The sequence below is a fragment of the Oppia nitens genome, unplaced genomic scaffold (assembly GCF_028296485.1).
Source record: "Oppia nitens isolate AA-2021 unplaced genomic scaffold, nextdenovo-longstitch-racon4-pilon3 scaffold12_pilon_pilon_pilon, whole genome shotgun sequence".
Classification (NCBI taxonomy): Eukaryota; Metazoa; Arthropoda; class Arachnida; order Sarcoptiformes; family Oppiidae; genus Oppia; species Oppia nitens.
Genome location: NW_026533191.1, coordinates 1,800,405 through 1,944,583, shown reverse-complemented (window position 1 = coordinate 1,944,583; position 144,179 = coordinate 1,800,405). Strand labels below are relative to the sequence as shown.

The 144,179-nt window shown below is 25.9% G+C and overlaps 16 protein-coding genes across 21 annotated transcripts in view; 7 read left to right on the top strand and 9 right to left on the bottom strand.

The window, feature by feature from the left end:
- Positions 1–19,767, top strand: part of LOC128954650 (uncharacterized) — a 32,335-nt gene extending 12,568 nt beyond the window's left edge. The window contains exons 23-58 of the mRNA XM_054300255.1: positions 24–127; positions 244–395; positions 703–1,058; positions 1,657–1,760; positions 1,888–2,039; positions 2,278–2,531; positions 3,515–3,618; positions 3,712–3,863; positions 3,940–4,406; positions 4,537–4,649; positions 4,993–5,156; positions 5,624–5,826; positions 6,478–6,587; positions 7,015–7,184; positions 7,666–7,967; positions 8,419–8,534; positions 8,741–8,916; positions 9,018–10,321; positions 11,224–11,342; positions 11,438–11,604; positions 12,235–12,449; positions 12,870–12,979; positions 13,344–13,510; positions 13,970–14,172; positions 14,323–14,432; positions 14,824–14,975; positions 15,127–15,848; positions 16,165–16,280; positions 16,456–16,622; positions 17,201–17,442; positions 17,509–17,615; positions 17,747–17,919; positions 18,451–18,860; positions 19,034–19,143; positions 19,271–19,455; positions 19,561–19,767. Of these exons, the coding sequence (XP_054156230.1) occupies positions 24–127; positions 244–395; positions 703–1,058; positions 1,657–1,760; positions 1,888–2,039; positions 2,278–2,531; positions 3,515–3,618; positions 3,712–3,863; positions 3,940–4,406; positions 4,537–4,649; positions 4,993–5,156; positions 5,624–5,826; positions 6,478–6,587; positions 7,015–7,184; positions 7,666–7,967; positions 8,419–8,534; positions 8,741–8,916; positions 9,018–10,321; positions 11,224–11,342; positions 11,438–11,604; positions 12,235–12,449; positions 12,870–12,979; positions 13,344–13,510; positions 13,970–14,172; positions 14,323–14,432; positions 14,824–14,975; positions 15,127–15,848; positions 16,165–16,280; positions 16,456–16,622; positions 17,201–17,442; positions 17,509–17,615; positions 17,747–17,919; positions 18,451–18,860; positions 19,034–19,143; positions 19,271–19,455; positions 19,561–19,697 (8,115 nt within the window). The 3' untranslated portion in view covers positions 19,698–19,767. The remainder of the gene's footprint in view (positions 1–23; positions 128–243; positions 396–702; positions 1,059–1,656; positions 1,761–1,887; positions 2,040–2,277; positions 2,532–3,514; positions 3,619–3,711; positions 3,864–3,939; positions 4,407–4,536; positions 4,650–4,992; positions 5,157–5,623; positions 5,827–6,477; positions 6,588–7,014; positions 7,185–7,665; positions 7,968–8,418; positions 8,535–8,740; positions 8,917–9,017; positions 10,322–11,223; positions 11,343–11,437; positions 11,605–12,234; positions 12,450–12,869; positions 12,980–13,343; positions 13,511–13,969; positions 14,173–14,322; positions 14,433–14,823; positions 14,976–15,126; positions 15,849–16,164; positions 16,281–16,455; positions 16,623–17,200; positions 17,443–17,508; positions 17,616–17,746; positions 17,920–18,450; positions 18,861–19,033; positions 19,144–19,270; positions 19,456–19,560) is intronic.
- A 15,147-nt stretch (positions 19,768–34,914) lies between these two features.
- On the top strand, positions 34,915–39,141 carry LOC128955224 (uncharacterized). The gene is made up of 8 exons (XM_054300875.1): positions 34,915–34,981; positions 35,627–35,730; positions 35,884–35,913; positions 36,188–36,336; positions 36,706–37,250; positions 38,225–38,334; positions 38,441–38,619; positions 38,964–39,141. The coding sequence occupies exons 5-8, from the start codon at positions 36,741–36,743 to the stop codon at positions 39,101–39,103; spliced, it is 939 nt and encodes a 312-aa protein (XP_054156850.1). The 5' UTR covers positions 34,915–34,981; positions 35,627–35,730; positions 35,884–35,913; positions 36,188–36,336; positions 36,706–36,740; the 3' UTR covers positions 39,104–39,141.
- Positions 39,142–39,747: 606 nt separating this feature from the next.
- On the top strand, positions 39,748–46,474 carry LOC128957298 (uncharacterized protein DDB_G0283357-like). The gene is made up of 5 exons (XM_054303038.1): positions 39,748–40,019; positions 41,162–41,268; positions 41,615–41,650; positions 41,737–41,897; positions 42,039–46,474. The coding sequence occupies exons 1-5, from the start codon at positions 39,906–39,908 to the stop codon at positions 46,361–46,363; spliced, it is 4,743 nt and encodes a 1,580-aa protein (XP_054159013.1). The 5' UTR covers positions 39,748–39,905; the 3' UTR covers positions 46,364–46,474.
- A 7,978-nt stretch (positions 46,475–54,452) lies between these two features.
- On the top strand, positions 54,453–71,180 carry LOC128957340 (uncharacterized). Of its 2 annotated transcripts, XM_054303092.1 has the most exons (38): positions 54,453–54,716; positions 55,428–55,540; positions 55,804–55,961; positions 56,144–56,272; positions 56,374–56,598; positions 56,698–57,542; positions 57,878–57,987; positions 58,138–58,304; positions 58,675–58,838; positions 58,917–59,038; positions 59,749–59,906; positions 59,988–60,238; positions 60,406–60,551; positions 60,874–61,037; positions 61,188–61,444; positions 61,722–61,843; positions 61,943–62,184; positions 62,449–62,592; positions 62,665–62,807; positions 62,961–63,070; positions 63,477–63,643; positions 63,741–64,726; positions 64,807–64,925; positions 65,015–65,211; positions 65,288–65,443; positions 65,816–65,993; positions 67,259–67,437; positions 67,554–67,864; positions 68,015–68,124; positions 68,202–68,377; positions 68,467–69,125; positions 69,248–69,345; positions 69,455–69,636; positions 69,957–70,180; positions 70,279–70,391; positions 70,513–70,629; positions 70,788–70,849; positions 70,990–71,180. In XM_054303092.1, exons 1-38 carry the CDS (start codon positions 54,552–54,554, stop codon positions 71,133–71,135), a joined length of 8,115 nt encoding a protein of 2,704 aa, XP_054159067.1. In that variant the 5' UTR covers positions 54,453–54,551; the 3' UTR covers positions 71,136–71,180. The 2 variants fall into 2 exon arrangements, with proteins under 2 accessions (XP_054159067.1, XP_054159059.1); XM_054303084.1 differs by having other exon boundaries at positions 56,374–57,542.
- Positions 71,181–76,016: 4,836 nt separating this feature from the next.
- LOC128957277 (RCC1 and BTB domain-containing protein 2-like) lies at positions 76,017–78,968 on the bottom strand. Its single transcript, XM_054303016.1, has 3 exons — positions 78,956–78,968; positions 76,257–76,857; positions 76,017–76,023 (listed from the first exon to the last, which is right to left on the bottom strand). The coding sequence occupies exons 1-3, from the start codon at positions 78,966–78,968 to the stop codon at positions 76,017–76,019; spliced, it is 621 nt and encodes a 206-aa protein (XP_054158991.1).
- Positions 78,969–80,241: 1,273 nt separating this feature from the next.
- Positions 80,242–82,303, bottom strand: LOC128957268 (RCC1 and BTB domain-containing protein 1-like; the record flags this gene model as incomplete). Its single annotated transcript, XM_054303007.1, has 2 exons — positions 82,271–82,303; positions 80,242–81,406 (listed from the first exon to the last, which is right to left on the bottom strand). A coding segment is annotated over exon 2 (1,122 nt), but the record flags the coding sequence as incomplete, so codon positions are not given.
- Positions 82,304–90,470: 8,167 nt separating this feature from the next.
- Positions 90,471–91,715, bottom strand: LOC128955869 (fatty acid hydroxylase domain-containing protein 2-like). 2 transcript variants are annotated; one of them, XM_054301559.1, is made up of 4 exons: positions 91,505–91,715; positions 91,111–91,399; positions 90,780–90,918; positions 90,471–90,682 (listed from the first exon to the last, which is right to left on the bottom strand). In XM_054301559.1, exons 1-4 carry the CDS (start codon positions 91,706–91,708, stop codon positions 90,502–90,504), a joined length of 813 nt encoding a protein of 270 aa, XP_054157534.1. In that variant the 5' UTR covers positions 91,709–91,715; the 3' UTR covers positions 90,471–90,501. The 2 variants fall into 2 exon arrangements, with proteins under 2 accessions (XP_054157534.1, XP_054157526.1); XM_054301551.1 differs by having other exon boundaries at positions 90,472–90,682; positions 91,063–91,399.
- A 709-nt stretch (positions 91,716–92,424) lies between these two features.
- LOC128957258 (fatty acid hydroxylase domain-containing protein 2-like) lies at positions 92,425–93,841 on the bottom strand. The gene is made up of 5 exons (XM_054302995.1): positions 93,638–93,841; positions 93,198–93,534; positions 92,892–93,030; positions 92,667–92,806; positions 92,425–92,429 (listed from the first exon to the last, which is right to left on the bottom strand). The coding sequence occupies exons 1-5, from the start codon at positions 93,839–93,841 to the stop codon at positions 92,425–92,427; spliced, it is 825 nt and encodes a 274-aa protein (XP_054158970.1).
- Positions 93,842–96,481: 2,640 nt separating this feature from the next.
- LOC128957248 (fatty acid hydroxylase domain-containing protein 2-like) lies at positions 96,482–97,816 on the top strand. The gene is made up of 5 exons (XM_054302986.1): positions 96,482–96,685; positions 96,772–97,108; positions 97,247–97,385; positions 97,529–97,668; positions 97,800–97,816. Exons 1-5 carry the CDS (start codon positions 96,482–96,484, stop codon positions 97,814–97,816), a joined length of 837 nt encoding a protein of 278 aa, XP_054158961.1.
- Positions 97,817–98,282: 466 nt separating this feature from the next.
- On the bottom strand, positions 98,283–99,881 carry LOC128955911 (fatty acid hydroxylase domain-containing protein 2-like). 2 transcript variants are annotated; one of them, XM_054301600.1, is made up of 5 exons: positions 99,826–99,881; positions 99,331–99,440; positions 98,903–99,239; positions 98,574–98,712; positions 98,283–98,479 (listed from the first exon to the last, which is right to left on the bottom strand). In XM_054301600.1, exons 2-5 carry the CDS (start codon positions 99,424–99,426, stop codon positions 98,293–98,295), a joined length of 759 nt encoding a protein of 252 aa, XP_054157575.1. In that variant the 5' UTR covers positions 99,427–99,440; positions 99,826–99,881; the 3' UTR covers positions 98,283–98,292. The 2 variants fall into 2 exon arrangements, with proteins under 2 accessions (XP_054157575.1, XP_054157568.1); XM_054301593.1 differs by lacking the exon at positions 99,826–99,881 and having other exon boundaries at positions 99,331–99,505.
- A 1,411-nt stretch (positions 99,882–101,292) lies between these two features.
- Positions 101,293–105,111, bottom strand: LOC128957238 (fatty acid hydroxylase domain-containing protein 2-like). The gene is made up of 9 exons (XM_054302975.1): positions 104,908–105,111; positions 104,482–104,812; positions 104,301–104,439; positions 104,063–104,214; positions 103,305–103,414; positions 102,875–103,211; positions 102,594–102,732; positions 102,363–102,456; positions 101,293–101,322 (listed from the first exon to the last, which is right to left on the bottom strand). Exons 1-9 carry the CDS (start codon positions 105,109–105,111, stop codon positions 101,293–101,295), a joined length of 1,536 nt encoding a protein of 511 aa, XP_054158950.1.
- A 919-nt stretch (positions 105,112–106,030) lies between these two features.
- On the bottom strand, positions 106,031–107,383 carry LOC128955851 (fatty acid hydroxylase domain-containing protein 2-like). Of its 2 annotated transcripts, none has more exons than XM_054301540.1 (4): positions 107,067–107,383; positions 106,609–106,909; positions 106,313–106,451; positions 106,031–106,219 (listed from the first exon to the last, which is right to left on the bottom strand). In XM_054301540.1, exons 1-4 carry the CDS (start codon positions 107,268–107,270, stop codon positions 106,033–106,035), a joined length of 831 nt encoding a protein of 276 aa, XP_054157515.1. In that variant the 5' UTR covers positions 107,271–107,383; the 3' UTR covers positions 106,031–106,032. The 2 variants fall into 2 exon arrangements, with proteins under 2 accessions (XP_054157515.1, XP_054157507.1); XM_054301532.1 differs by having other exon boundaries at positions 106,609–106,945; positions 107,067–107,378.
- Positions 107,384–119,633: 12,250 nt separating this feature from the next.
- Positions 119,634–120,388, bottom strand: LOC128955972 (pituitary tumor-transforming gene 1 protein-interacting protein-like). The gene has a single exon (XM_054301655.1). It carries the CDS (start codon positions 120,310–120,312, stop codon positions 119,722–119,724), a length of 591 nt encoding a protein of 196 aa, XP_054157630.1. The 5' UTR covers positions 120,313–120,388; the 3' UTR covers positions 119,634–119,721.
- Positions 120,389–133,390: 13,002 nt separating this feature from the next.
- On the top strand, positions 133,391–135,763 carry LOC128957228 (uncharacterized transporter slc-17.2-like). Its single transcript, XM_054302965.1, has 5 exons — positions 133,391–133,638; positions 133,819–134,367; positions 134,739–135,024; positions 135,107–135,354; positions 135,473–135,763. Exons 1-5 carry the CDS (start codon positions 133,429–133,431, stop codon positions 135,761–135,763), a joined length of 1,584 nt encoding a protein of 527 aa, XP_054158940.1. The 5' UTR covers positions 133,391–133,428.
- A 534-nt stretch (positions 135,764–136,297) lies between these two features.
- LOC128955727 (terminal nucleotidyltransferase 4B-like) lies at positions 136,298–139,361 on the top strand. Of its 2 annotated transcripts, XM_054301402.1 has the most exons (5): positions 136,298–136,364; positions 136,438–136,759; positions 136,865–137,128; positions 137,205–137,864; positions 137,950–139,361. In XM_054301402.1, exons 2-5 carry the CDS (start codon positions 136,478–136,480, stop codon positions 139,231–139,233), a joined length of 2,490 nt encoding a protein of 829 aa, XP_054157377.1. In that variant the 5' UTR covers positions 136,298–136,364; positions 136,438–136,477; the 3' UTR covers positions 139,234–139,361. The 2 variants fall into 2 exon arrangements, with proteins under 2 accessions (XP_054157377.1, XP_054157385.1); XM_054301410.1 differs by lacking the exon at positions 136,298–136,364 and having other exon boundaries at positions 136,413–136,759.
- Positions 139,362–140,166: 805 nt separating this feature from the next.
- Positions 140,167–144,179, bottom strand: part of LOC128955716 (phospholipase D1-like) — a 4,498-nt gene continuing 485 nt past the window's right edge. The window contains exons 2-9 of the mRNA XM_054301391.1: positions 144,054–144,179; positions 143,441–143,768; positions 143,040–143,356; positions 142,597–142,952; positions 142,028–142,511; positions 141,136–141,940; positions 140,868–141,069; positions 140,167–140,774 (exon numbers count right to left, since the gene is read on the bottom strand). The exon at positions 144,054–144,179 is cut by the window's right edge and continues 269 nt beyond it. Of these exons, the coding sequence (XP_054157366.1) occupies positions 140,189–140,774; positions 140,868–141,069; positions 141,136–141,940; positions 142,028–142,511; positions 142,597–142,952; positions 143,040–143,356; positions 143,441–143,768; positions 144,054–144,179 (3,204 nt within the window). The 3' untranslated portion in view covers positions 140,167–140,188. The remainder of the gene's footprint in view (positions 140,775–140,867; positions 141,070–141,135; positions 141,941–142,027; positions 142,512–142,596; positions 142,953–143,039; positions 143,357–143,440; positions 143,769–144,053) is intronic.

The following is a 144,179-nucleotide window of genomic DNA, read 5'->3' as shown; positions in this document are numbered from 1 at the left end:
ATATATATATCTATAAATAATAGTTGATAGGTACTTGGTATCTATTGTATACAACCGAGTTTTCTAGATTACCTAATATTCAAATAAAACCACGTTCACAGCCCAATGAGCTATTATGGATCCGAACGTAATAATAATTGTTTTTTTTTAATTTTATTTTAATTTTTTAATTATATAATTTTCAAAAAATAAATAAATAAATATTTTTATTGATTTTAATTAATTAATTAATTAATTAATTAGATCTGATCTTGATCGTGAGTTGATTAAACGTGGCTTGATGAAATTTGATAACAATGGTTGTACATTTGGCAAAATTGTTAGATGTACATTTCTAGATTACAGTCCAAATAATTATTTTATTATTAAACTCGAAAATGATGAAACTAAAAATGGTAAATTAATTATTTATATACATAAAATTATTGATTTATATAAAAACAAATATTATTATTGTCTAATTTATATATTATATATTGTATATAAGGGTGTAACTAAAAAAAATAAATATAATTAATTTGTTTACTTATTAATTATTTGATCTAATTTTTTGTTGTTGTTGACTAAATATGTTAATTAATTAATTATTTGTTTGTTTCTATTTGCAATTTCTACAACTACAACAACTACTACTACTACTACTACTACTACTACTACTACTAATAATAATAATAATAATAATAATAATAAATATTATTATAGTAATCGTATATGTGATTAGCCGATTGGAGCAACCGGACCCGAACCTACTAGATCATGCCCAACGATTATTACCAAATTTGGGTATTAATTTCCATTTTATTAATGGACAAACTAGACCAGAAATAGGTCAACTTAATAAACCTAAACCACAACTACAACCACAACCGCAACCGCAACCACAACCACAACCACAACCACTACCACTACCACTACCACTACCACAACCACTACCACTACCACTACCACAACCGCAACCACAGCCACAACCAAGTCTACCACAAAAACGACAACCTGGCCAGCCTACTGGATTAACTTGGCTACCATATGTACCCGATACGGAAACATTGCACAATGGTGTATGTATTATATATTGATTAGTATATATATATATATATATATATATATATATATATATACCGTAATAAACATAATAGACTGTATTTATACATATATTGAATTATTATTAATTTACTTTCTAAAAATGACTCTGATAGATTAATAATTTACATTATATATATATATATATATATAGTATATAGATATATATTTAGTATTACGTTATATATAATATATTAATTAACCAACAATAATAATATAATTAAAGTTCTAGATAATTCCACTTTATTTATTTAATTTTTTATAATTTTACAAATTGTGAAATATTATTAACAAAAATTTCTTTAATTTAAAAAAAATAATTTTAAATATTTCGCAATTTAAAAAACATTAATTTTATCTAATTAGAAAGTTGCCACTCACCCACCCAACCCACAAAAAAATATATTTACTATTATAGAATATATAATTATAATAAATAATGAAATTTAAATTTAAATATATAGTATATAATTATATTTTTACACTTTTGTTTGTCAATTATATATTGCTATAAAAATTAATTAATATAAATAATATTTTACAATTAATTTATATATATATATCTATAACTAATAGTTGATAGGTCTTTGGCATCTATCGTATACAAACGAGTTTTCTGATTTACCTAATATTAATATAAAACCGGGTAAACAACCAACTGAGCTAATATGGATCCGAACGTAATAATAATTGTTTTTTTTTTAAATTAATTTCATTCAAATTAATTCAATTTTATTATTTTCAAAAAAAAAATAATAATAAATATTTTTATTAATATTGTTTTTAATTAATTAATTAATTAATTAGATCTTATCTTGATCCTGATTCGGAAAAAAAGGGCTTGATGAAATTTGATAACAATGGTTGCACATATGCCACAAATGTTAAATGCACATTTCTAGATTACAGTCCAAATAATTATTTTATTATTAAACTCGATAATCAAATAACTAAAAATGGTATAATATTTATATATATATATATATATATATATATACATAAAATTAATTAATTTGTTTACTTATATATGTTTACTACTACTACTACTACTACTACTACTACTACTACTACTACTACTACTACTACTACTACTACTACTACTACTACTACTACTACTACTACTACTACTACTACTACTACTACTACTACTACTACTACTACTACTACTACTACTACTAATTATTATTATTATTATAGTGATCGTATATGTGATTAGCCGATCGGAGAAACCGGACCCGAACCTACGAGATCATGCCCAACGATTATTAATAAAATTTCGTATTTATTTACATTTTATTGATGATAAAACTACACCACAACAACAACAACCACCACAACAACTACCACAACCACAACCAGAAGATTCACAACAAACACAACCACAACCACAACCTAGACCTGGATTAACTTGGAAACCATATATACCCGATAAGGAAACATTGCACAATGGTGTATGTATTATATATTGATTAGTAAATATATATATATATATATCATAATAAACATAATAGACTGTATTTATGCATATATTGTTTTATTATTAATTTAGTTTCTAAAAAAATGATTCTGATATATAGTATATAGATATATATAGTATATAGATATATATAGTATATAGATATATATAGTATATAGATATATATAGTATATAGATATATATAGTATATAGATATATATAGTATATAGATATATATAGTATATATATATATAGTATATAGATATATATAGTATATAGATATATATAGTATATAGATATATATAGTATATAGATATATATAGTATATAGATATATATAGTATATAGATATATATAGTATATAGATATATATAGTATATAGATATATATAGTATATAGATATATATAGTATATATATATATAGTATATATATATATAGTATATAGATATATATAGTATATAGATATATATAGTATATAGATATATATAGTATATAGATATATATAGTATATAGATATATATAGTATATAGATATATATAGTATATAGATATATTTAGTATTATATATAATATATTAATTAAATAATAATAATAATATAATTAAAGTTCTAGATAAATTCACTTTAATTATTTAATTTTTTATAATTTTATAAAATGTGAAATATTATTAACAAAAATTTCGTTAAAAAAATTAATTTTAAATATTTTACAACAAATTTTGTTGTTGTTGCTAATTACAAAATATAAGTATTATAATGCTATTTATTGGGTAATTAGTAAATTTTCATAATTAGAAAGTTACCCCCCAACAAAAAAAATATATTAATTATAATATTAATAAATAATGAAGTTTAAATATATAGTATATAATTATATTTTTATACTTTTCTTTTGTCAATTATATATTACTATAAAAAATTAATTAATATAAATAATATTTTACAATTAATTTATATATATATATATCTATAACTAATAGTTGATAGGTCATTGGTATCTATTGTATACAACCGAGTTTTCTGGTACACCTATTATTGATATAAAACCACGTCCACATCCAAATGAGCTAATATGGACCCGAACGTAATAATAATTATTTTTTTTATTAATTTTTTAATTTTATTATTTTCAAAAAAAAAATATTTTTATTAATATTGTTTTTAATTAATTAATTAGATCTTATCTTGATCCTGATTCGGTTCAACGTGGCTTGATGAAATTTGATAACAATGGTTGCACATATGCCACAAATGTTAGATGCACATTTCTAGATTACAGTCCAGATAAATATTTTATTATTAAACTCGATAATGATAATACTAAAAATGGTAAAATATTTATATATATATATAAAATTATTGATTTATAAAAAAACAAATATTATTATTATTATTATTATTATAGTGGTCGTATATGTGATTAGCCGATCGGAGCAACCGGACCCGAACCTACGAGATCGTGCCCGACAATTAATAATAAAATTCGGTCTTAATTTACATTTTACTGATGATAAAACTAGACCACAACAACCACAACCAGAAGATTCACAACAACAACCACCACAACAACCACCACAACAACCACAACCCTATCCACAACCCTATCCACAACCTTTACCACCACAACAACCACAACCCTATCCACAACCCTATCCACAACCCTATCCACAACCCTATCCACAACCACAACCACCACAACAACCACAACCCTATCCACAACCCTATCCACAACCCTATCCACAACCCTATCCACAACCCTATCCACAACCCTATCCACAACCACCACAACAACCACCTAATGATGACAAAACTATACATAGAAAACCAAAAATATCACTACAAATACCGACAATACGTCAATTAACTCGAGAGGTAATTAACTGTCAAACAACTTAATTGCACAATAATTTTGCACTTAAAAAATTTATTGTTATTTATTATTAATAAAAAATAAATAAATAAAACAACATTCAATTATATAATAATATTATTAATTTTTTAGTTGACTGGTCGCTGGTATCGTATTTTCAGTACAATTGAAAACCAAATCGATAATATACTGGACATACTATACAAACCCGATACACAACCGCCTAAATTAATTTGGGTTTTCCGGTAATATTTATTTATTTAAAAAAAAAATAATTATATAAATGTAATTAAATTATAACAATATTAATAGGAAATATTTTTTTTATATATATTTTTAATAACAATATCTTTTTTGATTATTGATTCAAAAAATTTATTATTATTTTAGACAATTATTAATAATATTTTATTTTCAAATATCTAATAGTTACTAAACATTAAATTATAAAATTATTAGTCATTTTTCAAACAAAGTATAGATTAATTAACACCTGTTATGTATAATTAATTTTATTACTTAAATATTTAAAATATTATTTTCTGATTAATATTTATTTTTAATTATTATTTTAATTGTAATTAATAGATCGGAAAATGATATAAATCAATTGAATGTTGGACGCATAAATCTAGTTAATAACAAACAAATTATAATTGATTTTAAAAAAGATAATAAACAACAATCAGTTAAATATTTGAGTTTCAATCCGACTGATTATTTTATTATCCAAACAGAAGATAAAGATAAAAGTAAATATAATTTATATATATATATATATATATATATATTTAATTTAAAATTAAAAATTAATGTAAATTTTTTTAAATAAAAAATTTATTGATCGATATATTCCTTTAAGTAATTGTAAACTTATATATTATAGTACAATATATATATATATATATAGTACTAAACAAACAAACAAAAATTATTTATTTGATTAAATAAATATTTAATTGGTTGATATTATTGTAACCAATAATGTAAAAAATATATGTATATTTAATATAATATACTATTTATTCAGAAAAAAAAACATTATCATTAATAATAATAATAATAATAATTAAATTTCATTAATTATTTATAATATATTAGATAAATAAGTATTAAGTATTATTAGTAAGTTTTTATATATCTAAAATTATAACACAAAATAACAATAATAATTCAAAATATATTAATTACTTAATTATTTATTTTTTTTTAAATTTAGTTGTTATTGACGTTTATTCACGAGTATATAAATCATATCAAAATGGCTTAGAAGATATTGGTGATCGTATAGTGAAACGTTTGGGTTTTAATTATGAACTACACCCCAGCACACGACTACAACCAGATATGCGGGCATTAAGTTTTGAACGATTGCCCCTTAAATTACCAAAAGTACCGTCAATTAGGAAAATAACTACCGAGGTAATTAATTTATTGTGATTTGTTTGTGTGTGTATGTTTGTGTATATGTGTATCTTTGTATGTATATGTGTATGTTTGTATGTATGTATGTATGTGTATGTGTGTGTATGTGTGTGTATGTGTGTGTATGTGTGTGTATGTGTGTGTATGTGTGTGTATGTGTGTGTATGTGTGTGTATGTGTGTGTATGTGTGTGTATGTGTGTGTATGTGTGTGTATGTGTGTGTATGTGTGTGTATGTGTGTGTATGTGTGTGTATGTTTGTGTATATGTGTATGTTTGTATGTATATGTGTATGTTTGTATGTATATGTGTATGTTTGTATGTATATGTGTATGTTTGTATGTATATGTGTATGTTTGTATGTATGTATGTGTGTGTTAGAAAGTTATAATTATTAGATATAAAAACAAGATAATTAAAATAATTTTTTTTATTTACTGAACATTAATAAACATTTAAAAAAAAAATAATGCAGTAATAAATACTGTATATATTTATTCAGAATTTATTTTTATTACATAATAATAATATTTACTCTCTCTCTCTCTCTCTCTCTCTCTAACACTTACTCACATACATATCTAAATTATATGTATAAAATGTATATTTATATAAGATATTAAAATATAATTTATTTTATACTAACAGTTTACAGGTGTCTGGTTTAAGGTTTTCAGTACACGATTGGATACCTTTGAAATCTATAACATATCACACATACCTAACACTAATCCACCAAAACTCAGATTTAGAGAAAGGTATGTAAAAAATATTATTATTTTAATTTTGAAAAAATGTTTATTTCCTAATATATATATATATATATATATATATATATATATTAGTTTTAATTTTTAAAAAATCAGTTAAAAGCCTCAAACAAACAAAAAAGTCTCATTAAATTTAATTTAAAAATAATATTTTATTATTTTTTGTTTGTTTTTTTTGGTTAAATTAATTAATTGCTAAATTATAGTTATAATATGTATTTTAATTATTTTTAAAAACATATATATATAAAATATAATAACTTATAACTTTGTTATAGATTTTTATATAAATATTTTAATAAAATATTATTTACTATAATATATTCTCTCTYTCGCTCTCTCTCTCTCTCTCTCTCTCTCTCTCTCTCTCTCTCTCTCTCAATCTCTATTAATAATTATTTATTTATTTATTTAGAAGTACTACTGATAATCAAACTGAAATAAAAACATATGAAATAAAATTAGTGGACAAAAAATACAAATTGACTTATAAAGGCGTTACAACATTGCTTAATATATTGAATTACGATCCATCAGATTTTTTTATTGAATATTATAATAACGATTTGGATAATAAAGATAATGGTTTGTATTATATATTTTTATATTTGTTTTACATATTTAATTTTATTAACAAAATAGTGTGAGAATTATTTTTATATAAACAAAAAAATCATATATATATATATTCATATAAATTTTTATAAATGATAATATTTATTTTGTTGTATAATTAATTGTTATATATATACACACACTATAGATACAAATATTATAATTAGAAATACAATTAGAAAATTTGTTTATATATAATGCTTAATAGATTTACTACTAATAATAATAACATAGAGTATTACATTATAAATAGTTATATATATATATAATTACACACAAATATAAATACAGGTATATATATATACAGTATACATAGTTTATAGTATAAACTTTATACTATACATACTAATCAATATTAATATAATGATAAAGTTGAAAGTTTATTATTCAAATTTAATTGCTTAAAATAAACAAAAAAATTATCTTTAATTTTTTGTTATCACCAAATTAGCTGATATCGATGTCTATTCCCGATCAACCAAAATTGATTATGACTTATTGGACATTGTCTACAGGACACTGGATAAGCTGGATATCAGAGCCAATCTGATGCCCATTTATTACTATAATACCACTGTTGGCGGCAGTGATCCGGGCACTAATCCGGGCACTAATCCGGGCACTAATCCGGATACTAATCCAAGTCCACCCAATAGTCCATCAGATTATCCGCAAATTGTGGATAAACCAAGTAATCCACCCATAAGCCAGTTACCATCAAAAGGACCATCAATTGATACTTACATCACTAAGGTATTTGTGAATTTTTAATTATTTTTTTTTAAAGAAAAAGTGTGTCTAAATTAAATAGATAATCTATAAAAATTAGATAACTATAATAATATAGTAATAATAATAATAATTAATTAATTAAATATATAGTATTAATTATATAATATAATTTATTTAAATAAACCCCTTAAATAAATATTTATTTATTAGCTAGCTAAAAATAATATATATACTGAAAAAAATTATATTACTATAATACTAACAGATAATTATTATTACTTTTTTAATTAAAAAAAAAGATAAATATTATTTTTAACAAACAAAATATTAATTATTGTTATTATTAATAACATCATTACTTAATTATCATTTATTTTTTGTTGTTGAAAAATTTTACTGAAATTTTTTTTATTATAAGTAAATTAATAACAAAAAGTAACATTTTTTAATTTTTAATTTTTTAATAAATCAGTTAATTGGTCGCTGGTATGAAGTATATTCATCGGTACCATCCGATGATGACGTACACACCTATGACATCAAACACATACCAAATACAAATCCACCACAATTTATATTTAACGTCAGGTTAGTTACAGTATAAGCTATTTATAATAATTAGATTAATTTAATTAATTAATTAATATTTTTTTGTTAATATAAATATAAATACTAAAAAAAATAATTAATTTCAAATCAATTAATTAACATATTCGAAATATTTAGTATGGAATATATGATTTAAATTTTTTTTTTAATAATTTTTTAATTATCTTCCTTTAAAATACTACTAGGACATTTAATAATAAGCAATATAAAGTGAATTATGAATTAAATATTGTTGGAAATCGATATAATTTTGTTAATCTGAAAACTGATTTAACAAAAACAATTATATATATCCATTTCGATCCAAATAGTTATCAAATAATTAGTCGAATCGATAATAATAATAATAATAATAATAATGGTATGTCTAAGTAGATGCTAAAAATATTTAGTAAAAAAATTATTATTTTTAAATTATTAAATTTTTTCGATTCTTAATTTTTTATTTTGAATTTTAATTAGTTAATCCACGAATTTCTGTACTTTCACGATACGACAGTGCAAACCAAAAATTACTAATTATAGTTACTAATAGATTAAAACCATTTGTTCTTAATATACAACTATATCCACGTGTAAACTATATACCTGGTAATCCTGTTCAACCTGATCGACGAAACCCTGATGGTTCAAGTAAAATAATTTATCCTGAGCAACCTAATCGACGAAACCCTGGTGATTCCTTTAAACCTGATTATCCTGAGAAACCTGATCGACGAAACCCTGATGGTTTAATTAATATAATTTATCCTGAGCAACCTAATCGACGAAACCCTAATGGTTCAATTAATATAATTTATCCTGAGCAACCTAATCGACGAAACCCTGATGGTTCAATTAATATAATTTATCCTGAGCAACCTAATCGACGAAACCCTGATGGTTCAATTAATATAATTTATCCTGAGCAACCTAATCGACGAAACCCTGATGGTTCAATTAATATAATTTATCCTGAGCAACCTAATCGACGAAACCCTGATGGTTCAATTAATATAATTTATCCTGAGCAACCTAATCGACGAAACCCTGATGGTTCAATTAATATAATTTATCCTGAGCAACCTAATCGACGAAACCCCGATGGTTCAATTAATATAATCTATCCTGAGCAACCTAATCGACGAAACCCTGATGGTTCAATTAATATAATTTATCCTGAGCAACCTAATCGACGAAACCCTGATGGTTCAATTAATATAATTTATCCTGAGCAACCTAATCGACGAAACCCTGATGGTTCAATTAATATAATTTATCCTGAGCAACCTAATCGACGAAACCCCGATGGTTCAATTAATATAATCTATCCTGAGCAACCTAATCGACGAAACCCTGATGGTTCAATTAATATAATTTATCCTGAGCAACCTAATCGACGAAACCCTGATGGTTCAATTAATATAATTTATCCTGAGCAACCTAATCGACGAAACCCTGATGGTTCAATTAATATAATTTATCCTGAGCAACCTAATCGACGAAACCCTGATGGTTCAATTAATATAATTTATCCTGAGCAACCTAATCGACGAAACCCTGATGGTTCAATTAATATAATTTATCCTGAGCAACCTGATCGTCGAAACCCTGATGGTTCAATTAATATAATTTATCCTGAGCAACCTAATCGACGAAACCCTGATGGTTCAATTAATATAATTTATCCTGAGCAACCTGATCGTCGAAACCCTGATGGTACCATTAAACCTGGTTATCCTGATCACTTTTACAATCGGCCGTCAATGCACACATTTATTTTTGAGGTATTTAATCTTATTTTTTATATTACACTAAAGTTTCATTAAACTGCAATACATTATAATCTATTAACGACTTTTTAGTATTAGACTTTTATCATTTTTTTAAAGAATAAATTTAGTTAAAATAAAGTTTTAGGATACATTTTTTTATAATAAAAAATATTTATTATTACTAAAAATTTAAAATAAATTAATTTTATATAAAGAGGCAGTCAAATGTTGAGTACCTTGATAAGTTTGTCATAAATCACATTGTATAAAATTGTCTAAAATAAAATTGACGTTATTTCTGAATATTATATACTTATTTAATGAAGATTTTCATGTTATTACTAAATCTAAAAATAAAATTTTAATATGTAGACTAGTTTTCGAAATAATCGACTTTCAATATAAATTATATCAAATTACAATAGTGTGATATTTTGTATATCTGGTCATCCTAGTTTTGTTACTGTGTGTATATTAAGTGTGGTCGATATGATATTCTTAAATGTATTTTATAGAATTAAATTATCTCTAACAGTTTAAAAGTTATTCAAAAATTACACGGCTCAAGATCATTTGACCGCTATTTTACATTTTAATAAATATGATACAATCTTAAAAGTAAATTAAAGTTTCTTTTTTTTTTAAAAAAAAACATTAACAATTATTCAATCAAACATAATCATACATAACAAATTTTAATATAAATGCTCTGGACATGTGACAAATATATCAATATAATAAATTTTAAATAAGCTAATAATAAATTAGGTTATAGTATAATTGAGCATGATAAAATAATTAATAATACACAATAAAATACGTAGCCTATTATTTTATTTTTTAAAAAAAAAGTACACTAATATATATTGATTGATTTATTTTTAACTATTTTTCTCTCAATCCAATAATTTCAGTTAATTGGTCCCTGGTATCGACCGTTTAGTTCATTACCTCATGATACTTATTTATATAATATAAACAAGATCAATGATATACCTGACACACAACTACCACAATTGAAAATAGATTCATGGTATAAATTAATTAATTAAATTTTTAATAATCTTATAATTAAAAACAATTATTATTATTATTATTTTAATTAATTAAATTATTTTTTTTTTCAAGGACTGCTAATAATCAATATAATTCAAGTCGCGTTGAATTACAATTAGTTAATAATTTGTTTCAACTAAGAAACATTGACACTGGTAATCAAGTAACCTATGAATTTCTAAATTATGATCCAGCAAGTTTTATGATTATCAAACGAACTGATAGAAAAACTAATACAGGTATAATAGTGTATATAAATAATATTATTTAAAAATTTTTTTTGACTATTATTTAAATATACAGTATTTTTATATATTTTTATATATTTATATATACTTATTAAATAAACTTATATATATATATATAAGTTTATTTAATATATATATATATATAAGTTTATTTAATATATATATATATATAAGTTTATTTAATATATATATATATATATAAGTTTATTTAATATATATATATATATATAAGTTTATTTAATATATATATATATATATAAGTTTATTTAATATATATATATATATATAAGTTTATTTAATATATATATATATATATATAAGTTTATTTAATATATATATATATATATAAGTTTATTTAATATATATATATATATATAAGTTTATTTAATATATATATATATATAAGTTTATTTAATATATATATATAAGTTTATTTAATAAGTTTATAGTTTGTTTTTGTTTTATTTTTTTGGTATCTAATTATTATAGCGATTACAGAAAATTGTTATTTATTTTTTTTTTAGAAAAAACATTATTTAACTAATTTTTGTTTAATATAAAAAAATAATTTTTATTTAATTGTTAATTATTTTTGTTTATGTTTTGTTTGTTTGTTAACAGTTGGTATAAATGTATTTTCCCGATACTACAGTCCAAACAATCAAAACTTACTTGAATTGGCCGTAAAAATACTTGAAATCAATGGTAACGATAAATATAAACTACGACCTATTGTTATGCCGACTGCTGACGAACCATCCGTCGGCAGTAAATTGCCAGAAGATACCGATGAAATTTTGCCTAAAATACCGTCACCGCAAACATTGACTGATGAGGTATTTGACAAAAATAAATATATAATAATACTATAGTGATATGTACTATATATATATATATATATATTAAAATTTAAAAATTTAGTTAAATATATATAAGCTATATATATATAGCTTATATATATAGCTTATATATATTTAGCTAAATTTTAATGCTTAACACAAACAAACAAAACAATTAGTTAATACAAAATTATGATTTAATTAGTTATATAATATATATATAGCGATTTTACAAAGTATTATTAACTACAGTACCACAAAAAAAATATTTTTTTTTTCATAACAATTTTTTTTAATTAATTATTTTTTTTCTTAAAAAATTTTCTATTAAATATCTTAAAATATATTTAAAATAATTATTTTTTAAAAAATATTTTTTGTTTGATTGTTTTTGACACCAATTAATCAACTAATTAGTTGACTGGTCGCTGGTATAGGATATCCGACTCAACAAAACGTGATGAAAATATTGTTGACATCAAATACATACCCGACTCACAACCGCCACAATGGGAATGCATTATACGGTAATAGATATATATTGTTTGAAAAAATAATTATTAAAAAAATAACTATTTGTTTTAAAAATCAAATTTTTTTCTAATTGATTTCAATGATTAGTTTCAAATATTGATTTATAAAAACTATCTTTATATATATATATATATATATATATATATATATATATATATATATATATTTAAAAAAAATTAAATTATTCATAGACTATAAATTATATATATTTTTTATATTTTAGTTAATATTTCTATTTATAATTATGTGTGTATGTGCTAGTTATTAAAAATTGAAAAACAAAAATAATTTTTACATACATAATAATTTACTACAAACAAAATATTAATGATTATTATTTTATTTTTATTTATATAGACATAAGCAAAATAAATATTATAGATTGGCCCATATAATTTATGATAACAATAAATATACATTGGTTTACAATAATAATAGAGATATTAAAAGTCAATTCAATGTTTTGAATTACGATTCACAATCATTTATTATTATCAATATTAAAAATACATTGACTAATACTTGTAAGTAAAACCTAATATTAAATAATAATAATTATTTTTATTGTTGATAAATAATCTAAATACTTAATTTAATAATTAATTTTTAAAAAATATATATATTTATTTAATATAGAAACAATATATTTATTTAATATAGAAACAATATATTTATTTAATATAGAAACAATATATTTATATAATATAATTTATTTTATATATACAGTTTGAAAATTTAGATAAATTTTTTGTTGTTGTTGAAAGTATTTATTATATATTACTATATATTGTTGTTATTATATATATATATATGTGTGTTTAAATTAATTATTAAAATAATTAATAAGATTATTTATCAACAATAATAATAATAATTATTATTATTATTACAATGTATATATAAAAACTTTTTTATATACTGTATAACATTTTGTTTTCTAACTGTTTAATTAATTTTATCTATTTATAATTATATATATATAGCTGATGTTATAGTATTATCCCGATCATACAGTCCCCAACAAAATAATATACTAGACATTGCCAAACAGACCCTGGATGAATTGAAATTATATTTTAAACTAGATATAGATAGATTCTTGTACTCGGATGTTAAAAAAGGCAATAAGGATTTATTACCAAATCGATTGCCAAGAGTACCATCATTGGATACATTAATAACCAAGGTATATATATTTTAAAATATATATATAATAGTTTTTATTATCTCAAATAATATTAATTGAATTTTGTTTAATTAAAATCATTAATAATAAAACATTTTGATTTATTATTTAATAAAAAAATAATAAAATAAATATCATTAAAATTATTAGTTGACGGGTCGCTGGTGGCCATTGTATAGTTCACAATGGATCGGTGGTAGCAGTAGTTTCGTATCATACATACCCGGAACACTACCTCCACAATTGAAATACAAAACACGGTAATAAATATTATTATTATTATTAATAATTATTTTTATTACTATTTTCATTTTAGATCTCTCTCTCTCTCTCTCTCTCTCTCTCTCTCTCTCTCTCTCTCTCTCTCACTAATAACAATTATAATAACAATCAATAATTAAATTAACAATTTACATACATTTAAAGCTTTTAAAACATATTTTAATATTAATTGTTTTATAATAAATATATATATTTATATACCAAACAAAACATTTTTTTATAAGAATCTTAGTCTTAGTCAGATAATAATGTGATAGAATATATATATAACTTTTATATATATATATATTTATTTATTTAATTCATACAATTTTACATATTTTATTAATTATATATATATATATTATTTTTATAAAAATTTTTTTTTAGATATGATAACAATACAGTCACAACAGTAACGGCTGAAATAAGAAAAGTTGGAAATGATTTTCATTTGTTTAGAAATGATTTCGACGAACCAATTGTTTATGAAATATTCAATTATAAATCAAAAGAATATAATATAGTCAACAATAATAATGGTTTGTATAGTATATTAATAATAATTATAATATAAAATTAAAAGTACAATATATATATATATATATATATTAATTTATATATTTTTTTAAAAAAATAATTTGTTTTTTTTAAATAATTTAATTCTAACTATTAAAATATTATTCAATATAGTTATTATAGTCTATTCACGAAATCCTAATCCAAACACAACAATATTGGACATTGCTTACCGTACACTCTATGAGTTAGGTTATAATAATGTCAACCTATTTCCCGTCAAACACAACACTCCCGACACTGGCACTCCCGACAGAGTCACTCCCGGCTATGGCACTCCCGACAGAGACACTCCCGGTTATGGCACTCACGACAGAGTCACTCCCGGCTATGGCACTCACGAAAGAGTCACTCCCGGCTATGGCACTCCCGAAAGAGTCACTCCCGGTTATGGCACTCCCGACAGAGACACTCCCGGTTATGGCACTCACGACAGAGTCACTCCCGGCTATGGCACTCACGAAAGAGTCACTCCCGGCTATGGCACTCCCGAAAGAGTCACTCCCGAAAGAGTCACTCCCGGCTATGGCACTCCCGAAAGAGTCACTCCCGGTTATGGCACTCCCGACAGAGACACTCCCGGTTATGGCACTCACGAAAGAGTCACTCCCGGCTATGGCACTCACGAAAGAGTCACTCCCGGCTATGGCACTCCCGAAAGAGTCACTCCCGGTTATGGCACTCACGAAAGAGTCACTCCCGAGAGAGGCTCTCCAGACAGAGGAACTCTCGTTTACACACCTGACAACCCTAACAATAATAATCCAGTAGTAGAAGTAGTACTACCAGATGACCAGTTGCCAAGAGTACCGCCATTGTATACATTTTTACATAAGGTTTGGTTTTTTTAATTTAGTTATTTTTATTTTTTTATGTAAATAGAAAAATAATTAGTAAATAAATATTTATCGATATAATATTTAGATTTTATATATAAAAAAATTATTGTATAAAATTTATATAGCCTTATATAATACCATTTTTTTTAATTTTAAATAGTTTATTCAACTATATTTTTTTTAGTAAATATAAATATAATCATAATTATTTTTATTATATATAATTATTTTTATTGTTATTTAATTGAAATTAAACTTGATATATATGATTATTATTTTATTAATATATATATATATATTTAAATAATTATAGTTTACTGGACCCTGGTATCGTTTGTTTAGATCAAAACCAAACACAAATGGCTATTATTTATACAATATTAAGTACATACCCGACACCCAACCGCCACAATTTGAATTTAATAAACAGTAAGTTTTTTTAAAAAAATTATTATTATTATTAAAGTATTTAAACATAATTAATATTATTTTTGTTTAAACTTTATATTATTTTCAATTAAATAAATTAGAATTTTTTTTTGTTGTTTCTTCAAATATATATATTTAACATTATTTTTAAAATTTTTTTATTTTTTATTTACAGAAATTATAACAATTCCAATGTAACGACACATTTTGAAATACAAACGATTGGAAATACATATATATTTTCTGACACTAAAACCAAACTACAATTACACTATGAATTTTTGAATTACAATTTTAATAGTTTTTATATTATCAAATATATACACCCAATTACTAAAACTGGTTTGTATTATATATATATATATTTTTTTCAATTTTACCCCCTCCCCCACTATACCCCTGAGGTTGAAACTTTTTTGGCAACCTTGATATATATATATTTAGCTTTACCTCTCTCTATTTTTATTTATCTAGCTCAAATTTGATTTCATGCATTTTTTACCCAATTAAAAAAAATTACATACAATTCATATTTTTCAAATTTACCCCCCCCCCCCCCTATACCACCTGAGGTTGAAACTTTTTTGGCAACCTTGATATATATATATATATATATATAGCTTTACCTCTCTCTATTTTTATTTATCTAGCTCAAATTTATTTCATGCATTTTTTACCCAATTAAAAAAAATTACATACAATTCATATTTTTCAAATTTACCCCCCCCCTATACCACCTGAGGTTGAAACTTTTTTGGCAACCTTGATATATATATATATATATATATAGCTTTGCCTCTCTCTATTTTTATTTATCTAGCTCAAATTTGATTTCATGCATTTTTTTCATCCAATTAAAAAAATAATTACATACAATTAATTAATTTGTTTGTTTGTATATTATTTGTCTAAAATTATAGTTACTGTGGACGTATTTTCACGATCAGACAAACCAAATCTAACAATACTGGATATCGCCAAATGGACACTTGAGTCGTTAGGTTTAAACAATATTAGACTATTGCCGGTCACTGCCGATGCAGCCATTGGTAGTACAAAGCCTGAAACTACTACTTCAGCCACTATTACTACTACTACTAGTAATAGTAATAATGAACAGACAATAGTATTGCCAAAACCAATATCACTGAAAACACCTCAAGTATTGAATATATTTTTATTTAATTAAAATATTTTTATTTAACATATTTATTATTATTATTATTAGATTGTTGGCTCCTGGGGTTGGATGTTTGGTTCGGATAGGATTGGTTTTAAATCAATAGTATCCGCCTATGTTGATAGCCCGCAGCCATATATAACAATTATTGCCAAGTATAAATTGTTTACTAATTTATTAAAAAAAATTTTTTTTTTTTAGTTTTTTCACATAAATATATATTTATGTTTGATATGAGATAAAAAAAAATATTAAATTAAATGTATTATTATTAATTTTTTTTTAGGGAAAGTGATGATAAATATATTTCCGGTTCGTTACGTCCGAAAACTGATGCCAACAATGAGTTTGTATTTATAAACGATGCCAGCAATCAAATTACTGCAACGATTCAAATATTAAACTATGAAAGCGGAAAATTTTTTATGTCTAAATCTGTATTCATCGATGATCCTAAAAGTAAGCTATTGTTTTGTTAATTGTTTATTATTAAGATAAAAATATATAAATAATTTTTTTGATTTTTTTTCACGTTTAAAAAATATTATAATACACATGTATATACTGTATATAGTTTATGCCACCACTTAAAAGTAATATTATATAATGCTTTAGCCAGGGTACTGTATAATATACAGTGTATATACTACTTACTTATATATAATATATAAGCTAACTGGGTATACTAAGTTACCTAGCTTAGCGTAAAATTAGCGATATATACACGATATATTACTTAAATTTAAATTTTTAATTTGGTATTATCTTTATAAAAATAATAATTATAAATATTATATTTTATTTATTTAGTTTTTTCTGTATGTGTATTAGTGATTAACTAAAAAAAAAAATTTGTGTCAAATATATATATATATATATATGATATGTAAAGAAAAATAAATATCCAGTATTATGTGATTTAGTAATATTATATATATATATATATTTAGTCAATAATTTTTTTTTAAATTATTATTATTATTAAAATAGCTTATGTCGATGTGTTTGGCGTATCCAGCAAACCCAACCCAGCCATACTAGACACTGCCGAAAAGACACTGAAAATATTGGGCCTTAACTTTACATTGTTGCCCGTTGATGATGAAAACGTACCGGACATGACCGAGATTATCATTGATGTGCCGCTACCACCGTCACCGTTACCGTTACCGTCACCACCAAAATCACAACAAACAACAACAACAACACCATTGCCGACAACACCAGCTGTAGTACAGACAACAACACCAGCTGTACAGACAACAACACCCGCTGTACAGACAACAACACCTACTGTACAGACAACCACCACTGAATTAAGTGTCGTTTCATTGGCTCCACCGTCAATACAATCCCAAAATTTTGCCAACCATTCATTGAAAATCGATAACTTTAAATGGGTATATATATAATCAAAAAAAATTTTTTTAATTGTTGTTAATGTTTTGAAGGAAAGTGGGTGTGGGGAGGGGGTTTGTTTTTTTTAAAAAAAATTAATTATATAATTTATATATATAAATATATTATTTTTTCTATCACTCACTCACCCACTCATTTTCTATCCCATCATTAGCTTGAGGGCAATTGGTATGAATTGTATTCAACCGTTAAAAATATCAAACCGTGTGTTCAAATTGTATTGAACCAAACAAGCAGTCAATCGGACCTTACATTTACAACTTAGTATGTATTTTGTTGTTGGTGTTGGTGTTGGTGTATACACCGTATAAATACATAATATATCATATATTAAATACTGTTATTTATTGTGTTATATATTAATATTTTGTTGTCTACTACTACCTAATAGTAACGACTGTACAAAATCAAGCAGTGGTTCATTGAAAAAATTACCCGACGATAACAGTCGATTGGCTATGATTACCAAAGAGGTAGCTGCTAGCTTATGGATATTGGATACCGGAGCCGGAGATCTAATAACCAAAACAAATTTCCTAGCATTGAAGTCATTTAATTTTCAAGATGATGTTATTGGTATGTATAGTATATATATAACTAACTACTAGTTAGCAATATAAACAACAATATATATGTGATATTTAAATATTATTATTTATTTATTTATTTTTTTTTTGTTAGAAAATTATATACTATATTCACGTACGCCTAAGGTGTCTGAGCCCGATATGAAACGTATTGAAGATCAGTTAGCCAGTGTGGCCAGTCATGTGAAACTGATACCCAGAAAACAGGAAAAATGTTTATGCAATCATTAAATTTTGTTTGAAAAATACAATGATTTATATAAACAACAAATAATTTTAACTATATATATATATATAAATAATTATTAATATTATATTCTTTTTTTTAATTAACATAATTTTTTATTCAAAATTAAATTTTTATTAAATATATTATTCACAAATATGTAATATAATTTTGTTAAATAAAACAAAATAACTAAATAAATTTGAATTGATTTAAAACAAATAATATTTGTAAATTTTTATTTTAAATAATCAATAATTATTTTTTTTTTGGTTTTATAATCAATATTTTAAATAATTAAAAATACAATTATATTTACAATCATTCTATGATAGATTAAATATTGTAGCCAATGTTTTTTAAAAAAATTTTGTATATAAAAACTTATAAATTATAATTTTTAAATATTTGTTTGATTATTATTTTTTTATTTTGTTTAATAAATCTAATTATAAACAATAAATAGGTTTTAAAATAGTATATAAATTAGAAATAGTTAATATCTCTAATTATTTTTTTTATATAAAATTGATTTTCATTAGTGTATTTTTAATATATATATATATAACTATTTATTGTTAATATTTTATAATATATTAATTATAATAATTAAATTTTTTATTTAATATTTACATTAAATTTGTTTATAATTACTGTATATATATAGTTATTTTTTAATTAACAGTCTACTAAATAACAACACTATTTATATAAATATACTCCATTTTATTTAATTAATTATATTTTATAATAATAATAACAATATTATTATTAGTAGTAGTAAAAATTGTAATATTAAAATATTTATAAAATTAAATAAAATTTAGTGTTAAGTAATTATTAACAAACAAACAAATAAAATCTAAAATATTTACTATTTATTTTTTTTTAAAAAACTAAATTAAATGTATAGATGTCTAAATTAAAGACAATATATTTATATTTAATAATAATAATACTATTGGTATCGATATTAGTTGAGTCAATCAGTTTTGTCAGGTGTGACAGTAATAACAATAATAACACGACCGACATCAGCACCGGTACTAAATTAAATAACAACAAACAGGCATTTAATTTAGGCACAGTTAAGTATATTTTTATTTTATTTAGTTATTTTTAAAAATCAAATAATAACAAATACTATAGATTTAAATTATTTATCTAAATTGTTGTAGTTAATTAATTCAAAAAAAAATTTATATAAAATATTATCAAAAAATATTTATTAATAAAATTTATAAATATTGTTTTTTGTAGATAATTAAAATTAATAATAATAATTGTACATGTATATATTTTTAAAAAATAATTTTTTATATATATATATAGCTAACTGGTCTATGGTATAGAGTATATGCTTCGGGTAATACTGATTGCCTGACACTGGATATTGTTCACAACATTTATACAAAACAGTATGATTTAATTGAACGGTTAGTATTAAATAATTATAATAATAAAGTGTATATGTGTGTGTGTGTATGTATGTGTATGTGTGTATATATGTGTGTGTATGTATGTATGTTTGTATATATATATATATATATATATATATGTGTGTGTGTGTAATAACAACAATTACAAAAAAAAACAATAACTAAATATGCATTTTAATTGTTTAATAATTGTATTTAATTAAAATAAATAATCAGACGTAATAAACAATTGATAAGTCTATTGCATACGTCCATCGATTGGGACGGTACCATCAGATTGACCTGCAATGAAACCGGTGCCCAACTATTGCTGAATATATTGGCCACCGATTTGGCCAATTATTTTATGATACATTATGTAGATATTGCTAGAAATCTTTGTAAGTAAAAAAAACAGTAATCAACTAACTTATGCTATACTGTTATTAATATTATTAATAATTAATTAATTTATATATATATTTATATTTTTTGTGTACATTTATAGCCGCCATCGGTGTCTATACAAGAGATTGGTCACCACACCGACTGCTGGACAACAATGGTCTACTGGATCTGTGCATCCGTACGCTTCGACGGTCGGCCATCCAATTGACAATTCATTCGGTCGACTATATGAGCTGTCAATTGGAGCCGCAAATCGAGTCGGACAGCGATACCGGTGCCGGCGATCACATAGTTTTGCCAAATGTGCCGACACTGAGAACTATGATCTATAAGGTATTTAGGCATTTATAGTCCAAATATTATATATATATATATATATATATATATATATATATATATATATATACTGTATTTATATTATTATATTATTATTATTAGTTATTATTTTTTTCTTATATTTAATTGTCATTTTATTATTTTTTTTCTTAAATTACCGATAAAATTAAAATTAACAATTGAGTCAAAATTTTTGTCGTGAACTGTATATACTAAATATACTGTATATAAATAATATTAATATATATAGAATTGAAATTCACAAATACTAATGATTAAAAATAATTATATTTAATTATATTTAGTTATATATATAAATATTTATTGTGTATTAATAATTATTATGTGTGTTTATAGTCTATTTACAATTTAAAAAATAATAATATTAAAATTATTGTAAATAATTTGTTTTTTTTTGAAAATAATTTTTTTAGTTGATAGGTTACTGGAAACGGATGTACAGTTCAAACCGGGACGGGTATCTAAGTTTTACATTTGCTTATATACCGGGCAAACAGCGCCCACTGTTTAGAATTATTATCCGGTAAATTAATAATAATAATAATCAATTATAATTTGTAATAAATAATTAAAACAAAATTATTATTTATTTAAAAACAAAATTACTTTTTTCTAATTGTAGACTATCGGCAAGTATGTATGTGTCGGGCCGTATGATAGGCGATGATCGGGATGGACACAGATATACAGTGATCAGGGATGACAATGATCAACAAATGGCAACAATTGAATGGTTAAATTATGGGACATCCAGTTTTATTATGGTCAAACATTTAGACAACAATAATACAGGTTTGATTGAAATTTTAAAATGTACAGTACATGTATTAAATAAATAATAATTATTGGTATTATAACTATTTAATTATATTATAATTATTATTAGAGAGAGAGAGAGAGAGAGAGAGAGAGAGAGAGAGAGAGAGTATTTTAAAAATATTAAAACACAAATAAATATTTAAATTTTTATATATTAGCAAAAAATTGGCATCACTTAATTGCCCCCAAGTCCGACCCACCCCCCACCCCCCACAAAATATTTTAATAAAACTTATTAAAGCTATTTGATGGGGGCGTGGGAGCACCTAAGTCATGGCCAAAAAATTAATTTATATTAAACTTATGTTATTTTTATTTAAATTAAAACATTTATAATTTATAATATTTAAGCAACTATTGATGTGTATATCCGATCGGACCAACAAAACCCAACCGTACTAAACATTGCCAAACAAACACTGCGACGGCTGGGACTTGATTTCCCGCTACAACCCGTTGTTGGTGTTGTTGTCGGAGATAATGGCAATATAGCCGACAACATAACAGCAACAACTGTGTCGCCAAACACTAGACATACAGTGTTGCCTAAAATACCGTCAATACTAACATTGATAACACAAGTATTGAAATAATAATAAATATTTTTTATTTATTTAATTTTTTTTTTGCTAAAAAATATGTATTTTATATAATATATTAAATCAGATGACTGGTCGATGGTATCGGGCGTACAGTTCACACCCGGACACCTATAATACCTATGATATAGCATCGATAGCCGACACAAAACCGCCTGAATTGCAATTCAATATACAGTAAATTATTTTTTATTAATTTATATATATATATAGTATATATTTGTATTTTTAATTAATTAATAACTTTTTTGTTTTTGTTTTATCATTTTTTGAACGATAGTCACGATTCACTAAATAAAACTAATATATCACATATGAAATTAACTGGCAATCAATATATGATGGTTTTTTCAAACAATTTAAACGGTCAACGAGTCTATTATAAATATTTAAATTACCTGTCAAATAGTTTTTTCATTGTCCTATTCAAAAACATTGCTAATCATCATGGTAAAATATTTTTTTAACCTAAATTTTTTATATTAGTTATATAGTTATAATTATTATTAATAGATAATTTTTTTTTGTTTTATATATATATATATATATATATATTCAATAATTATAATATTTATATTGTTATATATATATTTTAAAGCTATAAAACTGGGTTTTTTTTATCAAAATTAATAATTATTTTATTTTCTAAATTAATAATTATTTTATTTTCTAAATTAATAATTATTTTATTTTCTAAATTAATAATTATTTTATTTTCTAAATTAATAATTATTTTATTTTCTAAATTAATAATTATTTTATTTTCTAAATTAATAATTATTTTATTTTCTAAATTAATAATTATTTTATTTTTCTAAATTAATAATTATTTTATTTTTCTAAATTAATAATTATTTTATTGGATCAATTAAATAGACATTTTAAAATTTGTTATTTATTTATTTTAATTACATTCAATATATTTTAGATACATAGTTAATATTTATTAATATATAAAAATAAAGTTATTTTTTGTAATTTTATTATTAATTATTTTTTATTTTTTTTTAAAAAAAAGTTGGTGTCGACGTGTTTTCCCGATCCGACCGACCAAACCAAACCAATTTGTTAGACATTGCCAACCAGACACTGGATAGTCTAGATATTAATTATACATTAATTGAAACCGATTGGGTACCTGTCCATATAAAAACTGTTTGGACCAGGCTAATTAATAATAATGATACTAACCAAATGCCTGTTATGTTAGCAATGGTACCGTCAATGCAAACATTAACTACCCAGGTTATTTATGTTATTTACTATAAACTATGTGATATACCAAATATACTGTATATAAATTGATATGTTTATAAAATACATTATTTTTTATTATATTAATTGAAAATATATAACTAATCAGATGACTGGTCGATGGTATCGGTTATACGGCACACAAATAGACGACAATAAATTTAATATACTGGACATAACTAACATACCCGGCTCACAACCGGCCCAATTGAATTGGATATTCAAGTAATTTAGATAATGTTTTAATTATTTGTTTGTATAAAAGTTTAATATTTTTAAATATCTCAAAAACTCAACAAAAAAAACAAACTTTTAATTTTATTTTAATAAATTTTTTTATTGTTTTTGTTGAAACAATTAGTAATGATTTAACAAAACAAAATCAACTAACCTGGCTAATGATATTAGACGGCATTGACTATCTATTGACTAGTATTGCTAATAATAATAATAATAATAATAATAAAAATAATAATAAAACACAAATATTTCAATATAAATATTTGTATTACGAGTCGACTAGTTTTTTTATTATACAATATGAAAATAAACTAAACAATAGCGATGGTAAATATAAATATATAACTAATATTAATTAATATAATTATAATATTTTTGTATATAAAAAATTAATAATAATTATTATTATTTAATCAAAAAAATAAATAAATATATTGTGAAAAGTTGGTGTTGACGTCTATTGTCGATCAATTGCCGACAATTCAAACGAAAATCTGCTAAACATTACCTTAAAAATACTGGAAAAGTTAGGCCTTAAATACAGTCTATTGGCAGCAACTGTAACGCCAAATGGCATAAAACAATCAAACGATAATCAAACAAAATCTGATGATATTTTGCCAAAAATACCGTCAATTAAGACAATGATGACTGAGGTATAGTAACCTAATATTTATTTTTTTAAATTAAAATTTTTTTTCAGTATATCCTATGTTATTCAATAATATTTATTATTTAATTTTGAATTTAATTTAATAATAATAATAAAAATCATATTATTAATTAAATTATCTTATTTTTTGGTTAATAATAATAATAATAATAATAATCAGATGACTGGGCGATGGTATCGGGTGTACGGCACACATATGAATCATTTTAATATACACGATATAACACACATACCCGGCTCACAACCGCCCCTATTGAATGTGATTATACGGTAAATTAAAACTAATAAATTTAGTAAAATAAAAATAATTTATTTATAAAATATATATATATATAATATTATCAATTAATGATAAATTTTTTTTTAAAAAATAATTAATTCATAATTGAACTAGACACGATATAACTGATAAAGTTAAAAACGTAACAATGAAATTGGATGGCAATCAACAATTTACCCTAAATTTTATTAATAAACCACTAAAAACTGTTTATAAATATCTAAACTATGATCCGGAAAGTTTTTATATTGTTCAATATCAAAATACAAAATATAAATATGGTAATTTAAATTATTTTAAGTAATTATAATTATAACAACAAAATAATTAAAAATATACTTAATTATTAAATATATACTGTATATATATATATAGTAGGTATTAATGTTTTTTCACGAGTGGACAAATCAAATACAACCATACTATCCATTGCTGAACAAACATTGATGAGGTTAGGTATGACCCAGTATAAGCTACGTAAAGCACCCAGACATCATCAACATCATCAACAAATGAACCTGGTCAAATTAATTAATATCAATATTGATTTACCAAATGTACCGCCACTGCAAACAATGATTAATGAGGTATTATTATATTATAAATAGTTTTTATAAATTATTGTTATTATTTTTATAGATATTTATTTATTTTTTATTTTTTAATGACAACCAATATATATGTAAATAATATTATTGTTTCATTAGATGACAGGTCGATGGTATCGTGTATTTGGTACACATTTGGATCGGTTTAATATCTATGACATAACATACATACCCGGCTCACAACCCCCCGAATTAGAGTTGATTATTAGGTAATTGAAAATATATTTTACAACAAAAATGATAAAAAATAAAAATTAATAAAATTTTCGCAGTTTTTAAATATATAAAAAATATTATATAATATTATACCTTATTGATAATAACTTATATATACAGATTATGCCACTTAAAAGTTTAAATTTGAGTAATATTATATAATGCTTTAGCCAGGGTACTTTATATAATTTACCTAATATAAGGTAACTGTATATTAAGTTACCTTGCTTAGAGTAAAGTTAACTGTACATAATATTACTAAAATTTAAACTTTTAATTGGCAGTATCTGTATATACCGTATATATATATAATATATATTACTAAAGTATTATTATTAATTAATTATATTAATTATATTACTTTAAATATAGAAATGATAATGAAACTAATCATCAACAAGTTTCACATTTGAAATTAGATGTCAATCAACATAATAATAATAATAATACTATAATAATATTTGAAAATCATCATCATCAACAATTTCTATGGAATTATTTAAATTATGATCCAGAAAGTTTTTCCATAGTATTGGTGAAAAATATAACTACAAATCATATTAGTAACAAAAATATATTATTATTATTATTATATTAAAAAAATTTATACAATTTTTTTGAATATATATAAATATAGTTGGTGTGGACGTATTTTCACGATCATACAAGCTATGGCAAACTGACCTAGATGCACTGGCCGATTGGACACTGGATCGTTTGGGTATTAATTTGACCCTGGTACACGATTCGTGGCTAGAATATAATGTAGCTACTACAAATTTTGAACTATTACCGCACAGTTTACCAAATGTACCGCCACTGAGGACAATGATGACCGAGGTAATGGTGATAGAGGAGGCAGGGGGAGGGGGTTAAACAAAATTATACAGGATAAATAGATAGATTATATAGTATTTACTGTATAAATATATATATATATATATATAATTTATATTAACAGATGACAGGTCTATGGTATCGGGTATACAGTACACGACTGGTCGGCTTTGATACCTATAACATACATTACATACCCGACACACAACCGCCACAATTGTTATATGAAATACGGTAATCAATATTTTTTTTTATTAAAAAAAAAATATTAGTATTTAATTTTTTTAGATAATAAATTATTTATTTTATATTTCGAAAAAAAATTAAAATTTAAAAATACTGTTTATTTTTTGGGTATCAAATTGCAGTACTATCAACAATCATCACTATATGTCAATGACTGTGGAAATTAAATTAGTGGGCAAACGGTATAATATGCATCGCATTGATAGTAATGATGAACTAATTATATGCGAAATACTAAACTATGATCAAGCTAGTTTTCATATTGTCAAAGAAATTATCGATCAAAATGGTTTGTATAGATTTTTACAACAACAAAAATTAATAAATAAAATAAATTTATTAATTTTATAAACAAACAAACAAAAATTATTTATAATAACAATAATCATAAAAAAATATATTTTAATTGTAACAAAAAAATATTTATTTATTTTTTAAGATATCATTCTCTTAATTAATTAATTTATTTATTTTATAATTAATTAATTAATTTATTTATTTTATAATTAATTAATTTTTTTTTATTTTCTCCAAACAATTATCAATGTATTTAATATTTACATATTATAATATAGTTGTTATCGATGTCTACTCGCGTTATCCTAAACAAGATAATGATTTAATGGATATTACATACCGTACCCTGGATCGTTTAGGATTACAGGCCAATTTAATGCCCATTTATCATGATAATAATGATAATGATACTTTGACTAATCAAACAACAAATATTGATACTGCACAAAATATTAATTACAATAATTTAACTAATAATTTTAATAATAATAATAATAATATTGATAATTTACAAAATTTAACTAAAACAACTAATAGTATACTACCTATTAATCAATTCAATGTAACTTATAATCATAGTATAGCTAATAATACTAATAATATATCTACTATTGAATCAAATATAACATCAATATCAACAATAATGTATAACAATACTAATGTTTTGCCATCAATAGTACCGTCAATACAAACATTTATTGTCCAGGTACATTTATACTTAAAAATATTATTATTATTATTATTGTTACCGTAATTTAATCTAATAATTTTTTATAAAAAAATATTTTATTAATTACACAAAATTATTAAGTAATAATAGTACTGTAATTATAAGTATTAATTATATATCTATAATCTATAAATTGTTTGTTTAATTTATTTTATTAATTTAATTTTTTTTAAATCTAAAATTTATATATAAAATTCAAGCTAACTGGCCGTTGGTATCGGGTATTTGGATCAATACCCGATGATAATGGTGTTTACATACAAAACATTTGGTATATAAACAATACACAACCAGCACAATTTAATTTGAGTACATTGTAAGTAATTATTAAGTATTATAATTACTATATATAAAAAATTATTTAAGATTTTTTTTGAAAAAATTGATTAAATAAATTATATACAATTTTTTTGACACAAACCTCCACTTATATTAAATTAATTAATTATTAATAATTATTTTATTTAATCAAAAACACTCTAGATCAGTTAACAACATATACAGATTAAATTGTGTTGAATTAAAATTATTAGACAATAATAATTTTATAATGACTAACATTTTCAATGGAAAAAATTCTACATATCAATTTCTAAACTATGATCCAGCTAGTTTTAAAATAATTAAATATTTTGATAAATATACTGGATCAGGTTTGTGTATACTGTTTAATAAAAAAAATATTATCTAATTATTATTATTATTTACAAATAAATAAATATATTTATTTTTTTTAAATTAGTTGCTATTGACGTGTTTTCCCGATCCGATAGCCCAAACCTAACCAAACTACTGGACATAGCCTACGGGACATTAAATAAATTTAATTTAACTAATAAACTCTATACAGTCGTACCCAATAAACCAACAAATATGATGACTACTACAAGTACTACAAATACTACTATCAATGGACAGACAGTTTTAGTGCCGAAAGTACCGTCAGTACAAACATTAATAACTCAGGTATTAAAACAATATATATACTGTATATTAATAGTATAATAAATATCATAATTAAATAAATAAATAAAAATTACTGATAATTTTATACTAATTTGACTGTTTTTGTTGTTGACTTGATTTGCTATTAATATTTTCAATTTTTTTTATTAAATAATTAATATTTTTGAAACTATAAATTTTAATATAATAATTTATTTTTAAAAAAAATACAATATAACAGATGACTGGTCGCTGGTATCTAATGTACAGTACAAACATAGGAAATAATAATAATAATATCTATGACATAACATACATACCCGGAACCAAACCGCCTGAATGGGAATGGGTTATACGGTATGAATATATTTTAATTTAGTATTTTATTTGATTAGATTGTTTTTTAAATTTTAACATAAAATCTAATAATAATTTTCATATATATATAGAAATAATCAAAATAAATACTATGTATTGGCACGTATGATACTAGAGGACAATCACTATATACTGGTCCGATATACTAGTGGTATAAAATATAAACTAAATTATTTGAACTACGAGTCCACTAGTTTTTTTATTATCCAAATTGAAAATACATTTACTAAAAAAGGTAAATTTTTATATATATATAAAAAATTATTAATATATTATTTTTAATGAAATACTTTTATTTATTTTTGTTGTTTGTAAATCAATTTATTATAATAATAATAATATCAATAATATATATATATATATTTACTTTAAATTTTTTTATTGATAGTTGATTTGAATGTATTTTGCCGATCCTATAATCCCAAACAAACCTATAGTCTATTGGATATTGCCAAACATACCTTGATAAATTTACAAATTACTACAAATTTATCAACTTTATCAGCAGTCAGTGATAAACTAAAATCAAATATTGAATTAACTAATTGGAAAATTTTGCCAAAATATTTGCCAAAAATACCTAAAATCGAAACAATGATTACTCGGGTATTGTATTATTATTATATTTTTAATAAGAAAATTAAATGTTAATATATTTTGTTAATTAATTTATAATTTTTTTTATATATGTATATATTGTTTTCAATAATACAACTCCTCTACAGATGACAGGCCTATGGTATCGGGTGTACAGTTCACAATTGGCCGGTTCCTATAGCTATAACATAACATACATACCCCTAACACTACCGCCACAATTGAATTATGAAATACTGTAATGTATATTAAAAAAAATAAATTATTTGTCTATTGTTTAGCTATAGATTAAAATTAACTAATAGATTAGCAAATAAAATAAAATATATATATATATATAAATTATTATTATTGATCTAGATCAGGCGTTATCAGATTGATTATACGGTCCGTTTATTTTAAAAAACCTAATTAAATGACCAAGATAAAAAACAAACAAAAAATTATTTATACACAAAATTAAATAACTAATTTGAATATTATTACTATTAAATTAGATAAAATACTTAATCAAACAAATGAGTAATTAAAAAATTTATAAAAAAATATGTAATAGTGTATTTGAGCTAGATTAAATATATTTTTAAAAACACCATACGATTCTATAGTGCATTTTTATTTAAAAAAATTACCAAAAAAATTAGTTGAATGATATACACTGATCTAGATCATTTTTTGTGTGGACATTATTTAAAAAATAATGATTTATTTAATTTAATTTTTTTTTATTAATTAATTATATATATATTCTATCTATTTTTATCATTTTACTACTACTAAAAAAATACAATAGATTTGATAACAATATTTCATCATCATCACCAGTATCAGTTACTTTTAAGCTAAAAAATTTAATGGACAAACGATACCAAATGTTTCGCTTAGATAATGATCAACTAATTACATGCGATTATCTGAATTACGATACCGACATGTTTTATATAAGCAAAAAATTTTTAAATAACAATGGTTTGTATAAATAAATTTATATATACTGTATATATAGTATATAAATTAAAAAATATTTTATATTAATTAACTAATACATACTATATAATAGTTTTCATGTATTATAAAACTATTTGATACTAATAATACTAATTCAATGATACTATTGTTATTGTTTTTTTTAAATAGTTATTATTGATGTATATTCGCGATCAGCCAAACAAAACCAAACACTACTGGACATAGCTTACCGTACAATAGATAGGTTGGGTATCATCAATGTCAACCTATTGCCCATTAAACACACATATATAGCCAATAAGGGAATGTCTATCACAACTACCGGTACAACAACATCAACAACACCAGTGGCCGACCAGTTGCCAAAAAGACCGCCATTGCATACATATATCAATGAGGTATCAATTGGTATCAATAATAGTCGTTGTATTTATAATTGCAATATATATATACATACAGTATATACAGTATATGATATCTAATTATAAATTTAATTTATTTTCGCTTATTTAATACTATAATTACTATCAAAAATTAATTATTATTATTATTTATTTGATTTTTATATATATATATTTTTTTTGTTTAGATGACTGGACGCTGGTATCGGGTATTTGGATCCCACCAACAAAACAACAAAATCGGTTATCATATCTATGATATTACGTACATAACCGGCACATTACCGCCACAATTGGATTTTAATATAAAGTAATATTAAAAAAAATAATTATTACATCAATTAAAATTGACATAAATTATAAAATTATTTATTATTATTATTATATCAATAGAAAACTATTTGAGGACAAAAAAAATATATTATTTTTTGTTTTTAATAATTAACTAATATTTTTTGTATTTATATATTTTAAAGGACTGTTAATAATAACATATTATCCATACGTTTTGAAATCCAAATATTTGGCAAATTTATTAAATTAGTTAACATTGATAGTAATAGTAATCATACTAAACAACAACAATTAATATTTGATATATTAAATTACGAGTCTACTAGTTATTATATTATCAAATATTTTGACATTAATAATAATAATATAACTGGTTTGTACTGTTATTATAATTATTTAACTTTTAGTTATAAATTATTATAATTTTTTTATTTATTTATTTAGTTGATATCGACGTGTTTTCACGATTGGATAAACCAAACCTTAATCTACTGGGTATTGCCTATCGGACACTGGAAAAGTTGGGTATCAATAATAATACTAAACTATTGCCAGTCTATGCCAATAGACCAGACATAACACCACTGACCACTACTACTACTACACTTGTTTTGCCTAAACAACCGTCACTGCAAACAATGGCCAATTTGGTATTATTATTATATTACACACACATACACACATATACACACACATATACACACACATATACACACACATACACACACATACACACACATACACACACATACACACACACACACACACACATACACACACACACACACACACACACACACACACACATACACACACATACACACACATACACACACATACACACACATACACACACATACACACACATACACACACATACACACACATACACACACATACACACACATACACACACATACACACACATACACACACATACACACACATACACACACATACACACACATACACACACATACACACACATACACACACATACACACACATACACACACATACACACACATACACACACATACACACACATACACACACATACACACACATACACACACATACACACACATACACACACATACACACACATACACACACATACACACACACACACACATACACACACATACACACACATACACACACACATACACACACACACACACACCCTATACTAAACCTACTTAAATACTGTAGATGACTGGTTCCTGGCACTGGTTATACGGTACTGACCTAACTGGATATCAAACATTAACACTGGCCTATGTTAATAGTAAACAACCTTATCTAACTAGTATCATAAAGTACCGTAAATTACTTATTATATAGATATATAATTATTTTGTAATTAATAATTTTTTGTTTGCTTGTCTATCTATAGAACAATTGACAATAAATATATTACGGGTTTTATTTTGCCGAAACAAACTAATGAGGATTATTGTTATCAATTAGTTATCGATGATATCAGTGATGATAAACCTATTATTAATGAATTTAAAATTTTAAACTACAAAATTGATAGCTATATCATCATCAATTGGATATATAACAACAATAATATATGTTAGTTTATTTCATATACAGTATATTTATTGTTCACATATATAAATTGTATAAATAACATATATATATATATATCTATCTAATTCATATATAATTAGCATCTGTCGATGTGTTTGGCCGATCCAACAAACAAAATCAAACTATACTAAACATTGGCGACCAGACAGTAAAAAATTTGAATCTTAACTATACATTACTGCCCATCGATGACAACAACAAGGATAATGAAGATATAACTAACACCAACAACAATGTAAGGCCTAATATACAGTCTAATACTGATCAAGGATTGACAAAAACAACAACAACAACAACACCAATAAAAACAATAATAACTGAAAAAATAATTAAAAATAATTAAAGTTATATTTTTACATGTACTGTATTTATATATATTTATATATATATACATAAGATTTATTATTTTTTAAAAATAAATTTTTATAATCTATTATATTAGTATTTAGTTATTATTATTATTTATGTAAATTTATTTTTAAAGTATCTGAAAAACATTTTTTTAGATATAATATTTCTATTTAATCTTAATATTAGTTAATACTAAAAGTTTTATATATCTATATTTTTTTAGTTTTAAATTTCTTTTATTATTATTATATTTGAAATAAATATAAATAAAATTGTTTTTTTATTTACTTAAATAGATCGTATAAGTCATAGAATATAATTTAATTTATTATTTTTTTAATTTGAATATTTATTTTTAAATTTTATTACATTATTTTTTTAGATTTCATAATAATATTCAACACTTACACATATTTTTTTCAATAATATATAGTAATTTAATTGATTGCATAATAAAAGTTTTCATATTATATTAAAATATTAAAAATTAATATCAAACACCATTGCAAAAAATTAGACTTAATTAAAAACATTATTATTTTATTAATTACAGTAAACTTTATTTTTAATTTTTTTTATATATTTATACTTTAGTATCGAATATACTGTTTGAGTATTATATTATTATTTATAAATATATCAAATAAAAAATGTTTATAACAATAGTACTACTATTACTATTTATTACTATATTAGCTGAACAATTAATTTTTGTTAATACCAGTGCCGGCATATCAGCTGAACATAAAACTTTAGACAATTTAAATCAAGTAAGCAATCAATCAATGAATAAAATTAATTTATATAATATTATATAACACACACACACATAATAATAATAATCCAAAATAAATAATTAATAATAAAATATTTCTATATATAAACTTTATATTACAATCTCGTAAAAAAATAGTTGGACACTAGTTTTATCGTCTATCTATAGTGTATAAAGATAATGACCTAGGTCACCTAGGTCATTATCTTCATACACTATAGATAGGCTATAAAACTAGTGTATATACTATATACAACTCTATTGATTTGTAATGGCTCAGGTATGTTGGGGGAGGGGGTTGGGAGGTGCTATATCAGAGAAAAAATTAACTAAATAACATAGAGTAAAACTACTCACACCATGTTTTGTGTGTGTGTGTGTGTGTGTGTGTGTAAATAATTTTAAAATTATCATTTAATAATTATTTTTGTCAATTTAAAAAAACTAATTGTCTAGTAGTTTGTTCATAGATAACGTTCATAATATAAAGTTTGAATTAGTTAGATATTTCAAAATAGCCATATCAAATGTATCTTAGTATATATAATTAGATATAATTAATTTTTTGATAACCAAAAAAAACTTGAAATTTTCATTAGTATATTGTTTTTTGTTTAAATTTTTTATTTATTATTATTAGTTAACTGGGTTATGGTTAAGAGCCTATGGATCCGATAGCAATGATTGCCAATCAATTGAATTGCTAGCGACTAGTAATCCTAATAAATTTGATTTTATTGAATGGTAAATAAATGTATTTTTATTTTTATTATATTTAATTATTTTTGATTGATTGATATTGATCAAGATCAAATAATATAAAATTTAACATATTAATTTGATTAATTCGATCACTTATTTATTTATTTTTTATAAATTTTTTAAAATTTTTTTTAGGCAATCATATAAATGTGAATCAAATAATTCGTAAATATTTAATTTAATTTATTAAAAAAAATAATTTACTAACTATTACAAAAATATATATATCAATTAAAAAAACACAATTAACAAACTTTATATATATAATAATAACTAATTTTCGATTTATTACTATTGATATTAATATATACTGTATTTAGTGTACAATAGTTAAAAAAAAATATTTAATATTATTATTATTATTATTTTATATATAAATATATTATATCAAACCTATCAATTAAAAATTATTTATTACTATATATATATATATCATTAGACAACAATCTGATAAAAATACTAGAAGACAGGCCACTCTGTTGGACAATGGCATTATACTACTCAAACGTATTGATACAGGTGCTCACGAAACAGTAACTATAGTGGGCACCGATTTTAGCAGCTTTCTAATTATACGCCGAAGCTCATGTATGTTATTTTTAGTATATTATATAATATTGATTTAATTAGAGAGAGAGAGAGAGAGAGAGAGAGAGAGAATTATTTAATTTATAATTGAGTCCTTTAAGTCTGAAACCCAATTATAAACTTTTATCAAAAAAATAGTACTAATCCTTAAACTATTAAAAACAGTAAATATGTTAGACTTAGTATAAATTAGTCTAAATATTTTTAATAATTGGTTTCATACTTAAAGCCCATAGTTTTAAAAATAAAAAATTATTTTTAAAAAAAAAATCATAATAACATTCAAAAATATGTATATATGTTTTTCAAACTTCTAACTATTATTTATTATTATTATTATTATTTTTTTGGCTAAAAAAAATTTCATAGCCGCTATCGATACTTATATTAGACAATCACAGTATATGTTAGATAAAAGTCCGTTTGAGTTGTGCGCCCGTAGTAGTAGTAGTGGTAGTGGTGGTAGTGGTAGTACATCAATGACTGACCGCACTTGTATCAAATTGACACTCAGCTCCAATAGACATCAATGCAATTATCCGCCGCCAACCAATTCCGGCCAATCGGACGGTATATGTACTGTTGATGGCTATTCAAGTACTACTACTACTACTACTACTATTACTACCACTGCTAGTGCCACCACCACTACTAGTGCCACCACCACTACTAGTGCCACCACCACTACTAGTGCTACTACTACTACAATATCGACAACATCGGTAACAACACCTACAATACAGACAACAGTAGCGATAAAAACAAAAAAACCGCAAAAAGTTGATAAATTATTGAAATTAAGCGCTGATCCTGAAGTTGCTGTTAATGAAGTAACGCCCAGACCTACTATTGGACCCAATAGGATGTGCCTGAAAGATGTGCCCAATGCTATCAAATTGGATAATCTACAACAGGTAACACTATTTGTTTATATTTTTCTTGTTTAAGGGAACAGTATATTTATGTGTGTGAGAGGTGTGATAGGTGTGTGAGGGGTGTGAGGGGTGTGAGGGGTGTGAGGGGTGTGAGGGGTGTGAGGGGTGTGAGGGGTGTGAGGGGTGTGAGGGGTGTGAGGGGTGTGAGGGGTGTGAGGGGTGTGAGGGGTGTGAGGGGTGTGAGGGGTGTGAGGGGTGTGAGGGGTGTGAGGGGTGTGAGGGGTGTGAGGGGTGTGAGGGGTGTGAGGGGTGTGAGGGGTGTGAGGGGTGTGAGGGGTATGAGGGGTATGAGGGGTATGAGGGGTATGAGGGGTATGAGGGGTATGAGGGGTATGAGGGGTATGAGGGGTATGAGGGGTATGAGGGGTATGAGGGGTATGAGGGGTATGAGGGGTATGAGGGGTATGAGGGGTATGAGGGGTATGAGGGGTATGAGGGGTATGAGGGGTATGAGGGGTATGAGGGGTATGAGGGGTATGAGGGGTATGAGGGGTATGAGGGGTATGAGGGGTATGAGGGGTATGAGGGGTATGAGGGGTATGAGGGGTATGAGGGGTATGAGGGGTATGAGGGGTATGAGGGGTATGAGGGGTATGAGGGGTATGAGGGGTATGAGGGGTATGAGGGGTATGAGGGGTATGAGGGGTATGAGGGGTATGAGGGGTATGAGGGGTATGAGGGGTATGAGGGGTATGAGGGGTATGAGGGGTATGAGGGGTATGAGGGGTATGAGGGGTATGAGGGGTATGAGGGGTATGAGGGGTATGAGGGGTATGAGGGGTATGAGGGGTGTGAGGGGTTTGTGTGTGTTATGTGTAATTGATTTTTATTAAATTTGTTAAAAATCTTTAATTAATTAATTTTTGCTATATTTTACTTACATGATATATTTATTATAATCTATTATATATATATTGTTTATACGGGTACCCCACCCCACCCCACTGGTATAGTTGAACGGTAAATGGTATCAATTGTTTGCCACTTTCAAAAGTAACAAAATGTGTGCCCAAACCATATTTAGCCCGACTATCAACCAAACAGTGCTCAACTATATTGATTTGTATGTAATATTATAAAGATTTATTTGATATAATTTTTTCAATATATTTTATATATACAGATAATTTTTTGTTTTTTTTAATTATACTCTCTCTCTGTATATATAGCAACGATTGTGTCAAAACAAGTGTAGGTGCTCTAAGCCAAATGCCCGGTAATGACAGTCGACTTGCCCAAGCAAACGATAGATATGTAGCCAGCAATTGGATATTGAATACCGGTGCCGATACACTAAAAAACCATTTTCTGGAATACAGGTGCATTACAGCTGGTCAGGGTATACAAGGTTTGGCATACTATTCAATATAAAATTATATATATATATACATAAATATATATATATATATATATATATATATAGTATACAGATAATGCCAATTAAAAGTTTTAAATTTGACTAATTAATCGTGTACAGTTAACTTTACACTAAGCAAGGTAACTTAATAAACTAATACCTAATATTAGATAAGTTATATACAGTACCCTGGCTAATAGTATTATATAATATTACTAAAAAATTTTTAAAACTTTTAAGTGGCATAAACTGTGTATATATATATACAGTATATATATATATATATAATTAATATACTAAATCTAATATATTATTATTATTATTATTATTATTAGAAAGCTATCACATATATTCACGATCGTTGACAATCCCTGTGCAGCACATGTCTAGTATCAAAGCTATTGTCAAAAATTTACCGCTTTTTAAGACAGTGCGCACTGAATACTGTATTTGCAATAATTTAAATAAAGTTTAATTTTTTTAATTAATTTAATTTTTTATATTATAATAGTAACTGTTGTTTAATTGATTGTATTGATAGTATCAAAGGTTATACTGTACTAAAAATAAATAAAAAAAAAGTTTTTAATAATAATTTAATGAATAACAAGTTTATGATTTATTTGCAAAATTAAATATATTATTATTATTATTATTATTTTTATAAAAATATTTTTTTTTAAATAATCATACTTTATTTTTTGTATTAATTTATATCATATAATATACATTAATAATAAAATTATTACATAACATACATAATAAATAAAGTACATGTATTAATATTCATATTTTAAACATAATGAATCTTGTAATTTAGTTTTTTTAAATTTATTAGTAAAAATTAATCAATCAATCAACTAATTAATTAATTATATATAAAATGGCTTATTTAAAAAATATATATATAGTTTCTAGAATTATCATTATCATACAGTTTATTATAGTATAAATTAATTGAGCTTTTTTACAAATATGGTATAATTAATTTTATAATTAATTTTATAATTAATTTTAATGTTAGTTTTAGTCACTTGTTAAAATATTGTAAATTTATATCTGTATTATATATACAATAAATTAATATATATATATATAATTTTATATACTTATATAAACAGTGATTTTATAGATGCAGTATAAACTATATTTTTACAATTAATAATTTTGTTAATAATATATTTTTGTATTATTATTATTATTATTATTAACAAAATATTAATAGTTTCAAATATTTATAACAATTAAGTTTATTTTAGTAATACAAATAAATAATAATGTTTAAATTATTATTATTATTATTACTAGTATTTATACTAGCTGATCCAATTGTATTGGATAATACTAATTTTATTGTCGATTCATCCAAAACAGTTGAAAGCTTAAATAAAGTAAGTAATCAATAAAATTATTATGTTTTTAAAAAAAATTGTATTTTAATAATTATCGGGTAATTAACACTATTATATCGGGTAAACCCTAAACTAAAATATGTGATTTTATGAGATACTCATAACCGAGTCCTAGCCTAGTAGTAGTAGTAGTAGTCAATGATTGTACGGCAATACTATATTAGAGGACACGGGTTCAAATCCCATACAATTTTTTTGTTTTTTTTGTGTTAGTCTCTCCATAAAACAACAACCCCCCCATTTAATTGTCTGAACCCCCTCCCTAACCATTGGTGACGTCTAAACCCAGTGTCATGTAATTGTAGATCAGTTTAGTGTAGTTATTGTGTGTGTGTTTATGTTTGTTTGATTGTTTGTTAAAATATTTATTTTTTAAAAATATATACATGTATATTCTACATATATTAATAATCAATTAATTAATAATAAAAAATTAATTAATTAAGCAGCCATAATTATTTTACTAAATATATTCAAATATGTTTTTTTTAAATAAAAAATAATTACTTCCGATATATAGTATAGTATTGAATGTTATAATAACTAATATAAAGTTTATATATTATTATAAAAAGAAAATATACAATAATATAATTATTTATTTTTTAATTATTTTACTAATTTCACCCTCTTTTACTATAATACAGTATAACACATATACATAATTATTAGAGATTATAACTTTTTTTTTAAGTATAATCCACTTTATATATTTTAAACAAATTTTAATATAAAAATTAAAAGAAAAAAATAGTATTTAAAATTTAAAAATCTTAACTTTAATAGTATCTAATGATTTAAAAAATTACAAAAAAAATATTTATATATATAATAGTATCAGTCATTTATCGTATAGTTTGTAATATTGTTTTGTTTATTTGTTGTTTATATTTAAAAATACTAGAAAATTGTTATATCATTAATAATCACTAATAATACTTAATATTTAAGCAAACATATTAACTAGAAAACTGATTTGATTATTAACAACAGTGTATTTTTAAATTTCAAAAAAAAATTTATATATTTATATATTTAGCTTATTCAAACTTTTCAAATTTTAAAATTATAATTAAAAATTTATAATTATAATTATTTTAATTTTTTTTTAAATTTATTAGTTAAAAGGAACCTGGTATAGAAGTTACGGTACACAAAACTTTGAGTGTCTATCATTTGAATTAAATGGCAACCCTGATAATGTACAACAATATGAATTAATTGATAGGTAAAAAAAATATTAATTTTTTTTTATATTAATTAAATTATATTTTAATATTATAATTCAATTTAGTTTGTTGTAAAAAATACCATATTTTTATTCTATCGCTTGAATTAATATAAAGTATAATAGATATTTTTTTTAAAAATTTTAATTTTATTTAAATAATAAAAACAAACAAAAATAATAATCTTATTAATTAGAATACATGTATTGAATATCATTAAAAAAAATTAAATAAAATTAGTTAAAAAATTATGATAATAATTTCTAGGGCTATAAATTTATTTTTTTTTTAAATAATTTATTAATTAATTTTATTTTTAAAATATTAATTTTATCAATTTTTTAGACGAACAAGATTTATTGATTCGAGATGGAAAAATTCGTAAATATTTTTTTTTTTAATTTTATAATATTAATGTTTGTTTAAATTATAATATATAAATCATATATATATATATATATTTATAGAGCATATGGCGATTTGACAATCAAAAAACATGCGACTATAGTGGCAAACAATACAATCCATACTAAACGTTGGGACACCGGTTATGAGGAATGGTTAACCATTTTGGGCACTGATTTCGATAGTTATCTTATCGTACAGACTATTGGATCAAATAATCAAAGTTTGTTTAAACAAAAAAAAAATTATTTATAGTATATATATATATATAATATAAAATATATTTAATTTTAATTATTATTATTTTTAATTTGAATAAATAAAATAATTCACAAATTTTTAATATATATATATTTATTTATAGAATCGATTGATGCCTATGGAAGACAGTATGAGTTGGAACTGGATGTTAGTCCAACCGAATCGTGTACCCGAACTCGTAAACGATTTTGTATAAAAGTCAAACTCAATGCTAATAGAAAAGGCTGTAATTATCCGAAACCAACGGCTCAGCCGTCGTCGACAACCGAAGAATCGTTGACGACTACAGTGTCCGCAGCGAACACTAACAGCAATACTAACAATACAAACCCACATCACCCACATGTAAATCATGACCACAATAGTACCCACACAAACCCACATCACCCGCATGTAACCCATGACAACAATAGTAACCACACAAACCCACATCACCCACATGTAAAACATGACAACAATAGTAAGCACACAAACCCACATCACCCACATGTAACCCATGACAACAATAGTACCCTCACAAACCCACATCATCCACATGTAAATCATGACAACAATAGTAACCACACAAACCCACATCACCCACATGTAAATCATGACAATAGTACCCACACAACCCCACATCACCCACATGTAAATCATGACAATAGTACCCACACAACCCCACATCACCCACATGTAAATCATGACAATAGTACCCACACAACCCCACATCACCCACATGTAAATCATGACAATAGTACCCACACAACCCCACATCACCCACATGTAAATCATGACAATAGTACCCACACAACCCCACATCACCCACATGTAAATCATGACAATAGTACCCACACAACCCCACATCACCCACATGTAAATCATGACAATAGTACCCACACAACCCCACATCACCCACATGTAAATGACAACAATAGTACCCACACAAACCCACATCACCCGCATGTAAATCATGACAACATTAGTACCCACACAAACCCACATCACCCACATGTAAGTCATGCGGACAATAGTACCAACACAAAACCACATCACCAACATGTAAATCATGACAACAATAGTACCCACACAAACCCACATCACCCACATGTAAGTCATGCGGACAATAGTACCCACACAAACCCACATCACCCACATGTAAATCATGACAATAGTACCCACATTAACCCACATCACCCACATGTAAATCATGACCACAATAGTTCCCACACAAACCCACATCACCCACATGTAAGTCATGCGGACAATAGTACCAACAAAAACCCACATGTAAATGACAACAATAGTACCCACACAAACCCACATCATCCACATGTAAATCATGCGGACAATAGTACCAACACAAACCCACATGTAAATGACAACAATAGTACCCACACAAACCCACATCATCCACATGTAAATCATGCGGACAATAGTACCAACACAAACCCACATGTAAATCATGCGGACAATAGTACCAACACAAACCCACATGTAAATGACAACAATAGTACCCACACAATCCCACATCACCCACATGTAAATCATGCGGACAATAGTACCAACACAAACCCACATGTAAATCATAACAACAATAGTAACCACACAAACCCACATCACAGTCAAGTAAATCCAGAACAAAACAGAAATCAATCAATTCCACATGAAAGTCCAAGGAACAATAGTACATATAAGATTTTATCGTCATCATCGAATCCAAGCAATATCTCGCATCCAAACATTGTCTCGAATCCAAACAATGTTTCGAATCCAAGCAATGACTTTAATCCAATAATTTTCTCACTTCCAAGAAATGTCTCTATTCCAATCAATTTAACGAATCCAAACAATGTATCGCTTCCAAGCATAAATCAAGACAATGGCCAGAATCCAAGCAATGTTCCGAATCTAACCAATGGCTCGAATTCACGAAATGGCCAGAATCCAAGCAATGTTCCGAATCCAAGCAATGTTCCGAATCCAAGCAATGTTCCGAATCTAACCAATGGCCCGAATTCAAGCAATGGCCAGAATCCAAGCAATCTTCCGAATCTAACTAATGGCCCTAATTCAAGTAATGGCCAGAATGCAAGCAATGTTCCGAATCTAACCAATGGCCCGAATTCAAGCAATGGCCAGAATCCAAGCAATGGCCAGAATCCAAGTAATGTTCCGAATCTAACCAATGGCCCGAATTCAAGCAATGGCCAGAATCCAAGCAATCTTCCGAATCTAACTAATGGCCCTAATTCAAGTAATGGCCAGAATGCAAGCAATGTTCCGAATCTAACCAATGGCCCGAATTCAAGCAATGGCCAGAATCCAAGCAATGGCCAGAATCCAAGCAATATTCCGAATCTAACCAATGGCCCGAATTCAAGCAATGGCCAGAATCCAAGTAATGTTCCGAATCTAACCAATGGCCCGAATTCAAGCAATGGCCAGAATCCAAGTAATGTTCCGAATCTAACCAATGGCCAGAATCCAAGCAATGTTCAGAATTTAACCAATGGCCAGAATCCAAGCAATGTTCAGAATCTAACCAATGGCCAGAATCCAAGTAATGTTCCGAATCTAACCAATGGCCAGAATCCTAGCAATGTTCCGAATCTAACCAATGGCCAGAATCCAAGTAATGTTCCGAATCTAACCAATGGCCAGAATCCAAGCAATGTTCAGAATCTAACCAATGGCCAGAATCCAAGCAATGTTCCGAATCTAACCAATGGCCAGAATCCAAGCAATGTTCCGAATCTAACCAATGGCCAGAATCCAAGTAATGTTCCGAATCTAACCAATGGCCAGAATCCAAGCAATGTTCAGAATCTAACCAATGGCCAGAATCCAAGCAATGTTCAGAATCTAACCAATGGCCAGAATCCAAGTAATGTTCCGAATCTAACCAATGGCCAGAATCCAAGCAATGTTCCGAATCTAACCAATGGCCAGAATCCAAGTAATGTTCCGAATCTAACCAATGGCCAGAATCCAAGCAATGTTCAGAATCTAACCAATGGCCAGAATCCAAGTAATGTTCCGAATCTAACCAATGGCCAGAATCCTAGCAATGTTCCGAATCTAACCAATGGCCAGAATCCAAGTAATGTTCCGAATCTAACCAATGGCCAGAATCCAAGCAATGTTCAGAATCTAACCAATGGCCAGAATCCAAGCAATGTTCCGAAGCTAACCAATGGCCAGAATCCAAGCAATGTTCCGAATCTAACCAATGGCCAGAATCCAAGCAATGTTCCGAAGCTAACCAATGGCCAGAATCCAAGCAATGTTCCGAATCTAACCAATGGCCAGAATCCAAGTAATGTTCCGAATCTAACCAATGGCCAGAATCCAAGCAATGTTCAGAATCTAACCAATGGCCAGCATCCAAGCAATATTCCGAATCTAACCAATGGCCCGAATTCAAACAATGGCCAGAATCCAAGCAATGTTCCGAACCTAAACAATGGCCCGAATTCAAGCAATGGCCAGAATCCAAGTAATGTTCCGAATCTAACCAATGGCCCGAATTCAAGCAATGTCCAGAATCCAAGTAATGTTCCGAATCTAACCAATGGCCAGAATCCAAGCAATGTTCATAATCTAACCAATGGCCAGAATCCAAGCAATGTTCAGAATCTAACCAATGGCCAGAATCCAAGCAATGTTCCGAATCTAACCAATGGCCAGAATCCAAGTAATGTTCCGAATCTAACCAATGGCCAGAATCCAAGCAATGTTCAGAATCTAACCAATGGCCAGAATCCAAGCAATGTTCCGAATCTAACCAATGGCCCGAATTCAAGCAATGGCCAGAATCCAAGTAATGTTCCGAATCTAACCAATGGCCAGAATCCAAGTAATGTTCCGAATCTAACCAATGGCCAGAATCCAAGCAATGTTCAGAATCTAACCAATGGCCAGAATCCAAGCAATGTTCCGAATCTAACCAATGGCCAGAATCCAAGTAATGTTCCGAATCTAACCAATGGCCAGAATCCAAGCAATGTTCAGAATCTAACCAATGGCCAGAATCCAAGCAATGTTCCGAATCTAACCAATGGCCAGAATCCAAGTAATGTTCCGAATCTAACCAATGGCCAGAATCCAAGCAATGTTCCGAATCTAACCAATGGCCAGAATCCAAGCAATGTGCAGAATCTAACCAATGCTCAGAATTTAAGCAAATTCTCGCTTCCAAGCAATCTCTTAAATTCAGACAATGTCCTAAAAGGAAGCAATACATTAAATCCAATCATTAATCCTTTAAAACCAAACACGAATTCGTCGATTCCGTTACAACTAATTCCGGGCCAAAACAAATCCAAACCAAACAATACCATTGCACCGGAACTGTGCGATACGGACGATACGACACCAAACAGTGTCGTCTTCGTCGCCAACAATAAGAATACAGATTCAGGAAACCTGTCGACAGTTAAACAGTAAAGTCTTTCAAAAAAAAATTTAACAAAAAACAAATCAATAGAATAGACAAAAAAAATATATTAATTATAATCGACTGATATGTTTAAGAATAATAATAATAATTATTATTATTATATTAATTATAATATATTTCTAAAATTTTATTTTTAAATTATCTATAATTTTCTTCTATTATTAAATATTTTATTTTAAAATAATAAATTTATGTAATTATTAACAAATTTTTTTTTAAAAATATTAATAAATGTTTTTCAAACAATAATTTTTTGTTTATTTAAATTGAAATTAATTAGATTTTATTTACTAAATATTTTACATATAAAACAAATAAAATTATTTTTATTTATTTGTGATATTTTTATTAGTATTATTATTATATTAGATTTTATTTACAATTTAATAAACTATAATATAATTAGTTTACAAAACATTACACTAAAAATATATTTTATTTTTATTTTTTAACAAATAGGGGCTTTAATTATGTAATTTTTATGTAAACTTCCTTAAATTTTTTTATTATTTATAACATGAAAAACTGTTATTATTATTGTTATTAAATATTATTACAATTAGGTTATTAAATTTAAAACAAAAAAATAATATATATATATATATACTATATATTATTAATAAAAATATATTATTTTATTTATTGTATTATATTTTAAAAACATATATTAAAAGTTATTTGATTTTTTTAAAAAAAATATTACTTATAATTTGTTTAATATATTTATAGATTTAATATTAATATCTATAGTTATATAATAAATTAAGTCAATTATATAACTATACATATAATTAGTTATGAATTATTATAAAAAAATATTTTATTTAACAAAACTATTAGTATTAATAGTTTTGTTAAACAATATTAAATGCGATGATACTATTGAAACTACCGGTGCCGTCAACGATAACAACAATACGAATACCGACAATATAGACGTTAAAAAACCTAACGACACTCTAGCAATAGCTGATAGGGAACGGGATGGTCGCGGAACGGACTTAATGGACGTCATTGGCGAAGCTATTGGTGCCGCAGCTGCAGGTGCAGCGGCTGCTGTCAGTTCGTCAGTGATCAGGGGTGTGTCCGGCAGTAAGTATTTAAATCTTATATTTTAATAAACAGTAACTGTTCTCCAAATCTAACTGTTCTCCTGAATCTAACTGTTCTCCTGAATCTAACTGTTCTCCTGAATCTAACTGTTCTCCTGAATCTAACTGTTCTACTAATCTAACTGTTCTCTAAATCTAACTGTTCTCCTGAATCTAACTGTTCTGCTGAATCTAACTGTTCTCCTGAATCTAACTGTTCTGCTGAATCTAACTGTTCTCCTGAATCTAACTGTTCTCCTGAATCTAACTGTTCTCCTGAATCTAACTGTTCTCCTGAATCTAACTGTTCTCTAAATCTAACTGTTCTCCTGAATCTAACTGTTCTGCTGAATCTAACTGTTCTCCTGAATCTAACTGTTCTCCTGAATCTAACTGTTCTCCTGAATCTAACTGTTCTCCTGAATCTAACTGTTCTCCTGAATCTAACTGTTCTCCTGAATCTAACTGTTCTCCTGAATCTAACTGTTCTCCTGAATCTAACTGTTCTCCTGAATCTAACTGTTCTCCTGAATCTAACCACTGCTAATCACTGTCACACCAAAAAAAAAGACTCATTGATTACGACTGGCGAGTACTGTGGCGCCCGCCGATCAAACCGCTACTGCGATATCCATTGTCACGACCTGTTTCGTGGACCGCTAACCGGCTGGTGTCGTAGCGGCCAATGTGTTTGCGAATGCGACCAATACGAGTGCGATCGCTACTGTCGCCGCTATTGGGACTCACATCATCACTGGGACATTGAGGTCGATACTACCGATTACGACTATGACCGCTACCGTAGACGCCACTATCCGTCCTACTATTCATCGCCTTTGCTTATCGGCGGTAGTAGTGGTAGTAGTAGTAGTGGCAATGTTAATGGTCTAGTCGTAGGCACCGTCGGCAACGGTAGACAAGTGGTTAACAGCAGATTAGACAGAGGCTACTGTTCCTCATCGCGCGGCTGTCAATGTGATTGATTGATGGATAGACAGTCAAACACTCAAACAGTATTAACCTTATTATGAATATTCCTATTAAATATTTATTAATTAAATTAATAATTTAATATTTTTTGCTTGTTTTATATGTTATTTATATATATATATTATTAATATTTAAAATAATTATTATCACCAAAAAAATATATATATTTATATTTTCAAAAATTGTGAATTATATATATAAAGTTGCTTGAAAATATATTATAAATTATTAAACAAAAAACTTTTAAATAATTGCAGTCGTAATTCTGATATTATAAAAACTGTAACTTTTATTGAAATAATATAAATTATAAAGTATTACAATAATCAATGAAAATAAGTTTAAACAAAGTATAGTAATATGTGTGTGTTTGTGGAGTGACTGTCCTAATGGTCAGTCAGTGTCCTATTTTTATACACATGTTTGGGTAAGTGTCCGCACCAGCGGCTACTTTGACATACTTTTATGTTAGGATTATAACCCTTTTAAACAAATCATAAAATCATATTTGGACTAAAATAATCATAAAATAAAATAAATTCATAGTTATATTTAGTAAATCAAATATTAGTTTTAATTAACAATAGATACCAAAAATATGTACTGTATCTATATTTATGATAAAATAAGTGTATACTTGGAAAATACATAAAATAAGTTTATATTTATAATATTGATATTAACATAAAAATAGGTATTATTTTAAGTTATATTTAAGACAATAAAATCAATTAGAAATATTTAAAATAAAATGTATAATAAAACTAAAAATAAATAACAATATTTCGGGTATACTTTATATCCCCTGTCTTTAAGACATGCCTACAGGTTATGCATATCTTAATTTTGAAATGTGAAATATGTCATCTGTTTTGCCCTTTTTATCACAATTCACTCTATAACTTATTTTTGATAATTTTTCAATTACTTTGAATGGGCCGACCATTAGCGGCTCTAACTTTTTGCGAGTAATTTTATTTTTATTTTCAATATATACTGAATCGCCTATATTTAGTTCAATAGGTTTACGCTTAATATCATAATATTTTTTGTTAATATTATGGTTTTTGATACTATTATCAAAAGCTATTTTTCTCGCTTTTTCAATGTTCATATCTAACGGCAATTGAAAAGTTTCAAATGGTTTAATACCAAACAATAAATAATTGGGAGTGAAATGCGTTACACTGTGTGGGCTATTGTTATATTCAATTGTAATATCATGTAATAGATTAGGCCAACAAATATTTTTGTTACAATCATTTAGTTTACACCGTAATCTGTTAGTTAGTGTTTGTATTACACGCTCACACATACCGTTACTTTGAGCACAATTAACACTTATAAACATTAATTTGATTTCATTTTTATTACAATAGTTTTTAAATTCATTTGATTTGATACCTGTGTAACGATCAGCTAAAATAAGTTTTGGTTTTTGTGTTTGTTTTATACAATTAATTAAATTAATAAAATCTTTTGATTGTTGTGTTTTTGATGCTAATGTCCAAACATATCTAGTAAAATGGTCAATAGCAACATGTACAAATTGTTTTTTTGAGTTATAGCCAGATAGGCCACCTGTCGTATCAATAGATATGATTTCAAAAGGCTCTTTGGCGGGACCTAAGTGAGACAACTGTCCATATTTGGGTTCGCGCGACACTTTATTTGCGATACAAATTTGACAACCCTTTAGATAGTTATTGATTTTGTTATGCATATCATTGAAATAATAGGCGCCTGAGATTAAGTATAACATTTTACGATAGCCAATATGACCAAAATGTTTGTGCATTTTATCAATAAGTTTGTCAACCAATATATCTGATATAAATATACGATTAATATCTAATTTTTTATTAATAATTAAATTATTTTTTAATACAGTATTTTTAGGCAAATTGTTGTGATATTGTTTTTGATCATCTATGATATCAGTCATTTCAAGTAAATTAACGCATTTAATGTGTGGTACTGTTTCCGATGCCTCTAATACTGGTTGTCTACTCAAAGCATCGGCTTCTCTATTATCAACACCTCTGATATATTTAACATCTAAATCGTATTGACTTAATCTTAGAGACCAATTAAATAAACGGGAATTTGGTTTTTTAATTGACTTAAGCCATCTCAATGAGTTGTGATCACTATATATCAGTATTTGTTTACCATAAACATAATGATGCCAATAATCAATTGCTGATATTATAGACAAACACTCTAATTCTGTTATATCATAATTTTGCTGATATTTTAATAGTTTTTTAGAGTAATAGGCAATAGGGTATAGTTTGCCATCAGATTGTATTTGTTTAAATACAGCTCCTATACCTACTTTGGATGCATCACAAAAAATTATACATTTTTTGTTTGGGTCATATATGCGTAAAATAGGATAACTTGTTAAATATTGTTTTGTTTTTTCAAAAGCATTTTGACATTCAATAGACCATTCAAACTTTTTGTCTTTACCTAATAGGTTATACAATGGTGCTAATAGAGCATAAGCATTGGGAATAAAACCGTAATAAAAGTTTACTTTACCTAAAAACTGTTGTATATGTTTTACTTTCAATGGTTTAGGAAATTCACGTATAGATACTATATTATCATTAATAGGTGTGTATGAGTTTTTAGATATATAATGTCCTAAGTATTTGACTGATTTTTGAGCAAAACTACATTTACTTAATTTTAGTTTAACATTTTCAGCTAATAGTGCTTTTAAAACATTTTCAATATGTATAATATGATTATCAAATGTTTTTGAATGAATCAAAATATCATCCAGATAATTTTTTGCATACTTAATTAAATTATGTTTTTTAAGTATTGTATGTATAATACGTTGAAATATCATAGGACTGTTTTTGAAACCAAATGGCATACATAGCCACTCATATTGACCACTAGTGCTAACAAATGCTGTCTTTTTTATATCATTGTTGTGGACTTTTATGTGCCAAAAGCCACTTGTGATATCTAGAGTAGTAAAATAGTCACAATCATAGAGTGAATCTACAATATCTTTAAACAATGGGAACGGGTAGTTTTGTGATACAGTTACTGTATTTAGTTTCCTGTAATCAATACATAACCTACTTTTAATACCCTCGTCCTTTTTATTAGCTAATGTAATAGGAAATGAATAAGAGCTATAACTTTTCTGAATTAATTTGTGTTTCAATAATTCATTGATTTGTGTATCAATGGTTTGTTGATCTATTTGAGAGCATCGGTAGGGTCTGAGATTAATTGGTATATTATTAATTAATTCAATTGTGCACATTTCAGTATTAATCTGACCTACATCATATTTATGTTTAGAAAATATATTAACATATTTAGATAATAAGTAATGTATTGTATTTGCTTGCTTAGCGCTAAAATTGTTGCAATCAATTTTAATTGTATTGTTAAACTCAGCAATGTTGAGTCTGAGCTTATCATTATTTATTAAATTATTTTGTGTATAATTAGTTAATATTTCCTCATTAATTGTATTGTCTTTATGTTTAAGACATTGAAAAACTCTCAATTCATTTGTTAAATTTAATGCAAATAATGTGATTAAATTAAGTCCTATCAATAGATCATAATTGCTATTTTCAATTACATATAAATCACAATTTTGTGATATTTGCCCAATAAGTATTGGTACACATTTTACGAGACCTAAACAATAATTATTAGCATTTATTGTTTTAAAACTATTTGTTTTAGTAAATTTATAAATTTTTAATTGTAATTCATTAGCTAAATTACTACTAATAATTGAGACATTTGACCCTGGATCATAAATAGCATTTAAAATTTTGTTATTAACTATAGTTAACATAGAGATCAGGGGGTTATGTCTAGGCCTCTGTATTAGTTTAAACTAACTGTCGGTTCCTCATCAGTAGACTGATTGTCTATCAAATTGATTTGTTTGGGAACCGTATCACTCTTAGGTTTGGCCCGAGTCGGGCAATCCTGAGGCCAATGAAATTTATTTGTTTGGCCAACATTTTCACACATACGGCAAGCATATCTAGGCTTAGGTTTGAACTTATTATTGTTTAAGTTTTGGTCAGTCTTAGGCTTAAAATACTTTGATTTGTTATTGAATTTATCATTAGATTTGTTGTTAAACTTATTGATAGTGCGTAACAAATTAGTCTCAGCTGTTTTGGCAATATTATAAAATTCAGACATTGATTTGGGTTTTACAGCAATGAATGCTTCAGACATTTTTGGATGCAAATTATGTATCATAAGTGGTATCATTTGATCCACCGTTAGCTTAGCTATAGTGCCATATCTGCGCTTTTCTTCAAAATAACTTTTTAAACCTTTTTTCAAATCATATCTTAGATTTACAAATTCAATTATAGGCTCAACAGTATCGACACCGAAACGATTGATTAGTTTAGTTTTGAGAGTATCGAAACTATCGGTACCTTCATATGACTCTATATACCAGTTCAACGAGTCATCCTCTAAGTAGTTCCCTATCATAACTGATTTGTGTTCATCATTCCACTTATAAAACTTAGCTAACATTTCAAATCGTTTCAACCAATTCTCAATTGAAACCTTGTCCTCACATCCCTTAAAAACTTGTAGTTTTGGCTTACTTTTCGATGAGAAGGTGGGCATTGGGTCCTCTCCTTCCGAATCGGTCGACTCTAATTGATGGATGTGTTGTGTGGTCTGTTTGGTTGTCGTCGGCGTTAGGGTTGTTGGTTGTGTTGAGTACTGGCCGTTCAACTCTGTTGTGTCGCTGTCGTTGTGTTGGATATCGGCGTTTTGATCGTTTGGTTGGTTGGGTATATTTGGAGTGTTGGATGTCTGTGTCTGGCGGCGACTGTTTCGTGTTATCGGCATATTTGGTGATTTGTTGTTCAACTAATGCCTGTCCTCCTTCAAAGGCTGCTGTTGTTACAATTGATGAAACGGCGTGTTTTTTGAGGTATGATACGAGTGCTTTGAGTATACCACCAGAAGCTGATGAGACAAATATGACAATCAATATGATAGTCAATGTTTGCACGATTTTAAAAAAGTTCATTGGATAGTTGAGTCACAATTTATATAATTATTAGGCAGATTAACTATCCTGCCGACTTATAAAGTTGCTTGAAAATATATTATAAATTATTAAACAAAAAACTTTTAAATAATTGCAGTCGTAATTCTGATATTATAAAAACTGTAACTTTTATTGAAATAATATAAATTATAAAGTATTACAATAATCAATGAAAATAATTTTAAACAAAGTATAGTAATATGTGTGTGTTTGTGGAGTGACTGTCCTAATGGTCAGTCAGTGTCCTATTTTTATACACATGTTTGGGTAAGTGTCCGCACCAGCGGCTACTTTGACATACTTTTATGTTAGGATTATAACCCTTTTAAACAAATCATAAAATCATATTTGGACTAAAATAATCATAAAATAAAATAAATTCATAGTTATATTTAGTAAATCAAATATTAGTTTTAATTAACAATAGATACCAAAAATATGTACTGTATCTATATTTATGATAAAATAAGTGTATACTTGGAAAATACATAAAATAAGTTTATATTTATAATATTGATATTAACATAAAAATAGGTATTATTTTAAGTTATATTTAAGACAATAAAATCAATTAGAAATATTTAAAATAAAATGTATAATAAAACTAAAAATAAATAACAATATTTCGGGTATACTTTATATATATATATATATATATATATTGTATATATAATATCACTATTTATTTTTAATCAATAATTTTAATTTTAATTTCAATGGCTTTTTAATAAAATATTAATATATAATAATAATATTAATAATTTTATTGAATGATGATATCATTATTTAATTTAATTAATTGATTTTTTCAATTAGTGATTTTGCAACATAAATGCGTGTTCAATAAAAAAAAATAAATTTTTATAACTATATATACATTTACATTAAAATAATTTTATTTAAAAAATAAAATATATACCATTTGGTCATAAAAATCTAAATTAATTATAAGCAATATGTCCACCATTGCGATGATAAATCATTAAATATATATATATATAAATATTACTTAAAATTATGTATATTAAATCTAACCAGGCAAATTGTTTATTATTTAAATTTAGTAGTAATCATTGTTTAAATTATTTAGTTTTGCTAGTATTATCACTAACTGTAATACAAGTGTCGTCAAAATGTAGACGCTTTGATCAACTGGCCATCGCACCTGTCGATTATAATAAGGTATATATATTAATATAAATATATATATGTATATATAAATATAATATATATTATAATATAGGATAGTTATACAATATATTATAATTATGTTAATTATTTTTGAAGACTATAATAATTTTCAAGATTTATTTAATTATTAATATTTCTATTTAGTTATAGATAGTTAACAACTAAAAAATTAGTTACTAATTTTATAAATGTAAATTTTATTAAGATATTAAATAATTTTATATAATGTTAGATTATTTTTGTTTGTTGTTAAAGTCTATAATATAATAATAATATCATAGATTAAGGAATATAAATAATAATTTATAAATTGTAAATTATAAATTAAATATTTTTATATGTGATTTTTTTTCTATACATTGTATTTTTTTTTTAATTTTTATATATTAATATAATACAGGTATTGAAGTATAATTTTTTTTTTAAAAAACTAATTAAATTGTAGTATTATAATGATAATAATAATTACAGTACAGTTGCTAAGCTATACTAACGTAATTAATAATACAGTTATATATATGAATATAATAGTAATAATTTTATAATACTTAATCAAAAAATATATATATATATATATAAATTTTTATATATACAGTATATATATTTAACAGTAACTTATAATTTTAAAAAAAAATAATTTTATAAATTATGATGTTTTTTAATTTATATTTTTTTAAAAAAAACTATCGTTACCTAAAACAGTTATCTGGATTATGGCATATCGATTATACTAGCGATCCAGTTGAAGACCCTACCGGTGCCCAAACTGTCATCGATAATAAAAATTCCAGCACTACTGTCCAAATTGAGACTAAGTATCTAATATATATACATATATATAAAAAAATAAAAATAATACTAAAATCTAAATTATTAATTTATTTTTATTACTAGAAAAAAAACAAAAATTATTCAAATAGTTAGATTTTTTAATATGCATATAACTAAATAGATAATTTTATTTTCAATTTTTTTTTGGTAGTTATGATACAACACATACAATAATTTTATTTTACTGTCTTAAAAAATTTGATTGTTGATTATTGTTAATTAATTGATTTATTGATTTATATTATAGTACATCGATATCATGTAAGTCGGCCACCATAACCAGTATCGGCACCAAACGGCAGATTATGAACTGCCCTAATAATATTGAATACACTTATTGGGTGATTGCAACCGATTATACTAACTATTTGCTAACCTACCAGTGCGATAAAAAACGATTTAAAGGTTAGTTTAATTAAATAATATATTAAACTATATTTAAAAACACAAACACACAATATATTTAGCATTTTTTTTATTAAATAGTATAAATAATATATATTATTGATAATAATTAAAAAAAAATATTATAAATATATTTGGGTAATGTATATATAATTATTTTTTTTATATTAATTTTCTATTAGAAATCTATCGTATATACAGTCGACAATCGGTAGACAATGCAAACTATGAAAAATTAGTTAAACTATTGTCAAAAAAATCGCCTGATATTAAACTATCACCAGTTAGTAGACGTCCGGAATTGAAAAACGGTAAATATATATATATATATAACAAATAAATAAAACAAAAAAATTGTTTTTTAATCAATTAATTAATTAATTACTGTATAATAATAATAATAATACTGTAGATAAGCAACTACTGCCCGGTGCTGGTACTACGGCTGCTATTACTACTACTACTACTACTACCTCTACTATTACTACAACTCCTACACCAACAACAACAACAACTACTGTAGCTAACAAACTGGTTGGTACTGAAAAACCACAACAACAACAACAACAACAATCCCAATATCAATCCCAATCCCAGTCCCAACAATCGTGGAGACAATCAATAAAACCGTATTCAGGTATGAAAATAAAACTACTGAAACCGATTCAGCCAATCAAATATATAACAATGAAACCGATTGTAATGGTAACCTATACAATCAAATCGTTAACCGTAGATACGGTTAAACCGTTTAATATAACGGTCAGTCCACTAAATGTAACAGCCAGTCCATTGAAGCTAATAATGCCACCGTTGCAACCCATGGAGTCGATGATTAATATGCCATCGTTTGAACAAAGTCAACCAAACCAACCAATGAAAATTGAACCATTCACTTTATCACCATGGAACTTTAAGCAAGCAACTACCGTAGATAGTTGTATTACAGACAAAACTACTGTTTCCATTACTACCACTCCTACTACTACTACTAACATTCCTACTACTAACATTCCTACTACTACTACTGCTGCTGCTACTACTACTACAGATGATATATATGATTCAGATGACAGTACCACAGATGCTAATTGTGGTATAGGTAGCACCACTACAACTACTACTACTACTACTCCTACTACTACTCCTACTACTACTACTACTCCTACTACCACTCCTACTACCACTCCTACTACTACTCCTACTACTACTACTACTACTACTACTACTACTACTACTCCTACTACCACTACTCCTACTACCACTCCTACTACTACTACTACTACTACTACTACTACTACTACTACTACTACTACTACTACTACTACTCCTATTCCTACTACTACTCCTACTACTACTACTACTCTTACTACTACAACACCAACTACTACAACACTTACTACTACTACTGAGGACAGTTGCATTACAGAGACTACTACTACTGAAGATAGTTGTATTACAGATACTACTACTGAAGATAGTTATCTAACTGAGACTACCACTACTGAGGATAGTTGTATTACAGACATACTAACAACGACTACTGAGGAACCTCTTAAACCATGTCTTAATTTGAATACAGTTGAGTAGATTTATGTTTTTAAAAAAAAAATTTTTTTCATTATTAACACATTCAACAACAAACAAACAAAAAACATGATTAACAAACTGCAACATTAATTTGAAATTTATAATTATTTTTATTAACAAATTAATTAATTAATGATTCAATTATTTTATGTATGATTTTTGTTTTAATTTTTTTTTAAATAGATATATTTTTATTTATTTATTTAAAAAAATTAATTTTTGTTTTGTTGTTGTTGGTGTTATAAACACATTATATAAATTACTAACAATTTTATATGTTATTTTTTTCACAATAATAATTAAACTTAACACAAAACATTACCTAGCTAATTGGCCATTGGTACCGGGTATATTCAACTGAGCCAAAAAATTGTATAACAATGGACGTCGACAAATATGATCCGGATAATGCTGACGATCTGAAATTTTGTATTGAGTAAATTAACAAGCAAAAATTATTTATTTATAATATAATAATTTTTTTTTTAAAAATATAAATTATTAATTAAGATAATTAATTGATTTATTTATTGGTTTGATTGATTGATTGTGTATTTTAATTTTTTTTTTATTTATTAATATACAGAGAAAAATTTAGAGAAATACAAAACGGTAGCATAAAATTAGATTTTTTCAGCGAAACCCAAACCGCTGTCCGTATAACCCAACCGTCCGGCGAGTCATATAAGGCGACCATTTTGTCTACTGATTATGTCAACTATTTTGTATTGCATTTAAAAATGGCAAATAAAGGTCAGTTAGATAATAACCATATACTGTATGTGTACCAGATAGTATATAATACTATATATCATGGTTAAACAAGGTTTTTAGATTTTAGGGGGGGGGATCTAGGGTAGGGCGTAGATTTATATTGCATCTTTAAACGGATTTTTTTTTTAAATCCAAAATCAAGGGGGGTTCAAGTGAAAAATTGACTTGACCCCACCCTACACCCATGCTTAACCCTAATATATATACATGTGATATATACTGTATATATATATATATATATATATATATATTTACGGCACATATTAAATGATATTTTTTTGTGTGTGAAATTTGATAATTTTTATTTATTTTATTTATTATTATTATTATTATTAACAATAATAATTAGATGAGATATCGGTTTATTCAACTAATATTACAACCAATGATAAACTGTTTGCCAAAGTAAAACAATCATTGAAATCATTTGATAACAATACCAGCATATCGTCAATACTTATGCCCAACAATCATACACATTGCGATTATACTGATTATCTACTAAAACAACAAGTAATTGTTTTTTTTTAATTTATGTATAAAAATTAAAGTTATTAATAATTTTTGTTTAATTATTATTATTATTATAAGTTATGTGGACATTGGTATCTGGTTTATGCCAGTGAACTAAAAAATTGTTTAGAAATGGATATCAATTGTCTGAATGATGAGGAACAGGATACTAATGTCGGATCCAATGGCACAACAATTGGGTAATTATCATATATTACAGTATTATGTATTTTGATATATAAAAACAAATTACAATATTATTAAAATAATCGATAGATCGATATAGGAAAGGGGGGGGTTAACTGACCAATATAAAATTTAAAAATAAAATAAAATTAGTTGTTAACTATTATTCTAATTTTTAAACATAAATTTTTATTTTTTTAAAAAAATAATTTTGTAAATTAAAAGGAATGTTGAGACAATTTTTTTTTTTAAATTCCCTAAGTTCCCGAAAATTTTTCATGAAAATAGGATGAAATTCCCAAAGGAAAATAAAGGAAAATGTTCCCCTCCCCCCCCCCCAAAAAAATCGCTTATTTTCAGCAAATTTCCAAAAAAAAAATATGGGGGTACTGGTGTGGAGGTAAAATTCTAGTCTTAAGGGGGTAAGCTAGCTTTACCCCCTCAGATCACAACCATGATATATATATATATATATATATAGACAGTAATATATGTATAAATAAAATGAAAATTAAATATCCTATAATAGTTATGTATTAAAAAACAAAATTAAAAATTTTACTTGATACTATGTTTTATTATATTACTAACTTTTTTAATATATTAGAATTTTTTTTCTAAAAAATATATTAGTATTAAAATTTTTTATTTTGTTTGTTTATTAATTGACTATTACTAATACTATTACTACTACATTTATCACTTATTTTGGGGCTACAATTAGACATAAGGGGGACAACCATCAAATTCAAATGGAACTGGATCTAAATGGGACATTCTATGCCAGTATCAACAATAGTCCATCACATATTGAACATATATTGGACACTGATTACGATAAATATGTTATTTTCAATCGTAAAGAAACTAAAGACAATAAAGGTATCCAACAATTGTTTGGTTTACTATTTTTTTTTTTTTTAAAAAGTTATTTATTTTTATATATATATATTTTTATATTAGAGACAATATGGGTGTATACGCGCACAAAACTACCATTCCCTGGACTGTTATATAAGGCTACCGAAGTTCTAAGCAATGCATCCATTTCCTATCAAATTGAGCCGATAAGTCAGGATAATTGTTCAGCATTATCATCATCGACACCATCACCAAAATTAACTACCGTTCCTGAAATATCATCAACGACACCGACACATATTACTACTACCACTGCAGTGTGCAAACAGCCAACACATACCGATTTCAATGAGGTATTAGTATTGTTTAAATATAATATAAATATTATATATTATGTGTTGAAACAAATAGCAATAGTTTTAACAAATAAGAAATTTTTTTTTAAAAATTATACAAATTTTTTTGATTATTTTTTTGTTGTTGATTTATTTATATAATTATTATTTATTTATTTTTTTAGATAAAAGGTTTCTGGTATAAAATATACGGATCAGATAAACAAGATTGTATTACTGCCAATATTACTGATTTTGATGATACACATCAACAACAACAACAACAACCACAACAACCAAATAAATTACAAGAATTTAAAATGACTAAAAAGTATTTATAAATAATAAATTTTTTTTCTTAATTATATATAAATATATTGATATATAGATATACTGATAATAATTTTTTTTAAAAAAGATAATTATATAATAGTTTTAGAAAAATCATAAATTAAAAAAATTTAAAAAATGATATTTTTTAGATAATTTTTTTTTTTAAATACTGTATTAATATATATTATAGTATAATATTTTTATTGCTATATTGTTTATCAATGTTGTTATACTGTAGTAGTTTATATAATGCTAATAATAATAATAATTATTATTATTATCTATTAATTTCTAATTATCTATCTGTCCTATCTAAATAGATTGGGCAACCAAGTGGTATGTACGGCCCGTTTGTCAATACAACCGGACGGCACTATATTGTCTACTAGTTTGAATACTAGTAAACAATACAAGTTTTATCTATTGTCTACCGATTTTACCGATCATCTCATACTGAATATTGTTAATCTAACCGATAATACATGTAATTATATACACAAAAAACAAACAAAAATTTGTTTTACAACAACATTTAACAATTGACCTAAACTTTTATCTACCCCCCTCCCCATTTACTCACCAACCTATCTACCTACCCATCCTAACCATCCACAAATCAATTACAATGTTACAGCAAAAGTTGCCATATATGCGCACAGTAGTAACCCGGATCCCGACATACTGGACATTGGCAAACACGCCCTGGTAGACAACAATATATCGTTGCCATTGCATCCTAATCAGCACATTGAATGCGATAGAGATCACACCACAACCACCACTACCACAACAACAACAACAACGATAGCGACAACACCAGCTTCTCCACCAGTTATAGCCAGGTGTCGCAATTATGAGGCCCATTCAATTAAAAATATCGACTTAAAATCGGTATGTTTTTTTTGTTATTGTTGTTTAATACATGGTATAAAATACCTATAATACACTCTATGTGTGTGTGTGTGTGTGTGTGTATGTGTGTATGTGTATGTATGTGTATGTATGTGTGTGTATGTATGTGTGTGTATGTATGTGTGTATGTATATGTGTGTATGTATGTGTGTGTATGTATGTGTGTGTGTATTATTGAAAAGTTTTATTATGTCTATATATATTTAATAATTTAATTTATATTTAATAATATATATATATATATATATATATATAGTTGGAGGGCACCTGGAATCAATTGTATGCCAGCAATATAAATGTCACCAATCAACAACAACAATGGTGCTTAAAAACTAAGTTTAACGTTGCTAACAATACTTTAATCAACTTTCAGGACTCGTATGTATTCAATATTATTATTATTATTATTTAGAAATTTTAATTTTTAAAAAAATTTATTTATTTATATATATAATGTAAATAATATTTATTTATTAGAAACAATTGCCAAAACAACAGTGAATTTGGTTCAATAAGCAAACCAACTAATGTTGGCAACAAATATCCGTCAAAATTTTTACGGACATTAAAGACAGGACAGTCGTCCGATTCGAGCAACTACTGGCTATTGGATACCGGTGCCGAATTTTGCAAACCACGGCGCAGCCATCTATTAGTCTACCAGTGCCACAAACCGGCCATCGATCCGATAGCTGGTTGCGATGCACCAGTGATTCGCGGTATAACTGACTGAACTAATTAACTAACCGACTAACTAACTAACTAACTGACTGACTAACTAACCGACTGACTAACTAACTAACTAACTGATTGACTGACTAACTATCCTACTATCTAACTAATTAACTGATTGACTGATTAACTAACCGACTGATTGATTGACTAACTATAATATCGGCCATAAGTTTTTAAAATAATATATATGTGTTTTTTAAATATAATAATTAATTTCCGTTTTTTTATTTTTGTTATTTAATTTATAGAAAATTATCAACTATTTTCCCAATCGCTTAGCATACCTGCGCCCGAAATGGATGCCATCCGTGAACTACTATCAGCAATAGCACCAAACGTTCAATTGGTACCCATAGACCAAACAAACTGTGTTTGCAATTCAACATTAAATGGTATGAAAAAATTAATTATTTTATATACAAATAATTAATAATTATAACTATTTTTTTGTTACTGTTATTTAGTTACCAGTTTAGCTACTAGTAGATCAAAATCGTCAAAAACTAATAAAACAGAAAAATTGCTTAAACTTGCCGGTCCTACCTGTGCTCTGGACAACCATAAACCGGACAATCATCTACGATTGACAGTTGCCGAAACAAATAATGTAAGTATAATTGTATTATTGTAATTATTTTAGTTTACAATTATCATAAATATATATACAATATTTTTTTTTAAAAAAAACATTTGAAAAAAATAATTAATGATTTTTATATAAAAATTATTTTTTAATTTTTAATTAAAATTTAAATTTTAGTTAAGCGGCAAATGGTATCGTGTTTACGCTACTAATGCTACCAATTGTTTGAATATGGAAATTGAAAATAATACATTGCCTATGGCTAAAAAACGATACGTTATTATCAGGTAGAGTTAATTAAAAAAAAAATTTTTTTGTTAAATATTTGTTTGTTTTTTTTGAATATTTTGAATTTTATTTGAATTTTATTTTGAATTGATATTTTTTAAGGATACTTATTATTAATTTATTATTAAGGACACTAACTATAAACTATACAGTAATAATAAAAACAAAACAAAAATATATACATTAGTAAATTAAATACATCTACATATACATCTAATGTATAATACAGTGTAAATTATATATACACTATGATACTGTGTGTGTGTGTGTGTAGCACCTATACCTACAGCACAGTCATTTATATATATATATATAACAAACTAATATATATTTTTAAAAATTAGTTAAAACTTTTTATACGAAAATTATATTAAATTATTAAACTGTATTTATGTATATCTATAGAAATGGCCCTAACGTTTTGGATACATATATTTATAAAAATAAAATGGACGGTTCAATGTCTGCCTACCGGGGTGCCAGCGATAAACTTTATGCAAAAGTATACATATTGGACACCGATTTTACTAACTATCTAATACTATTTAAATGGTTTACCCTCAACAATGACGGTTATTATTATTATTATTATTATTTTCTAATTATAATAAATTTAGTAATTAATTATATTTATTTCTAATTTTGATATACATTGTAAACAATTTATAGAGGGTGTCTATGTGTTTACCCGGAGCCCGAACGGTACCACTGATAACAATAAGCTAATGGAAAAAACAATGAAATTGATTGAAAGTTTGCCAATGAAATTGTCGCCATTGGTTGTCAATCACCAGACAAACTGTAGCGCCGGAGCCGTCGATGATGACAACCATGAGGGCGATGAGTGTAAAGATTTGCCGACACATCTCGACCATCAATCGTCTAGTTTTGCACCGATACCTACAGAATCTGTATCGGTAGCAATAACGGGCACTCAAACACCGATACCTACAGGACCGTTATCTACAGCACAGGCATCTACAGGACAGTCTCCTACAACACAGTCACCTACAGTACAGTCATCTACAGCACAGTCTCATACAGCACAGTCTTCTACAGCACAGTCACCTACAGGACAGTTACCTACAGGACAGTCATCTACTGAACTGTCACATACAGCACAATCTTCTACAACACACTCTCCTACAGCACAGTCATCTACAGAACTGTCTCATACAGCACAGTCTTCTACAGCACAGTCACCTACAGGACAGTTACCTACAGGACAGTCATCTACTGAACTGTCACATACAGCACAATCTTCTACAACACACTCTCCTACATCACAGTCATCTACAGAACTGTCTCATACAGCACAGTCTTCTACAGCACAGTCACCTACAGTACAGTCATCTACAGCACAGTCTTCTACAGCACAATCTTCTACTGCACAGTCATCTACAGCACAGTCATCTACAACACAGTCAAATACAGAACAGTCACCTACAATACAGTCATCTACAGTACAGTCAACTTCAGCAGAACCAGTAGCAATAACGGGTACACAAACATCGATATCAACAACACAGACACCAACAGTACCACCCTTAACATCAGCACTGATATCATCGACACCTGTATCCAATGCAAGCCAAACAAATAGTCATTGTCCTAATATTGATAATAATATTATGAAAACAGTTGACATGAAAAAGGTATTTTTATTTTTAAAAATATTAAATATAAATAAATAAATTATTTTTGAGTTTAACCAATGGTTATAATTATAAAATAGTTAGCCGGCAAATGGGAATACATGTATACATTGCAACCGATCGGCAGTGACTCAAACCTAGATATCCAGTTCAGACCCAAAAGGCCTAAATCGAAATATCCGTGGGTTTTACATATTAGGTATATATATATATATATATCCTAAACAAACCAACCGAAAAAAAATCTATTGCTATATATATATATTAATACTGACTATTGTCTCTCAGAGATGAGGAAAGTGGTCTCAATAAACAGGAATACCGTTTCGACAGGACTACCGGCTACCTGATTGGTAGTGTCAGCAACAAACTGGGCGATCAGGTTGTCGATGCCGAATACAAGCTGGCCGTTATGGACACCGATTATAGTTCACATTTGATTATCTATTCGTGTGTCGAGTCTGGCGGCTCCGGTACCAAAACTGGTTAGTCTAGATTTTTTTATTATCTAAATATATATATATATAATTATTTTTAAAAAACTAACTAATTGTACAACAGTTCGATTGGATGTATTGACGAAAAACTGTATCAAATCAAACATTGATATCAATAGTAAGATAGCTGGTGTTCAGCGGGTGCTAAATATGACAACCGATATATTGAGACCAACCGTGCGATATAATTGTCTACAAGAGTTATACGATAAACCAATTGGTAAGTATGGATGTGTGTGTGTGTGTGTGTGTGTGTATGTGTGTATGTATTTGAGTTTATGTATGTATGTGTATGTATTTGAGTGTGTGTGTATTTTAGTGTATGTATTTGAATGTATGTTTGTGTGTGTGTGTGTGCGTGTTTTAGTATATGTGTGTGTCTATGTATTTGAGTTTATGTATGTATGTGTGTGTATTGAGTGTGTGTGTGTGTGTGTGTGTTTTAGTGTATATATATATATATATATATATGTATGTATTTGAATGTATGTTTGTGTGTGTGTGTGTGTGTGTGTGTGTGTGTGTGTGTGTTTAAGTGTATGTGTGTGTGTTTTATTTAAATAATTAAAATATTTTTGTTGTTGTAAACTAGAAACTACTAATTTCACGGACAAGTGTCTGCACTTTTACAAACACGAGTTAGTCAATACAAATTTTAGACAACTGGCCGGCAAATGGGAACTACAGCTGAGCAACAATCCAAAATTTTGCTACTCATACATATCGACTGAGGCAAGTGCTGACAACCAGGAGCTGACCATTACATTTAAGTAAGTAAATTGAAGGCATAGTTACGTACAATACAAATGTGTTGGGAGTGGGGGGTACTGTATAATCTATGCTAACTATCCACACACACACACATACACCAGGGTTAAGTAAGGGGGGGGGGGGTAGGGGGGGTAAGGCCAAAATACCCCCCCCTAAGATCGAGAATTTGGGATTTTACCCCCCAGACTTTTTGACCAAATTGAAAAAATTGTCGCTTAAAAACGAGGAGAAATGACCCCCCCCCCCCCCCCGCCGAAGGCGCCGAAAATAAAATTTCGGCGCCGAAGGCGCCGAAATTTTTTTTAAGTTTTTAAAAATTTTAATTAAAACTATTTTAGTATGTGTTTTTGTTTTTAAAATTTATATAAATCTAATTATTGATTATAAATAAGTAAAAAAGTTAAAATAACGTTAAAACTCATCAAAAAACATAATTTTAATTAAAATATTAAACTAAAAAATTTAAAATTACATATTTGTTGAAAAGAATAATCATATTACATTATAAATAGAAGTTTGAGATAGTTTAAGAAGTTAATAAAACAATAAATACATATATTATAAAGTTTTTATTGATAATTTTTAAAATTTTATATAAGAATTTTGAAAATATTTTCAATTTTATAATTAATATAGATAAAACTTTAACGAAAATTGAGTTAAGTAATTAGTATTCAGTCAGTATTTGTATAAAAATAACATATACCTATAACTATAAACATTAAATATTATTTAAAAAATTAATTATTTTAAAATTTAAAAATTACTAAAATACTAAAAAAACTCATTAATACTTTTATCAACTATTTTAATCTAAAATACACAATTATTTTATTATTCGTTAAAATTTAAGTTTTTATTAATTTTTAAAATTTTTTTAAAAAATTATTTATTTTTTGTTAAAATTTAAGTTTTTATTAAGTTTTTTATTAATTTTTAATTTTTTTAATATTTTTGGAAATTTTACCTATTTTCCTGGGAATTTATACGGGAACTTATGGGAATTTTCCTTAATTTACATGGGAATATTCGGGAATTTAAGGGAATATTAGGGAATTTTCTCTGGACCCCCCCCCTTGATTTTGGATTTTTGAAAAAATTGCCGTTTAAAAATGCAATAAAAATCTTACCCCACCCAATACCCCCCCCCAAGATTTTTCGAGAATTTTGCAAATTTTACCCCGGTCTACCCCCCTAAAATCCAAAACCTTGCTTAACCCTGACATACACCTAACCTAACTATTCATAACCATATCATCACCAGTCCTGGACAGCCTATGACCTATACTATGCGACACATCAATGGCTCAAACTATAATAGCTATATAATTGGCAATAATAGCGGCACCATTATCGATGCCACCATTGCCACCGATTATGACCAGTACGCCATATTCTACCAGTGCCAACATGTCATGGAAGGGGGTATACCTAATAAACAAGGTAAACTATATATAATTTATATTCAACATTATTAATTAATTTTCAATTATTTATTTTTGAATGCTTGATTCCACCCAACCACCCTCTTACTCTTCCCCCTCCGCCCCAAAAAATAGAGCTATTATATATAATGTTACGACCAAACATATCGGCACAGTTGGCCGCCGATACCGACAACAAATTGTTGGCCAATATTTTTAGCCAAATACAGCCGCAAACCATTCAGAAATTGATGCCGTTGGTCAACAAATTGAGTCATTGTAGTAATAAACGATTGAAAAATATTGGCCAAACACAACTGGCCAGAGATCAGTCGGATAGATTGGCCCGAAACAACAATCGTACCGATCGTCAAGTGTTGAAATTTTTGAGCGACAATTGTCGCCAGTTTACCGAGGATGAGCTGAAAAATGTCGACCTAAATAAGGTATTGTCGGTTTCATTTTTGTTGTTGTTGTTGTTGTTGGTGGTGGTGGTGCTTATGCTACATAAGATACCTTACCATCTAAACTATAGTTCCTTTAACCTAATTATCTATATGTTGTTTAATATTTTTGATTTTATCTATATATATTAGATTTTTAAAAGTTGGAAATTAGACTACTCGACCCAAATGTTTGATAATATTCAATACGATAGGACAGTCGTACGCCGGGAAACGGATCAATCGTATAGTATTGATCTATAGTGAGTAGTATAATACTATACCTACAGTATTACTATATATTAAAATTGTTTCTATATATGTGTGTGTATTATTACAGTAACGGTGACAGATATATTAGTAGTAGAAACATATACTATGACCCGACTGGCCCTATATCGTGGTCCTATACGAATGGCCGTCGCTCGCGGGACGTACATCTCATTGCCGACGATGACTACCGAATGGTCTACAGTTGCTCCGAGTTTGAAGTCAACGGCACCCTTACAGCCAAAGGTATGCTACACTTACCCCACATTCCAGACTTTACTCTACCCTACCCTTACCTTCCGTTCATTACTTATATTATTTATACGTATATATAGAAAGACTAAGATTGTTGTCTCGTGAAAACAATACCAAATTGCATGACTGGTCCGCCTATACGGAGCTATTGGCCACACGATTGCCGACACTGGTATCCCTGCGTATTGCCGATTTGATTGGTAACATGAAACCGATGACGACATCGACATCCACATCGACTTCGTCTAAGACAACAACAACAACACCGACGCTAACAACCGCTAGTCAACAATCGCCGGTATCTGAATCATCAACAATACCATCGACAACAACGACAACAACAACAGATTCACAAGAGGATGAAGATGTAATGTTAACTGGAGTAACATCATCATCACCACCACTACCATCATCACCAACAACATCATCATCATCTACAACACCATTACAACAACAGTTTCAAGGGTCTACTACTACTACTGTAGCACAGTTACCTACAATCATAGGGTCGTCACCACCATCACCAGCAGCAGCATCATCATCAACAACAACAACAACAATAGCAACAACTGTATTATCATCGACGACTACAGGTGCTGATACTACTGCTGCTGCTGCTGCTGTTACTACAGTATCTGGTGAGGAACAGGCCATACAAGCCTTATCCGACAATTGTCTAGAGTTTGGCGAAAAAGATATCTCTAAGCCTGACTTTGAACAAATGGTCGGCACTTGGAAGGTATGTCCAGAAATTTTTATTAGATCTAGTATTTTATTGTTCATATGGATAATATTGTTAATATTAATAATAATAATAACTTATAAATACTATATATGTTTTCTAATTGAATGCACTGTTAGCTACGCTATACTAACAACTGGGTCGACAATATCGAAATCTGCGATACAGTAGAGATAGCCTACGATAAGGACAACCATTATGGCCAACTTAAGGCTATGTAAACAACAATTAATTAATTAATTATGACATAACCAAACAACCAAATTATTGTTTATTTTTGTTTAAACACATTTGTTTGTTTGTTTGTTTGGTGTGGGCACCGATAGGCAAAACTCAAAATTGGTAGCCGTAGGCATTGAACGAGCACTGGGCAACACTAGTATGAGCGAAAGGATTATGGATGGAGACAAACGATGCCTAAATAGTTTACTGTATGTCGACTATAAAAATATTAAAGCCATCTATTCGTGTTGCGAAAATTTCGACTACAATGGACTGGGCATTATAGGTACCGGTGCTGTGTGTGTATGTGTGTGTGTGTGTCGGGGGTCGATGATGTAGAGGGGGGACGGGGTGTTTTTTAATATTAGAATAAACTGATTGATGTCCAATAGATATTGATTGTAGTAATAGTATTATTTTTAGGGGGAGGGGGAGTTTTAAAATTATTAGTTGAAATTTAATAACAATTTTTTTTATTTGTAGATTAAAGTTAGATTTAGTTATATAATGTTAAATAGATTTATTAGTATTATTATATATACATAATACAATTGTTAGCACTAATACTAATTTCAAACTACCGTTCCTCTATTTTTTTATATATAGAAAATATCAATATTATGGTTAGGCCTAATTCAACGGCCGGTATCGATCTGAGCAAATTTCGCCAATTTTTGGCCGACAAATTCCGTGACGACACCAACGGTCCATCATTGCAGATACTGCTCGATCATATGCGACCAGTAAACCAGGTAGTCGACAGGTCTAACAACACTGTCAGCTGTCCCAATCTGGATGACTACGCCCAGCCTAATGTCGACTTTAGAAAAGTTAGTTTTTTTTCAACAACAAAAAAAATAAATTCCTTTAACTGTAACTTTTGTGTGACAACCCATCCATTGATTGTTTTTTTTTTTTTTTTGAATAGTTATCCGGACACTGGGATGCCGTCTACTCGTCCAATAGTCGCTGGGATAGAGACTGTATAACCACTGATGACGGCTATATAGAATCGGACGACACTATCGTACAGCAAAAACAGTAAGTGTTATGTCCTAACTGTTTATATAACATACATAAGCTATTAGATAATTACTTTATATATTTAATACTATTTTTTTGTCTCACTCTCTCTCTCTCTCCCATTTCCTTCATCCATAAGCACCGGTAATCAGACACATAAAGTAACGATCAAACACTCGAAAGTTAATCCCAACCGACAGGAGGTTATGGTTGATAATACATACTTTCATTCGTGGTTTTTGCTAACCGATTACAAGTAAACAAAACTATTATATACTTTAAATACATACCTGTAATAAACTAACTGTTCTCTCTCTCTCTCTCTCTCTCTCTCTCTCTCTCTCTCTCTCTCTCTCTGTTTTATCTAACGTTTCACTAATATATTGTTTATTTTTTTTAAAAATTGTTTGTTAGGACATACCGTTTACAGTATACCTGTTATGTAAAACTTTCCAAAGGAAAGAAACGTAAAATTGGTAATTAAATTCAAAAAAAATTAATTAATTATTTATTTTTGTATAAAATTTTTAATTTAGGAATAATGTAAAAAATATTTTAATATTTTTTGTTTATAAATAAATAATTTTTTTCTTAATTTTTAACTTTAATTTTGTAGATTTGTTACGTTTGTATACCCGTGGCATTGAAGCCGACAAATTGGACAAACAATTGGTGGTTAAGTTAAAGAAAATGTCGACACGTATTGGGAAGTCATTGGAAATGATAAATAGGACCCAATGTGCACCACTAAAGTCCACCTAATAATTAATGTTCCCGTAATTAATGTTCCCGTAAATAAAGCCCCCCCCCCCCCCATTAAATAATTTTTAATTTAAAAGGTTAATTTAATTTAACTTTAATAAAATGTATTAATTATTTTATTTTTTTAAACATTTCCAATATTGTTAATAAAAAAAAATAATATAAATAATATAATTTTTTAAACTATATTAGCGTTAATAAAGTACAGTACAGTTTATACTTACTGTATATAATAATACTAATAATAATAATAATAATAAATAAATAAAAAATAAAATTAAAAAATTTTATTACAATTTTTTAAAAATTAAATATCATAAAAATCTCTTTTTTTTTGTAAAAAAAAATAAAAATAAATTAAATATCTGTAGATTTATTTATACAATATTCATTAGATTTGATAGTAAAAAAATTGCATAATAAATCTGTATGTTTAGATTTTCTAAAATTTATCATAACATTATCATGAACCATTCGTCTAATTTCCCAATTGGACATGGTCCATTTAGCTAGATCATGTAGAATTTCATCTGATAATGGTCGATTCGAAAAATTCGATGACATCATTGATTTAAGCAAATAACGTAACTGGGCAATTTTATTATCTGGACATATTGGTGTCCTGTTTATTTATTTTTTATTTAATTAATTAAATAAAAAATTATATACAAGATAGTGCCAAAATTTTAAAGTTTAAATTTGAGTAATATGGTTAATACAGTTAACTTTAGGCTAAGCAAGGTAACTTTTGTATACAGTTACCTAATATTAGATAAGTTATATATAAAGTATCTTGGCTAAAGCATTACATAATATTACAGCAAATTTAAACTTTTAAATGGCATAAACTGTATAATTATATATATATATACAGTTTATGCCACATAAAAGTTTAAATTTGCTGCAATATTATGTAATGCTGTAGCCAAGGTACTTTATATAACTTACCTAAAATTAGGTAACTGTATACTAAGTTACCTTGCTTAGCGTAAAGTTAACTGTATACACTATATAACTTAAATTTAAACTTTTAATTGGCATTATCTTGTATATAATATTAACAAGATATAAAACAAAATAAATTAGTTGTAAAAACATACTTGTCCATTTTAAATAGTTCATAGTACATAATTGTGGCCAAACTGTAAATATCTGATTCAAGATAATAATGACCCGTAATGTATTCGTTAGCCATGATATTAGTAGTTAATTTATCAATGAAATTGTTTCGGATTTTAGTTATACCGAAATCGCTTAATTTACAAAATACATTATTATTATTATTATTATTATTACTATTAATATTATTGTTAACTACTGGTAATTGATTGTACAGAATATTCTGTGTTTTAAGATTTCTGTGTATAATCGGTGGCCGTAATGAATGCAAATAATTCAAACCTAACAATATTTCAATAGATAGTTCGCATGATATAAAATAATCAAATTCAATCAGTTTACTATGAAATTTATCTGGCTGATATTCTAAATTAATTGTCTTAAAATCTAATATTTCTTCTAAATTATACTGAAAATAATCCATTTTAATGAATAGTCTATCGTTTTCGATCCATGAACCGTAATAACCGATTAGATAATCGCTATTTAATTTCGATAACATAGTTATTTCGTTAAGATTTTTAATTTCTAATAACAAAAAAAACATAACATTATTTATATAAAATATATAATTGAATTATAATACTTGCATGTATGGTTATATAATATATCATATATATATTATGTATACATATGGGAGAATATTCGGTTAGAGACAGGTAATCAACTTATTAGTATATATATATATAATATCTAATAAACCATACATTCAATATTAAAATGACCATGGTAATAAAATCTAGATAATATTGAACTTAACATTTTTGTATTTGGTCAGTTTTTGTTGTTGTATTAATTGTAACTAGATCAAAGTAGTTAATAATTAAACTATTTCATGTAGATGCTATTTCATCTAGTTAATTTTACAATTACAATCAACAACAACAACAACAACAAAAATAATCAATTACAATACTGTTGAGTTTAAATTTATTTATAAATATACCCCATTGGTCAATTTAATTTTTTATTAATTCAATATATGATTTATTTAGATATATAAACTAATGATTGAAATACCTGTCTATCGGCTAACTTTCCCAAATGCATACACCATATACAGTATATATAAGTTATAATATATACATATTAAATATATTTAAAAAACATATTTTTTATAAACATATTGCTTATATATATAATATATATAAATTATATTTAAAAATATATTTAAAAAATATATTTCTTATATCAATATATATTTATATTAAATATATTTTTAAAAATATATTTCTTATATATATATATATACAGTATATATTCCAGTATTTTTTAAAATACTATTTACTAACCATTTAATAAAACCAATTTAATAGCATATTTATGTCCATCGGATCGTTTGAGAACTTCATTAACAATTCCAAAATCACCATGACCAATTTGTTTTATTAGAAAATAATCGGTCGAATAATTTTCGTTAAGCTGATTATCAAGTACATTATTATTATTATTTGATATATCTACAATAATTGTAACATTTAATTAATTAATTGTAATTAATATTATTTTTGTTTTGTGTTTTTAATAATTTTAATTAAATAATAATAATAATAAAAACCTATTGTTTTATCAATAGTTTCAAATTCATTGGTTTCAGTTATATGTGTTTTAAAGTTTGGAAAATATTTTTGTTGAACTGGCGGTTGGTTTTTGTTATCAAATAATGTCCTAATATTAGAAACTGAATGTCTCTCTAAAAAAAATTATTTATTTATTATTAATAAAATAAAAATAATCAAAAATTATAAATACTATATATTACTTACTATTAAATAGTTTAGTCCAATCACTTTGATTACTAGTTGTTTTAGTTTTAACTAAACTTAAATTTTGTTTAGGTTTGCATGAAACTATAGGCATTTTAACAAATGTATCAGGTTTAATATTTTTATCTTGATATTTAGTTATTGCTGAAAAATCTATATATTAATTTTAAAAAAAATAAAATTAATTTTAATATCAATTGTAATCAAAATAATAGACATATATATTTATACCAAACTCGTTGCTAAATGCTATTGAATTTCTTGATTTTGTTGTAGTCAATGATTTTTCATTTAAAATACTAGAATTTTCTATTTAAAAAAAAATTAAAATTACTATTTTTTATAAAAAAAAATAATTTTTTAATTAATTTATATACTATCTAAATTTATTAAAAATGGATTTCTTCTACGTGGAATTGGTGGAGGTCTTTTATTTTCATTAATTTTTAAGTTTCCAATTTTATCTAAATTAAAAAAATAAAAAAATTTTATTTATTAATTATTTAAAAATTATTATTTGTTTTTTTTGTTTGAATTTTTACTAACCATTTATTTCAGATACTATTTGATTATTTTGACTAAAATTTCTATTTAATATTTCTATAGAATTTAATGATTGATTTTCAATTGTACTGTTATTATTATTATTATTATCATTATTTTCATCATCATCAATTTTATTATATTGTCTATTATTTCTTAATTTAATATTGTTGATTGTTGTGTCAAATGTTGTGGGTGAAATTTTGTTTTTTAATGGATCCCGATCAATATGTGCCAGATGTTTGTAATCAAATGGTGGACTAATGTGTTCAGGTGTTATTGGTGTTTGTTTTTTATCCTGATGCTTTTTGATGTTTTTTGAAGGGATCGTTGGATAATCTATAAGTTTAAAAAATTATTAATAGTAGTAATAGTAATAGTAATAGTAATAGTAATAGTAATAGTAATAGTAATAGTAATAGTAATAGTAATAGTAATAGTAATAGTAATAGTAATAGTAATAGTAATAGTAATAGTAATAGTAATAGTAATAGTAATAGTAATAGTAATAGTAATAGTAATAGTAATAGTAATAGTAATAGTAATAGTAATAGTAATAGTAATAGTAATAGTAATAGTAATAGTAAAAGTAATAGTAATAGTAATAGTAATAGTAATAGTAATAGTAATAGTAATAGTAATAGTAATAGTAATAGTAATAGTAATAGTAAAAGTAATAGTAATAGTAATAGTAATAGTAATAGTAATAGTAATAGTAATAGTAATAGTAATAGTAATAGTAATAGTAATAGTAATAGTAATAGTAATAGTAATAGTAATAGTAATAGTAATAGTAATAGTAATAGTAATAGTAATAGTAATAGTAATAGTAATAGTAATAGTAATAGTAATAGTAATAGTAATAGTAATAGTAATAGTAATAGTAATAGTAATAGTAATAGTAATAGTAATAGTAATAGTAATAGTAATAGTAATAGTAATAGTAATAGTAATAGTAATAGTAATAGTAATAGTAATAGTAATAGTAATAGTAATAGTAATAGTAATAGTAATAGTAATAGTAATAGTAATAGTAATAGTAATAGTAATAGTAATAGTAATAGTAATAGTAATAGTAAAAGTAATAGTAATAGTAATAGTAATAGTAATAGTAATAGTAATAGTAATAGTAATAGTAATAGTAATAGTAATAGTAATAGTAATAGTAATAGTAATAGTAATAGTATTTAAAAAATATAAATTATTATTACCTGTTAAGTTTGATTTATAGATTTTAGACGAAAAATTTATTTTGTAATCAATATAATTTGATATTTGCGAATAGATTTTTGTTTGAAAACTTTGCATCAATTTATCATAATATATAAAATTTCCCATTACATCATCATCATTATTATTATTATTAGCAAATAAACTAATTGCGTTAAATGTAATATTTTTGTTTTTAGCATAATAATCAAAAATATTGAATACATGTGTATCCATCAAACAATTAGTTTCTAATTTTAATAATGATTGATTAATTGATAAACATATTAATCCAGATGAAAACAGTATCAATTGTTTAATTGAACTAATTTTTGTATAGTTTTCAACTATAATTTTTTTAGATTTACAATTATTATTATTATTATTATCTGAGTAACTAATTATTGAATTATCTGATGATAGAAAATAATTGTAATTATTATCTAAATATAACATTTTAATGTTAGCTATGTCTAGACATAACGGTTTTGATGATTGATGATTGCCATTAATAATAGTAACCCGATTACCCCAATAGTAGACTAAACCCGATTGGGTTAATACAATAGATTTATGACCCTGACACTTGATATAATTGATCTGGTTTGAATCGAAATAATAATCAGGTAATAAACTGGGTGTCTTGATTTTATCTGGATAACTATTATTAACAAATATTTGCTGATAACCATTGAAACCCCAACCGTATAATCTATTATTTGTGGTCAGTGCCAGACAATGATAATAACCGCACGAAATCATTATAATTGTTGAATCGGTTGAATCACTAATCATATTATTGGGTATACGTTGGGCTATTAAAAATCTATCATCATAATCTGATCTAGCTAATTGACCATAATAATTGTTGCCCATTGAATATAGTTGACCCAGGTGATTTAGGGCTAGCAAATAATTGTTACCATTATAGAATTGTTCGATAGTTTCATTGGATAATTCATCGATAAATTGTGCATAGTTTCCGGGTATTGAATAAATTTTGCTTGCTAAATAACCAATTGAATAAACTTGATCATTTTTTGTTATCAATATACAAGTTGTTTCACTATTGAATTCACAGACAACTGATTTAAATATATATAGTTTTTTAATTTGTAGTTTTAATTGATTAGGCAATAAATTACATATTGGAAAGTTATCTAATATTTTTGATGACATATTTTTTTTACTAACTTTTAATTAATAAGTTTTAACATATTTTAAGAAAATTTTTTAAAAATTAAAAATAGTTTAACAAATAACTAATTATAAACTAAACTAATTATTAACTAATAATATTTTTAATATCACTGTCTTATATAAACTATACTAAAATAATTATATAGTATTATATTTTTTGTGATTATATCTAGGATTTTATATTTATTTTTTAATTAAATATTATCTCAATTTTATAATAAATATTTTAAATATCAAGTAATACTGTATTTAAATGTCAAGTATTTATTAAATTATATTTTTTTCATTGATTAGATTAAATAATATTTTTTTTAGTAATATTTTAATGAATTTCCACATTATTTAAATAATTTAATTAATATTTAATATTATTATTAAAATATAATCTAAATTATTTACAAATTTTATTTTTTTTTAATTTAAAATAGTTGTAAATTATGTTTAAATATTAACTAAAATTTTAAAAATTCTTTATTAATATTTTCATTTAAAAATAAGTGTTTTTTGTAAACACTTCAATTACTTATAAAAATCATTGAATAATTTAATTTAAAGAAAATATTTATTAATCATTTAAGTGTCTTAAATTATATTTTATATTATATATAAATTAATGTAATAAACTTATTTACAATTATTTACAATTATTTTATTATCAATTATCTTTGATATTTAAAAAGTTATTTTTTATTTTAGTACTAAATATTTTTTTTAATGTTTTATAATAAATTAATGAATATGTTTCTATTAATTTTTATTTATATTTGCTTTTAATTTTAATTTAGTTATTTTAATAAATATTAGTAGTAGTATTTTATTAAAACAATTTAATCAATATAATATAAAACAATTTTAGTTATATATACTAGTATTAGTGTTGGCAATAAAGAGAAATTTATAAAATAATAGAGAAATTTCTAGAAAGTTTCTAAAAGAAATTTCTAGAAAGTTTCTAAAAGAAATTTCTATCTATGGGATCTCCATGTTAATTATGTTTTCTCGATAAATGTTATTATGTAACAATACATTGGTTTTACAAGTAATAATTAAATATTAGTATTAATATTTTTATAATTAATTAAAGTAAAAATTAATTTATTTAATTATCTTAAATTCTTATATATATAATAAAATGATTATTAAAATTTTAGAAAACTGATTATTATTAAATAATTATAATTATTTTACATATAGGTATCGCATTTTGTATAGTAGTGTATAGTGTAATGTAATATGATTAGTAGTATGTCTCATTATTTATATATTATTTCAATAGCTATAGATATGGGGATCCCATAGTATAACAATAAAATTAAATTTCTATAGAAATTTATTCCTGAGAAATTTTCTAGAAACTTTCTATTTGCCCATCTCTAACTAGTATATATATATATATATATTGATATATGTTTTATGCGATAATTACTATTAAAATTTTTATATACATTATATATCAATATATATATATATATATATATATATATATATATATATATATATATATATATATATAGTATATTATTTAGTAATCGCCCAAAATTGTTATAATTAGCAAAAAGTATAGGAAACACTGTATTAATAGTTGCGAATAAAATTGAAAGTCCATTAAAACAATGTCCAACAGGTGTATACCTAACGGCAGGTGCGATGAATAGCGTTCAATATATGTAGAAAGTTTGTAGGCCTGTCCTCTACTATAAATAATACTATTACCACCACCACCGCCACCAGCACTACTATCGCCAGTTACTATACTAATATTATTTTGTCGACTAATAATTATTTTAATATTTATGGCCACAAACAATGAGTTTAGCTGTTTATATAAACTGTTTGCCTATAAAATTGTAATAAATATCGACATTATTATGTAATTTAAAAAAAATTTGAATGTTATTTATAATATTAATATATTAAATATAATATTTATAATAAAAATATTATATATTGTAATAAGAAGTTTATCTATAAAAAAACATATACATTTGGTAGACATTGTGTTTAATTAATAATATAATATATATATGTCATGACCGCTAATCATGAACGGTATGACCCGGGTATAGATGGATAGGTTAGGTTAGCAAACGCTTTGCGCATTCAATTTAATTATAAAAAAAAATTACAAACAAACAAAAATTTATATGAAAAATTTTATTTTTTGATATACAATATATTAATTTATTTAAATAATAATATTTTTATTATAGTATCTAATTTGAATTCAAATTATTAGAGATATTTAATATTTTATTTTTAAAAAAAAAAAATATTTAAATAAATTATTAAATATATAAAGATTTAAATAAATTATTAAATATATAAAGATTTAAATAAATTATTAAATATATAAAGATTTAAATAAATTATTAAGTATATAGATATTTACATTTTATTAATTAATTATTATAATTATAATGAATGCATAAAATGCATGCTTATTATTATTATAAATATATTGAATTTTTAAATTAAACTATTTTAATTAAATAGCTATTTCTTGATTTATATATATAAATATAGTATAATAATAAACAAATTAATTATGATTATTATTAACTAACTAATTAATTAATTAATATTAACTGATTAATTAATTATGATTAATATTAAATAATTAATTAATTATTTATTTATTATTAACTGATTAATTAATTATGATTAATATTAAATAATTAATTAATTATTTATTTATTATTAATTTTATTCATATATTCTGATGCCATTTGACGTACACTTTTTGATACATTATTATCATTAATATTATTATCATTATTACTATCTTTAATATTAACATTAGTTTCTAAAATCATTGGCGATATATTGAAACTAACTTTTTTCACTTTTTTATCAATTGTTTTTGTTGTTGACTTTTGTTGTTGTTGTTGTTGTTTTTGGATATTATTTTCATTTTGCTTTTTAACATTTAATTTATTATTATTAGTAGTAGTATTATTATTAATGACTTTAGTTTTATCATTTTCAATTAATTTACTAACATTATTGTTATTAATAATAATTTTATTAGTGTTTCCAATTGGTGTTTTACTATTGACTGTATTTAAATTATTTTTAATTTTTATAATACTATTAACACTATTATTATTATCGCTGACACTATTATTATCATTACTTGAATTATGTTTAATATGAATAATATTAGTTTTACTATTAATTTGTTTTTCATTCAAAATATTATTATCAATAATCACAGAATCAGTGATTACTTCATTAATAATATCGTTATTATTATTATTATTATTAGAAATCTTATTATTAGTATTATCCTCTTGACTATCATCACCATCAACCTGATGGTCGATGTTGTTGTCGTCCAACACGACTGTCCTGTAAGTCATATGCATTTCCTGGGCATAGAAATCATCGAAACACTGATAACTAGTTTCTTGCAATTCGTTTGTATTGAATATCTGCCAAACCCTGCCGTCACCGGTTGTGGCCGTCTTTATCGATATGTGCCGCTGATAGGACACCGTTTGCTCCATTGCTATGAACTGGTGTTTCAGATGATCCATTGGCTGAGGTGTCGGCTGCAGACACCGGTCGCCCGATTCGGAGCTCTTGTATTCGCCGCAAAAGTACAGCAATCCTTCGTTTGTCAGAAACAGTGTCCGACTGCCCGACGGACATACCGTACGAATGTTGTTCAGGTTGGCCATGATTTTCGGTACAAAAACATCGTCAATCTCCCGATGACCTAACTGATGGCCACCGTTGTGACCCCAACTGAACACATAGCCATCCAATGTTAGCGCGTAGGACGAGTCGGCCGCGCAATGCACCGAACGGGCAGCCAATCGGTAAGTGTTTGTCAATCGGATTTTCGTGAATCGGGCAATCGTTACGTACTTACCGCAGCCCACTTGACCGTATCGGTTGTGGCCCCAGCCGTAAACATCGCCGTCGACAGTCAAGGCCAACGAGTGATAGTTACCGCACGCCAGTTGACTGACCTGTTGGTGTTTGTCGTCAAAATCGGCTATTATGTCCGGTCGTAAATAAATGCCCACTCGAGCAGTGTTAGCCGTAGTGGACCGACCCAACTGTCCCTTGTTGTCGATACCCCAACTGTAGACTCGGTTGTCGTCGGTTACGGCCAACACAAATGTAAAACCGCAGACAAATTGCCGAACTCGGTGATGACAGAGTTCGGGTATCAGTTCGGGTGCGTCGACGGCCTGGTCGTGACCCAAACCAAGCGAACCGAACCAATTGGCGCCCAAACCGTAGACCAGATCGTCGTCTCGGGTGACAAACAACAGATTGAAACCGAATTCGTCGTCAAATACGTGAAACAGTTTGACTTTTCGGCGAAAGTTTTCGGGAATTTTCGAGCAAATGTCAAATTTGGTCAAAATTTTTGAATTCATTTTCTTTTCTGTTTTTGTTGTCGAAAATGTTTCACTGATTTTACTTTTGATTTGAATAATGATTTTTTTTTTATAGATATAAATATAATATATTTTTCATATCATTAATAATAATAATAGAAAACACAATTAATTAATTAAATAATTAACAAAAAAAATTAATTAATTAATATTTATATTATTATTAATTATATTATTATAAATACTACTACAGTACTACTAGATTATTAATTATCAAATAATAATAATGTAAAAGTTATTTATAATTTATTTTAGCTAATATTGATTAATATATTATTATTATTAATAATAATTAATGTTTAATTATTAAAATTTTTAAATAAATAAAAAATTAATAACGTGTATAAAATATAAATTGTTTTACACTGATTTTTTTATATATATATATAATTATCACTAATAACTAAAATATTTCAAGCATTTATGTATTTATGAAATGTAACTATCTATTGTTAAAGATATTAAATATATTGTACTTATTTTTTTCATAATAATAATAATAATAATATCATAAATACAAATGTCGCTTAAAGTTTATAACAAAATGATAAAAACAATATATAATAAAAATATATATATATATTATCAGACATTAAAGTACAGTATATGTATTGAACTAATTAATTAATACTACTATTGCTATTGAAAATATCTACAATATTTATTAAGTCAATAAAAATATAATATTTATGCATCTAATGATATATAAATTTATAATACATATTATATATATATATCTAAAATACCGTATATTATAATACAATACCTGTTTATTACAATCTTTTTTATAAAAAAATGATAATATAATTAAATGTAATAAAAGGAAATATAGTATTATAAATAGTAATTATTTATTATAATAATTATTTATATCTAAATTAAATACCTGTAATTAGATGATGATATTGATATACACTGTAAACCTAAACAAATACAAACTAAACAATAATAAAAATAATAATATTAAAAAACAAAAATTGAATGCTTATAATAACAACAAAAGTTTTAATTAATAGTATTAATAATACAATATAATGATATTTATTAAAAAAAATAAACTATATTTATTTGAAAACAATATTTATTTTTTAATGTTAACCAATGCTATTGATTCTATATAAATAAATTGTAATAATAAATAATTGTAATTATTATTATTATTATAAATACTATTATAATTAATATTATTCAGTTGTGTTAATGTTGTTGTTTTTTCAATGCAAACATTTAATGTTGAATAAGCAAATTTGCAAAAAAATAATTTTATGTTTAGTCATTAATAACATTAAATTTATTTTATTTTTTATATAGCATTTATAATGAAAATTTAATGTTAAACAAGACATTTAATTGTATTAGTGTTTAACTTTATTTTATATATAAATATTAATATTAATATTATTTATATTAGATTTTTTTTTTGTTATTAATTATTTATAATTATATTTAAGTATTAATCAAATTATTAAATGTTTATTAATATTATTTTTTTATTTTTTGGTATTGAAATAATACTAAATAAAATTCCAGATTCTGATATTATTATTATATTAATTACATAAAAAGATAAATATAATAATTTTGAATTTTTAAAAGAAAATTTTATTTAGTTATCAGATACACACAAAATGTTTCATAATTATAATATAATAATAATAATAATAATTGTAAGATAATTAATATTTAGCAATATTATTAACAAACAAACAAACAAAAACAATATATGATATAATTACAAATATTTAATTACAGTTTAATAAATAAATTTATTTTATAATATTAGTAAAAATAATGTCTAATAAATTTTGTAATATAAAGTACCTTATATTTGCTAATAATTAGTATATTTAGAAACATTTTAATTTAAATAATTAATAATTATTAAATTATTAAATAGACTTTTTTTTAGAAAATATTGACTTTATATATGTTTTTTTTTTAATTTTTCAAATAACTGCCAACTATTTTATGGGTAATAAATCAATTGTCTTTTAAAATCCCTATATAAAAGATAGCATTGACCAAAAAATAGCAAACAAATAGCAGTTTATTTGCATAATTTAACTTCAATCAAACAATTATATTAATTACTATATAATTTTTATAGTAATTTAGTTTTTTTTTCAAAATAAATTATTATTTTAAAATAATTTTAATGTATTTTTTGTTATTTTTAAAATAATTAGTTAAGTCATTTAAGTAACTATGAAAATTAACAGTAGTGTTTTATATAAAAAAATTTATTATTTTTGTTATAACTATGATATACTGTATGATTCTACAATATTGTAAAATTATTATTATTATTATTATTATTATTATTATTATTATTATTATTATTATTATTATTATTATTATTATTATTATTATTATTATTATTATTATTATTATTATTATTATTATTATTATTATTATTATTATTATTATTATTATTATTATTATTATTATTATTATTATTATTTCCTAATAAATATTGCTGAAATCAAAACAATATTTTACAATAAACAAAAAAAAAATAATAATTACTAAAAAAAAATAAATCTAGTTTTATAGAAGTTAATAATTAATTAAATAGTTAATAAATAATTATATAATAAAAAAACAATAACAATATTGTTATTTTATTAAAATATTTTAACATAAATATATAGATATAATAAATTTTAAAAATACAGTAAATGAACCCATAAAAACTTAGCTAATTATGATATTTATTTGTATTTTTAAAAAATATTTTTTTATTGTAATTATAAATTAAGTTTTTATACAATTTATAATTTATTATATATATATATAAATATTAATTATACTAAAATCCTAATTCATTTTATACTATTATATTTAAATTAGACTTAAGGTGCAATTATTTTAATGATGATAATAATAATTAACAATTTATTTATTTTTATTATCAAACAACAGTGTTTATACTGATTTTTTTATAAATAGATAATATATATATATATATATATAAATATATATATTAATAGTAAATAAAATGTTTAATTTTTTCGCAAAATATTGTAAACATTGTGTGACAAAAATATATTTACAATTTTTATATACAGTATATACTGTATATATATATATATATATATATATACTATAATTATAATTATAAGCAATGTTTATATAAATTTAATGTAAAATATAATTAGATAATATAATATTTTTTTTTAAAAATCATTTCAATAAATAAAATGTTTATGATAATTATATAATTATATTTTATTATTATAGAAATAAATACAAATTAACTTTATTATACAGTTATAAAATTTTATTTATTTACTAAAAATTGACATTAAATCAAATTATATTATACAGTGTTATCTCAATATTGATATTAATATACTATATTTATTAATAACAAATTATTTATTATAATAATAATAATACTAAATAATGTATAAAAACAATAATAGATATAATAGATATATAGATCCCAAAGAAATTATCAATTTTGATAAAATCCTAACATTTAGTACACTGTTTGTCGGTATTAATACTACTGACCAACCATTAAACGGTAATAATAATAATAATAAATTGAAATACCTATTACTAACCAATCATACACTGGTCATCATATTTCTCTACTCAAATCTGATCCGTACGGTTGGCCAGTGTCTACTTGAGCCCGACTCGCCCTATCATCCGGCTATCGGGGACTTCAAAATATGGTGGGGAAAGCCCTATATATCCCATCAGGTAGTCTTTTTGATGGCCGTGGTATTTACACCATTGGTGGCCACATTGAACAGTTTGGCCACTAGCGATGATCGACACTGGATGCTACCGTTTCGCTACCTAAACGGTCTGATACCCGATAACCAGTTGGCACTGAACAATGACCCGGAATTGTTGACAAAATTCAAGCGCAAAGCGTTTGTTTCGTATAAAAATGCCAACCTATCCATCTATTCACGGGTCATACCGTTCATGATCAGCGTATTTGTTACCTATACCTTGCACCGGGATCACTGGCTACAGCTAGTCTATATGGCCCTGCCATGGACACTGTACGAAGGTTTATGGGCTTTCTATATATCATCGGTAACAGCCATACTGCCCGGCTGTCTGGAAACTGTATGCTACTATTTGCGGCTCCGGTACGCGGCTATCAATCGTCAAATCGATACACTTATCATGCACTATAAGTGGACATCTAGTAGACTAGGCAACACTACCACCACCACCACCTACACCAGCACTGGCATCACCGGTACTAAACTGAATCGATTGTTACGATCACTGGACTCAGTGGACAGTGATGTTCGCCAGTATAACCATTATTGGTCCAAATATTGTCTACTATTTATGCTGTCCTTTGTCCCACAACTACTGTTCGAGTCCTATGTATTCATATTTTTGGATATGAATACCAGTGTATTAGTCTTCTCCCTGTTTCTCAATATCAATATATTTGTATTGATGTCACAGATCATTGTTTTTGCCGCTTCTCTACATAAAAGTGTAAGTATTTTTGTTTTAGGTTTGTTGTTAATATTGCCGTAAATTATAAATAATTTATAAATATTAGTATAAAGTAAATTAGTTTTTATGATTTTATTTTGTTTAGTTATTTGATTGATAGAAATTAATATATTATATTATAACTAATTAAACACAATGTATATGTTTTTTTGTTATAGATAACCAATTTTTTTTAATTTTAACATATTTAATAATATAAATATTATATTTAGGTTAAAAAAAATAATAAGATCTAATAACATTAAAATTTTATTAAATTACATAATAATATTTATTTTATTTTTTTTGTTTGGATAATGTTTATTACAATTTTATAGGCAAACAGTTTATATAAACAGCTAAACTCATTGTTTGTGGCCATAAATATTAAAATAATTATTAGTCGACAAAATAATATTAGTATAGTAACTGGCGATAGTAGTGCTGGTGGCGGTGGTGGTGGTAATAGTATTATTTATAGTAGAGGACAGGCCTACAAACTTTCTACATATATTGAACGCTATTCATCGCACCTGCCGTTAGGTATACACCTGTTGGACATTGTTTTAATGGACTTTCAATTTTATTCGCAACTATTAATACAGTGTTTTCTATACTTTTTGCTAATTATAACACTTATGGGTGATTACTAAATAATATATATAAAAATATATATTTATATATAATATATATATATATATATATATATATATATATATATATATATAAATTTTAATAGTAATTCTCGCATAAAACATATATATATATATATATATATATATATATATAACTAAAATTATTTTATATTATATTGATTAAATGGTTTTAATAAAAATAAATAACAATAAAAATATTACATGTATTAATATTTATTAGGCTAACTAAATTAAAAATGGGCAAATATAAATAAAAAATTAATAAAATTAAATTATTCATTATATAAAATTGAAAATTTTATTTATTATAAAACACTAAAATAAATATTAAGTACAAAAATTTAAAAAAATAAAACTGTTATCTTTTAAATATCAAAGATAATTGATAATAAAATAATTGTATAAAAAGTTTATTACATTAATTTATATATAATATAAAATATAATTTCAGACACTTAAGTGATTAAAAAAAATATTTTTTAAATTAAATTATTGAATAATTTTTATAAGTAATTTATAAGTGTTTAGAAAAAAAATATTTTTGTTAAAATAAAAATATTAATAAAGAAACTAAAATTTTAGTTAATATCTAAAATATAATTTACAACTATTTTAAAATCTTTATTAAAAAAATTAAATTTGAAAATAATTTAGATTAAATTACAATAATAATATTAAATAAAAATTAAATTATTTAAATATTGTGGAAAATCATTAAAATATTACTAATGAAAAATATTATGAAAATTGTGTTAATGTATTTGTATATTATAAATTTATATTAATTTTAGAAATAACATTAACTATTAGTACTTGATAAAATTAATATTTTTATTTAATTGACAAACAACAACAATATATAGAAAAAAAAATTTAATAAAACACGATTTAAAATATAATTTATTAAAAAAAATTAAAATTAAATTCTACAGTATCTAAAAAAAGCCAAAAAAATATTTAAGATAATTGTTATGGTTATAAAAAAAAAAATTAATTCTAAATCTATCTAGATCATTAAAATATTACTACTAAAAACTAAAAATAATAAACACTATTGTTTAATTATTAAATACAATTTTGTGCATGGGCAAATTATGATTAAAATCGGCATCAATTTTGACTGATTTTAATAATTTACAATTTATGTACAATTTATCAATCAGTTTACAATCGTATTGACCGCCAAAACTGCCGCCACAATCGTTAATATATAGATATTTTAAGGATTTCAATGTCAAGACGGCCGCCAATAGCCTATCGCATAGTGGCGTACGAATGGACAGGTATTCAATACGTTTGGGTAGACTATGGTAGAGACAGAAACCCAGAAAACCGCTAATATGGATACGATTTTGACAATATTGGCGACACTGGTCACTGGTCGGACACCAGTGGCTATCGTTTTCAATGCATAGTGTCAAACGTTTCAGTAGCCGTAATCGGCGAAACAGTGGCCACAGATTACGGCCGCTTTTGCTGTTAGGCTTGCGGTCGTCGACGAGTAGCCAATGATCGTATTGTTTGATTTGGCGAACCTGTACTACCAGTTCAAGTAATTGTGGCAAACGTTTAGTAATAATAGCCATCAGATTGACTAATTTAGTACACGACTCGTGCGATCCATAAAGTAATAGTTGTTTGAGTCTAACGGCAGCACAGGTAGTAGTGTTACTGTTATTGGTGTTGTTGTTGCCGGTTGTCATCAATTCAATGGCCTGACAATAGTCGGGACAGTAGTTGTCGTTGGCATAGCTATCGTAACCGAAACCTACCAGAACGGGCAGTTTGTTGTTGGCCACCAATGAGCCGATTGTCAGCAACAGATCGTGTTTGCCGTCGTCACCGACACCATAGCCAACTTGTATGTACAGTACACGCAATCGTTGGCAATAGTTTTCGGCAAACTGTTCACTAAAGCTACCGGTGCTGTCGTTGTAAATGAGTTTCAATTTTTTAAGTTTCCTAAACAATGTCGACTGAGCTCTTGTATGTCCACCGGTTGTTTCGGTAATTGTTGTATTCAACGATAGTTCAGTGAATTGTAACATTTCCGCCGATGATATAGTCAGCGACGGTAAATCTGGACAATAGTTTGCGACCAAATTTTGGACATCGAGACTAACTAATAATAAGTTACGCAAATCCAAGTGCTGTAACTGTTGGCCAAATTTTTCGTAAAATCTATGGACAAGTTTATCGGACAAACAATAGTGATGTAAACTGTTTGGTAGAAAACTAGAAATTTGTTGACAACTATCAACCAAATCGGCGACAATCTGGTCGGTCATATAGTTGACGGCTAGATAACCGAAATGTTTTTGTTTTCGTATACATTTCCCGATGTTTTCATAGTTATCGAAACGTATGTCCCGTATGTAGTCCAGGATAGCCGGTCTACGGTAGCCAACCCGTTGCCACTGTCGGGACACACACTCGTACAGATAGCGGTCGTCAAACTCTGGCAGATAACTGAGCAATAGTTGTACCAAATCATCGCCAAACCGGTCAAATGATGACCTACTACTGGTCATGTCGTTTAATTGACCGGTCATTTGAATATATATATATAAATTTAGAGAATATATTCAATAACAAGAAAAAAATATTTAAAAAAAATTGTAAATAATTTTACAAATTATATATAAATTATATATTATTAGTATAATTCACATCAAAAAATTATTTTAGTTAAATAAATTTTACTAATATTTATTATACAGTGTTTTACAGTAAAAATTGTTTATTGTTATTGTCAATAACTTATTGAATATAGAAATCTAATAAATAGTTTATAATATAATCTGTGTTTTTTTTTGTTAATTTATAAACTATTATAATTTATATGATAAAAGAAAATTTTAGTGATAAATGTTTTCAATATTTATTTATTTACTTTTATTATTAATTTTATATTGTATTAACTATACAATAATGTTTATTTAAATACTGTATATATATATAATATTATATATATATACTAATCCTTATTAACAAAATAAACCTAATATTAAATTATTTATAATTTTTAGCACAGTTTTTACTAATATCATGTTTTCACTGTTAGTTTTACTAAAACTTAGTACCAATGAATAAATGATATGAAATTTATAAGATTTAATTTTTATATATACATATTTTTCAACAAAAATAAAAAATGTTTAATGATTTAAACATAACTAATAATTTTATACTAATTCTAAAAAAAATTCAATTTTATATAAACAAAATAACTGTATTTATATATAATAATGTTAGGTTTTATTTATTATTTGTCAGGATTATACTATGTGAACTAGGTACTTTATTGAAGTCACTTAATAATTAACTATAGTTTTAGTTATAAATTTTTTTATTGTCATTATAGTTATAATCATTGTTAATAAACAAAATACAGTACATAGAGACTATACTTTTATCAAATTAATGATTTTAAACATTTTTAGTATTATTATTATTATTATTATTATTAGTTTGACTTTCATCGGGATATAACTGTTTGATTGGTTGGCAAATCATGAAAACCCGGTGTCTCTCCTTATAGGCAATTGATTTGTTAAACTCATTGTAAGTGCCGTGAATCCAATCCATTAGACCGAGTGAACCGAAGTTTTGATTGAATCTAATATTAGTTATAGAAATATATATATAAATATTTATAAATTAGATGTAATACACGGTAATATATAGTTTATAATAAATAATTTTAATATTGTAAATTATATTTAATTAATCAGCTATAGTTTAAACTTTTTTTTCAGAAAATTAAATTAAAAGTTAATCTGGATTTTATTTTATTTTTTAAAATTCAATTTACATTTAGTTGTTTTTAAAATTATTAACTATACTTAATAATAATAATAATACTGTATTTTTATAATTTAGAGTATATGTTTAGTCATAATTTTTTATATTGACATTATAGTTATAACTTATAGTCATTGATAATAAACAAAATACAGTACATATAACTTATACTTTTATCAAATTAATGATTTTTAATATTATTAGTATTATTATTAGTTTGTCTCTCATCGGGATATAACTGTTTGATTGGTTGGCAACTCATGAAAAACCTGTCTCTCTTATAGGCAATTGATTTATAAAACTCATTGTTAGTGCCATGAATCCAATCCAATAGACCAATTGAACCAAAGTTTTGATTGAATCTATTAGTTTTTAAAATAATTTTATATATAAATATTTATATTTAGAGAGAGAGAGAGAGAGAGAGAGAGACTAAATAATAAAAAAATTAACGTATACTTAAAGTGGTGATAGTCGTGAAATTCTGTTGATATCATACACGGAAAATGATAGTCAGAGTGATCGGCTAATGTTATAAATATAACCAAACCATACCATAACCATTGAGTTAATATATGTGAATTCATCAGAAATGGACCTATTTTAAAAAATATTTTTTTTTAAAAAATCATCTTTTGTAAAAAAACAATTAGATAATACAGTACAGTCCCAATTAGGTATAGGCAACTAGCACACAGCATATAGATAAAATGTAATAAAGAGAGAGAGAGAGCACAGTTACCCATAACAACTGGAATAGTATTGCTGAATACGTGTTCAATCGGATTACAGTAAAAAGCACTGATGGCTACCGGTGCCTGCCATCGATGATGGCGCTTATGTATCAAACGATACAGTGGTCCGTAGTGTAGGAGTCGATGAGTATAGTAAAAGCCAATCTCGTTGACAACCAGAAAGACAATATAATCGCCTACAATACGGGCCAGTGATGGTAACTGTCCGGTAGGAAACTGGCGCCACTCGAAAGCACGGGCTATCAAATAAAACAATGGCACCATTACCACAATCTGATTGAATAATACCTGTCCAATCAAATCTAGAAATTCAGATTTCGACATCTGATTGTATAATACGATATATGTTTAAAAAATAAAATAAATTAATAATAATAATAATAATAATATAATCTAATATAAATAAAACTAATTGTAAACTCTACTTACGGGAGTATATGGCTCCTGGATCTTGTACTTCAATAGAAAACCTGGTCGGCCGGTTATATCGGCAAACAGATAGAATAGGCCAACTGTCCAAAACATACCGTAAATGATACCTAATGTACCGTAAAAATTCATTGCAAACAAATTGTTATCAAACCATGTTGTTATCAATTGATCCCAATGGTATTGCAACCAATCGGCAAACATGTTTGACAATTATTATAAATATATATATATAAAGTTAATTATATTTAGATCACAAAAATTATTATTATTAATAATGTTAAATAATTATTTAACTTATTCAATTATATTAATTACTATACAAAATCTACTTTATATTTATTAAGAAAATATCGTATAATTATTGTAAAATCATTTTATTAGACAATAGTTTTTATTTTGAAAATAATTTGAGTTAAGTTAATGGTGTATCTTTAAAAAAAATGTTTATTCAAGTAAAATATGCTTATGTAATGTAGTTCACTGGAAAAAAACTTATTTTAAAACAAACAAAATGCATAGTGAATCATAAACTTAACTAATAATTGATACTCATTCTCTATGTTCCCTATGTTCCCTATGTTCCCTATGTTCCCTATGTTCCCTATGTTCCCTATGTTCCCTATGTTCCCTATGTTCCCTATGTTCCCTATGTTCCCTATGTTCCCTATGTTCCCTATGTTCCCTATGTTCCCTATGTTCCCTATGTTCCCTATGTTCCCTATGTTCCCTATGTTCCCTATGTTCCCTATGTTCCCTATGTTCCCTATGTTCCCTATGTTCCCTATGTTCCCTATGTTCCCTATGTTCCCTATGTTCCCTATGTTCCCTATGTTCCCTATGTACCCTATGTTCCCTATGTTCCCTATGTTCCCTATGTTCCCTATGTTTTCCCAGGTATTATTATATTAATTTATAAATCAGTCTAATATTGTACGTAATGTTTAATATAAATATTTAATTAATCAGTTATTAGTTTATATTTTTTCAGAAAATTTAATTATAAGTTAATATGGATTTTATTTGTTTTTAAAAACTCAATTTACATTTAGTTGTTTTTATAAATTATTTACTATACTTATTGTAATAATAATAATACTGTATTTTTTATCAAATTAATGATTTTTAACATTTTTAGTATTATTATTATTATTTGTTTGACTTTCATCGGGATATAACTGTTTGATTGATTGGCAACTCATGAAAACCCTGTCTCTCTTATAGGCAATTGATTTGTTAAACTCATTGTTAGTGCCGTGAATCCAATCCAATAGACCAATTGAACCGAAATTTTGATTGAATCTATTTGTTATAAATATTTGTTAATAAATATTTATAATTAGAGAGAGAGAGAGAGAGACTAAATAATTAATAAATTAATGTATACTTCAAGTGGTGATAGTCGTGATATTCCGTTGATATCATACACGGAAAATGATAGCCAGAGTGTATGGTTAGTGATATAAATATAACCAAACCATACCATAACCATTGAGTTAATATATGTGATTGCATCAGAAATATGCCTTTTTTGTAAATAAAATTTTTTAATTAAAAAAAATTATGTTTAGTAGAAAACTAAATTAGATAATACAATACATGAGCTAGCACACTACGAGAGAGAGAGAGAGAGAGAGAGAGAGAGAGAGAGAGAGAGAGAGAGAGAGAGAGAGAGAGTACAGAGCACAGTTACCTATAAATACTGGCATAATATTACAGATCACATGCTCAACCGGATGACAATAAAACGAACTAATGGCTACCGGTGCCTGCCATAGATGATGGCGCTTATGTATCAATCGATAGAGTGGTCCGTAGTGTACAATTCGGTGAGTATAGTAAAAGACAATCTCGTCGACAACAATAAAGACGATAAAATCGGCTACAATACGGGCCAGTGATGGTAACTGTCCGGTAGGAAACTGGCGCCACTCGGAAGCATGGGCCATCAAATAAAACAATGGCACCATTACCACTATCTGATTGAATAATACCTGTCCAATCAAATCTAGTAATTGAGATTTCGTCATCTGATTGTATAATACGTTATATGTTTTAAAAAATAAAATAAATTATGATTAATAATAATAATATATTCTAATATAAATAAAACTATCTGTAAACTCTAATTACAGGAGTATACGGCTCCTGGATCTTGTATTTCATTAGAAAACCTGGTCGACCGGTCATATCGACAAACAGATAGAATAGTCCAACTGTCCAAAACATACTGTATATGACAGCTAATGTACCGTAAAAACTCATTGCAAACAAATTGTTATCAAACCATGTTGTTATCAATTGATTCCAACGGTATTGCAACCAATCGGTAAACATGTTTTGACAATTATTATAATATATATATATATATATATATATATATATATATATATAAGTTAATTATATTTAGATTACAAAATTATATTATTAATAATATTAGTAATGTTAAATAATAACTAACTTATTCAACTATATATTAATTATTATAAAAAAAAATCTACTTTATATTTATTAAGAAAATATCGTAAAATTAGACAATAGTTTTAGTAGTTACAGTAGATAACTTGATTTAAGTAAAATATGCTTATGTAATGCACTGGGAAAAAAACTTGACACTTATTTTACACAGTAATGATTATACAAAATTTAATGCATAATATTTTTTTTTGTATTAAGAAAACATTTTAAAAATTCAAATCTTATATATAATTTATAATAGGGATTGCAATGATTCCCTTTCATGATCTTATGTTCCCTATGTTCCCTATTTTCCATATGTTCCCAATGTTCCCAATGTTCCTAATGTTCCTAATGTTCCTAATGTTCCCAATGTTCACTAAGTTCTCTTTGTTCCCTAATTGTACAGTTTGTCATTATATTTTTTTCTGTTATATCATTACAGTTATTAAATATTGATAGTTAATAAAACAATATACAGTACATAACAGCTATACTATTATTAGGGTTAGATTGAGATTCCCAGGGAGGGAAGTTCCCAAATAAAATCCCTCCAATTTTCCCGGAAAATATGGAAAATATATTATATTCCCTCCCTTGATCGTTAGAAAGGGAATATATAATTTGTCATACATTAAAAAGTACCTAATCTCAATGACTATGTGCTTCAATTGGGACCAGTATGTTAGTAATAACTCAATCAAAATATGATTCAAATATTATTAAATATTTAGTAAAAACATTAAATACATTTTGTAGACATTTACTATACAAACGTGTTTTTAATTAAACATTATGTAAAGTGAGTTAGGGTACGATAGGTGGTACCACAAGGAAATGTCTTCCCAGGGAATTCCCAGGGAACAGGGAATATAAGGAACTTATGGAAAATAAGACGAGGGAGGGAATCTGATCTAACCCTAACTATTATAAAATTAATGATTTTTATTGTTTGACAATTACAATATATATACAGTATATATATATATATATATATAAATATATATATATAAAGTTAATTATATTTAGATTACAAAATTAATATTATAAATAATGTTAAATAATAATTAACTTATTCAACTACTTTATATTTATTAAGAAAATATCGTAAAATTATTGTAAAATCATTTTATTAAGTTGCGTTCACACTAATGCTTATCCAAGTAGACTTGACTTGAACTCAATTCAAGTTTCAAGTAACATGTGTTCACATTGCTACACTTAAGTTTATCTAATTTTATAAAAATTAATCAAATTATTGAAATTATTTTATTAATTTTGATGTTAATTATAAAAATTATACAGAAATAATTAATTTTTATTTATTAAACAATTTAAATAAAATATTTTTGCTAGACAGCGAAGCAGGCATTTAAAACGTCATAATATTTACATATTATACTTAACACTGATTGGCTAAGTTTATAAGTCTCGTGTGTTCACACTGTGCTTAATGAAGTAAACTTACTTAGGGGTCACTACTGTACTTGAGTTAAGTCAAGGTAACTCAAGTAAGTACATGTGTGAACACCAAAACTTAAGTCAAGTCTACTTAGATTTTGTCCGTTTGAACGCAGCTTTAGACAATAGTTTATTTGGCAATAACTTGAATTAAATTATGTGTATATTTTTAAAAAAAAATCTTTATTTAAGTAAAATATGCATCTGATTGTATAATACGATATATGTTTTAAAAAATCTAATATAAATAAAACTCTGTTGTAAACTCGATTTACGGGAGTATACGGCTCCTGGATCTTGTATTTCAATAGAAAACCTGGTCGACCGGTCATATCGACAAACAGATTGAATAAACCAACTGTCCAAAACATACAGTAGATTATAGCTAATGTACCGTAAAAATTCAAACAAATTGTTGTCAAAACATATAGTTATCAATTGATCCCAACGGTATTGTAACCAATCGGCAAACATGTTAAATGACAATTATTATAATATATATTTAAAGTTAATTATATTTAGATTTACAGATATTTAGACAAAATTACTATTATTAATAATATTATTTAATAATAATTAACTTATTAAACTATATACAGTATTAATTACTATACAAAATCTACATTATACTATAAAGTAAAATATCGTAAAATTATTGTAAAATCATTTTATTAGACAATAGTTTAATTGAAAATGTCTTGAATTAATTATTGGTGTATTTAAAAAAAATGTTTATTCAAGTAAAATATGCTTATGTAATGTAATTCACTAGAAAAAAAACTTATGTTAAAACAAAAAAAAATATAATAATGTTCCTACTAACTATTATCTAATAAAATGATTTTACAATAATTTTAGGATATTTTCTTTAAAAATATAAAGTAGATTTTTTATAGTAATTAATATATAATTGAATAAGTTAATTATTAGTTAACATTGATAATATTAATAATTAGTTAACATTGATAATATTAATAATTAGTTAACATTGATAATATTAATAATAATATAATTAACTTTATATATATATATATATATATATTATAATAATTGTCAAACATGTTTGCCGATTGGTTGCAATACCATTGGGATCTATTGATAACTACATGGTTTGATAACAATTTGTTTGCAATGACTTTTTACGGTACATTAGGTATCATCAACGGTTTGTTTTGGACAGTTGGCCTATTATATCTGTTTGTCGATATGACCGGCCGACCAGGTTTTCTATTGAATTACAAGATCCAGGAGCCGTATACTCGCGTAAGTTTACAATTAGTTTTATTTATATAAAGTATATTATTAGTAATAATTTATTATTTAATTTTTAAACATATTGTGTCAAATAGTTATCGAAATCTAAATGTCTAGATTTGATTGGACAGGTGTTATTCAATCAGACAGTAGTAATGGTGCCATTGTTTTATTTGATAGCCCGTGCTTTCGAGTGGCGCCAGTTTCCTACCGGACAGTTACCATCACTGGTCCGTATTGTAGCCGATATTATCGTCTCTATGGTTGTCGACGAGATTCTCTTTTACTATACTCACCGACTACTACACTACGGACAACTCTATCGTTTGATACATAAGCGCCATCATCTATGGCAGGCACCGGTAGCCATAAGTTCGTTTTACTGTCATCCGATTGAACACGTATTCAGCAATATTATGCCAGTGTTTATGGGTAACTGTGCTCTCTCTCTCTCTCTTTCTTTTTTACTCTCTTTCTAAATGTTTGTGTGTTAGCTGGTAGTGTATTATCTAATTTGGTTTTCTACTAAACATTTTTTTATTATTAAAAAATTTTATTTCTTTAAAATAGGTCCATTTCTGATGCAATCACATATATTAACTCAATGGTTATGGTATGGTTTGGTTATATTTATATCACTAACCATACACTCTGGCTATCATTTTCCGTGTATGATATCATCGGAATATCACGACTATCACCACTTGAAGTATACATTAATTTTAATTATTTAATTATCTCTCTCTCTCTCTCTCTCTCTCTCTCTCTCTCTCTCTCTCTCTCTCTCTCTTTATCTCTTTCTCTCTAATTATAAATATTTATTTTAAAAATTTTAAAAACATTTACTAACAGATTTAATCAAAATTTTGGTTCACAAGGACTATTGGATTGGATTCACGGCACTAACAATGAGTTTTATAAATCAATTGCCTATAAGAGAGACAGGGTTTTCATGAGTTGCCAATCAATCAAACAGTTATATCCCGATGAAAGTCAAAATATTAATAATAATAATTATAATAAAATTAAAAATAAATATTAAAAATCGTTCAACTATATATTAATTACTTTAAAAAATCTACTTTATATTTTTTAAGAAAATATCGTAAAATCATTTTATAAGACAATAGTTTATTATGAAATAACTAGGATTAAGTGTAAGTTTTAAAAATTTTTTATTTAAGTAAAATTTGTTTATGTAATGTAGTTTACTTAAGGAAAAAAACTTATTTTAAAACAAAAAAACAAAAATGAATTTTATAAAAAAAAATATAATATTGTAATATTTTTGTTTGTGTTTAAAAAATTATTAAACAATACAAATCTTATTTATTATTATAATTATAAATATCCTAATTATTTTTAGTAGATTTTGCTTAAATTGATTATAGTTTTTTATTTTAGTAATTTATAATTTACTATAAATTTAGTAATTTAGTCTGGATTTTATGTTTTTAAAGATTCAATTTACATTTTGTTATTTTTAAAATTATTAACTGTACTGTATTTTTATAATTTAGAGTATAATTTTAATCATAATTTTTTTTATTGTAATTATAGTTATAATCATTGTTAATAAAGAAACTACAGTACATAGAAGCCATACTTTTATCAAATTAATGATTTTTAAAATTTTTAGTATTATTATTATTATTAGTTTGACTTTCATCGGGATATAACTGTTTGATTGGTTGGCAACTCATGAAAACCCTGTCTCTCTTATAGGCAATTGATTTGTAAAACTCATTGTTAGTGCCGTGAATCCAATCCAATAGACCAATTGAACCAAAGTTTTGATTGAATCTTTTAGTTATAAATGTTTTTAATAAATATTTATAATTAGAAAGAGAGAGAGAGAGAGAGAGAGAGACTAAATAATTAATAAATTAATGTATACTTTAAGTGGTGATAGTCGTGATATTCCGTTGATATCATACACGGAAAATGATAGCCAGAGTGATCGCCTAGTGTTACAAATATAACCGCACCAAACCATATCCATTGAGTTAATATGTGTGAATTCATCAGAAATGGACCTAATTTTTAAAATAATTTTTTTTTAAAAATAATGTTTAGTAGAAAACTTAATTAAATAATACAGTACACTCCCAACTAGCACACCACGTATAGGTAACATGTAATAGAAAGAGAGAGAGAGAGAGAGAGAGAGAGAGAGAGAGAGAGAGAGAGAGAGAGAGAGAGAGAGAGAGASAGAGCCGCAGTTACCCATAACCACTGGCATAATATTGACGAATATGTGTTCAATTGGATGACAGTAAAATGAACTCATGGCTACCGGTGCCTGCCATCGATGATGGCGCTTATGTATCAAACGATAGAGTGGTCCGTAGTGTAGAAGTCGATGGGTATAGTAAAAGACAATCTCGTCGACAATTAGAAAGACAATATAATCGGCTACAATACGGGCCAGTGATGGTAACTGTCCGGTAGGAAACTGGCGCCACTCGAAAGCACGGGCTATCAAATAAAATAATGGCATCATTACCACTGTCTGATTGAATAATACCTGTCCAATCAAATCTAAACATTCAGATTTCGATATCTATTTGACACAATATGTTTAAAAATTAATAATAAATTATTAATAATAATATACTTATATATAAATAAAACTAACTGTAAACTCTACTTACACGAGTATACGGCTCCTGGATCTTGAACTTCAATAGAAAACCTGGTCGGCCGGTCATATCGACAAACAGATATAATAGGCCAACTGTCCAATACATAAAGTAGATGATACCTAATGTACCGTAAAAAGTCATTGCAAACAAATTGTTGCCAAACCATGTAGTTATCAATAGATCCCAACGGTATTGTAACCAATCGGCAAACATGTTTGACAATTAATATAATATATATTTTTAGTTAATTATAGTTAATAGTATAATATAGTTAATTATATTTAGATTACAAAAATTATTATTATTAATAATGTTAAATAATTATTTAACTTATTCGACTATATATTAATTATTATACAAAATCTACTTTATATTTATTAAGAAAATATCTTAAAAATTATTGTAAAATCATTTTATTAGACAATAGTTTATTTGGTAATAACTTGAATTAAGTTATTTGATGTAATATTTTTTAAATGTTTATTCAAGTAAAATATACTTAACTAATATAGTTCACTGGAAAAAAAAAATTCAGACAAAATAAGTGTAGTCATAAACTCAAATTCAAATCTTAAAAAATTAAAAAATTCAAATCTTTTATATAATAGGGCTTGCAATCATTCCCCCCCCCCTTAGTCTCCCTTAATCTGGCGCAACCAATCGGCAAACATGTTTTACAATTATTATTATTAATTTAATATAAAAATTATGATTAGATTAAAATTTTTTTATTATTATTATTATTAATATTGAATAATAAACTTATTTTTTTGAAAAACAATAAACAAATATATAATTTAATTAATTTTGCTTAAAAACAACTTAATCATAATAAAAGAAAATATCAATTTAATTAAAAACAACAACAATATTAATTTTTAAAATTATTAACTATAACTAGTAAATAATAATAATAATTTTTAGGTATTTTAAAGTATAGTTTTAGTCATAAATTTTTGTATTGTCATTATAGTTATAATCATTGTTAATTAAGAAAATACAATACATAGCAACTATACTTTTGTCAAATTAATGATTTTTAACATTTTTAGTATTACTACTATTATTATTAGTATGTATTGTTAGTATATTAGTTTGACTTTCATCGGGATATAACTGTTTGATTGTTTGGCAACTCATGAAAACCCTGTCTCTCTTATAGGCAATTGATTTATAAAACTCATTGTTAGTGCCGTGAATCCAATCCAATAGACCAATTGAACCGTAGTTTTGATTGAATCTATTAGTTATAAAATTATTTATTTATTTTAAAAATATTTTATAATTAGAGAGAGAGAGAGAGAGACTAAATACTATACTCATCGACTTCTACACTACGGACCACTGTATCGTTTGATACATAAGCGCCATCATCGATGGCAGGCACCGGTAGCCATCAGTTCGTTTTACTGTCATCCGATTGAACACATATTCAGCAATATTATTCCAGTGGTTATGGGTAACTGTGCTCTCTCTCTCTTTCTATTACATTTTATCTATACGCTATGTGCTAGTTGCCTATACCTAATTGGGACTGTACTGTATTATCTAATTTAGTTTTTTACTAAACATGATTTTAAAAAAAAATATTTTTTAAAATAGGTCCATTTCTGATGCAATCACATATATTAACTCAATGGTTATGGTATGGTTTGGTTATATTTATAACATTAGCCGATCACTCTGACTATCATTTTCCGTGTATGATATCAACAGAATTTCACGACTATCACCACTTTAAGTATACGTTATTTTTTATTATTATTTAATCTCTCTCTCTCTCTCTCTTTCTCTCTCTCTCTAATTATAAATATTTATATATAAAAATTATTTTAAAAACTTTTATAACTAATAGATTCAATCAAAACTTCGGTTCAATTGGTCTATTGGATTGGATTCACGGCACTAACAATGAGTTTTATAAATCATTTGCCTATAAGAGAGATAGGATTTTCATGAGTTGTCAAACAATCAAACAGTTATATCCCGATGAAAGTCAAACTAATAATAATGATAAATATCATTAATTTGATATAAGTATAGCTGTTATATACTGTATTTTGTTTATTAACATTGATTATAAGTTATAACTATTATGACAATTTAAAAAAAAAAATATGACTAAAACTAGACTATCAATTATAAAATACAGTATTATTATTATTATTAAGTTTAGTTAATAATTTTAAAAACATCTAAATATAAATTGAATTTTAAGTAATAAAATAAAATCCAGATTAACATTTAATTAAATTTTCTGAAAAAAATGTATTAACATTAAACTATAGCTGATTAATTAAATATAATTTACAATATTAAAATAATTTAATATAAACTATTTATATATATGAATAGTAATATATAATAAAAACTATTATCAATTTAACAAAAATCTACTAAAAATAATTAGGATATAATTAGGGTACAATATTAGACTGATTTATAAATTAATATAATAATACCTGGGAAAACATAGGGAACATAGGGAACATAGGGAACATAGGGAACATAGGGAACATAGGGAACATAGGGAACATAGGGAACATAGGGAACATAGGGAACATAGGGAACATAGGGAACATAGGGAACATAGGGAACATAGGGAACATAGGGAACATAGGGAACATAGGGAACATAGGGAACATAGGGAACATAGGGAACATAGGGAACATAGGGAACATAGGGAACATAGGGAACATAGGGAACATAGGGAACATAGGGAACATAGGGAAAATGTATATATATATATTAAATCAGTCTAATATTGTATACTTTATTTGATTAATCAGATAATAGTTTATTACTTTATTGATAATAATAATAATAATAATAATACTGTATTTTTATAATTTAGAGTATAGATTTAGTCATAAATCTTTTTATTGTTATTATAGTTGTAATAATTGTTAATCAACAAAACATAGAGTACACACAGCAAATATAATTTTATCAAATTAATGATTTTTAACATTATTATTAGTATTATTAGTTTGACTTTCATCGGGATATAACTGTTTGATTGATTGGCAGCTCATGAAAACCCGGTGTCTCTTATAGGCCATTGATTTATAAAATTCATTGCCAGTGCCGTGAATCCAATCCAATAGACCAAACGCACCCAAGTTTTGAGTGAAACTTATTTATTAGTTATATATATATTGTTTTTAAAAATATAAATATTTATAATTAGAGAGAGAGAGAGAGAGAGAGAGAGAGAGAGAGAGAGAGAGAGAGAGAGAGAGAGAGAGAGATACTAAATAATTAATGTATACTTCAAGTGGTAATAGTAGTGATATTCCGTTGATATCATACACGGAAAATGATAGCCAGAGTGATCGGCTAGTGTTACAAATATAATAAACCCATACCATAACCATTGAGTTAATATATGTGATTTCATTAGAAATGGACCTAATTTTTTTTAAATAAAATTTTTTAATGAAATAAAAATCTTGATTAGTAGAAAACTAAATATCAGATAGATAATACATGAACTAGCACACCATGTATAGGTAACATGTAATAAAGAGAGAGTGAGAGAGAGCACAGTTACCCATAAACACTGGTATAGTATTGTTGAACATGAGTTCAATCGGATGACAGTAAAGCGAACTGATGGCTACCGGTGTCTGCCATCGATGATGGCGCTTATGTACCAAACGATAGAGTGGTCCGTAGTGTAGTAGTCGATGAGTATAGTATTGGAATATCTCCATAACAAACACAAAGACGATAAAATCGGCTACAATACGGGCCAGTGATGGCAACTGTCCTGTGGGAAACTGGCGCCACTCGAAAACACTGGATAACAAATAAAGTGATGGCACCATTACCAGTATCTGATTGAATAATACCTGTCCAATCAAATCTAGTAATACAGATTTCGATATCTATTTTGACACATTATGTTTAAAAAATAAATAATAAATTTTTATTATTAATATACTTGTATCTAAATAAAACTAATTGTAAACTCTACTTACAGGAGTATACGACTCCTGGATCTTGTATTTCAATAGAAAACCTGGTCGGCCGGTCATATCGACAAACAGATAGAATAGGCCAACTGTCCAATACATACAGTTGACTATAGCTAATGTACCGTAAAAAGTCATTGCAAACAAATTGTTATCAAACCATGTTGTTATCAATTGATCCCAACGGTATTGCAACCAATCGGCAAACATATTTGACAATTATTATAATATATATATATATACAGTAAATAAAGTTAATTATATTTATATTAAAAAATTATTATTAATGTTAAATAATAATTAACTTATTCTACTATATATTAATTACAGTACAAAATCTTCTTTATATTATAAAGAAAATATTGTAAAATCAATTTTATCAGACAATAGTTTATTTGGAATTAACTTGAATTAAGTTATATTGTATTTTTTTTAAAAAAAAATGTTTATTCAAGTAAAATATACTTATGTAATGTAGTTCACTGGAAAAAAAATTTATAATCATAAACATAACTAATAATTGATACTCATTTTAATTAAAAAAAAAAAATTTTTTTTAAAATCAGTAATCACTATATAGAGATTATAATTCATAATATATTTTTTGTGTGAAAATTCAAATCTTATACATAGTATATAAAGTATAGTATAATATAAAGTAAATTTTTAGTTAATAAAACAATTAACAATACATAGCAGCTAAAATTTTTATAAAATTAAAGATTTTTATTATTTATTTTTAACTTTATTATTATTATTATTACTAATATTTTGACTCTCATCGGGATATAATTGTTTGATTGATTGGCAGCTCATGAAAACCCGGTGTCTCTTATAGGCAATTGATTTGTAAAACTCATTGTTAGTGCCGTGAATCCAATCCAATAGACCAATCGTACCGAAGTTTTGATTGAATCTATTAGTAATAATATTTAGTTTTAAATATTTTTTAATTAGAGAGAGAGAGAGAGAGAATCTAAAAAAATTAAAATTAATGTATACTTCAAGTGGTGATAGTCGTGATATTCCGATGATATCATACACGGAAAATGATAGCCAGAGTGATGGGTGAGTGAGACAAATACAGCCGTCCCATACCATAACCATTGAATTAATATGTGTGAGTTCATCACAAATGGACCTTTTTAAAATAAAAATGAGAGAGAGATAGTGGCACAGTTACCCATAAACACTGGCATAATATTACTGAATACGTGTTCAATCGGATGACAGTAAAACGAACTTATGGCTACCGGTGCCTGCCATCGATGATCCTGTATCAAACGATAGAGTGGTCCGTAGTGGACAAGTCGGTGCGTATAGTAAAAGCCAATCTCGTTGACAGCCACAAAACCGATAAAATCGGCTACAATACGGGCCAGTGATGGTAACTGTCCGGTAGGAATCTGGCGCCACTCGAGAGCACGGGCTAACAAATAAAACAATGGCACCATTACCACTATCTGATTGAATAATACCTGTCCAATTAAATCTAGTAATACAGATTTCGATATCTATTTTGACACAATATGTTTACAAATAAATAATAAATTATTATTAATAATAATATACTTTAATATAAATAAAACTAATTGTAAACTCTACTTACGGGAGTATACGGCTCTTGGATCTTATATTTTATTAGAAAACCTGGTCGGCCGGTTATATCGACAAACAGGTAGAATAGGCCAACTGTCCAAAACATACAGTAGACGATACCTAATGTACCGTAAAAAGCCATTGCAAACAAATTGTTATCAAACCATGTTGTTATCAATAGATCCCAACGGTATTGCAACCAATCGGCAAACATGTTTGACAATTATTATAATATATAAAGTTAATTATATTATTATTAATATTATCAATGTTAACTAATAATTAACTTATTCAATTATATATTAATTACTATAAAAAATCTACTTTATATTTTTAAAGAAAATATCCTAAAATTATTGTAAAATCATTTTATTAGATAATAGTTTATTTGGAAATAACTAGAAGATTAAGTTAATTGTGTAATTTTTAAAAATATTTTATTCAAGTAAAATTTGTTTATGTAATGTAGTTTACTTGAGGAAAAAAACTTATTTTAAAACAAACTAAAATGAATTTTATAAAAAAAAATATAATAATATTTTTGTTTGTGTTTAAAAAATTATTAAACAATAGAAATCTTATTTATTATTATAATTATAAATATCCTAACCGCTAACCCCTTCCCTAACCTACTATATGAACCACGCCTAATAATTTATACTCATTTTAATTAAAATTCAATTTTTTATTTTAAAAAAACTGTAATCACTATTTACAGAGTATACTGTATAATATTTTTTTTTAGTATTTAGAAAATATTAATAATTTTAAATTTTATTTATATAATATATATTTATATATATATATAAATTATAATTATAAATATCCTAATTATTTTATATAGAATTTGTTAAATAGCATTTTTATAAATTATAATTTAAAATATAATATATATATATATATATTATAAATCAATCTAATATTGTATATTATATTTAATTAATCAGTTAATAGTTTTAATAATTTATTGATTATCCTTAATAATAATAATAATACTGTATTTTTGTCATTTAGTGTACAGTTTTAGTCATTATATTTATTTTTGTTATGTCATTACAGTTATTGATATTGTTAATAAAACAATATACAGTACATAGCAGCTATACTTTTTTTTAAATAAAATTAATGATATTTATTATTTATTTTTAACATTATTATTATTATTACTACTAATATTTTGACTCTCATCGGGATATAACTGTTTGATTGGTTGGCAGCTCATGAAAACCCGGTGTCTCTTATAGGCAATTGATTTGTAAAACTCATTGTTAGTGCCGTGAATCCAATCCAATAGACCAAACGTACCGAAGTTTTGATTGAATCTATTAGTTATAAAATTATTAATTAATTTTTTAAAATATTTTATAATTAGAGAGAGAGAGAAAAAAAACTAAATAATAAAAATTAATGTATACTTCAAGTGGTGATAGTCGTGATATTCCGATGATATCATACACGGAAAATGATAGCCAGAGTGATGGGCTAGTGTGACAAATATAACCGCCCCATACCATCCCCATTGAATGAATAGGTGTGAGCCCAACACAAATGGGCCTTCAAAAAAAAAAATCAAATCATGTTTAGTAGAAAAACTAAAAATTACATAATCTAGTACACATGAGCGCACCCACGTATACACGATTTTACTTAATAGAGTGATAGAGAGAGAGAGAGAGAGAGAGAGAGAGAGAGAGAGAGAGAGCACAGTTACCTATAAATACTGGCATAATATTGCTGATCACATGCTCTACCGGATGACAATAAAACGAACTCATGGCTACCGGTGCCTGCCATCGATGATGGCGCTTATGTATCAAACGATACAATGGTCCGTAGTGTAGTAGTCGATGTGTATAGTAGAAGCCAATCTCGTAGAGTACTAGATAGCCGATAGCTTCCGTTACAATACGGGCCAGTGATGGTAACTGTCCGGTAGGAAACTGGCGCCACTCCAAAGCACGGGCTAACAAATAAAACAATGGCAACATTACCACTGTCTGATTGTATACTACCTGTCCAATCATATCCATAAATTCAGATTTGGTCATCTGATTGTTGTATAGTACGATATTTATGATAATAATTAATTAATTATCTATTTCTATATATATTTCTATATATATATATATATATATATATATATATATATTAGAAACTATTTTTACTTACGGGAGTATACGGCTCCTGGATCTTGTATTTTAATAGAAAACTTGGTCGGCCGGTCGTATCGACAAACAGATAGAATAGGCCAACTGTCCAAAACATACAGTAGACTATAGCTAATGTACCGTAAAAATTCATAGCAAACAAATTGTTGCCAAACCATGTTGTTATCAATAGATCCCAACGGTATTGCAACCAATCGGCAAACATGTTTGACAATTATTATTAATTTATTTAATATGAAAATTAGATTTCAATTTATTATTAATATTATTATTTATGTTGAATAAAATAATCTTATTCTTTGACAAACAATAATAAAAATTTAATTAAATTAATTTTATTTAAAAACAACTTAATTTATAATATAAGAAAATATCAATTTAATTAAAAACAATAACAATATTATTATTATTGTAAAATCATGTTAGTAGACAATACTTTATTTTATTATTTTACTTTAAAAAAACAATGAATGAAAATTATTGATGTAATTTAAAATGTTTATACAAGTAAAATATGCTTATGTAGCATATTTAGACATATTATTCACTAAATAAAACTGTTTTTATTTTATTTTATATTATACTATTATATATATATATATGACAAATATATTATTTATTACAAATATATATATATTGAATATAACTGTATTATTAAGTAAACAATTTAATAGTTAATTAAAATTTAATTAGGATATAAACAACTGTAAAAATATTATTTTTTTTATATGGAAAATTATTTTATTGAAAAAAATAATAATTATTGTTAAATACAATATATTTACATCATATATATATATATATATATATATATATGTATATATATATATTGATCTATCAATACAATAATTTGATTATATTGTACATTATATTTATATATAAAAAACGCATTTTTATTGTTTTAGTTATAATAATTATATATATATATTTTTAATTAAATATAATAATATCTATGTCATAAAAATATAATATTAATTGTTTTATTTTAATACATAATATTTGACAATAATTGTTATGATGTAATAGTAGTCTAAATATAATATTGTTATAAATTCATGTAATAAAAAATGTATAACAATTTCCTTTTTTTTAAAAAAAAAAATATCATTTAACATTATAACAGGATAAATTATACAAAAAATAAATATTGAATTGATATTTATTTTTATTGAAAAATATAATAATTATCTAACAATTTAAATACATTAGATCAATGAACAATTAAATCAATAAATATATAGAAACTAACTGTAATTATTATAATTTATTTTTTTATGATTATAAAAAAATTAGATTTTTGTTACTGTAATGAAATATTTTAATTTTTATATAATTTTTTTCTAATAATATATTTATTTTTTATTATAAATCAAATCAAACTTTTCGAGTCCTAAAATTATAATTTATTTAATAATTAATTGATTTTTTTATCTAATTTATTATTAAGTTTACTATTGTTATCAATTTATTTTTTTTAAATAATTAAAAAAAAAACTAAGTTTAAATTTAATTTATTGAACAATTATGATAATACAGTATATCATGCATATATTTACATATAAACGATTTAATGTGAATTTTTTTTTTATTAATATTTATTAGAATATTTTTATGCTAATATTTTATACTAATTTATTTAAATATTAATTTTATTTATACATCATGTAATAAAATAAAATAAAAATAAACTTAGTTTTAACGTTTTACATATATGTTTATAGCTTGTTAGTTGTGTTTATAATATTTTTATATTTAATAAAAAATTATGTTATATTAAATAAACTATAACTAATATAGAAATAAAAAGTATTTTATATAACGTAAGTAGAAATTGATAAATTGTTTTATCTATATATTGATCTAATAAAATACTTAATAATATCAATTACAAGTTTATTAATATAAGTTAATTTATATAACATATTATAATGTTATACAATTACAATCATACATTTAGTTAATACAGTAAAAGACAAATACTATTTATGATAATATTATTATTTATTTATTTTTTATTACTACAATAGGGAATACAAATTATTTTGTTTGTCCAAAAAAAATCATTGCATTTTAAAATTTTTCATTATTTAAAATTATTCATTAGATATTTATATATGAAAATAATTAATATAATAAAATCATTAGATAATAACATTATTTATTTAACAACAAAAAAAACTAAAAACTTAAATTAAGGTGAAATCTTAATATTTTTTTTTAATTAAAAAAACATTAGTAGATTTGTATGAATTAAACTGATTTTGATTGTATTTGATAATCAATGTCTTTGACAATTTTACTAGACTATCGGTGACAGTCATTACTGATATACCAAACCATAGGCTAGCTATGCTGCCCAGGTAGATGAGAAACTCGACAAACTCGATACGCGGATGATACTGGGTTAGTTTAGCCGACTGGGACGGTGCCAATATAAGCAGCATATTTTCATAATCAATTGAACTGGGATTGTAGTAGTGATGGACACGTAGGTCATACTCCTCAAATCGGCAATCAATTTCAATGGGACATCGCCTGCGACATAACTGTGCCATCTGTCTATTGACCTGTTCATGTTGGATGTAATAATTTAGATTAAAATAATAGAAATGCTGGCGACTGCTAGTATTTCTGGTCAAAAATGAGCTAGGCCATAAATCACCGTGTGCTACAATTGCTATCTGGCTGTCCTTTTTGCACCTGTAGATACAATCCGATTGGGACTGATAGCCTATCGATCGGTAGTCGAAACAATTAGTTTCGTACGGTTTGGTCAGATATCTGACAACTTTCTTATGATAGGAAATCATATTGATCCAGTTGGGCCTGTAGCCTACCAGTGCACTTTGACGTAACAATTTCGGATCCTCCCTGGTCAGCAATTGTTCCCGCGGCCGTGCATATACAGTATACTGGCCCTGATCGATTTGTTAATAAATAATGCGGCTATATTGCCCTTTTACCGCCCATAAACTTTCTACTATTGTTATCGATAGTAAATAATTTACCATGCTCATCATCATTATCATCATCATCAGCATCAGTATTATTAGTCAACTGTTCCATAAATGTATAGCACATTGTATAGTAGTCCAATGATGGTTGAACCGGTACCAATCTATTACATGGCAGATATGTAGTAGTAAAATTTTTACCATTGTTAAGGGCATCGGGTGTTAAAACCAGACAACCGCCAAGTTTCGGAAATATTGAGTTATAGCCGTACATTGACTGTACCTGTTGTTCAATAGACAGCCGATAAAACAGTTCAAGTGTTGTACTATTGAACCGATCTTTTCGTCCGATAGAGTTGTTTGCAAGAAATTCATCTGATATTAGATACTGTTTCTCAATACATACGGTCAGCCCAGGTATGGATATCAGTCCCGAATTATCGTATGTTATAGATATCGATGTTTTGTATTGTAGATAATGATCCGAAACACAATATAATTGATACAAACACAATGGTATACATATAGAAATAGATACAAAAATATTTAGTTTTATATGATTTAGCAAATATTTTTTAATATCACTTAACATGATTGAATTTTATCATATATTAAATAAAATATCATTTTGAAAACGTTAGACTACTAAAAATTATATGTAATAAATTGAATTGTAAAATATATATATATATATATATAGAAATATTTTTTTTAATAGCTTACATGTAAACAAGATAATTAATATTATTTTTTAAATCATTATAATAAATAATATTTTGTTAAAACATAATATACTATAATACTGTAATAATTAGTATACTCTGGAGTCTAAGTTATATTCAACTATTATATTGAATTTATTTCACAAAAAAAATAATTAAATATAACATTTCAAGTTATTTTATTATTATTATATAATGTGACAATAAAAAAAAAGTTGTATAATAAAACAATTTTTGTTTAACTATTGTCTAAAAATAATTAACATTATTTGATATTTGTATAATAATTTATATAACAACTACACTATATTATACAATATATTCATTATAATATTTTTATTCAATATTAATATATATATATATATTTATTATACTAAATAAAAATTATTTATTTTTTATATAAACAACAATCATTAATATTTTTATTCATTGGATATATTAAACTAAAATAAAAATAATTTTAGTTTTAAACACATTATATGCTTTATAAACTTAGTTAAGTTTATAATATTTTTTATATTTAATAAAAATTAGCTTATAATAAATTTAAAAAATTCATAATTTTGTATATTAATCTAATAGTACTAATAATTAAATTTATTTTTTAATTTTATATTTTAAGTACTTTATATAACACAAGTAGAAATTGATAAATTATTTAGTTTTATATTATTATTATGATCTGGCAAATATTTTTTWTTAAAAATATTAATTACAAATAGATTACTATAAATTTAATTAAAACTTAATGTATATTATAAGTTATATTAAATGTATATATTTTAAAGTAAAATACAAATAATAGGTTTATTTATTTTATTTAATTATCACAATAAGGTATACAATTTAGTTTGTGTATCAAAAAACAAAAATCATTGTATTTTCAAAATAATTTTTACATTATTGTAGATTATTCATTAAATATTTATAATTTAGATTTTTTTTAAAAATCATTAGATTATTATTTTATTTTTAAAAAAAAAACTTAATTCAGTGATGAAATCTTATTATTTTTATTAGTAATAAAAAGATTTGTAGATTTGTTTGAATTCAATTGATTATTGAATTTAACAAACAATGTGTTTGAAAATTTTACGACACTATCGATGGCAGTCATAATTGACATACCGAACCATAGGCTAACTATGCTGCCCAGGTAGATGAGAAATTCGACAAACTCGATACGCGGATGATACTGGGTTAGCTTAGCCGATTGTGACGGTGCCAATATAAGGGCCATACTATCGTAATCAATTGAACTGGGCTGGTAGAACTGATGGACACGGATGTCATACTCTTCAAACTGGCAATCAATTTCAATGGGACACCGCCGACGACATACCAGTGCCAACTGTCTATTCACATCCTCATGAGTGACGTAATACAATAGATTAAAATAATATAAACGTTGCCGACTGCTAATATTTCTGGTCAAAAATACACCAGGCCATCTATCGTGTGCTACTAGTGCGATCAGGGTGTCCTGTTTGCACCGGTAGATACAGTCTGTTTGGGACTGATAGCCAATCGACCGGTAGTCGAAACAATTAGTTTCGTACGGTTTGATCAGATAGCGGACAATTTTCTTACGATAGGAAATCATATTGATCCAGTAGGGCCTGTAGGCTAACAGTGCACTTTGATGTAACAATTTCGGATCATCCCTGTTCAGTAATTGTTCACTACGGGCGTGCATATATAGTTGACTGGCCACTATCGATGTGTTCATAAATAATCCGGCTATATTGACTTTACCGCCCATAAACTTTCTACTATTATTATCGATAGTAAATAATTTACCATGCTCATCATCATTATCATCATCATCAGTATTATTAGTCAACTGTTCCATAAATGTATAGCACATTGTATAGTAGTCTAATGATGGTTGAACCGGTACCAATCTATTACATGGCAGATATATGGTAGAGTTTTTCTGTTTGTTAAGAGCATCGGGAGTTAAAACCATACAACTGTTAAATTTCGGAAATATTGAGTTGTAGTCATACATTGACTGTACCTGTTGTTCAATAGACAGTTGATTAAACAGTTCAAGTGTTGTACTATTGAACCGATCTTTTCGACCGATAGAGTTGTTTGCGAGAAACTTATCTGACATTAGATATTGTTTGCCAATACATACGGTCAGTCCAGGTATGGATATCAGTCCCGAGTTGTCATATGTTATGGATATCGATGTTTTGTATTTTAGATAATAATCCGAAACACAATATAATTGATACAAACACAATGGTATACATATAGATATAGATACAAAAATATTTAGTTTTATATTATCAAGCAAATATTTTTTAATATCAGTTAACATGGTTGAATTTTATTTATTAAATAGTATTTTTTGAAAACATGAGACTAATAAAAATTATATATATATATTAAAATATATTAAATGAATATTTAAAAAATATCATTTTTTTTAATTATTTAGCTAATATGTAAACAATATAATTAGTATTTAAAATTATTATAATAAACAAATATATTATTGCTGTAATAATTAGTAGACACTAATCTATTTTCAGTTAACTAATAATATTTTCAAATTATGTTTAAAAAAAATAAAAACATTTCAAGTTAAAGTTTTATTATTATTATTATTATTATTATACTGTATAATTTGACAATAAAAATGTTGTATAATAAACAATATATTTTTTAACTATTATGTAAAAATCATTAATTTATATTTATCGTATAATTTAGATATAATATATACTGTATATAAATACATCTATATCTAAATGTAAACTAAATATTTATTTGTATTTATTATAATATTTTTATGCTAATATTTTATACCTAGACAACTATTATTAATATTTTTTATAAAATAAAATAAAATTAAAATAATTTTACATGCATTATAAACTTACTTAAGATTATAATATTTTTTTCATAAAAATTATATTTATTAATAGATTTTTTCTTAAAGATCTGAGATCTTTGAATCAATTGAATAAAATAATATATATTTATTTTTTTGTATATTAAACTAATAGTTAGTAATAATTACTAATAAATAACTTATTTTTTTTAATTTTATATTTACAGTACTTTATATAACACAACTTGAAATTGATAAATTAATTAGTTTTATACCTTTATCAATTACAAGTTAATTACAATAAGTTTAGTTTAAAAATTAATTTACATAATACAAGTAATAATGTTTTACAATTATACAATCATATTATTATTATTATTATTATTATACATAATTATCACATAATATATATATATATATATATATATATATATATATATTACAGTAATTAGTTATTAAAAAGTAAAAAATAAATAGTAGTATTAGTTATTTAATTATTATTACTATAATAGGTATACAATTTAGTTGTTTAGTTTAATATTTTTTTAAAAAATCATTACATTTTTAAATTAATTTATTTTTAATTAGTTTAGATTATTCATTTAGATATTTATAAAGTTAAATAATAAGATTTTTTTTTGTATAATTTAGTTAATAATATCATTAGATTAGCATTTTATTTATTTAATTATTTGTTTTTGACTAAAAAAAATACACAAACTTATTACTGGAACTGTTAGCCAATTGACTGATAGTCCGGAAACAATTAGTTTTGTACGGTTAGTGAGTTGGCCAGATAGCTGCCGATCATAGAAAAAATAGTTGATCCGGGTAAGTATGATCTATAGCTAACCAGTGCACTTTTTATTGTGGTAACAATTTTGTATTCAACCCTGGTCGAGTAATTGTCCCCTGTGTATAGTTGACTGGCCACCACTATCAAAAATGTATTTATTTATAATCCCCGGCTAAATTGCCTTTACAATCTCCCACCCCACCCCCCCACATAATCTTTTCTACAATAGTTATTGATATTAAATAATTTAGCATGCTTAGCATTTATAAAACTTTTTTTTTAAATCTTAACTAGTTTATTTTTAATTTATTTAATATATATATAAAGTTAGAAATAAGTATTATTCCTTTAATTTTAATATACTTACAATCAGTAAACTATTAATAATAATAATAATAGTTGTTTATGTAGAAAACAAATTTTTTGTATAATATAAATATATAAATATTTTAATGATTAATAAAATACATATTGTTATGTTTAGATATAGATGTAAATTATATAYTGTATATTATATCTAAATTAGCCGATGAATATAAAATAATGTTAAAAAATTATTTGTATTATTATACACCTTTATTATTGACACATTATAATATTATAATAATAATAAACTAACTATAGCTTGAAAAATGTTTTTAATGATTTTTTTAAACATAAATTGAAAATATTATTTAGTTGACTAAAAAATATATATTACTAATTATTATTATATAACAAAGCAATAATATTACATATGAAAAAAATTCATAAATTAATTTATTTATAATATAATCATTAAAAAAAATAAATAATAATTATCTTGTTTACATGTTAGCTAAAAAATGATATTATTATTTCAATATTTTTTAAATAGCCATTTAATATATATAATTTTTTATTAGTCTAATATTTTCAAAAATGCTATTGTTAATATAAAATTCAACCATGTTAACTGATATTAAAAAATATTTGCTTGATCATATAAAACTAAATATTTTCATATCCATATCTATATGTATGCCATTGTGTTTGTATCAATTATATTGTGTATCGGATTATTATTTACAATACAAGACATCGATATCTTTAACATATGACAACTCGGCACTGATATCCATACCTGGGCTGACCGTATGTATTGGCAAACAATATCTAATATCAGATGAGTTTCTCGCAAACAACTCTATCGGCCGAAAGGATCGGTTCAATAGTACAACACTTGAACTGTTTAATCAACTGTCTATTGAACAACAGGTACAGTCAATGTATGGCTATAACACAATATTTCCCAAATTTAACGGTTGTCTGGTTTTAACACCCGATGCCTATAACAACAACCGGAAAAACTCTACTATATATCTGCCATGTAATAAATTGGTACCGGTGCAACCATCATTGGACTACTATACAATGTGCTATACATTTATGGAACAGTTGACTAATAATACTGATGATGATGATGATGATGATAATGATGAGCATGGTAAATTATTTACTATCGATAACAATAGTAGAAAGTTTATGGGCGGTAAGGGCAATATAGCCGGCTTATTTATGAACACATCGATCGGGGCCAGTCAACTGTATATGCATGCCCGTCGGGAACAAATACTGACCCGGGAGGATCCTAAATTATTACATCAAAGTGCACTGTTAGCCTACAGGCCCTACTGGATCAATATGATATCCTATCATAAGAAAATTGTCCGCTATCTGACCCGACCGTACGAAACTAATTGTTTCGACTACCGGTCGATTGGCTATCAGTCCCAATGGGCCTGTCTATTCCGGTGCAAACTGGATACCCTGATCAAATTTGATGGTCAAAATGATAGATGGCCTAGCATTTATTTGACCAGAAATTTAAGCCGCCGGCTATATTTCTTTTATTTAAATCTAATGTATTACGCCCAACACGAACAAGTGAATAGACAGTTGGCACTGGTATGTCGTCGGCGGTGTCCCATTGAAATTGATTGCCTATTTGAAGAGTATGACATCCGAGTCCATCGGTTCTATAATCCCAGTTCAATTGATTACGATAGTATGGCCCTAATATTGGCACCGTCCCAATCGGCTAAGCTAACCCAGTATCATCCGCGTATCGAGTTTGTCGAGTTTCTCATCTACCTGGGCAGCATAGTTAGCCTATGGTTTGGCATTTCAATTATGACTGTTACCGATAGTGGCGTAAAATTTTCAAAAACATTGTTTGTTAAATTCAATAATCAGTTTAATTCACATAAATCTACAAATGTTTTAACTACTAATAAAAATAATAAGATTTAATCACTAAAATAAGTTTTTTTTAAAGTTTAAAAAATAAAATAAAATCATAATCTAATAAATTTAATTTATAAATATCAAATGAATTATCTAAAATTTAAAAAAAAAAATTATCAAAAATGTAAAATTAATGTAATATTTTGACACACAAACTAAATTATAAACCTATTTTAGTAATAATAAAATAAATAATACTACTATTTGTCTATTAATGTATTAAATTTTATATTAAATTATTGTAATTAGTAATGTTAATTAAATTTTAATCAAACTTTTAGCAATAAACTTGTAATTTATATTATAAAATATTTGTTAGTTTATAATAATTTATCAATTAATACTTGAGTTATATAAAGTAATTAAGTAAATAAATAAAAAAATATTTTAATTATTAGTATAACAACATTACTTTAATATACAAATATTATAATCATAACTAACAGTTTATAATGCTTGTAAAAAGTTTAAATCTATGATTATTTTTATAAATTTTAATATTTATAATGTGTAAAATTTATTAATAATAATTGTTTTTAGTATAAAATATTAGCATAAAAATATTATAATAAATAAAATTACATATTAAATCGTTATTAAATGTAAATAGATATATGTAAATTGTATTATCAGTGAATCAATTTAAAAATAATTGTATAATATAAAAATTATTTGTAATATATATATATACTGTAATATATAATAAAAGTTACATATAAATATTTTATTGATTATTAAAAAAAATAATTATTTAATTAAAATAATACATTGATTAGATCAATACACTTAATACAGATAATATTTGTAAGTTAAAGTCACTTTATATATTAAATATTTATTATATATATTAATCACAAAATTTAATTTCTTAATGATTTTGCAAACAATAAACATAATTATAAAATATAAATAATTTAAGTAAACCATAAAATTGTTATACCTTTACAATATATATATATAACTTTTAATAATACTTGTATTGCTTTTATTACTACAATCTACCTGGGCAGCATAGTTAGCCTATGGTTTGGTATATCAGTAATGACTGTCACCGATAGTGTCGCAAAATTTTCAAAAACATTGATTTTAAAATTCAATCAAAATCAATTTAATTCATACAAATCTAGAAATTTTTTTATTATAAATAAAAATAATAGGATTTCACCTTAAATTATTTTTTTAAATAAAATGATAATCTAATAATCATATTATTTAAATTATAGTATTTAATTTATAAATATCTAATGAATAATTTGAATTGTTTAAAAAATGTTTAAAAATGTAACTAAAATGTTAAATTAATGTAATTTTTTTTGACACACAAACTAAATTGTAAACCTATTTTAGTAGTAGTAATAATAATAAAATAAGTAATACTATTATTTGTCTTTTATTGTAGTAACTAAATACTGTAATTTATTATATTATTTTAATTGTACTACAATTTGTAATATTATTTAAGTTTTAATCAAACTTTTAGTAATAAACTTGTAATTTATATTATAAAATATTTGTTAGATTGTAATAATTTATAAAATAATTAATTAAGTAAATAAAAAATAAGTTAATTATTAGTTTAATATACAAAAAATATTATTTTATTTAATATACCTTAATTTTTATAAAATATTTTAATATTATAATCATATAACTAACATTTTATAATGCATGTAAATATTTTAAAACTATGATTATTTTTCTAAATTTTAATATTTATAATGTATAAAAATTTTGAATATTAAAATTTTTTAAGTATAAAATATTTGCATAAAAAAATTATAATAAATAAAAATACATATTAAATCGTTATTAAATGTAAATATATATCAATATATGTAAATTGTATTATCAGTAAATCAATTTAAAAATATTGATAAAAAATATTTATTGACATCCCATTACATTATTTAGTTTAATAAATCTTATAAAAATATTTTTAATATTAACTAACATTAACAATTTATACTAATTTTTTTGCAAATAAAAATGTAGTAAATAGATTTATCAGTTTTTATTTTGTAGTCATAATATAAACTCATAAAGTAAAATTAGAAATTAAATTTTTTTTTAAATAATTGTATAATAAAAAAATTATTGTAATATACAGTATTATATGATAAACATAATTTATATTTAATATAAGTTAATTAACAAAAAAATCTAATATTAGATATTTTTATAAAAGATATATTTTTAATTATAATTATAATAATATCAATAGTAGTGATTAGTATTATTGTTATAATATAATTATTATTACTATCATAACATATTCTGACATTTAATAGTTAATTGTTTTATATAATATTATATTTAAATATTAAACAAAAATTATAATAGTAATAATAGTTTATCTATTGATTTTTTTGTGATTAAATAATTTTATTCAAAATATCATAATAAAAGTTACATATAAATATTTTTTATGATTATTTAAAAAAATAATTATTTAATTAAAATAATACATTGATTAGATCAATACACTTAATACAGATAATATTTGTAAGTTAAAATAACTTTATATATTAAATATTTAATTATATATTAATTACATTTAATTTTTAATGATTTTGCAAACAATAAACATAATTATAAAAAACAAATAATTTAAGTAAACCATAAAATTGTAATACCTTTACAATATATATATATATATGCAATAGATATAACTTTTTTATAAACTATTGTTAAGTTTATTAATACTTGTATTTGTACTTTAATAACAACAAAGTAGACAATATATTGATACATAAAAAATTTTTATATAATTATTAAATATCATTAATGTATTTTAATTAATACCACTAACACAACAAAAATAAACATTATCTTGATTATAAACAAAAAAATAAATTTAAAAAAAACAATTCAAACAATTTTAATTAAATAATATCAATAATAATAATAGACATAATAATTATATCATATATTTTATAAATAATTTTTCAACAACAAAAAAATGATACAGTAATATACTGTATAATAATTATAATAATTTTATCATTAATTTTTTTATAAGATAGATAAATCAAAATTGTTTTTTTCAAATAAATTTTTAAAATAATAAAAAAAATTTAAAACTTTGAATACGGATTATTATTATCATTGCTTAGACCGTACTTTTGGCGGATCTGTTGTCTTTGCATTTCCCGCTGTTTACGGCGTTCCTCGTGTTCGGCACTCATATCCTGGCGCTGTAGTTGCCAACGATCCCATTGACGGGCCAGTTGTCTGCGTCGACAATCGCGACAACAGGCGCACAACCAACAGCATAGACAGACACCGACTACAACCAGGGATAGGCCTACCGATAGTAGTACTATCAGGAGTGTACGTGAATTGACCAGACAGGTACCGTAAGCAGTGTCCTCGGGTTTACCGGCTGCACACTGGCTGAACGGATGCAAACCTTTCAAATAGACCAGACATGTATTGTTGGGCTTACAGTAGTAGCACCCGGTGTTTGATACACAATCGCCGCACGAGTTGTTATGGCCGTGACATATGGCCTCCGGGGTTAGGGTAGTGACGCTGATCTCAGTTGTTTGTTGCTGTACTATTTGGCCAGTTATGATGGTAGTGGTGGTGGTTGATAATAGGCATACTACGAGCACCGGTAGTATTGTTTGGACAGTATGTCCTGAATATTGTCTATTGAAAATCATTTTTTTTTTGAATATTTTTTTTAGGTGTGTATGTGTTTTAATCACATGTATATAAATAAATCACTAATAAATATATTTCGTATACTAATATTGTATATATTTATTTAATTAATTAAAAATTATTAGTATTATTATTATTCAATATATATATTTTTTTTGTCATACATTACATTTACAATACGACATAAAATATAATTGCAATTGTTTTACATCACATCAAAAAAAAACAAATGTCAGTTTTATTGAGTTATTTTTATTATTAAACAAATTATAAATTTATTTTATTGTAATAAAATATGTCTATTGTTTGATAAATATACTAAATATTATTTATTTTTTTATAAAAAAATATGTAATCTATACTACAGTATATACATGTTATCATGGTCATATAATGTACACTGTATATACATGTGTATATTTATATATAGTGGAAATTATATTTTTTTATATGCTACTATAGTAACCTAACATTATATATATACTAATAAATATCATATATATATATATATATATATACATATTTCATATTTTTTTAATACTAGTATATACTGTATCATTAAATGCTTTGTTGGCAACTTTGATAAAACTAATAATAATAATAATAATTAAATTCAATGTTATATAGTCTAATATGACTAATCATGCTTGTTTTTATTATTAGCTAAAAAAATAAAATATACTCATTATTATTATTATTTTTATAAAAAATATTAATCATAAAAATAACGTTATTTATTTATTTATTTATTAGTATTAATTAATATTAATAATTATTTATTAATTATTAATCAAAAAAAATAAATAAATAATAATTACTAGAAATATTGTTATATACAGTAGAATTATTATTTATATATGATTTAATGATATTTATTTTAATTAAATAATACAAACATTAATAATTTAACATTAGTTATAAATGAATAATTTTATATATTAATTTATTTATTTATAAAATTAAATTTTTTAGTTTATTTAAAAGTTAAATATAAATACTAATAATTTTTTTTAAATATATATATATACAGTATATATTGTTTATTTCTAGGTTAAAATTATCAATTTAAACATCAAAATTATATTTACTGTATATCTTTATAGTCGATACTAGTATTATCGATATAGTGATACAATATATTACACACACACACACACAAAGTTAATACAAAGTTTTTTTTGTTTGTTTGGTTTAAAACTAACATTTGTATGCAACAGATACAGTATATTATATTATATATACAGTATATAACTTTAAATTTAGAAAAAAAACAATTTGCTAATAGATTATTATTATTATGTAACACACCTATTATGACAAAAAATTTATATATATATTTTGTTTTTGTTTACAAACACACACACACACACACACACACACACACACACACACACGCAGAGTGTATCTACCGGTATAAACACACAGTATAAATATACTGTATATACAATCTTAACATTTTTGTCTAATACTATACTTAAAAAATAGATATTTATTAGTTTTCATACAATATTGTTAATAAAAAAAAATAATATTTTAGTTATGCTAAAAAAACATGTTTTACTAAGTTATATGAAACAAAATAAAAAAAAATCAAGAAACATAATACAATATAATAACTATATATTTATTATATTTCATAACATATAGCACACCGATTTGTGATTTGTTATTATTATTATTATTATTATATATAATTTATTTTTAATACAACTACAATAATAAAAAAAATAATTGTATAATCGTTTACTCTAAATATCATTTGTGATTTTTTTTATACATAACATTTAACTGTATGTTATTATTTTTTAAAAAATATATAAAATTATTATATAATAATATAATACTTAATATTAAAAAAAAGTAATTTTCAACTAAAGTATATGATTTATATAAATTATTATTATTTATTAAAAAAAATTATTTGTTTGTTGTGTATAACTATATATATATATTTATATATACAGTGTATATATACAGGTATATTATTATCATGTGATGTCAAGTCTATAATTGTCGATTTATATCCGTTTAATACAGTATATACACGTATAGCTATGTGTGCGCCACAAAAAAATCATCCATAAAAAAACCTGCCGGTGCTCAATAAAGCAATAACAAAGTTATATATATATATATATATTCAGGTATATATAAGTTCAAAATCAGGAATAACTATAAAACAATTTAAATATATATATAATAATAATAATAATAATAAATGCATTGATAATTAAACGATGTGTGACAGTGCCAATGGTGCCCAACAGTGCACACAAAAAAATATGCTAATAATATAATAATAATAAAAAAATTGTCAATTATTTAATCACTTATACTGTATATACTGTATATAAACTTTGCTTAACTATTTTTTTTGTATACAATATAATATTTATTAATTTTATACAATTTTCGCAACAACAACGACAACAACAAAATTTATTTTTGTTAATTAAAATGCTATCAATTTATAAATTTATATTTTTTTTGTCTGAAAAATTTATCTTAATTTATCATATCTTTTAAAAATATTATTTATTTTTTAAAAAAAATAATTTATCATCATAGTCTATAATAGCATATCTATTATACCGGTATATATATATATGTTAAAATTTTTGTGTGTTATATATTCAATATATATATATACTTTATATTTATGCTTAAAAACACCTGACTATCTATTCATCTATAAAGTTAGATATACTAGTGCTTATATAAATATTTTATATTATATACAGTATATATATATTTGAGGGCCAAATCAATTTTCTCAACACACACACACACAACATATTACTGTAATAATAATAATAATAATAATAATAATTTTTATGTAACTCATCAGTGAAGCACCGGTACTACTACTACAGTCAATCTACCGTTACACTCATTAATCGGTCGGCAAAACAAAATTATTGTGATTTTTTTTTAAATATATATAACTATTTTACTTATATTTTTTTTGTTGCTTAAACTTTTGTTGTTAAATGCTCTCATCATTTCCCACTAAAACAACAACAACAACAGTGTATATATTTTAATATATTTGGGGGGAAAACAAAAAAAAATATCATATTTTTTTCGGTGCCATTGACTTTATTTTTTTGTTTTTGTGAAACGCCACTAATTTTTGCTAATGATTTTTAAAACAATAGTTTTAGTAAAACTTATATCTCATTTAAACAGTTTTTAAAAAGACTGTGAACTTACTGTATATATGGTTCACAAATACATACCGTTCCTCTATTTAGTAGGTGTTTGTTATATAATACAATAACAATATTACAGGTAATCAAACGAAACAAACAAAATGTTTAACCAAAAAATCTCAACAATTTTTATACAATATCTGTATGTGTAATCGTTAATTAATTGTGGGATTAATTTGTAATTAAAAATATAATTAATATTATTTTAACTCAATTGATTGATTGTTTGGTTATTCAATTATAGTTATCTCAACAACAAAAAACAATAAGTTTTTATGGAAAATAAATAAATTTATAAAATTTAATTTTTTTTAATAAAAAAAATTGTATCTACCTGTCCACTGGTCTATTTGAAAAAATAAGTTTAAACTATGCCATAATTTTTTTGTTAATAAATATATGATATTCAAGTGCTATTTATAGGATTTATTTGTTGTGTAAAATAATTAAATGCAATTATAATAATAATAGTCATGATTTACTTAGTGGGCAAACAATATGCCAAACGGGCGGCACTGGGTGTCTGTGTCGGGTGGCTAATAAATGTACTGTTAGTTTGTTTACTAATAAATATACAGATTATTATTGTGTCCGCCGATGATAGTTCACTACAAAACAATATTACAGGTAATTATAATAATAATTTTTTTTATTGTTAATGTATTGTCAATAAGTTTTAGCTTAATATTGTTAATACATTACATAATATAAGTTATTAGAAATATTTTTTATTAGCAATACTAACACTTTAATATTAGTTTTTTATTATTATTTATTAATTAATAAAATAATTGTATAATAATTTTAATAAAAAATAAAATAAAATCTTTTATCAGTTATTCAAAAGTGCATCAAAATATATATTTAATTAAATAAAAAATATTTTTAATTAAATATAATACATATTTTTTGATGATAAATAAATAAGAAATATTTAATTTAAATATTTTAGTAGTAGTTTTTAGTAAATATTTTCATTGAATATTTTCAATAATTTTTAAATAAATATTTTTTGATGCACTAACTAATTAATCATAATTTTTTTTTATTAGTTTATATTATAATAATATTAATTAAATTTTTTTCCAAAATACAACAACAATTAACACCAATTATCAACAAAATCGATACAATTTATAGCCAAACATCTAATAAACGATCGTAAGAATGATAAATATAATCGATTTTTCAATAAATATTATAATATTAATAATAAAATTGATGACAAACTACTCTATACTACGGCTCCAAACCGATCCCAATCCCAAACCATACCAGAGCTTCGGCATACAGGCCAACAACAACCACAACAACAACACATTAAGATCAACCATCGGTTCAATGTATCGCTCATTGTGGCCGACAAACCTAATCATACGGTACCATATCATCATAATATGCCATACCATCTAAACAGTAAAGACCAGACCAACAACAAAAACATAGATACCGTTACCTATTACAAGCTGCCGGTCAATGAGTTTACGGAACTACATTCAGATGACGGGGTGGTGGCGGTGGTGGAGGACGACAGTGATGTTGTTGTTGATGACATCAGCGGCACTGACCTACATATTGCTGGCAGTGGTGGCGATGATGACGATAATAATAATGAAGATAATAATAATAATAGTAATCTAATGCATATCAATGTTCATCACAGCAATCATAATGTTAACAGCAATAGTAAAATCAATAATAATAGGAATAATAATAATAAAAATAAAAATAGCAATCATAATAATCACAAAATAATAAGCAATCATAATACTAATAATGATGATGATGATGATAATATTAATTATTATAACAAAAATAATCACAAAAATAATAATAATAATAAAGAGTGTAAATGCAAATGTATGGATCCGTACGATAGGGCCCAGCAATTGATCAATGAGTATATTATGAACGGCGATGAGGACATGGAGCCGGACACCGATGCCGACAACAGTGAATTGGAACAGCTACAGAAGCCATATAAATGTAATTAAAAACAATAGGCTATTCAAGCACACCACCTAACCTACCTATTTTGTTTCTATCTTTTTTTTTGATATACAACCCTAACCCACCCAGACATACCAGTCGAGACCATCGAGTTAGCCCATCAACGGCCACAGCGTATCACAACAATGGCACCGCCGACGGCAGCTCCCGGTCCGTGGAAAACCGTATCGCAAGTTATGAGCTCATACCTACGTTTGCCGAAACTATCGACTGGCGATATGGTCGAGTTAGGCCTGTCGTTGGCCGTTACCGGCGTATTGGGTGTCTTAGGCCTCCAGTCGATGGCACCGACCAGAGGCGGCTATTATGAAAACTTTTTCCGATCAATGGATGGCCGACTAACTGATGGCCGCCAATGGGATACACAGCCATCATCATCACCGGTGCTATCGTTTATATATCGATGGATTGATAGCTTATAATATATATATTTGGTTATCTTATTATTAATTAATTAATTAATTAGTTATTGAAATTATTTATTTATTATTATTTTTTATGTGTATTAAGTTATTTATTTATATATATTTATTAAAAAATAAGTTTTATTTATTTGATTTATCTATTATGTATTTTATATTAAAAAAGTTTATATAATAATAATATTAAATCAGTTTTTTATGTGTGCTATATTATTATAGTAATTATTTTGTTTATATTAAATTTTTAAAACTTATTACTGTATTTTAAAGTATAATAATAAAAAAAAAATTAAATATGATACTATGTTAAAGGTATTGTTAATTATTAATTAAAAATATTTTATAGTAGCAAAAATAATTTGTTAACTAACAATTATTGTAATATTACTAATTATTATCTAGATAAAATATTTATTTTATTTTTTGTTTAAACTTAAAGTAAATTTAAAGTAGTCAGATCAGATAATAATAAAAATAATAATAAATAACATGATTTTTGTTTTGATAATTATTTATATTGAGATAAATATAAAAATATTTAATTATATATTTACAATTAGTATTAGTGATAGAAAATTTTTATTAACAATTTTATACTATAGTAAAATATGATTAACAAAAAAAATTTCCACTATTAATATCATAGATAAGTTTAAAACCTAATATCATAGTATAAAATTTAAAACTTACTTTAGCTTAAACTATTAAAAAAAATTGTTATTAAAAATTAAATTAATGTATATTTTATATAAATAACTGTATAAAATACTTTATTTTAATTACAAGTGTTTAAATTTTACATTTAAACTTTTGTCCTGGGCATATATATTAATTTACTATATTTTGTATCAAAAAAAATATGAACCACATTATTTAAAAAATAAAACACATTTATATTAAGGTTAATTAAACTTTAATTTATAAAAACAAATTAAATATATAATAATCATACATATAATACTAAAAAATAATAATAATTAGAAATAAAACATAAATTTAGTTTTTAAGGAGTTTTTTTTAAAAAATAAATAAATAATACTAAATAAACCAAAAAAAAATATTTTTAGTATAATTTATATTATTATATAATTTTTTTACAAAAACAACAAAATGTTTGTCACTATTTTGACTATTTGCTTATCGATTACAACAATAGCCGTTAGAGATACCGGTGCCAAACATATAGCCGCAGCTGCCGATGCCGCTGATGGACATCAAGTGGAAATGTATGTAAACAAAATCATAGCCAATTATGCCGACGAAATACATAAGCTATACACGTATATGTCTACTGGTACCGGTGCCGGTACCGATATGTTCAAGCAAAATAATGTAAATCTGGGTGCCATATTGAATCCACCGTTCCTCAATCCGGCCATCATGAATGAACTAAACTCCATGTTTATCAGCCAAAATGTGGCCAATGCTAACCATCAGTGGTCATCGATTGTCCAAAATATGAGTAACTATTTACCAAATATACAACAAGGTATAGTACAGGGTATCCAAGGTGGTGTCAATGGTGCACTGGGAGCGGTTGCCGGTGCAGCTGTTGGCGCGGCTGCTGGTGGTAATGGTGGCGGTTTGGCTAACAGTATGACTACCGATGCTAATAATAACGATCATAAAACTGGTTATTACCAATTTTGGCCCGAATATATCAATATTATCCAATCGCTAACCCAATCCTATGCTCAAAATATGGACAATATGTACCGTATTTGGTCCGACTATCGTGAACTACAGGCGCTGGTGGCCAATGATGATGATTATGAGCGCCAACTATAATCATAAAAAATACTATACAGTAATATATAAGTCCTATACTATGATATATATAATATAAGCTAATATAAACTAGTCATCAAATTAAAAAATGTATGTTTTATACACTTACACTTTTTTTTGTTAAATATTTGTAATGATAAAATAAATAGAGATAATAAAGTTTGATAATAATTTTATAGATAAATTATAATATAATTTTTCCAGCATTTTCTATCAATTGTATAATAATAACTAATTACTGATAGACTTAAAAATGTTTGGTTATTATTATTATTATTATTAATGAATAATTTATTATATAATAATTATTGTATGTGATTAAATTTGAATAAGTTATATTATTATTATTTTTTTAATATAAATTTATTTATTAATATATTTTATTTTATAATAATATTGTTAATTAATAATATTGGTTTATTATTTAGCATTTTTATTAATCATATACAGTATATTGTTAATTAGATATTTTTTAGTAAATAATAGTACTAATAGAGATCTAATTATTATTATTTTTTTTTAATTAAAAATATTACTTAAAATTGATTTTAATTGTTTATACAAACAAATAGGGTATATATTATATATTTATAATATATATATATATATATATAAATGTTTTTAAAAAATATTTTTAAAACAAATATTTTTATTGTAAATTAAATAACAGTATATACAGTATTATATACCACTGTATTTCCGATTGAATGGTGTGTTTCGTTAGATAATATCAGTTATTATTATTATTATTATTACATTACTTTAGTGACAGTAATGCACAGAAACAGGGGATAGGGAGACAAGGCTACCGGTGCTTCTCTTTGATAACACTTCCCGATTGATAGCATATTTTTGGTTGTATAATACAAACATCATCTTTGTTTGTACAGTATGTATGTATGTGTGTGTGTGTGTGCTTAACGGTGTTACCAAGGGTTGGGAGTAATACATATATATATACAGTATATATGTATTTAAATAATAAATACTCTTTATTTTAATTAGTTTTTTTAAAAAAAAATATATTTTTATTAATTATTATCAATTTACTAAAAAATATTGTCAAAAAATAATTAATCATCAATGACTTGATTTAATTTATATATATAAAAAATTTTAATTAACAAAAACAAGATATATATAATATATTTTTATGTATGTGATAATGTCAATTGATATATATTTTTTAATTTTATTTTTTATTTCAATAGTAAAATATATGAAAAACAAATTTCATGGTCAATGTAGTCTAATTTATTTTATATATAATAATAATTATTATTATTATGTCCTAATAATAGATTTATTTTGTTATGAATAATAATTTTAATAATAATTTAGTAATAAACAAAATCAAACATAACAAATTAATTTAATAATAATAATAATAAATATAAATAGTTAAATAACAGTAAATAACTAAATATAGCTCTAATTATTTGACAATTTGTTTAAATAAATAAATAAATAAATTGTTATTTTTGCCTCGTGTTATTAATATAAAAATATAAATAAACACACACAAAAATCATATATAAATACACATATATATTATATATTAATATATAATATTTATTTATTTATTATTAATTTTTATCAATATCATTTATTAACAGATATACAATATTTTTTTTTTTTAAATTATTATCAAATGTTTTTATAGGAAATCTTCCAAACATTCATTGGGTTTCATTATAATATTAATAGTCAATAGTCTTTATAGACAACTCATATGCTTTTTATTTATTTATTTATATTGAAATATGTTGAAAATACATACACAGTGTATATATATATATATTCTTATAATAATAATAATATTATTATTATTATTATTAATAGCTATGTCAACAAACCTAATTGGCACCAAAAAAAAGTTAATGCTAATAATAATTATTATTTTTACTAATAGTTATTGAACATTGTTTCTAGCAATTGAAAGTTATTTAATTATTTTTTGATTTGACATTGATAACTTATTTTTCTAATAAATTATATAACTGTATTAATATATGATCAAATATAACCTTTTATGATATTATATAAGCTTATATGATGATAGTATACATGACCCATACATTTACATCAATCAAACAATTCAAAAAAAATATCGTATACATACCCTTTACGCTATATTATACATATATATTATATATAATATAATATTAATATAAACACACGTGTGTATCCGATAAATTATATTTGATTTAAAAAAAATTGTTTATCAAATATAACAAAAAAAATATCTAATATACAGTACATTTATTTATCAATCCAAGTACAGTAAGGTTATTGTAGAAATTTGATTTAACTAAATAAAAAAATAAAGTTTTACATTACAAAGTTCAATATTACTATTACAGTAATAATACAGTATTAATCAATATTAGTCTATTATCATATTATTTTTATTTTAATAATTTAATAAATTATTGTAAAAGATTAATATTTATGAATTCAGTTTTTAAAAATTAACTAAACTATACATTTACTATACAGTAATTTTCCATTAGAAATAATTTAATTAATATATCAACAAAAAAAATTATTTAGGATATCTATTTTGATTTTATAGTTTTAAATTTTTATCTCTCTCTCTCTCTATTAATTTCTACACACAATAATAATTATTATTATTGTTAAACAATCATATATTTTTTCATAATATATGCGTTCAAAGTCCTAATTTTTATTTAAATATCAATAATATCAGTATTTTATTTAAAAAAGTGCTATTTTAATAAAAATAATAATTAATGATCCGTTAGCCACGTTTTCAATTAATACATTAACACCAATATATATATTATATTATAGAGAGAAAGAGAGAGAGAGAGAGCACCGGTACTATTATACCTTATATTAGTTAACATTTATAAAAAGTATAGTACATTGATATCAAACAATTATGGCACTTAAAGGTTACACATGATTTAACCCACAATTTTATTTTAACCCCCTCCCCTCTCCCCACTATCTATAATAAAACCCCTTTTTTGATAAATAAATAGATTACACACACATATGTGACTATCCTTAATAGTCACACACGTGTGTGTGTGCTATCGATTTGTGTGAAATCATATACAAATTTTTAATAGTATTAGTAATAGTATTACACACAAAAAAAGTCAAATGTAATAGTAGTATAGGTAGTGGTAGTAATAGTCAATAATCTATATAATAAATTGTTGACTTTTTAATCACAAATTAAATCCAATAATCTTTTTTTTTATTTTAATCTACATGTGTCGTCTAAAACTAATATTATTTATATTTAATTCAAGGGGAATACCTACTTGAATATACCACTCCTCCAGAATGTGTGAGTGTGTGTTTGCACTACACATACATGTGCTCTCTCTCTCTCTCTCTCTCTCTCTCTCTCTCTCTCTCTCTCTCTCTCTCTCTCTCTATTGAAATCTCAGACAATTTGGTAAAGTTGCGAGACATCCATACATATAAAAATAAGTTATATATATATATATATATATATATAGTTATCTCTCTTTTATTTATTCAGAAAATTTTCCGTCACGACTGTTTTGACTGCCGGTGCTAATGATGGAAATGTTTTCCTCGTGTTGTTATATTTTCTCTTTCCTCCCCCTCCCTTATAATTCCCCCTTTTTTTAAAAAAAAATAAAATAATCTATACATATAAATCACTGATTAGTTACAAAATTAAAATGGTGTTCCCCCCTTATTATCACAAAACTACTTGTGTGCCTCTACCCATACACACACACACACACACACACACAAACATATGTATTATAGATATTTCTGAATAAAGTATATAAATATCGCCAGCAAAATGAAAACTTCAATCAATTGAAAAAACTTGAATTTCATTCAATAATAATAACAACAAAAAAAGTTTTACTAAACAATTTTAAAACACAACTTTCTCGAAGTGAATTTGATTTATAATTTTAATTAAAAACTGTGTTTTTATTAATAATAATTATTATTATTTTGGATTTAAATTTAATACAAACAATAATATAATGGAGTTTTACAACAACCAAATCATCGACAACTATATCAATGAAGACGATATTGTCCTCAAAAATCGTTCAAACAATTGCCGCCAAAACAACAGGAGGAGGAGGACATCATCGCAAAAGTCATCGGCCATGAGGACAGCCGCCGCCGCCAACAATCAGACAGACAAACGTGCGGTACTGATAGAGGCGCTAATGAAATTGGCCGCCGCCCGATCTGATGGCCAGTTAAGCGATATGTCTAACTCAATGATCAACAATCGGCTAACATCGCCGATGGAGATCATGAATATGATTAACAATACTACTAAACTATCGTCGGATAACCAATGGAAAGGTATGGTCAGTGAGGACATGGATGATGATGAGGAACGGGAGAATCAATTACCATTGATTGAAGACTATTTACCTGAAACTAACAGTGATAACGATGCTGATGATGATGATGATGATCAACATGATTATCTGTCATATGATAACAGTACGGATAGTTGGCATAACTCGGAGCTCCGATACTATGAGAAAAATATCATTGAAAAATCATAGATCAAAAAAAAATTTTGATTTAATTTTTTTTATTGTATAATATTTATATCAATATATAATTTTGTAAAATATTGTAAATATTATTATTATTATTTTGAAATGCATTTATTACTAATATTATTATTATTTGAAAAGATAATTATAATCTCAGATATCATATTTTAATGATTTATTTTATTTTTTGCTCATTTGAAAACAATATATCATATATTTATTTGATTTTTAAAGTCATAATTTGTGATTTCATTTGTGATTTGAATTATTATTATTTTTTTGCATAAATAAAATTAATATTTATTATTTTTGAATTATCAAAAAATATATATTTGTATATTTATTTACATATAATTAACAGTATTATATACTAAAATAGATATTTTCTAGAAGATTACAAAAATGTTTGAAAAAAAATTTATTGTTTATTTTTAAATAATTAAATAAATGCATTATTATAATTATTTATTTATTTATACTACTGTATATAATTTAGTAAAATCAAAATATTTGTAAATAATTATAATAATTTTAGTATATAATAATTATTTTTGTATTAATAAAACTAATATTAATTTTTCAACAAAAATAAATTATTACATTTAATAGTTAACTGATCTTTTATAACATAATGCCGACTAATATTACTGTATTATCATTATATCATATATGATGACACAATTAGTTATAAAAAAATAATAATATAATTATTAAATTAATTATTAAAAAGAAATTATAGTATATATCAAAAAAATAAATTAAATTTAACAATAAATATATAAAAGTATTATCTCTTTCACACTACTAATAAAACACAAAATAAAATATATATAAAATTTTATATATAAATGCTATAAAATGATATAAAAATATAAATAATAAACAATTTTTCTTAACTGCAATTAAAGTAAGTGTATTAACAATAAAAAAAGATAATAATAATAATAATAAATGATTGTAAAATGTTTTCAAATTTTCAATTTCTATTATACTATAAAATAAAATCATTTAATAATAATAATAATAATAATATCACACAGAAAATGTAATTTAAATAATTAATTATCGATCTATTTATTAAAATTTATTTAATCAATAATAATAATAATTGAAATAATAATAATAAACAACATATAATGCCATCACCAATGAACAAATGGTTTCCGCACCGGTATCGGGTGGGTGTGTTGGGTATGTTTGCCTGTGCATTGGTCTATACGTTGCGGGTTAATATCAACGTTACAATCGTTGCAATGACCAACTCGTCCGATCGGGTTATACAACATCCGAGCGACTGGTGTCCAGAATATTCTGATTCGGGCGGCTATGACGGCAACGGTTATCAGGTATGGCCTAACACTAGATGATGGTGATGTCTCTGTTCCCCTGCCCCCACCCCCATTGAAATTAAATGCACAGTTTTCATGTTTGTTTTTTTGTTGCCCACACCACGTGCACACACACACACACACCCACCCACCCATACACACCCACCCATACACACACACACACACACACACTAATAGACTACCAAAGTGTACGACTGGTCGGAACCGATTCAGGGCACTATACTGGGCGCCTATTTCTACGGTTTTACGGCCACACAGATCATCGGCGGTCTACTAACCGAACGTTTCGGTGCCAAATGGGTGTGCGGTACAGGTATTGCGATACCGGCGTTGATCAATGCCCTGTCACCGGTAGCAGCGGACGGCCACTACGGCTATCTGATGGCCACCCGTATAGTTGTCGGTTCGTTTCACGGCTTTGTCTATTCGTCGCTGTTTTCGATGTACGCCAAATGGTTTGCCGCACACGAACGGACAGTGGCCATAGCCTGTATGTGGTTCGGGTCGAATATGGGCGGCGTTTTTATGTCGCCAATTGCCGGCTATCTGTCTCGGCACGGGTTTGCCGGCGGTTGGCCATCGGTTTTCTATGTGTCCAGTATTATACATTCGGTTTGGCTGGTGTTTTGGTGGCTGTGCGCCCACGACTCGCCCGCCAATGACCGCCGTATTAGTCCCGATGAACACTTGTATATATTGCAAAACACTGACTGTATGATTGAAAAGGTTTATATAGTTTTTTTTGTTGAATTAAATAATAATAGTTATTATACACAAAAAAATAGTTATATTTTTTTATTATAACAAAAAAAAACTTATTTATATTTCACACTCAATAATATCTATTCAAAAAAAACTTATTTATATTTCATACTCAATAATATCTTTTTTAAAAAAAACTTATTTATTATTATTAAATATTTGCAATTTTAGTCATATTTTTTATTTTATTTTTTTTGGTGACTTATTTATCAAATTTTAATTTTCTGATTTTTTTTAGTTATAATAATTTTATACTAATTTTATACTAATTTTATACTAATTTTATACTAATTTTATACTAATTTTTTAAAGTTTTTTTGTACATTAAAAACTAGACATCAACACCAGTTCCCTGGCGATCCATACTGTCGTCGCGTACTGTTTACGCGTCGATAATCGTGCGCGCGTGCGGTATGTTTGGCTACTATACAATATTTACGAGCGTACCCTCATATTTTGATGCCATATTCAATGTCAAATACGTGGAAAACGGTACCTACATGGCCATCATGTATGTGGCCATCGGCTGTGCACTGTTAGCTGCCGGTCCACTGTCGACACTGTTGTTAACCAAAACAAGTATATCGCGGACACGGGTACGGAAAATCTTTCAATTGATATGTAAGTTATAATATAGTAAAAAATACGGGTCATTATCTAACTCACCCACTCCCCCCTCCCACACCCCACCCGCTTAATACAGCACAGATAGGTCCGGGCATTTGTCTAGCACTGGTACCCTCTATGGACTGTAATCTGATAGCCGTAGTCGTACTCATTGTGGTCAGTATGCTATTGTACGGTTTTCGGACGGGCGGCGAATACCCGATAATACCGGAATACGCGCCCGAATTTACCGGCGTAGTATTCGGTTTGACCAATACGTTGGGTGCGGCCATGGGTTTTCTGGCGCCGATAATTGTCGGTCAGGTGCTCAATATGGACAGCAATGTAAGTGTTTTACTAATATATAGCTAGTGTTGCAAAAAAAACACAAATTAATTATCAAAAAATCACATTTTTTTATTAAATTGTGTTTCCGGTATTCCCGGGTCATCGGGTAATATAGGTCGTGACCCGTGAAAAGTGGAATATAGTATTCTACATAATGGCCGGCCTATATCTGTTGGGCGCCGTATTGTTTGAACTGCTGGCCACTGCCGACCGTCAGGACTGGTCGTATGTAAAACAAGTGGTCGGCAGTAATATCGAGTTGAATGAACTGTCCGGCAATAGTCGGTCGACAATCAAATTTCAGACAAGATATCGGATATTTTCCAGATATAAATCAAATCAAATACCAGAAAATACCGAAACTCCCGATTGGATTGTATTCAAGAAAAATACTTTAGTTTATTAAATATTTTTTTAAAAAAATAATAATTATTAAATATATATCAATATATATCAATAGTTTATTGATGTAAATATTTTTTTTTATCAAACATGTTGTGTGTAAATATCATTCAATTTATTTTTATTAAATGAATATAATTTTAAAATAAATAAATTTTAGTCAAAATAAAATTATCAATGACTTTGTTTTTTTTAAAAAAAATAAATTATTACTAATAAAACTTATTTTAAATATTTTAAATAAACATATATTTATCATATGTTTTCAACTACTTATTAATCTGATTATATAATAATAATAATAATTATTATTATTATTATTTCAAGTTTGAAATATTTGATTTGAAATTTGAAATAATTTAATATATGAGTCAATCTTTATTTCTATACTTTATTAGATATACTTAAACCCATTAAACTTATTATACTATTGATAATTAATTTCTATTGACTATACTATCATCATTGTTAGTAATATTACAAACCAAACAAAATGTTATTTAAAATTTCAACAAAATAATTTTTTTTTAAAAAAATTATTTAAGTTTATATTAATACAAACAAAACAACAAAAAACTTTTAGTATTAATATATAGCTATAAAAGGTTAGACTCTCTAAACCATTATTATTATTATTATAATAAACTTAATAATAATATCAAACATTTTTATTTCAAGACTTTTATATTTGTTGACTGATTGATGTCATTGGGAAGCCATGGCGTTGTTGATGATGACCACTAACGATGACCACAATAAGTCTGGGCCGGCGTCGGCATCGGCGTCGACAGCAAAGGCAACGGCAGCATCGGTAACGGCGGCAGCGGTAACGGCAACTGCGGCCGACATTAATAATGGCGAACCACCTATTGATCGATTGCATCGGGAGATCAACGAGTTTTTCAGGTATATGTTGCCGACAAAAAACGAGGCCCAAGTCCGGATGCTAGTACTTCGGGAGATGATCGGTGCCATCGAAAGCCATTTGCCGAGAGTTTGTGTAAGTATTTGGGAGGCCTATCCCCACCCAACCCCACCCTACCCAACCACCCCCCCCCCCCCAAAAAAAAGGGAAAGTTATGATAATGATCTACCGTATTTCCAGGTACATTGGTTCGGCAGTTACGCTACGAAAACCTATTTACCCACTTCCGACATAGATATAGTGGTTAGCGGGCGCTGGGATTATCTACCGCTGACGGAACTGGAACAACATTTTTGTAGGCGCGGCTATTGTATGCCCCATGAAATTCAATCGCTGGCCAAAGCGGCCGTACCGATCATCAAAATGACACACAAATGGTCCCGAATTAAGATTAACATTAGTTTCAATTTGAAACATGCATCGCAAAGTGTCAATCTGGTTAAGGTAACTGTGCTTATTAAGACACATCTATCTACTGTTCCCTATCCATACATACCTGTCCTCTCTTTGTTTTTCTCAGCAATACATTCAAGATTATCCCAAACTAAAGCCGTTACTGTTTGTCATCAAGTATTTCCTATTGCAAAGAGATCTGAACGAAGTGTACAAAGGAGGGCTGAGCTCATACGCATTGGTCCTAATGGTTGTCCACTTTTTCCAGACCCGTAAACGCCAGCCGCAGCAGACGGTCAGTGCTGATGGCGTGGACGGCGACGACGACACCAATTTGGGTCGGCTGTTGATCGAGTTTTTCGAGCTGTACGGCAAAAAGTTGGACTACAATCTGGTTGGTCTACGATTGACTGACGGTACTTATCAGCCGAAACATGAACTCCTCGCTCATACCGAGTGCAGCAACAATGGTGGTGGTGGTGGTGGTGGTGGTCATCGATTTCATCAGTTTAAGCCGTCGATGTTGGTCATCGAAGATCCGTTAAACATGAAGAATAACGTCACGCGCAACTCGTACGACATACCAAAGATCAGGGATGCATTTACCGATGCCTACGATCAACTGATGACTGCCGTCGGACCGGACCCGTCGCCGTCGACGACGATATTGGGTCGTATCGTACGAGTGACCGACGAAATAGTGGACAAACGGCTCCGGGATCTCGCATTGTTTGCCAATGGAAATCGTTGGTCCCATACGTGTTACAAATGTTTCGGCAATCATAATGTAATGGGAGATAAGCGAAACTATTTTTTTTAGATAATAATATAATTATTTTATGATTTAATGTATATATATATATATATCTTAGGCTAACTGTAGGTCACGATACCAACAACTAAACCCTAGACGACAACAATATAATATACGCCATCACAACAACCAGCATAGCTTACATAGACAGCTGGCATCTGGTTATTATCACCAGGAGTTGATCACCACAGCTACCACTACCACTAACCAACGTACATCAGTTCAGTATAATAAACATAATAATAGTGATACTACTAATCCCAACACTACTACTACTACTACTACTCCTACTACCGCTACTGAAACTAATGGCACCGCCGAAAAAGGCATAACTGATAGCACAGGCGATCATATAGAAAGTCTTAGCAAATACTTGAGTAGAGGTACTGATGACGACAAAAGTGGCAATAATTGCAATACTAATAATCACAACAACAACAATGGATTTAATAATAATAATAAAGGTGTTAACTATGCATCCAATGGTCATCATTATAATCATCACTACAACAATCATAACCAGCATTATCAGCAACAGTATTATAGAAGATCGTCCTATAATAACGGATCCAATGGTTATAATAATAATAATTACAACACTACTACTACCGCTACTGAAACTAACGGCACCGCCGAAAATGACATAACCGATAGCAGCGGCGATCATATCGATAGTCATAGCAACCATAGTAGAGGTACTGATGATGACAAAAGTGGCAATAATTACAATACTAATAATCACAACAACAACAACAACAATGGATTTAATAATAATAATAATAAAGTTGCCAACTATGCATCCAATGGTCATCATCATCACAACAATCATAACCAGCATTATCAGCAACAGTATTATAGAAGATCGTCCTATAATAACGGATCAAATGGTTATAATAATAATAGCAATAACGGATCCAATGGTTATAATAATAATAGCAATAACGGATCCAATGGTTATAATAATAATAATAATAATAATAATAATAATAATAATAACTACAACAGCAACTATTACTACCATAACCACCACTATAGCAATCACTATAATCACAATAATAGTAAACCGAGTTTTACTTTCGATAAGTTGTATTCGACGACCAACTTTTATAACAGGCGTTATAATCGCAATCTGTTTGACGATAAATCGTCAACTAATTATAGAAATAATAATAATGACAATAATGAGGAGGAAATGTCTACTAAATTACTAAACAAACTGTCCTATAATAGTAGTAAAGTTGTTTGCGAGTTGTCGTCATCATCATTGGACAAACCAATTGATAATAAATTTCTGGATAAACCATTGACTACCGGCACCGACACTATAATAAAAAAAAGTTAGTCATTCCTAACTAATTGTATTATCTATTTGTTTATTTTATAACAATTTTCTATATATATATATTGTTTCCCAATTGATTGTTGATTATATATATATATATCAAAGTATACAGTGTTTACTATTAATTATTACACTATATTTCTATATCTAAGTATAATTAATTATAAAAAAGTTATATAAATTACAACAAAAAAAAGTTATATAAATTACAACAACAAAAAAAAGTTATATAAATTACAACAACAAAAAAAAGTTATATAAATTACAACAAAAAAAGTAATATACACTATAAAAAAAATCATAAAATACACAAAAAAAAATCATAACAAAAATATTATTTTTTTAAAACATTATTTATTATTATTATTATAATTATCAAATTATTTACTTTTATAATTTTATTATTTTATTATTATACATACAAACATACATACACATTGCATTAATTATAGATTTTAAAATCAATAACAAAAAATTGTTTAATAAAAAATAATGATAAATTAAATTGATTGTTATTAAATTTTATTTTAAAATTGCTATATTTTAAAATATTGAATGTTTTTAAATTTGCAAAAAAAATCAAAGTTTTAAAAAAGCTGAAAATAAATCAATTTTATGCAAACCACATATAAATAATAGTAACTTTATTATTATATATATATCATATAATCAGTAATAATAATAATAATTAATATTATTATTATTATTATTATCTATGTTTTAACAATATCACATAACCAACAAAAAAATTTTTAAAATGACTAAAAAATATTTTTTTTTTAAAATCTGTAACAAATTATAATATATAACATATAATCAAATTAAAAATTTTTTTAAAAAAATGTAAAAAATGATATGTTAAATAATAATAATTAAAATATATATATATACTGTATATATAAATACATAACAAACAAAAAAAATTAAATCCCATTTAAACAACAAAACAGTATTTCTAAGTCCATAAGGTTAGGGGCATTAGCTTCTCTCCCGTACCCCAAGCGGGCAACAGTTGGTCCTCGTTTTCAAGAAAATGTAACGGTATGAGCACCAGATGTCCGCGAATCTGACTGTCCAACAATCGTTTGGCTTCGGCCGGATCAGTGGTGGCCATTCGCGGCCGATTCAAATAGTCTTTTAGTTCGCCAAATGTTTTGACATCATCGCTGGGAACCACTGGAAACACTTGTTCGTAGATTTCGGTATTTCGGGCGGCAGTGGCCATCCATGTATCCGTATAGAAGTGGTCGCTAATCGGATCGCGAACATCAATCGTAGTATTGTTGTCTTTACCGCCGCGGCCGCCGGCGTCGTCGTCAATCAGACCCAAGTGTTCGCGCATTAGCATCCGTCTCAGTGAACCGCAAAACTTGCCGCACCGGTCGTACGGTTGGCCGTTCATGACGGCCGTCGACGACGAATCAAATTGTTGGTCAGCGATGACCACTGCAACCTCCGAGTCGCGATTGCCGAGCATTGAACGGTCGTTAATATTTGACGATCCGATAATCGCTTTGTTGTCGTCGACTAAAAGTAGTTTACTATTTAAGTTATATATAAAAAAAATAATACAAAATTAATTATTATAAGTTTCTCTGTGAGGTGGGGTGGTGTGGGGTGGAAACGGGTCTAACCTGTGAACATAGACAAGCTCAGTGGCCAGTTTGCCATGTAGTTCCCCGTAGTTTCGTAGGCCGTAAAACGATATGTACCGAAACGGATCGCCTACTTCGCGCCGCAAACGGTTTATTAGTGAATAGTCTCCGCGACATATCGTCGAGTAGTTATAGTGAGTGATGGCCTGAATACTAGTGCCACGACTGGTCCCGATTTCACCTAAAAAATAATAATATTAGTTATACTACGGGTATGTCCTCTCAAAAAAATAGCAAACAAACAGACCTTCAAAAGCCGGCAATAGTGGAAAAAAGACAAACACCCGAAACGTTTCGTTATCCCTAAACGCACGGATAATACGATGATAGAGAGCTTCGCCAATGGGATTGACCACCACTTCGGAGGTGTCCAGCGGCGGACTACGCGATTGGCTGATAAAAAATTGATTTTCAATATAGATATAATGTTTGGCCGAATTGATGAGATCGATATAAGCCGTAAGTATTGAATGATCGGTTTGTCGATGACCAATAGACCAGTGGCCTACCGATCTGACCACTTGGACGGTTACTGGACAGGCCCGGAGCAAATATTTCGGTGGTTTGTGAACCGTATCGCCAACCGATGGATAGGCTTTCGGTATAAGCCACGGGTATTGGTCATTGAATTTGGCTTTTTCAAATTTAGTAAAATTCCAGCGTTCAATAAAATGTCTGGCCACATCCCGAGCGGCCCGACCCATGACCATACAGGACAGATCGTGCCACGGCATACGCGGTGTACTGTTACGGTCGACCAGATCGGTAAACGGTAGATGCAAATCGACAAAATCTTTGACAATAAAGTTGACATAATCTTTGCCGAACCACAGTTTGGATCCGCCTTTCAGACCACCGTTGGCCGCCATACGATCGGCGGCCGACGATTTTGGTGTCATAAAAGCGTAGTCCAACTCGTCGTTGACTAATTTGTTGTTGTCGTCTGAGGCGGCGGCGGCTGCGGCAGCGGTAATGTCGATGTCTCTTAGGTCGGCCATCGAGTCCTGTGAGTCGTGTTTACTAAACTTAAAGCTTTTCATACGCTGGAAGCGCTATAATTAATTGATAATAGGATTACCGGTAATTAGTAGTTAGGGGTAAGCCCTTTAAAAAAGGCTTTCGGGATTCGGGTAACTTACGGCCACTGCTTGTAGACGTTTGGTCCGCAATTTCGAGCCCAACCTAAGTTTGAATGTATTTCCCCGTACTGTTGGTTCGTCGTCTATATCATCAACAACACCATCGACAGCAACAACGGTACTGTTTTGGTTATAATTATTATTATTTGGATCACCAATTATAATCACTTCGGGACTGTAGGGCGGCGGTTGCGGTAGTGGCGGTGGCGTCTCATTCACGTTGTGTTCCTGTATGCCGAACGAACCGTTTCGCTGTTTACCGGCGGCGGCGGTGCCGACCGTATCGACGGTATCAGCGATGACAACATTGTTGTTGACGACATCAAATCGGACCCCTCTGTCGCTGATGTTGTCCACCACTGCCGACTTAATACTTTCGTTGATCGGTTCGACACTATCTGAACGGTTGGTGCTTAACGATTGCAACGACTGTAGCGACTGGATCTTCAGTCCCATCGGTGACGTCGAGTTTCTGATCCTAAAACTGATTGTCCAAAACATAGCATAACATTAACATAACATAAGCACCGGTAGGTTGTTGTTAACACCTAAAAAAAACGGTTACATACTTTTTGTTATTGCCGTTATGGTTGTCAAACATCATGCCGGCCAAATCGGTAATTCGGTGTTCGTAGTTATCCCAGCGGCCAAAGCATAGATCAATACCGCCGACAAACGCAACCGACTGGTCGATGACAACCAATTTTTCGTGATGTGACCACAGTAGAGGTCCGCCGCGTGCGGCGTCCGGATGTCTGAGTACTTTGATGTTTGGATGCAATTTCATTAGCCATTGTTTGGTGAATAGGGAGTTAATACTGACGCCAATCTCCATTTCCTTGTAGACCAGTATATAGATCCGGACTCCCTGTTTGGCTTTGCGCTCCAGTATCCGATCCAATCGGGAATTGTCGCCGTCGATGACCTATAGGTATATATTTTTGTTATTATCAATTGAATTGCTTGAATTCAATTCATTTAGTTAGTTGCCGGCACCGGTAGTTGAACATACAGGTCGTCTCATATAGATGTGCGGACTGAGCCACCAGTCGGCAATCAAGATGTCCTGTTTGGCCGATTCGAGTGCGTCGGCCACGGCCTCGAAATGTGCGGCTCCGTCGATAAACCATTGGGCGTAGACGTCCTCGCGTATCGGTGCAAACGAGTCGTACCTGTTGGCGCTGGTAAAGTCACGGCCGTAGGTCTGTGCAGTTTTCATGAGATACTCGGCCAACTCCTGGGCCTTACGGGTTGTCCAGCATTTCAGATAGAGATCGCGCGACTTGTTTGATATGCGGACGCCGTGATGGACACCAACAGTGGACACACCTGTTTAATAGACATTATATATATATATACTCTGGTAGAGAGAGAGAGAGAGAGAGAGAGAGAACAATCCCTATCCTATCATACCTGCCTTAGTCTCAAATCCCTGATCCATAAGCATAACTGAGCGAATGCGGCCGTCTTTCGGACGCATATAGAGTATACAATTATCTTTGACTACAAGCCATCGGCGTCGCCAGTGGCCAGTGATGTCGGTTACAAAATTTTCCAGTCGCGTAAAACAGGTCGCCCGCCGAAAACCGCCGGCCCTTTTCATTAGCAAAAACTCTTTGCCTTTGTGACCCAATTCATCCACAAACGAGACGGGACTGATCTCCAGGAAGTTCATCATTTCGTGATGATTGCGATACATCGGTATTTTCAGACAGTTTTGTAGATAGAGTTCCAGTTGTTGCTACCGTTCCCCACACAAACAATACATAGTATATAATATGTCAAATTGGATGTAAGGAATTGGATGTAAGGGAATTGGATGTAAGGGAATTGAATGTAAGGGAATTGGATGTAAGGAATTGGATGTAAGGAATTGGATGTAAGGAATTGGATGTAAGGAATTGGATGTAAGGAATTGGATGTAAGGAATTGGTTGTAAGGAATTGGATGTAAGGAATTGGATGTAAGGAATTGGATGTAAGGAATTGAATGTAAGTATATCATCTAAATAGAAAATATGACATACCTTTCGCTCCTCCAGCGCCTCATTGGACAGTATTAGGGCTTCGGGACGTCGAGGAAAACGTGGTACTGGTTTGCGATTTTTCTGTGCTATAGTTTTGCGTCGTTCCCGATATTTTTTCAATGGTAA

Excerpts from the sequence above, each read along its gene's own strand:
- LOC128955911 (XM_054301593.1), bottom strand. The coding sequence starts at position 99,462 with ATGACTTTTTACGGTACATTAGGTATCATCTACTTTATGTATTGGACA. Across the intron at positions 99,240-99,330 it reads TCCAGGAGCCGTATACTCGT|ATATCGAAATCTGAATGTTT; the intron begins GTAAGTAGAGTT and ends TGTGTCAAATAG. Across the intron at positions 98,480-98,573 it reads CACGACTATCACCACTTAAA|ATTCAATCAAAACTTTGGTT; the intron begins GTATACATTAAT and ends TATAACTAAAAG.
- LOC128957298 (XM_054303038.1), top strand. The coding sequence starts at position 39,906 with ATGTTTAAATTATTATTATTATTATTACTAGTATTTATACTAGCTGAT. Across the intron at positions 40,020-41,161 it reads CAGTTGAAAGCTTAAATAAA|TTAAAAGGAACCTGGTATAG; the intron begins GTAAGTAATCAA and ends TAAATTTATTAG. Across the intron at positions 41,898-42,038 it reads TATTGGATCAAATAATCAAA|AATCGATTGATGCCTATGGA; the intron begins GTTTGTTTAAAC and ends ATTTATTTATAG.
- LOC128957340 (XM_054303084.1), top strand. The coding sequence starts at position 54,552 with ATGTATATTAAATCTAACCAGGCAAATTGTTTATTATTTAAATTTAGT. Across the intron at positions 58,839-58,916 it reads ATTATCTACTAAAACAACAA|TTATGTGGACATTGGTATCT; the intron begins GTAATTGTTTTT and ends TATTATTATAAG. Across the intron at positions 63,644-63,740 it reads GTTTACCCTCAACAATGACG|AGGGTGTCTATGTGTTTACC; the intron begins GTTATTATTATT and ends AACAATTTATAG.
- LOC128955727 (XM_054301402.1), top strand. The coding sequence starts at position 136,478 with ATGGCGTTGTTGATGATGACCACTAACGATGACCACAATAAGTCTGGG. Across the intron at positions 137,129-137,204 it reads AAAGTGTCAATCTGGTTAAG|CAATACATTCAAGATTATCC; the intron begins GTAACTGTGCTT and ends TGTTTTTCTCAG. Across the intron at positions 137,865-137,949 it reads AATGTTTCGGCAATCATAAT|GCTAACTGTAGGTCACGATA; the intron begins GTAATGGGAGAT and ends TATATATCTTAG.
- LOC128957238 (XM_054302975.1), bottom strand. The coding sequence starts at position 105,111 with ATGTTTGCCGATTGGTTGCAATACCGTTGGGATCTATTGATAACAACA. Across the intron at positions 104,813-104,907 it reads TCCAAGAGCCGTATACTCCC|ATATCGAAATCTGTATTACT; the intron begins GTAAGTAGAGTT and ends GTGTCAAAATAG. Across the intron at positions 103,415-104,062 it reads CGATGAGAGTCAAAATATTA|CTATAGTCAACTGTATGTAT; the intron begins GTAATAATAATA and ends ACGGTACATTAG.
- LOC128957258 (XM_054302995.1), bottom strand. The coding sequence starts at position 93,841 with ATGTTTACCGATTGGTTGCAATACCGTTGGAATCAATTGATAACAACA. Across the intron at positions 93,031-93,197 it reads TATTATGCCAGTATTTATAG|GCATATTTCTGATGCAATCA; the intron begins GTAACTGTGCTC and ends TTTACAAAAAAG. Across the intron at positions 92,807-92,891 it reads CACGACTATCACCACTTGAA|ATTCAATCAAAATTTCGGTT; the intron begins GTATACATTAAT and ends TATAACAAATAG.
- LOC128955851 (XM_054301532.1), bottom strand. The coding sequence starts at position 107,270 with ATGTTTGCCGATTGGTTGCAATACCGTTGGGATCTATTGATAACAACA. Across the intron at positions 106,452-106,608 it reads TATTATGCCAGTATTTATAG|GCCCATTTGTGTTGGGCTCA; the intron begins GTAACTGTGCTC and ends TTTTTTTTGAAG. Across the intron at positions 106,220-106,312 it reads CACGACTATCACCACTTGAA|ATTCAATCAAAACTTCGGTA; the intron begins GTATACATTAAT and ends TATAACTAATAG.
- LOC128955869 (XM_054301551.1), bottom strand. The coding sequence starts at position 91,708 with ATGTTTGCCGATTGGTTGCAATACCATTGGGATCAATTGATAACAACA. Across the intron at positions 91,400-91,504 it reads TCCAGGAGCCATATACTCCC|ATGTCGAAATCTGAATTTCT; the intron begins GTAAGTAGAGTT and ends TTATACAATCAG. Across the intron at positions 90,683-90,779 it reads CACGACTATCACCACTTTAA|ATTCAATCAAAACTTTGGTT; the intron begins GTATACGTTAAT and ends AAAAACTAATAG.
- LOC128955224 (XM_054300875.1), top strand. The coding sequence starts at position 36,741 with ATGTTAGATAAAAGTCCGTTTGAGTTGTGCGCCCGTAGTAGTAGTAGT. Across the intron at positions 37,251-38,224 it reads AATTGGATAATCTACAACAG|TTGAACGGTAAATGGTATCA; the intron begins GTAACACTATTT and ends CCACTGGTATAG. Across the intron at positions 38,335-38,440 it reads GTGCTCAACTATATTGATTT|CAACGATTGTGTCAAAACAA; the intron begins GTATGTAATATT and ends CTGTATATATAG.
- LOC128955972 (XM_054301655.1), bottom strand. The coding sequence starts at position 120,312 with ATGATTTTCAATAGACAATATTCAGGACATACTGTCCAAACAATACTA.
- LOC128957228 (XM_054302965.1), top strand. The coding sequence starts at position 133,429 with ATGCCATCACCAATGAACAAATGGTTTCCGCACCGGTATCGGGTGGGT. Across the intron at positions 134,368-134,738 it reads CTGACTGTATGATTGAAAAG|ACATCAACACCAGTTCCCTG; the intron begins GTTTATATAGTT and ends ATTAAAAACTAG. Across the intron at positions 135,355-135,472 it reads TGCTCAATATGGACAGCAAT|GTCGTGACCCGTGAAAAGTG; the intron begins GTAAGTGTTTTA and ends CGGGTAATATAG.
- LOC128957248 (XM_054302986.1), top strand. The coding sequence starts at position 96,482 with ATGTTTGCCGATTGGTTGCAATACCATTGGGATCTATTGATAACTACA. Across the intron at positions 96,686-96,771 it reads TCCAGGAGCCGTATACTCGC|TTATCGAAATCTAAATGTCT; the intron begins GTAAGTTTACAA and ends TGTGTCAAATAG. Across the intron at positions 97,386-97,528 it reads CACGACTATCACCACTTGAA|ATTTAATCAAAATTTTGGTT; the intron begins GTATACATTAAT and ends ATTTACTAACAG.